The 122,746-nt window shown below is 41.9% G+C and overlaps 1 protein-coding gene across 2 annotated transcripts; it reads left to right on the top strand.

Moving 5' to 3' along the window:
• The first annotated feature begins 7,941 nt into the window (after nucleotides 1-7,941).
• Nucleotides 7,942-122,484, top strand: ME3 (malic enzyme 3). Of its 2 annotated transcripts, XM_079303802.1 has the most exons (14): nucleotides 7,945-8,295; nucleotides 70,757-70,890; nucleotides 72,188-72,337; nucleotides 88,128-88,203; nucleotides 91,480-91,641; nucleotides 94,505-94,608; nucleotides 105,872-105,981; nucleotides 117,090-117,187; nucleotides 118,344-118,457; nucleotides 119,119-119,224; nucleotides 119,769-119,911; nucleotides 120,715-120,888; nucleotides 121,317-121,415; nucleotides 122,210-122,484. In XM_079303802.1, the coding sequence occupies exons 1-14, from the start codon at nucleotides 8,113-8,115 to the stop codon at nucleotides 122,369-122,371; spliced, it is 1,815 nt and encodes a 604-aa protein (XP_079159928.1). In that variant the 5' UTR covers nucleotides 7,945-8,112; the 3' UTR covers nucleotides 122,372-122,484. The 2 variants fall into 2 exon arrangements, with proteins under 2 accessions (XP_079159929.1, XP_079159928.1); XM_079303803.1 differs by lacking the exons at nucleotides 88,128-88,203; nucleotides 91,480-91,641; nucleotides 94,505-94,608 and having other exon boundaries at nucleotides 7,942-8,295.
• Nucleotides 122,485-122,746: the final 262 nt, after the last annotated feature.

Raw genomic sequence — 122,746 nt, 5'->3', positions numbered from 1 at the left:
AGTTTTGGGAATCTGTCCCACTAACCCTCAGCTGCTCTCTGCACTGAACTCTTACATATTCTGCTGTAGGGACAAAAGAGAGGCTTCTTAGGAGTGGCCCATGTTGACATTCACAGCTTCATTTCAGTGAAATATGCATTACTGTTCACCCACACACTGCTGCTCCTGTGGAAATGTTTGGATTTTAGCAGGTCTTCAGATTTTAGGGATTATCTATAATTTGTGCATGCACTTTGGACTTGGAATGTCTCTACCTTTCTCCCCTCTGATTCTTTCCATTGCTGTCTCTAATGATGTTGGGAAACAGAGTTTTACATTGATTTTGATATGAGTTTTGGACATGAAGTTATTTTGTCATCAAACTGCCTTTTGTGATTCTTGGGAAGTGTCTCCTCACTTATAAATGGCTCACTGCAATCTTTGCTGCTTGCAGATTTCTCTGTATCAGTGATGGATTGTCTCCACTCAGCCCTAGAGAATGAGCTCATTCATCAGCACTGCACATGCCAATAGGTGTTAGTGCAGTTAGTCTGAGCTCCCTAAGGATGGGCCTGTGGCTTGCTATATCCTTCCCTCTTAATTCAGAAGCAATACAAATTAGTTCATCATTTAAGATCCATTATGGCATAAATTACATTCACCGTTACAATGATCTGTGTTTTCCCCTTGTATTAAATGGCAATTCATAAAGCATTAACTTTCACATGTGGCATTTTCCATGGGTTAAAAAGCTTTTGGAAGCTTCCTAGACTTCTGCAATGATCCAACAGCCTGTATGGATGTGCTGGCAGCATTTGCACATTACAGCTACAAGCAGAGACTCTTCCTACTTTGCCTACTAATTAATTCATCCCCTTTGCAAAGTCACAATTCCCCGCTGTGACCTAAAGTATGTCTATTTGCAAAAAAAACCACAACTCAAACTCATTTCTGCCTGGTTCAATGTTATAATTGCTGTCTTCTCCCTCCTCTTAAAAAAGGGGGAAAAAAAAGAAGCCAAAACTAAAAACAACACCACCCCTCTCTGACACACAGGGCTGGCAACTTGTGCTGCAGAAGTTTACAACATCAGCAGAGCCAGCTGCTGTCCACCTCCTTTGCCAGAAGTTGATTTCCCAGAGCAGAGTAAGCAGAAGCACGTGTCTGCCCAGCTCCCAGAGCCTCAGTGCAAAGCTGGGCTTCAGCTGGAGCTTGGCAAGCTACTATTTTCAATTATGGGCAGCAGCTTTGATTAGAAAATGAACACACTGTTTAAAATTCCTTTCTACAGCTGTTTAATGCATGCAGGTTCCATGAAATAAAGTTATTACCAAAACTGTCAAATCTTCTCAGCAGAGTATCTGAGAGATTTTTCTCAGTGAACCATTAAAATTATTTACTTTTATCAGTGCAAGTTTTCCTGTACTTTTATTAGATGGCCTTTTAAAGTGTTTATTTCCTACTTTCCAGTTTTGTGTCTCTGCAATAAATAGGTACTTCTAATTACAAGCACTCTGAAGAAATGCTGCTTGTTTGGAGTGAAGAGATAACATCAGTGATACAAGGCTGCTAAGCTTCTGCTAGTGTGCAAATAAGAGAAATGTGAAAAAAAAAAAAAAATCAGTCAAAAATATAGGCCCATTGACTTAAAAAATGTTAGCCCTCATTTATTTTAAGATGCATAAGAGACTCAAAGTCTACTCAAATCAGACCCAAAGGTTTTTTGGAAGATTATTTTGGAGGTTAGAGAATTAAGTGAAGGCTTTATGAACAGATAAAATTTTTGAAAACCTTTGTACTGCCATAAGAGAGCACTTAACAAGAAAACCAGCAAACTTTTCTGCTTTGCTTATGTAAATAACACATTTTTATGCCACATGATTTGAGGCCTGCCACTTTTTAAAAAAGATTATTTTATGATTGCATAGGACTCTGCAAAACTGACTTTACACATTTTTTTTTAAATGGCAGCAAGACTGAGAGCTCTGCTCCAGGTAGGAGAGCGTGCCAGCAGCTGAGCACATCTGTACCTGTTCTGCAGCTGACCTTTCAAGCTACTTCTCACTTTCAGCTGTTTACTTTGCTTATCAGTCCTGTATTTCATCAATAGAGCTCTGAAGAGCTCTGTCATGCATAACTGGATGCACAGCAAAGGTCAGTGAGAGGCTGCTGCCCTCTGTGAACTGGTTATCACTCAGAAACTTTGTGCCAGTGCTCTCCCTCTCCCAAAGAGTTTAAAGGAGACACGCTTTCAGATACAGCACTAATGAGGTGATTTCACCAGGAGATCATGGCTGCAGTTTCATTTGATAGCTCCTGATTGTTAATGGCAAAGCAAATACAATTATTCAGAGGCCAGTCAAGTTCAAGCAGATTTCTAAGGTTTTGTACCACACCAGACCAGTTTCTCTAAGAGCTTGAGAAATCTCCAGCAGACAAATTCTTCCAGTCCTTACTCTTACTACAGTTCTGATTGGAGACTTGCCCACTAAGGAAGATATCCTTTGGGACAGGGATGAGTATAAAGAGCATTATATAAATATAGCACTTGGAAAGTGCTCCACCTAACATTAGTAAGCCTTGTCTTCTAGGAATGATGTTAAAAAAATGAAGGGGTGACAACTGCTTGCTTGTAGAAGATGAGTGAAGAAATGCTTTGCATGTAGGCATGCAGGTTTCTTCATGGGTTTTTTTTTTTTTTTTTTTGTGATATCCAGGCTCTGAAATAATTTTCAGAATGTTCACTTATGCACAACCTGGTATTATTTTCTCAATTTTCAATGTTCAAAAGAGCTATTTTTAAACCTTGCCTTTTCACACATACAATTAAAATATTTTAGCCAATGAACACACGTATGAAGTAAAACTATCCTCTCTGATTAAAAGTTTCTCACACAGTTTTGTCTTTTCATCATATAGACTTGTACTGCCCCAGAACACTTAGGAATGTCAGAATATGACCTGAAATAAATAGAATTATAAAATCATAGAATAGTTTGAATAGTAAAGAACATTTAAAAGCCCTCGAGTACCAACACTCCTGCAGCGATCTGGGACATCTTCAACTAGGTGAGATTGCTCAGAGCCACGTCCAAACAGACCTTGACTGTTTACAGACATGGGGCATCCCAACCTCAGCAGTCTGTTCCTTGTTTTACCACTCTCATAATAAAAGAATATTTCCCTTATATTCATCTGAAACTAATCAAATTGAATTGATCAAATGCTAATTGCAATCCCGCACAATTTTAAAAGATTGTTCGGAAACAAGTTATGATCACTTTTTTTGATAGCAAACTGTTATTTAAAGGTCCTCTGACCAAACTGTAATATGAAGAAAAATGTTTTATTGCTTTTAAACCAGAGAGGACTGTTAAAACTTTGATGGCCATGAATTGTTAAATCTGCTGCACATCAGTTGTACATGCATGTTTCCACACATGACAAAAGTGAGCTATTCAGAAACACCTTAACTGTGTGTGTGTTTGCCTCAGTCAGGCTGAAGGGAACACAGATCCCTGTAGTGCACTTTCACTTATAGTTAACCCATCCTGAAGTGCCTTCACAGCAGCAGTAAGTGAGGATGTGCATGGGTGGACCATCTGACATGGTAATTTATCCCTCAGTGACTTGTATAACAGCCTCTGTTCATATCACTATAAATTGATTGAGATGTTTAACAGTGCATTGTCTTTGGTGTTCTGTCCTCTTCAAAACTTTGGACACTGAGGATCATGCATGTGCTCTACAGGGTTACTGCACTGCTTAGGATGCATGTAGTAAGAGGGGAGTAAAACAACACAGCAACAACAAAAAGGCAGCATTTGTATTGGAGAAGAAGGGAGAATTCATTGACTGAAGTATGTTTATATCCATCCTCATAATTAATTTTAAGAGGTGTAAGTATAAAACATCATCATTATCACTTAAAATTAGCCAGAGCCAAGAAAGAGGTCCAGGAGCCTGATTAAGGCCTTAACTGCATAAGTGCAGAGGTTTTTTGTCTGGATGACAGTGAAGACTCCCACTGCTGAAAAATAACACCCTTAGAGCATACATCAAGGAAGTAAACTGTGACAAAGGCAGCCTATGATAGAAGACAGAGTAAGCAAGGGACTGAATGCCAGAATGTATGGATCCTGTTCCCAACTCCATCTCTGTCTGACTATGTGACCATGAACAAGAATTCTCTGCATGTCCCTCCATCTGCAATGTGTCCAGGAAAATATGGAGTTAGCACAGTGGCATTAACCCTACTTACATTTTAAAAAACCTTGGACTTTCCTGCATGGGACAGGCTGCAGTAATACAGCTTTTTAAGACCAGAGAGGGTTGTTCTCCCATTGCAGGGATCTGCTATTTTATGGCAGCATGCAATCATCTGTGGCATTCTGTTAGAGGTGAACAGAAGGGTTCTGAGGCTGCTGCATCCAAAACAGACTTCTGTGAATCCTTGTGGATTAAACATCAAGTATATCATTGATTGCACTTGGGGACAGTTGGAACAATTATCCCTGTGGTGTCTTCAAATCCCAGCAGGAGCAGGGCAGGGATTGTCCCCCTGTACTGGGCACTCCTGAGGCCACACCTCAAATCCTGTGTTTATTTTTGAGCCCCTCTCTACAAGAAAGACACTGAGGGGCTGGAGTGTGTTCAGAGAAGGGACACGGAGCTGAGGAAGGGTCTGGAGCACAAAACTGATGAGCAGTGGCTGAGGGAGCTGGGGGTGTTTATCCTGGAGGAAAGGAGGCTCAGGGGGGACTGTATTGCTGTCTACAGCTGCCTGGAAGGCACAGGCTGCAGTGAGGTAGAGTCAGATTCTTCTCCCAAGTAACAAGGGACAGGACCAGAGGAAGCAGCCTCAAGTTGCACCAGAGCAGGTTCAGATTAGAAACTAGGAAATATCTCTCAACTGAAAGGTGATCAAGCACTGGAATAGGCTGCCCAGGGAAGTGGCTCAATCACCATCCCTGAAGGTCCTTGAAAGTCATATGGATGTAGTGTTTAGGGACATGGTTTAGTGGAGGACTTGGCAATGGTAGGTTAAAGTTGGAACCCAACGATTTCAGGTCTTTTTGAATCTACACAACTTTATGATTCTATCTGTGAATCAGTTGACTCCAGACTCTTCTACAACACTTAACAGTTTTTCTAGTCACTATTTGTTGTACAGAGGGGTCCCAACCAAAACTCATTACTCCTGTTGTGTTAGGCTTCTCATGTCACAATGAAATTAAATTACCAGTCTGAATAGTATATAGTCTGTGCAAAATCTAATAAGGCAGGGAACACATGGCATTCTCAAGGTATCTGATTTGAAAACCACTACAATGGAAGTTTATAACTGCAGCTCAATTCACTTCGTGAGAGGAAAGATAATGCCATAGAAGAATAGACACTGTACAATTCTGCTTTTTATGTTAGAGATTCATTCTCTGGTAAGCTTATAGAGTGCTTCATTGGCATTCTTTTAGTTGCCAAACTGCTAAATGCAAGGCCACAGCACAAAGAGGTTTCTTAAATTACTGGAGGAATAAATTTGGTCTTGTAACATGCTTTGTAGTTTCAATTGCATCCTGTAGCAACTCTCAAATCCCCAAGTGTATATGGAATCCCACTCCACAAACCATTGTTTCCTTCCTGCTGCTGAAAAATAGCTTTAAAAAAACCCTAAGATCTCAATGATGAATATAAATGTGCATTTCATTGATTTTATGGCTTTTTTTTTTTTTTTGTAATGTTCTTTCTAGTTTTTTAATCAAGAACTTGATAATCTCTTTTATTCAATTTTCATTCAAGAGAGGTTTGCACATTAGACAAAGTACATTCATGTGCATCTGACAGCAAGCACTCTGCAGCTTGGAGATAATTAATCTAAATCAGATTCAAGCTTTATTTTGCAGTGCCAGGTAAATTTTAGAAGCTTGGCATTTGTAATTTATTTCTCACTGAGATGAAAAAGTCAGTTTGATGGCTACTGTCAGCCAATAGGAGGTAAAAGATGAGATGGCCCCTGCAAGGCACTATTCAGTGGCTGCACAAAAGTAGGGAGACAATTTTTGTCTGCAGAGAAAAATTGAATTTTACAGTTACGTAATACATTCTTGCTCTTAGAAGCACATAAAGTAGAATTTTAAAATTAATAAATAAACTATGTGAAAGAGTCCACACAGTAACTATGAAGTCAAAAGCTTACATATGTGTATATATCTGATTGTGGCAGTAAGTCAAAAATGCTTATAATCCTGTGCACTTGTTACAAAAAGCCCTGTCCAATAGCCTCAGCAGTCAATAAGGGAGATCACATATGCAACCATTTCTGCAGCCCATTTAGAAATGAGACACTACAGATACAGCACTTCCCTTACTCCCCAGTTTGCACTTTTTGCCAATCCACTGTAGAAGGGCTGTGTAGGAATTCCCACCTTTGCCATTTGACCTGCTGTGCAGCCAGAGGTAAATAATTTCTCCATTTCCCTGCCTACATTCCTGGGGCTGCATCAGAAGCAGTGAGACCAGCAGGTCAGGGAAGGGATTCTTCCTCTTTACTCCACTCTCATGAGACCTCATCCAGAGTGCTGCATCCAGTTCTAGGCCCCCAACATATGAAGGATGTGAACCTGGTAGAGCAAGCCCAGAGGAGGCCAGGAAGATCTCAGAGTAAGCACATGGTGGCTGGGGTACCAACCAGCTGGTGGGAGGGAGAAAGCTTTGGCAAGCTGGCATGATATTGACTTGGCTTTTATGCAAATTTCTCCTGAGGAGATCAAAATATCTAGATTTTTCCAGTTTATAGCTAAACAAAAATAAAGTAAGAATGGTGGTATATTTCTTCTTGTGTCTTCTATGCACTAACAATCTCCCTGATCATATTCTGGCCTCAGTGATGCACATACTCCTTTTCTCCACCATCTGGATCTCCCCAGAAGTGTGTCTCCAATTACAACCAATTTTTCAGGGAAAGACCCAAAGATCAGGCAAACAACTACTTTCAGGAGTCTTTTCCCCCCACCACCATAGTTCTATTGTTGCCACAGTCCTCAAGTATGAGGTTTGAATATAACCATTGCCTGTAGCAGAGGTGTAAATATCCAGAACACACAGAGAACAATGTATAAAGCCATGTGCTCTTTAGGAAGAAACCATAAGGTTGTGGAACCAAATTGCAACAGGCTATTCTATTGAGTGCCTAGAGGCAAGGCAAGGAAAAACAACCACATCCATCAGGTCGTCTTTCACTCTGCAGTCTATTCTTTCCTGCACGGACTGTATCATTTGCCCACAAATATATTAAAGCACATTAAAAAATACACCTGCAGACAGCTACACTGATGGAAGGATAAGCTGGAGAGTGTCCCTCTAACAAAGAAGAACTTCATTAACTTCATGAGTGGGATGCAGGTACAGAAGCAGTGTTGATCTTAAGATGAAATTGAACACGAATCTTCCACTGTTTCACTGTTTTGGGGGGTAATCAGAGCACTGTTTTTCCCACAGAAGTGGTTGTGGTGATGATGTTTTCACCATTTTAAAGGGAAAATAAAATAAGAATGCAAGGATCTGCCTTCTTCAGTAAATAAAAAAACACAACATAAAGAAATACAGGTTATATACATTATATAACTACACGCATAGTAAATACATTATATGTACTATATATGGTGTGTGTAAATTTCACATAGGGAATTTATGGACTATACGCGGCTTGAAATGCCTAACCAAGCACGCTAGTTCACACCCCTGCAAAGTTCTTCCAAGATGCTCCTCAAGCACTATCGACTCCTCGGGCAGCTCCGCTGCTCTGCCGCGCTCCGTGCCCTTGCCCAGGGTCCGGGGCTGCAGCGCTACCCCGATGGCGGCTCGGGGGCCATGGACACAGGTGCGAGGGGCGAGCCCGGCGATCCGCGGCCGGTCGCCCCGCTGCCCCACGCCGCTGTCCCGGCGGGGGCGGGCCCGGCCCGGCTCCCCCTCCCTGCGCGGCCGCCTGAGCCTTAGCAGGTAACGGAGGAGGGGCGGCGGCGCGGCGTTCGGCGGGATCCGCCGGCCGGGCTTCCTTCGCTCCGGCCGCGCCGCGCTCACCTGGGCCGGCCCGCCCAGCCCCGCCGGGCTCGCCCTCGCCCTCGCCCAGCAGCGATGGTGCCGGCCTGCGCCCGCCGCCTGCTGCGGCTGCTGGGGGCCGGCCGGGGGCCGCTCCTGCCCGGCCTCGCCCGGGCCCGCTGCGGCCCGGCGGCCAGCACCGCCCCGGCCGGCCCCGGCCGCGCCCCGGCCGTCAAGAAGCGAGGCTACGACATCACCAGGAACCCCCACCTCAACAAGGTGGGTGCCTGCTGCGGAGGGCTGGGCGCCCGGGCCGCGGGGCGGGCGCGGGGAAGGGCCCGGGTCGCAGGTGTCCCGCTTGGTGGAGCTCCCAAAGGGGTGCCGGGGAGGGGCAGCGGCCGTGGCGGGAGCTGAGCCGGGCAGGGATGTGCGGTGGGTGTCCAGCTGCTGGCTCGGTGCCTCCTGTGGGGCCGGCACCCGCCTCCCCTCCGGCCGCTGTCCTGCCGCCGCCGCGGCGCTCGGGGAGCCCGGCCGGGGCGCACTGCCTTGGCCTGGGAGCTCAGCCCGGGCGCTGAAAGCACGGACCCCTGGGGTGGAGAAAATACAGCTTCCCCTCAAAGCCCAGTGCCAGAACCTGGGTTATTTCTACATATCAATAACCGGGGATCCATCTCTATCATCTCTATATCTCTGTAACCAGAGTTCTATATCTATATGTACATCTATCTATGTCTTGTCTATATCTATGTCTATGTCTGTATCTTACACATGTAGCAGTGGAACAGGTCATTTGCACCTTCACAATGAAACAAACCCGTGTGGCTGCTCTTGTTCTCAGTCTTCCTTTCACAGCGTATCCGTATGGCTGTGTGTGCTCTGCTGCCAAAGCAACGTCTCGCCAGGCTGAAGATGTGTTTATCCTCAATACTGTGGGAGCATCAACAGTGTATTTATAATCAGAAGAATAAAAAAAATGCTTTTGGAGAAAGTTTTCAGCAAAGTCTACAAAGTATGTGAAGTGAGACCCTGAAATTTAACTCTACACTGATTCTCTATGCCTTTCTGTAATTTGAAGGGAAAAAAATATTTGGGTGCCAATTTTGGGATCAAATACGTCAGAGTCAAGAATGTTGGGTTCTACTTTATTGTGTTAATACTATTAGAAATAACTACAAGAGCATTATTTACCTCAAATGAGCATGTATTGAACATGGCATTGAAATTGATTGATTGATTCACTGACTGACTGACTGACTGATTGGGTAGTGACTGTTTGTCATTTGCTTGTTATACAGTTATCCAGTCCATGTGCCTCCTTCCAGACTGGATACCCTTTGGATGACCACTTTTGTGTAGGATGCTGTACATTGAGCTGCATCTTCTGGTACCATTTCAGCATCCACAGGCATGAATCCCAAAGGCCCAAGGCATGAGATGACACTGGATATTACAGAATATGCAACAACTTTGTAGGCAGCCTGGTTTGAATCATTACACAGTGCCTGTCTATAAGGCTGAAGAGAAAAGGGACTGTCAGCTAGGTCATAAATAACAGTAATTTGTCAGCATTAAGAGGTTTTGATGGGTGCTTCATGATAGTTACAAAGAGCTACATAGGTATTGTTTCTAGATTTCTTGCTGAATATATTGATTTGAACTGCAAAATTAATACTTTGACCTTTCCTCTGTGTAATGCAATAATAACACACGGACAATTGAATCTGGCTGATGCAAGAGTAGATTTTTAATATCCTGTTTTATAATTTTCAGAACTGAGGCTTTTCTTAAGTGTTTTCCCTCCTCTTAGTGAAATAAGGTATTTCACTTGACATCTAAGTGGAAATTTTTGTCCATGTGGTGAGAAGGTTAGAAAACTGTTCCTGTTAGAGGAGAAATGTACTGTAGTGTGCTGTGTTTAATTGGCCATGAGAAGTCTCCCAGCTGCTCTCCAGCCTGTTTGCTGTTCCTTCTGTTCCTCAGTCAGTGCAGACCTTACAGTCACTGAGATAATCATCTGCAGAGCATCCAAGTCAAGACAGAGATGGCTGACATCCGTGGTAAGAGATAAGAACTGCCTGTGTATGCACCTAGGTAACCAACCTGTCATTACTAAACACTCAAGACCTCTTTCCAGGCTTTTCTAAACAGGCTCTTCACAGTTCATTGCAACCTCTGAAGAATTGCCTGTGTTCAGCTGAAATGGTGTGTTTCAGGCAGTTCATGTGTTGTCAGCGTGGGATTGGTGGCCCTTTGGTCTGCTGTGCTGCACTGGTGTAAATCAAAGTTAGGGATCACTATTTTAGGTAGGTTTTCAGCTGTTGTACTCTCCTCACATAGCAACTGCTCTTTACCCCATTGGTAACTAAATGCAGACGTGGGGTTATTGCTCTTTTTCTGCAGTGGATCTCACTTTAATCTGAATTTTCAACTGATTGCAAGCAGCTCTGCAGGGAATAGTCCCCTATATCTCTCCAAGAACCTCTGAAAAAAGTGTTCACAAGTGAGACTTTGGGCAGCAAGTGTTTTGCTGCTTTATTCAATACCCTGGCTGTTTTATAGCTTTTGGATGAAGTTTAAGCTGTCAGTCTGAAGCTGTGAAGTGTGTGGTATTTATTCAATGAAGAACACTGTCCCTTCAGCAGAATTGCAGACAGATTTACAGTCTGAGGTTAATGATCCAAGTATTTGCTTGCTTACTAGGTTGAAGGTGCTTTGAAGAAGAAGCAGACTCAAAATCTGCTGCTGACAGGTCCCCTGTAATATCCTGAATATTAATAAAAGTAAAAGCAGGCTGTCCCCTGGTTTCCAAAGCTGTCTGAGAAGAAAAAAAAAAAATCCAAAAACTAGTTATGGATTTAATAAATTTGCAGTTGTTCCTTCCCTTTGGTAATTATTTACTATTACTACATTTCTTACTACTGTATTATTCAAATACTATTCTTCCTTGTGTTGTGAAGTGTGACAGTCCATGTTTAACCCAAGGGCAGGAGACTTGGGAAACATCAGCATTCTTGTGAGAGGTACTTGCAGCTTTAAAAAGCAATAGCAGTTGTTCTTAGTTGACTGAAGAGTCTCAGAAATAACAAGAGGGTGAAGAAGAACTTGTCACATGTTTTTATGAAGTGCCTCACAAAGAAGTTCTTTTCCAGATCTTGCATGCCACCAGATTGGAAAACCTAAAAATGTTAACAATGTTCGTGACCTCTGACTGGAGGGTTGATGACACTTCTTGCATTTTTCTGGAAGTCCTAATTATGAGATAAATCATGCCTGCTTAGAGATCTGCCATCACAAACAGATACAGAACTGGGGGTCACAGTTTGTTTTCAGAGTGGCAGAATATTGCCCTATTTGAAGGGTTGAGATAATCCATTAAGCTTTCCTTGCAAGTGCAGTGCAGGAATCTGACTTTGTGGTCTCTGAGTACATCTGGATAATACTCTATTCTCTTCTGATGTGCTTGTATGCTCTCTATTGTTTTTCATGCAATGTTGTAATGAATTACCCCCCCCCCAAAAAAAAAAAAAAAAATAAATTACCCAAAAAAACAAAATTACTAGTCTGGATCTGTAAGAATCAAACCCTCAAGTATTGCTGTAGGTTTCTGAAGCATTTTTTGAATGTACTGCTGTATACATGATTAAAATGCAGAAAGGTTGTTTGTCCTTCAGCTTTGCAGGGATTGAAATTGAGCTGAGGGTTCTTTGAACAGCATCAGTGATTTGCCACTGCAGCTGAGAAACAAATTGTATGGTCTTGCACATGGCTGCACTTGGCAGCTGTGGTGAAACAGGGCTAAAATTAGGTGGATTTGTAAAATGATTGGATTTAAAAAAAAAAATAGTTATGAGCACAAAAACAGTGTGTCTGAAATTAGTTGGCAAGATCAAGTTGAGTCAGAATTATGTTTTCAAGGTAGTGTAGCTCTCTAAATCCACAAGGTTGTGTTCTTACAACTGGAGTTTTTCTTGCAGCTGGAGTTTTCTGTTGGTTAGCTTTAGGCCTGGATAGACACATAACAACTAAATGATGCACGGGGATTTAAGTGTGTGCCTTCCAGCATTTGTTAACTTGCCACCTGTTCGTGTTTTGCAAAGGAAGAGTATGAGGTGGCCAGAGTTTAGAGGTTCCCCTCATATTTTTTCAGGGGCCCAAAATTACTTGAGCAAGTTTTGCAGGACAAATTTTAGACTGGACAAGTTAATTTAGGGAAAGAAAAATCCACTGGGGTTTACTAAATACTCTAAAAAAAACCACCTGGCTTAGAAGGTTGCCAAACTGAAAGTGCTGAAAAGATGGGAGAGTGCAGTGGAAGAGTGTCCTGTTAACCTGTGTCATGTACTCTTAAGGCTTGTGGCTGCTGCAGGAGACAGGCTGCTCATATACATGAACTGACCTGATGGTACAATTGTGTTTCTAGGGATATCAAACAAGACAGTTTCATAGCCAAACCCTGCAGCTTTAGACCTGAGTAAAACTATAGCAGAGAGATGGCATTTTGTCAAATCAGGTTCTAAATACCCTAGAGTTGAAATGTCAGTGAGCTGGAGCACTGTGCATTGGGATGAGCCTTCGATGGTGCCCAGAGCAGGGAGACTCTTTACATGTTTGTGCTTCATTGGTCAAGCCAAGGTGTATGTATCCCCCAGGACTTCAATTGGAAACAAACTCCAAGAAGATGAGCTTTGGCCAAATATTTTGGCAAATGTGGTGGTGTTCTGGAAATACAATTGCTCAGTTAGGTTTGTTTTGGCCATCATCCTGGCTTGTGAACTTTCATTTTTGTTTGTGTGGTGTTAGTGTCAGTCATATATTTTTCTGAGTCCAGACTGTCTTTTGGCAAGAACATTTCCTAATGTTTTGATGCCTGAGAACTTGTTGTTATGGTGTGGTCAGCAGACTGATCCCAAACTAAATCTGTTGGTGCTTCTGGTATTAGCAGCAGCCTGCAAAAGTCCCTTTGCTCCCCAGCTTGGATTCCAGTTTGTCTCCCTTGTCATAGCCAAACCAAGAAGCCATCTGCCTTCCTGTCTGCCTGCAAAACCTCTTGCCAACACTGCCACTCTTCCCTTTGGGATGCTGCTAATGCTTTGGGAGTATCACTCCCATGAAAAAGCTTGGAAGTGCACAGGATGCTTATTGCTGTGAGGGTGAGGGATGCTGATGCCAACTCAGCCTCTGTGCTGTACTAAAACCTAGTAATGCATTGGTCCTTGTTGTTCCTTCAGTCCTTATAAATGAGGAAGCATTGGTTGGGCAGCTTTTATAAGTGCTGAGTTTATGCTTGCACTCAGTATAAGATTTTAATAAAAATAATTTGGTTTTGGAATAAAACTGTTTTCTGATAATGTGTAAAAATACCTTTTAAACTGTCTTTAAGTTGAGGAAATTCATCAGTTTGGCAACTGCTTATGTTGCTTTCCTTTTATCATGCCCTTTCTTTTGGAGAAGCCTTAATCCTTACATTAGGCATGTTTGGTAAGGCAGAGCCAAGAATGAATGTATCTCTGGTTTAATAGGATGGACTTAGCTTTTCTGGCACTTGATTAGAATTTGCACTTAAGTAACACAAACTCTTTGGTGAAGGATATGAAAATTGATATTGTTGCAGTTAGAATGGATTTAGTGCTGAATATTGCAGCTTGTTCACATTCCTATTCCTTGCATCTAGTGAAATATGGGGTAATCCACTGGTTGATTATTTTGGAAACACTGCAGATGTTGGTATGAAGACTGAGTATTTTATGTGTGGGGTGAACAGTGTGTGCTCCACTGACCTCAGCACACTCCCAGCCTTACCCCATGTAAGCAGGACAGGATGTCACTGATGTTAGAGACTATTCTGCTCTACAATCAGATGAGTCATTGGTGCTCCTCAGAATTAGTGATGATTCACCTGAAGGTGCTGAAAGGCAGTGCTGATCCCCAAGATGAAGTGAAGAGCTGTAGTCTGTGGCTCAGTTTTGCTTTCACATGGTTTGGACATGCAGTAAAGTACCTGCTAGAGATGGGTCTGGCAGCCTTGTAAGCTCTGTGGCAGATTTTGACTCCTGAGTTTTTGGTGTGTTAAATCTAACTAATCATTTGCTAAACAAAACTGGACCTAAAGCTAATTCCATTTGACTTAATTTTGGATTAAGAGAATGCCAATTGAATTTCTCTTTAGCTTCTGCAGCAGCCAGCTCCAGAACACTTGGTGCTGTTATTGACCTTCATTCAGAGATGAGAAAGGTTGTTCTTTAATGAATAACTGTGCTGTCTTGAGGCTCCTTGCTGAAGGTGGTACAGTTAGCATCTTTAATAGTATTTAGTCCCCTCCAGGGCTTTGGGATAGCTTTCTTTCACTGACTTGCTATAAATGATGGTGATCTTCCTTCCTGCCCCACCTCACTTGCCTGGCTGATGGGAGATACTGCGCCAACAAACCTTTTCACATCTGTCCTGTGCTTTAAGTGTTTTACTCATTCTTCACATCAAAGAGAGCCTCTGCCCCCACGTGCCCCATGCAGGCAGCACTCTGGCATTTCTAGCACTGAGGCCCTGGCAGAGTTTGGGCCTTGAGTTTGATAGGGGAGCTGCCAATGCACATGGCTGCTGCAGCTGCAAGCTGGATGCTGCCCTGCACAGGAGGAGCCTGGCCTCTACCTCTCTCTTATTAAGTCACATGCAGTTCTATAGATAGGCTGATTTTGCTGGAGGGTTTTTGGGTTTGTTTTTGTTGGTTTGGTTTTACTTTGTTTCTTTCTTTTCCTCTGTTACTTATTTTTCTGTCTTTTCCCCACGGAAATACAGACCTGCTACCAAACCTTGAACAGCCTATTGTAGCAGTCACCCAAATAAATTCTTTTGGGACAGACTTAGCTTTAGAGCTCTTGTAAGCAGGTCAGACAGGCCTTGGTGCTTGGGGGAGAATAAACACTGCTGAAATTCCCTCTCTTTCAATAGAAGGCTTAGCACAACAGCAAACTTGACTGCTTTCAGTTTATAATGTGCTCTGGTGGAGATGATGAGCATGTTTTTAATTTTTTAACCTCCTCTTTGAGGCCCAGGGGTGACACTTGCTATCTATCTCTCCAGACAATGTGACATTTTGATAAATGACTTCTGTATTGTCAGCCTAATACAATATCTTTCTTCTAAAAATGTTTTAAATGGCAATGCTTTTTATAGTTCTGCAGCTGCCAAACACGAAACTAAGACAGGAACTGAGCAGACTATGGTTCTGACAAAGAAAATAAGGCCAATGCAGAAGTTTTCTGCATTTCATCACTTTCTATTTTGCCACTCTCTGTTTCACATATAACCTTTTTCAACTCATGGACCCATAGAACAGATTTGCAGTACATTCCTCTGTTTTATATATTAAAAAAATAAGCTCCCCACCTTGGAGAAGTCTAGCTTAAGAAGTGATAAGTCTATATTATAGTAGGTCCATATGGTTCAGCCTCATAAAACATGTAGTTAAGACTTCATAGTGTTTCTAAATATTGGGAAAAACTACAGTACTATGTTCTCCTAGACAAGATGTCTTGAATGTTTTCTCTTTGGCTGGGCTAATGGATTTGTCACTTTGCCTAGTGGTTAAATTCACTATGGGAACTATTAAATTCTGTTTTATCTTCATTTGGATGGTTTGATGTAAAACCAGCTGTGATTATCGCATTATTTGTGATTATTATAAATGAGAGAATGGATTAAACTGCCAAATCCTGTTATTTTTTGAAGTGTCCAGATTATTAAGGGCTTCTGTTGTCAAGAAGGTATGAAGCAGGTAAGCAGGGCAGAGGCTGGAGCAAGAGGTAATCTGTTTTATTGTGCCTAATGATTTAGAGGTGGGAGGGCAAGGGGGGGAGTGAGTCCAGGGATTTTTATGTTCATAGCCCTTCTTCTAGCAACTCAGTTTTTCTCATCCCCAGCTAGATAACTTGGTCCAATAAACAAAGAAAGAAAAGCCCAATAAAAAAACCCCCAAACAACCCCACCACCACCCAAGCCAAAAACTTTCCCTTTTTAGCCATTTCCTACCTCACAGGGAATTTGGTGTCTTCATGTTGTCACTTGTGTTTGTAGTTAATTTCTGTGATAAAACAACTGCCTCTGTAAATCAAGTTCCTTGGTCACAATTATTGGAAGGTCAAGACCCTTCTTTCCCTCAATACTGTATGAAGGTTTCTAAATCTAGCCATTGAATGAGAAAAGTAACAAAAATTGTTTGCTGAAGTGCTAAATCTGACTGCTTGGAAGAAAAAAAAACAACAAATTGAATCTCCCATTGTTTTGGATTTTATTTTTCTATGACAGAACCTCTTTAAAATCTAGCAAAAAAACAAATAAACCTCCTGCAAGACAAAGTAATTTGGAGTAGTGGAGTGTGCATAAAGTCTGAATTCTAGCAGACATTACTCTTTTAGTGAAAAGTGTTGTGCAATGGTTGCAGGAGTGTGAAACACTCTTGTACTAGAACAATTTAGCAGTTCAGGTGTTTTCTGGGTGAGAGACACACAGTTTGTGGGAGAGGATCCCAAAGTACTGGAAGTGATGAGAATATTGGGAAGAAGAATTGAAAACTCTTTTCTCTTGGTGCCTGGCAGATACAGTGGCTTGGTGTGTGAAAGCATGAAAAGTAATGATAGATGTGACCACATGCTCCAGGTAGGCACCTCTACAGACAACTTTCCAAGTGGAATTCACTGCAGGTTATAATAAAAAGAGGCTTGTTCTGCAATCTCTGCTACTTTATGCTCACTGGTGAATTGGCTGCTATTGGTGGCTCACGAGCTTGTAAATTACATTGAAACACAGAAATAGTTGTTCCAAGGTAAAGGTAAAATAAAATAATTTTTTTTGTCTCATGCTGTGAGGATTTTCAGTGCACATACCACTGTGACTTGTTGCTCATTGCATACATGCAGCAGATTCCTCTTAGGTTTGGTAACGTGCCCAGGTTGCAATGTGCAGCAGTATTTATTCGAAGGAGATGTGAACATGCCTTTCACTCCATGTGCTGATGCCAGCAGCTTTTTCTGGCTTTGTCTAGGGAAATAATGCTTGCAACAGCAGAGCCCTGCCTGAGCATTGCTCTTTGGTTTCTAAGGGGCAGCGTAGGCTTAAGTCATTGAGAGGGTTTCTGCTAACTTCAGTCATCTTTACATTGAGCCTTTTTTGAATTAAGCATAAGCAGCTGCACCGTTCAAGATACAAGGTCCTTTTCAGTACAAATGGGTAAGGTTAAAGGTAGTAGAGTGTCAAATTTCATCATCTTGCTCTGTTAATAAATGGTAATTAAAATGAAAGCATGTGTGAAAAGTTGTGCTTACTGATGGCTTAAACCAAAGTCTCAAAGCAAAAATGGAATTTACCAATAATATCAATTTCTACTGATAGATAATCCCATAAAGGCTGCAGGTACTCCCATAATTGTGTGTCCTAAAAATCAAAAGTGCATGTTAATATTCTTTATTTTACTCTTGTCTGCCTAAACTCATTCATCTTCCATAAGAGTTTTGGAGTGACCCGCTCAGTGATGCCTTTCCAAAGTCAGAAGCTGTCCTCTGGCAAGCAGGCAAGAAGAGCTGGACTTCTTCACAAGAGCTGCTGGAGGAAAAATGAGGGCACTAAGTGAGATGCCTTGGAGAGCTTGAAGCTGCCCTCAGAGTTTGTGTAGCTTAATAAAATTTACAAAAGTGCCTTTGAACTGTGACCTTCCAAATGTCCACTGGTCAAGGGTAATGGGGTGGGTTTATAAAAGCAGAATGAATGCATGACTCACGCTTGCTTAAACTGGGCCACTCTCCCCAGAGGCAGGTTATTGTTTTGTATTTAGCATGTTAACTGCATTTGCAGTTATAACAAAGTAATTTCTCTTATAAATAAAAAGGAAGTGATGGGAAGGTGCTGGAAAGCAGCAGCAAGACTCTGGCTGCTGCTGTAAAACGGGTTTTGTGTTGGCCACCTTTAAAAAGCTCATTACATTTTAAAGATAAGCTTTAATGGAATTGGCAATGACAGTGCAACTGTAACCAGATCTTGTTGTTTTGTACAAGTGCCTTTCAGGTTTCTCTGCAAGGTCGAATGTCCTATTGACTGGCAGCTGGACTGTTTTCCTTGTAGGAATGTAACTGGTATTTGATGGAGTTGCAAAATGAGTTTCCCACTGAAGCCAAGTATAAAAGAGTATGAGAGTCCAGCAGTTTCACTTCCTGCAAAGCTGGAAACCCTCATAGTATTTATTAGGATTTCCTGCAGGGAAAGAGGGATATTAATCTTGTTTGACTTACAGAATCATAATATTTGTGCTGCAATTTGTAACACAGAGCAAGAAGTTTTCAATTAGTATTTCCTGAAAAATAGCAAATTCAGTAAAGTAGATGATTTTAACTTTTTGGTTTTTGTTTTTTTGTCAGATAATAACTATAACATCTCACAGGAGCTTAAATGTGGCACAGGAAAAAGCAGTGGTGAACGTGGTTACAGTTCTCCTAGGACACAGTGAGAAGCTGGAATTATTCTCAAGCCTTTCTCAATGTCTGATTGGCACCATCATAATGTACTCTCTGAGCTTCAGTACTGTATCAAGTTGCTTGTAGGAGGCATAAACTTGTTGATAAAAGAGTCACCTGGTCATTTCATTTTCCTAGTGTTGGAAAATTTTTCTCTAACTCTGAGCTGATGGCAGCAAACCCTGATTTGGGGCCCAAAAATTGGCTTGAAGTACTGTGAGCCTCTTTCCTTTCAGATTTGTAGTGATTTTATACTATGGAAAGCACTTTGTCTCTTGAGAAGATGCTTTAGCCTTTACTTTGGGGCACTGCACTTTTCCTATGGCAGAAGAATGCTGCTAGGAGAGATGAGGGTGAGGGCTTGGGCTAAGGAGCTGCAAATGTGTGAGTTTCAAGACCTGTGGAGGACATGGTTACTAGACCATCTGGACAAACTTTGGGCTTTGTAGGTATTTCTTGGCTCTATTCTGGATGAGATGAGCCATATATCTGGGGCTTCTAGACATTCAGCATCTCCTTTACATGTAGTCAGTGCATATGCAGAGGCTGATCATATTTGGGATGCATTGGATTTACTGTCCACTTGCAGACTAATTCATCATGTGAGCCTGAAGCTCTGAGTTAGCTCCTGAACTTTCAGAAGTCAGAGGGCAACAGCCAAAATCCTTTTATTTTTCCCCAACAGAAAATCTAGTTAGAAACAGAAGGAATGCCTTGAGATACCTGTACAGTCGAGATAGATCTCAGAGCTCATTCTTTAGGAAGAGCATCTCTATTCATTTTTGTTAATTCACCTGACAAATGTCAGGTGAAGACAAAATATACTGGAAGTTGTAAAGGTTGCTCTTGTTGCTCTGCAAATTAGAAAGCATCCTAATTACCTAGAATGCATGATTTATGTAGAATTTTCTCCAAGTTGAGCATAAAATGGAGTCACAGATTACTTTTTCAGTCCAGTAAGGCTGTGGTTAGACACATAATCCCCAGCTATGGCTTTCAGATTTTGGGAAAATATGGAAACTATTGAATTTGAGCATCAAGACTTAAAAAAAAAAAAAAAAATAAAAGAATGTGACTGAGAGAAACATTTGTGGCTTATTTCTTATTCTTAATTATTGGGACTTTCAAGGCATGTATCATTCATGTTATGCTTCTCATTAATGAGATTCATTCAGGCTAGTGGAGCCCTAACACACTACTGCATTACATCAAGCACTTTTGAACTCTGTCCTTTTTCCTATCAGTTATGGAGGACAGTTTCTGAATCACTGATGTGCATTCCAGAAGGGATCGTGCAGTCATGGGCATCACATTGTCATGATTTACATTTAATTTTGGATTATTTCAGTGGGAAGCTGAACTTAGCTTGCCCAATGTAATGTGGGATATTTGTAGGTGAACATGAGTCTCTCAGAATAAATTCACCCATGATTCAACCAGCAAACCTGTTGTCTTATTGTAGCATCTGTTATCTGTACCAAAAATGCTCTCAACCACAGCCTGTTAGAAACACAACTGCTATATTCCATGCATGCCATCAAATATGCATTGTTGTATAAAATGAAAAACATTTTGTAAAATATTTGCCAAAAGCTGTGCACAAAGGAAGTGAGTGCTAATACACAGCTGTTACAGGAGGTTATTTTAATTCTGCTTACCAGAGCTCACTTGTCATTTGAAATTTCTGGCTTTATTTCATACCTGTTCAAAATTTTGAATCAAAATTGTGTTAAGTTACAGATGACAATACCTGTAAATATGAGGTTATTACCTTGTCTGAATAATTTAAATAGTAATTCAAAGAGAGAACCAAAATAGACTAAATACTTACATTTAAAGCTAGTGGGCCAGAGAGTGGGCTAGTGGGTGTGATGTGTGGTCCCCCTGTGACTGCTGCTCAAGTATCTGATGTGACAGATGTAATAACCAGTGATTTCTTAGAAATCAAGAGATTACTGGCCTGGCTTCCCACTCATTTTATTTAATGACACCTTCCAGCAAATGTCTAGGACTAGATCCAGAGCAGATTGAATTTTATGGGAAGCAAATGAGTATTTGCAGCCCTTTGCAGTGAAGTTATAATCTTACTGCCTTCACATTGTTTAAGAAAGTGCTTTTCTTTTTCTTTTTTTTCTGGCATAGGTTTTTGATTTAGTGTCCCACTGCTGTAAGACTCTGGGTGTCTTCTGGCTAACGCCTATTTGAGGAGTGGATTTATAGGAGCACAGCTGGGTTGTAAACAAATGGTGATGCACTTTGCTCTCCTTTTAGAGGGAGGAGAAGGAAAACTACAAGACAATAATCTGTATTTTTGAGTACCAGGCAGGCAGAAGAATATCAGCTGCAAAACTGAAATGAACTTCCAGGATGAGCTTCAGACAGCTTATGATGTCTCCACTTGGCATTTGCTATGTTAAATAAATGAGAAGTAAACCACAGTCACTTTTGAACATATGCATCTGCCTTCAGCCGAGGTTACATGGCATTTTTTCACTGAATCACTTTCTTTAATTTGAGAACAGAGAAGCAGAAGGGTAGTAGGTGCATGGAAGAAGAAATCCTGAAGCAGTATGACAGACCCATATATTATAGTGGGTTTAGATCCTGGATTCTGTAATGCTTGTGTAGGAGTTTGACCTGTCTTCCCCAAGTGCTATGCAGTAATTGAGCAGTAAGATTAAAATAAGATGGATAAAATAGGCACATTAAGGGTGTTTGAAGCCAGGATCTGCCTCCAAGTCATGAAGAGCAAACCTTTCTAAACCATTTTCCCCAAATAGTTAGACATTAAATTTTGGCTCACTTTGTCTCAGTGTGAAAAACTAAGGTGTTTGCTATTTTGGTTCAAAAATCCCATGTCCCATCTCTCTTGTTTCTAGGTTTGGAAAGTTAGGGAAAGCAAAGCAAAGTGTAGCAGTAACAAAGATCATAGTGAGGATTTCCTGTAAAGTGTGATAAAAGGAACAAAACACATAGTCATGGCAAACTTGGGCCCTCTTCTATATATCAGACCCCTTGCAAGCCAAAAATCAGTGTATTTCTTAAAAAGAAAACAGATCAGCAACATTGTGTAAGTGTTTGGGGTTTGATCCTACTGATACAGTTGGTTACAGTTAGGAAGTGGAATCTTATATCCTTGATCAACGTGGAAAGGCTTATACCAAGGTAGTAGGTTCAGGATTATTCACAGACTCTGAGATTTAATGATAAAATTCAGTGGTAGAAAGATTGGTGAATAATATGAATGTGGATGCCTAGTTCTGTGCAAACAATCCTCCAAGGCATAGATTTACAGTAAAGACAAAAATAAACCCAGAATGTTTGCCTGTTGCTGAGTCTTAGCAATGTTGTTCCAACATAAACACAGCTTAGAAGTTGTTGGCTTTTAGGAAAAACAATTATTTTTTTTTAATATCTCTAAGTTATTCAGGTAACCTCAAGCTTTGCAGAGCTGTTTTATTTTGTCTGGAGAGAAAAAGGCTTGTAGAAGCATCAGAGCAGCTTTTATGCAGAAAGTTTGACTGAGGCGAGCATAATGTAATAGAGATTCTGAATATTTGCATGTAATAGGAAATGACTTTAAAATGTGCAACTGCAGAGGCATCCCTTTGCGTTTAACATAACATTCTAGTCAGCAGTAAGATTGTCATAGATACAAAATATTCCCAACAGTGTAAGATTTGAATAACTTAAATATGGTGTGGATGCTTATCAAAGTAGAATTTTACATTAATTTTTTTCTGAAAGTGCCCATTTCCTCCCCCCCCCCATAAGCAATAACATGCATGTGCCTAGACCAAGGTTTTTGGCAGAATCTCTCCTCTTTATTCAAAGTTCTGATTCACTGCTGCTGTTCTCTGAACTTCTCTTCTGATTGTCATGCAAGCAGAGGAATTGCTACTGCCATCTGCAATGCATCATCATCTGCATCACACTAAAACCACACTGACCTCTCAGCATATGGTGAATTTTTAACAATGTTCAAAGGCATATCCTTATCTTATGTCAAACAGGGAAATTAAGAGACTGAATGTGTTTTGTTATGTAACCAATTTGTTAGGTGAGCATCAGCTTCAGTTTGTGTGTTCTTTGGTATACAAATGATGTGTTTATCTACTTTGTGTTAATCCTTATTTTGTATTTTACAACTAAAAACATTCCCCCAAAGCAGTAACAGCTTTGAGTAATATCTTCTACATGTATTTGCAAAAGCTGTCTCTTTTAGAGGTCTTATTTTATTAATATTGGATATAGATTGCAAAGAGAAATGCTTTGGAAATGCAGGCATAACTTCAAATCTGAAGCTGCATACTGTGGAGAATCTGTAACACTTTTGAGAAATGCATGACATGTTTCATGCTATTAATACAACCTTATTTTGATCATGACATGTCAGAAAACAATTTTAATGGAACTGAGGGGATTTTATCATCAGGAGTATGAGATAAGGAGATGAGAAAGAAAATCTCTGCACTATAATAAAGGCAAGACCTATAACAAAAGTGATTTGATGTTTTGCCTGTGTCTATACCGTATTTGGGCTAGTATGGAGAAGCTCAGATTCTGTCTGTCCATTTGTCTTGGTAAGCAGCTCAGCTTCATCTTGTTCATGAAACTGAAACTCTTGTGGAAACCTCTTCAGGAAGAAGTATATGCAGCCTATCTGTTGGCATCAGGTTGCTGAAAAATGCATGAGAGAGGGTGATCTGAGGCTGTCTGTGACCTGCTGCCCCACAGGAGACAGGCATATGCTTGAGTGTACTGTAAAGCACAGACTGTACTTGAGACCTTTTCTTAGTTGCAGCAGCCTGATCATCCTGGTAGAGTCCCATGGAGGGTTTTTGATGTGAACAGGATGGGGAAGCAGTGAAACAGGCCTTGAGCCTGGCATTTTGAAAGATACAGTAGAAGTAGGTGGTGTTCCTGTTTCTGAAATCTTGTATAACATATATTTGTTTCCAATAAGTTTACTTTTCCATATCTTTAAGCAAAAATAATCCTCACAAAATTACTATAACAAAATACTGCTCCAGTGCAAAGGGAAGGGAGTGAAGTCTGCATAATGTAGTTTATAGGTATAAAGTACCATATAGCTGCAGCACAGTGCACTTTGCCTCCTCATTCTGTGTCAGTAGCTCTCTGAGTTTGCTGCACATCAGCACAGAGATAGGTGTCTTGTGCCACCCCAAAGTCAAGGAGATAATGTTTTTTTAACTTTATCAATATGTCTCAGGAAAGCAAAGGATACATATGCCTTACTCTTGCCTTTGAGGACTTAAATGTGGTGAGAATTACAGTCAAGTTTAAGGTTTGCAAGATTTTATCTTCTTCTGGAAACATGATCAGCTACCAAGAGAAGAATAGAGAAACCATTTTTTCAATCCAGATGCTTTTTGCTACAAACAAATTCATTCATTGGATGTAAGCATATTTGCCCACAGTTTATTTAGCTGTCTGATACATCTAGAAAGACTTCAGGAAAACATCTGATTTAAAACTGAAATAAAGGTTTCCCTTAGAAATACTTCTTTGTCTTCACTGTGCTTCATCAGACATCAGGTTTTGGTGATACCATGGTGTTGAAAGAGGTGTACTATTTTACAGGGCAGGCATTGCAGTAAGCTCTTGGGGAAGTGGTGCCAATAAGTTTTTTGAAAATGATTGGAGGTTTCTGATATCCAGAAAGGTTATAGCTACGCCTCTACAATCAAAATCAAATGTGATGTATTATCCTTCTCAATACACAGTAATCTGTCAGCTCTCAACAGTGCTATGATCACTAGCAGAGTTCTTTGGATTACTAATTGATCAGGACATCCTAATGCTCATTTAAAATTACTTTGGGCTACTTTGCAATCTGAACTAGTTTCAATGGCATAATTAAATATTCACATTTACAGTCTGATTACAGTCTCTTAATGCAGGCTTTATAAGTTCATCCCTGTCTCAGGGGAACATGTCAGTCAACACTTTCTGTGAATCAGTCTGCTTTCAGTTTTGTGTTTTACTGGATTCCTGCTGCTGTATAAACTCTAGAAACCCCAAATGATGTACATCAGATGTAGGCAGTATCTGTACTAACATATACAGCATAAGCAACCAAAGGCAGCTGCAGGGTCTGCATGCACCCTACTAAAGCCTTCATCTTGGAAGTGAGTCTTTATAACTGTGTCTGCTCTGTGACCCATTGGAACACCGAAATGGCCAGTCTAGGAATCACAGGTCCTATAAATAGGATTGACTGCTGCAGAGGTTTTGCATCTCTGTTACTGGGGAACATCATGGGTTCGCAGGTAAAATGCAGTGTTGGTAATGACAGCTTTCAATATACATGTATTTAATTATTCTCCTAGGCTTGTTTTTAATATAATTCATTATGCAAGTCCAATTCTATTTTTGATATATTAGCAATAGTACAATTTAGGGGTTTTTACCAGTTTTCTTTAAATCTCAAAATGCAAAATAGGGTTTACAGTGGTTTATTTTTTTTTAACCAGAGAGATTTTTCATTGAGGGTGTTGTTTTACTTTGAGAGGTGGGTGTTGTGTTTATTTGGTGTGGTTTGTTGCATTTCTTTTTCTTTCCACATCAGTGATGACCCTAGGTTTTCATTTCTTTTGTTCCATTCTGTCTACTTAGAGACATGAGTCCACATGTGAAGAACTCCTGGATAGAAGTAGAATTTCTTTTTGAAGCAGAATCTAATTCTAATTCTAGTCTTAAAATGCAAAATACACAAAGCACTTCACGTTGCCTTACTGTTCTTGATGATGTAACTCTGTTGTTTTGTTATTTCTGTTTATTTGCTTTGGAATAAGGTATGAAAATTATGAATTTTGTGTGTGTGTATGTGTAAGTGTGTGTGTGATGTCATCTTGCTTTAATAGGAGTTAGAAAGTTGTGGCTAAAAGCTTAGACTATGGAAAAGGACACTGACACCCTAGAGTGTCAGTGCAGCTCTGCTTGCCCAGACCTCTCTGCCTGCACCTTTTCAGTGTGAATCCAGTGTGGTCTGTATGACAGCTGCCTGTGGATTTTTATGCTCATCCACAGCAGAGTCAAAGACCTCTTGTGCTGCAAACAGGGATTTTTCCACCCACATTTTTAGGAAATTCTTTGAAAATTATATTTCTTGTGGGCTTCCTCAGTTGGTGAATCATGAGGCATTAAACCCACAAATTATATCTTGGTTAAGTGGTCTAGAGTAAACAAAAATTTCCAGTATTTGAAGAAGAATTAGTGCCCCTGAAATCTTGTCCATTACTTTTTTATCCATGACTGTATTCCATTGCCAAGGTAAATGGCAATGCTGGACATATTCCAGGGGCTCATAATTCTGAGAATGGCAGTGCTTGTGGTTAGTGCAAAATGGTTAATGCATTTGCCTGGCATTTTTAATTGGAAAGCTTTTCATTCCCTGAGGATGGTAACTTTTTCTTGGACTAATTTTTTATAAAGATAATTAATATGAAAGCTGAGAAAGCAATTGCAGATAATTTTACATAGGAGAATTGATCTTTTTAGTTTTCAAACTTTAGTATTAAAATATTTGGTTCTCTAATGTTGTCTTTTAAACCTTGGGTTCTTAATTGATTTGCACTGATAGTTTATGCTGTCTTACTTGTTGCTTCTCACCTCAATTGGGTAGATGTTCTAGAGAGGAATGAAGAACTAGTGCCCATTTATAAGGTCTGTTTTCTGGAACAGGGTGGCTTAAAGCCTCAAAACTTCTGGTGATTGCCAGTTCTCTTGGGGTTTTTTGGCCATTGAAGGAAATGCTCTTCTACCTGTGACACCTGTAAGGTTGGTGGGATTGGAAGGTACATACAAAAGGCTTCTCATAGAGAGACTTGTGTGGGACAGGTTCCAAATACAAGGCAAGTAGTCTGAGCTTTGAAAAGTAGTACTTCATCAGCCCCAGAGAAAGTGATGACCTGTGTTTCAAATACTAGTTCATCATCCTTCCAAAAACAATGTCAAGGGATGGATGGTGTTCAGTAGTTAGGTAACTGATGTTCTGGAGGTAAAGAGCTTGTTGCTTCATGCTTTGTGTGGACAGACTCTTGCTTACCTTACTACAGCAGCAATCAGCATAAGCAAGCCCAGTCAATCAAATGGGAACATCAGAGACTAAAATACCTTAAATCACAGCAGCAATTATCTTCAGGGCCTTTTGACATACATTCTGCCCAAAAGCTGGTGTTCAAGCCTTGAACAAAAAGCTTTTCTACCACAGCAGCTCACAGACCCTCAAAGGGCCCTCGTGGCTGTTATGGTACAAACCTTTGTGTGTGGGTTTGGAAAGGATCTGCTGCATCTGTGAGCCCTGAAGTTTGTAGAGTGTCATCAAGTCTCCTTTCTACAAATAAAGGTCATGTTTCTGTATAAAAGGGCAAAACATTTTTGTGGGTGGTTTTTTGCAGGCAGGTCTTGTTTTCATCAAATATGAAGAAGAGCCTGCTGTTGTTACGTTGAGCAAGACTCAGTTGTGAAGCACTGTCAGGTGTTCATATGATATATCAGACAGATCTGGTGCAGGGATGGGATCTAGCTGAACAGCACACACTTTCTCTGTGCCATGCTTCAGCACTTCAGAAAAGCATTCAGATTTTAAATAGATGTAGTGTTTTTCAAGAGTCACTGCATCTCAGTTTCTGCCTTTGCGAAGCTGTGAGACGGTTTTTTGTATTGACTGCTTATCTGTGGGAAGACTGCATAAATCCTCCAAGTACTGCCAGCTGGATACATGTAAACATGTAAACATATCTAGAGCATGTGATGGGGTTTATGCTGTTGTTCCAAAGGGTGTTTGTGCCTTGTTAATCTTTCCAGTGACATATCATAGTCAGCTTCTTTTCTGTGAAGGCCTTTCACAGCCAGAGAGCTGCCCCACAAGCAGAAGTTTAAAAAACACTTTAATATGTTTAGGAATGTGTGTACATATAGGAAAAAACCCTAAAAAAACTATGGATTATATTCTTTTTAATCTTGCTCTTTATAGAGTAAAATTTCCTTCCTGATACCCTTGCATTAACAATGGTGTTAGATCCAAAAAGTTTCAAACTGCAAAACACTCTTGCATTTTTTTCTTTACAGCCTATTCATCTGAATAGGCTTTCATGTCTGTTTCATTCTGTTAGGGGTGCTATTTCTGTAGCACTACCTATACCTATATTCTGGTTTGGGTTTAATTCAGCATTTATGCCTGGCTGTTGTGGCTGTAACTACATCTACCTCCATTGCAGAAGCTGTACAGTCAGTATATGTCAGTGTAAGTTTTTTGGCCAATAATGTGCTGAATGATACTTGGCTCTGTCAGCAGAGTTTGGCTGGTCAGGCTGACTCTATTCCCTTCTCCCTCCACCCACCCTCTGATTTGTTTTCCCCTGTTCCACAGTTTGGAAAGGAAAAATGTAGAAGTGAAGAAATCTCAGGGGTTCTGCTACTTCATTCCCAGTTCTCTGTCTTTAGGAAATCCAGTTCCAACCACAAATCATAACAATCCCAGTGTGAAGTTTACTGTTCAGAAAGTGCAATCCTGTGTTGGTGTTAAGAATCACATCCACGATTCTACTCAGGTTGTTCCTAATGCTGTTTTCATTGCTTTATAAACTATTAGAATACACTTTTGCCTTTTAAAGGGCTCAGGTTACAAGTCACTACTCGGTAGTTGCAGAGTTTTGATTTCTGCACAAACTGTGTGGTAAGATCCCCTGACATGTCCCTTGGCTCTGCCATGAATTTGCCTTGGAGCATCAATGCTAAAGATGCGTGTGAAAACCCCACAGCAGGAAATAGTATGAAAAAACATGAGCAACATGAACCAATGTGGGAGCTACTTGTATTCTGCCAAGCAAATGGCTGTTCATATCCTATCTTTTCTGTATTTCAGGTAGATTAGTAATTTCAATCCTTGGATATGTCTGTTTGGCTTTAATCAGACCAGACTGTTTATGCCAGTGTCCTGTTCCGAGAGTGGACAGCATCAGACACTTAGGGAAAAATAGGGGAAGGCAAGCAGTCTGCAGCATTGTCTCCTTCCACCAACAGTACCTGTCTCAGGGACCTACAAACGTAAATAATTCCATTTAATAGCCTTCAAGGTATTTTTTCCCTCCTGCTTGTTAAATGTTTTTAAACTCCATATTCTAAGAAATAGCATCCAAGGTAATAAGTTCATTATGATGACTGACAGTTGTATTAAAAATTACTTCATTTATTTTGAACCTGCATTTTGGTAGAATTATTTGATGTTCCCTTGCCTTTCTCTTAGAAGAGACTGGGAATAATCACAGATTTCTTTGTCCCTCCAGGAGAAATATGATTTACAGCAACTTTTCAAGAGAGACATCTAGAGAATCTCAGAGCCTGAGGTGCTGATGGAATGAAGTCATTACTAATGAAGGCCTTGAGGTGGTAGGATGAAGTAGGACAACATGGACTAGTCTAATTCAGTTTTCAGTCTTGGGGACCAATTACTGGGGTTAGCTAGATAGAGTGGATCTCTTTTCTTTACTTACAGGTTTTCTGTTAATACAGTACATTATTAATGGTCAGATGTTTACAACCTGCTCAATCTCAACACTGGGGTTTTCTTTTCCAGTGTGTGCAGGGAAGAGAATAATACTAAGACTCAGGAAATATGAGAATATAACTTCAAATGCAGCACATAAGCACATATGCTTATAGCACATTCTACAGCCTCAAAGCATATTTAATAAATTGATAGGATAGAATTTCAATACAAATTGCTCTGTGAAATGGTAAACACCACTGTGGTGGTAAAGCTGTAGAGATAAGCCATGAGGGTCTTTACAAGAGTTTTTGGTGTTGATTTTGTTTAAAAACAAGCCCCTGTAAAATGCACTTTTTCTTAAGGAAACAGTCCTTGCCATTTTTATGTAATTATTTACTCTGAGCCTGGCTTTAAATTAAATTAAATACTTATGTTGTCACAGGCTGGACTTGAAATTTCCATGTATTTTGGAGTCATCTGGTGCTCTGAGGGTTCATTATTAGCTCGTAAGAGAATGAATGCAAAACCAGCAGGTTCATCATTGCAGCCTCAGTGGAAACTTCCTAGTGATGCCTTGTGGAGCTGTAGGAACAGATCCCAAAACTCATTTATGCTCTCAATCCCATCTGTTTTATCTTACTGGGTACTCCTCTCATTCACTGAGAGGTTTCTCTGAGCTGTGTGAGGCTTCAGTTCTGCAGAGAATGTGAAATAAAGTCAAACCTAGAACCAAGGAAAAAAATTGCTGGTTGGAGAAATATGGAGATGGAAAGCCCTGCCACATTTCTTCAAAGTGTGGGGAGGTTTCTGCCAGAACAGTGCTGGAGATGACACATGAGGATGACCTGAGGGGAGTCAAGGCAGCTGTGGACTCAGCCTCCTGTATTGTCCTCAGAAAGACTGTGTGTCCTTAAAGAGGCTGTGAGGACTGGCATGCCCAGGACTGCTCATCTCTCTGGAGAGGTGCAGCTCTGCTAAAGCATTCCTCTCAGCTTGGCTCTAAAATTCTTTCCTGACCACATCATTTGAAGCTTTGTCAGCTTTTGTACCCCAGGTACATTAAGCAGCTCTCCTGGCATCTCCTTCCAAGTTGCTACTGCGGGAAGCCCTGCGGGTCTGTGCAGTTTCATCTGTCCTGCCTATTTGTTCAGCAATGTGGTTGGGTTTTCTGTTTGGGGTGTTTTGCTTTTTTTTGTTTCAGACTGTTATTGGAGTCTGTGTTATGGCTGTCATAATTCACCTCACTTGCATCCAGGGAATTTGACCTGGAATTCTTTCAGCAGGTCTCTGTTGATTTGTGGTAGAGTGCAGGGAGCTGAAGTCTGATTAGAAGTTGGGGATCAGCTGAAAATTATTAAACAGCTTCCCCAGTGAGGCTGATTGTGCTGGACAAGGGGTCAATCCACTGTCTTGTGAATAGGAATAAATAGAAATACAGAATATTTTGGGTTGGAAGGGACCTTTCAAGTTCATCTAGTCCAACCCCCCTGCCATGATCAGGGTTGCTCAGAGCCCTATCCAGCCCGGCCTTGAATGTTTCCAGAGAGGGGCATCAACCACCTCTCCAGGCAACCTCTTCTAGTTCCACCCTCATTGCAAAAAAATTCTTTCTTACAAGTAGCTTGAATTTACCCTCTTTTAGTAGAAAACCATTATCCCTTGTCCTGTCCCTACAGGCTCTACTAGAAGTCTGTCCCCAAGGTTCTAAGATGAGAGCTTACTTTGGGGTTTCATTTATTTGCTGTTAAAAGCCTTTTCCCTTACAAAAGTATCTTTCAAAATTTTTCATGGAAGGCTTTTGTTAGTTTTCCATTTTCCAATAAAAATTGACTTAAAATTCTCTTGTTTTTAGTTTAGCCTTTTAAAAGAAGTCTTACCTTTTGTCACTAAGTACAATAAAACCCTACCTACTGTTTTTTATTTTTCCTCCTGTTGCCATATTGCAGGGGGTCTTATTTTAATAGCTCAAACTTAAGGAACTAGAATAAAGCAAAAGGAGTTGAAAGCACATATGGAGGAAAGCACTGAATTATTTTCTTTCAGAAAAACAGGAGAGGAGGAAATCAGGTTTGAATAAAAAAAGCCAACCTCCTCCAAGGGTCCTACAGGCACTCAGTGAACACAATCAGATGAGTTTTTCAGTAATTCATCTGAGGAAATATGAGGCAAAGGGGGAGTTTGCAAACAAAAACATTCTTAAAATGAAAATATCCCTGTAATTATATTGTTTAGATCTGTACAGCATGTGTGGCCTGGGGTCTCACTGTGCTAATTAGGTTAATTCAAATTGTGAGAAACACTGTTCTGTTGTTCTCTGCCACATGAGAGAAGCAGGGAATGGGAGAGGAGCAATTAAAGATCAAGAGGCATTTGGCTTTGGTTCCTTCAAGCAGATGAACAAGAATGCAGATACTCTGTCAGTGAAGAACTTCAGGAGGATGGAACAGGCTGGCATGCCTGGTTCAGGTCACCTTGCACAGCATGCCAGGTCTGGGCAACAAGAAATATTTTGCTTGTCTCTATTCTTGTTCATTTTGCTTAAAACAAACAAACAAAACCCCTACACTACAAAGCTTGGTTTACTATGGGTATCCAAAACATGTTCATTTTTCTACTGATTTAATCTCTTTTATTTTGAAAAGTTTCTAAATTCTAAATTATTAGGTCAGTGCTGTGCCCCAGTTACACTATTCTCTATTCTCTGTCAAACCCACCTGGTTTTTGCAAACCACTAAGAAGGTATGATCCTGAACAAGCTGACATGCTCTGAGCAGGGCCAGGGCTAGATCATCTCTGGAGGTCCTTTCTACCTAAATTCATCAGTGACTGTGTGACACTCATGTTCCTGAGGGAGATTGTGCTTCAGTAAATTTTGTCCTTGGAGTTTTGCCTCCACTGCTGACCTGGACAGCAGGAGAGTAGCTCTGTCCTTGTGGTTGAAGCCAGGAGCTTAAGGGGTTGAAGACTTTAATTTCTAGCTATTAATTTCTAGATATTAAAACCAAATTGGTTTGTTTCTTTTTATTTAGCTTGACATTAATTGATACTTTATTGCTGCCTAAGGGACACAAAATGTAGAATTTTAATGTTCTATAAAGATTATTTTTTAAGTGAGACCAAAATTAAACTACAACTTTTGGCAGAAGGTGTATTTTTTTTAATCCATGCCAAGAGAATTGTTGTTTATTTCTCATTCCCTGTTCCTCAGCATAGAGCTTTCAAAGTTAAAAAAGCCATGCACATCCATACAAGCATCTCTGAAGAAAAGAACAGCAAGGACATTACTCTTGCCAGGCAGTTCTTCACAGATTACTTAAATGCACTCTTGGAAAGCAAGAAGTACTTGGACAACTTATTTTCATACACAAAAGTCTCTGGCTCATTTAAAACTTGAAGCCAGGGCTTGACTTGTTTTCCACTAGAAATATCTGTGCCATTGCTCAAGATGAGAGTCCATGTGCTTGGTATAGTGCTACAGGGGTGTGAAAGAATAATTCTGAGAATAGCATCTGCTGTGTGTGCATATGTGAAAGCCAGGCAGACAGATAGCTGACAGATAGTCTCATCTTTCACAGTCACTGACATAAAATCCTTACAAATAGCAGTTCTACACAAAAATCAATCCATACTTTGCAACAATTTTTCATACTCTTTCACTTTTTTGCTGTTAATTTAAAAAAAATGTGTTTAGGTCATTCCTTTTATAAAGGCCATCAGAAGAACCTGTCAAACATTTATTTTGGAAATATGAGAGACCAGAACAATTGTACTTCCAATGTTTTGATATCACCTGTGAGGAAGTGGGTGTGAGTGTGTGTGAGAGCGTGTAACTGTGTGTGAGTGTCCCCTGCCATCTGGAAGGACATAAATCATAGTAAGGTGCAACTCTGGACATGAATTTGTAGCACTTGAGATCAATCCAAAAAATTTGGAATAATTTAAAGATCACATAAAGATTTGGTAGCAGGAATTGTTAGGAATTCTGGGCATCATGGGCTGAAATTTTGTGTTCCATAAGAAGAAAATAACATTAGATCCTTACTATTGTCTCTTCTACCAGAACCATGACTCTAACTGCATACACAGAGATCACAGGGGCAGAAAATACTCTTGTGTGTGGAAAATCCTGTTACCACCATAGCTGTTGCCTCACATCTTGACATCTTGTCTAAGATTTGCCCAGAGGTGAAATGGGCAGACAGTGTCAGTGTTTGTTTGCTGCAGCAGCTAATCAAGGTGCACAACAAAAAAAAAAATTGATTTGACTCTAAGTAAGGTGCCAGATCTGGCTGAAAATTTTACATTTTAAGTGCAACTCATACCAGTGACTACAGTGTCCATTAGATTCACTGTCTCTGCAGAATAAAAAGACCAAACATCCACCACAGCTATGTTCAGCTCTGTAAGATTAAGAGTATTTGTGTGTATGAAGAAAATTGATAGAAGTACATTAAAAAGGGATTTTCAGAGAATTAAACACTTTCAGGAGATGTGGGGTTGCTGAACATTACCCCACCAGAATTGTTAGTACATATGACCCTCTAACAAGGGTGAATAGAAAGGAAATGGTCAAAGGGAGCAGATACAGGCTAAGCTGCAAAGTAAATTAGGTTATGAAATGACAGAAAGACATTTTTAAAAAGCTAAAAACATATCCAAAGGATGAGAAGAAAAAGAATCCTAATCTCCATAAGGAGATATAAAGATACAAAAAATAAAGCATAAAGAAGGAACAATTAGCTAAAGTACTCAAAAAAACAGTATTAATTCTTCAAACCCTCAAAAGGAAAAATCTGATCAGACTGAGCAGATGGACATGATGGGCACCCTGTTACAGAGAGGCCAAAGTAATTATCTGCATTGTTATTCACTATGGAAGAAACAGGTAAGACAGAGCATTTTGGAGTAAATTCATGAGAGAATATGTTCAATAGTGAGGCCACTGTGGAAGAAGTTATGGTGCAGTAGATAATAAAACATAATGGTATTCATCTGACAGTCTAAGGAAACACCCATGAAGTAGCTATGTTGCTTGTAGTAAAATGTATCATTGCTTAAAACTTTCTCAGTATCTGAAGAGCTCCAGGTGGATGATGTATGTCTACCTTCAAAGCATTCTGAGGGAATGTGGGGAGGGAGCTGCAGACCTGCAACATCAGCAAATTAGCAGAGACTCTGGTAAGGGATGGAAAAAGTAGGTGCTTAGACAATTGAATCTGCTGAGGAAGAATCCATGGGCTTCTTTAAGGATTATTGTAAACACCTTGTTTTGTACATCTCTGGAGGGATCAACAAATACATAGATAGCACAGTTTGATTGGTATTGTCTGTATGGATTTTGATAAGTTTTTGATGCAGCCCTTGCCAAAGACTTTTTAGGAGGTGCAGCAATTGTGATAGAAGAAGGAAGATTCTGGCATGGTTATATCTGCAATTAAAAGATAAGAAATAAAGGCTTAGGGTGACTGGAGTTACCAGTGAAGTCCCAGAAGAATTTGTGCTGAGATCTGTTGTGCTCATCTCATTCATAAATGCCCTGCAAAAAGAGATGTCCTGCCAATGGTCACCAGAATGGCAGCAGGGCTTCATATAAGGAACAACTGACCATATTTGGATTCTTTGGGTTCCAAAATTGTAAGTGGCATGGAAAGGATGGACAAAGATGACTTTAGTTGTCCAAGCATGTATGAAAAGTAGAATATAATTTTCAGAATTATATCTTGAAAGAAAATAAATCCCAGGAGTTAAAACAGTGAGCTGGAAATGTTGCAAGTTCCATCTGCATTTCTTAGTGCCTTCCTTAACTTCTCAGGTCTAAAATTGAGATGTGAATTTAATTTGGTTGGTTTCAGTCTTTCCAGTTTTATTTTCTTTCTGAAGTCCTGATCATCTCCAGAGATTGATAAAGTTACATCTTCTCCTGGTATCTAAAAGTCAGACATGAAGTATTCAGCATGAGACCCCCAAATTAGTCACAATACTCAAATTCCTGAGTATCGCATGGGGGATTTTTTGTAAGACACAAGTTGTACCTAAGCAAATGGGTCTAAAGAGACTTGACTTTACTTGCTTCTGCTAGAAAACTGGCCAGTAATAACATCGTTCCTGTTAAGACTGTGGCCACATTAGTCACTGCCAAAGTGGCCTGCTGCTTTGTTTCCAGAGCGGAGTGACTCTGGGTTCATTTAGATTGGAATGTGAGGACAGTAAATTCCTGCTCTTTCCTGTAGGTGTATGATACAGCCCCCAGATTGTTCACAGTCTTCTGAAGGATGTTGCCAGAATAAAAAGAAAAGAGGAAAGGAATTTTTGAGTTTGTCTGCATTGAGGGGGGAAAAGCATTCACTGAGTAAATAGAAGATTATAAGATTAGAAGCAGCCAAAAATATTCCAGTGGGTGCTTTTTCAGCTTTACTTGGGTACCTCTGCTGCATTGTACATACTTGTTTTTCATGAATACACGAGAGTTAGATCAGCCAGGCCAAGCTTGGATCCAATATAAACAGATGCAAAACTTTTATTGCCTGTGGTCCTGAGTCCTTTTTTTCACTTAGCCTCATTTTACCCCATTGTTATGTTATTAACATCAGTAGATGCTCCAGTATTGCTGATAAGTGTTATCAAACTCAGATTTTTAATGAGAACTAGGCTCACTATTTCAAGGGAAAACTGTGCCCCTAAACTGTTGCCAGAAGGAGAGCAGCACTCATTTCCAAACCAGACCAACTGCTGCTGACATTTATTTGCTATTAGATGTGTTGCAGAAGTATTGGGGTTTATGCTGATTGATAAAGGGACTCTTTAAGTAAGTCAGAAGTATTAATCTTCTCTGTGGATCACTTAAAATACTTCATTAAAGAAGAGTGGGCATTAAATCACTGCCATGAACATAAAATCCTGTTGTGTTCATGTGCAGTACAATTAAAGGTTTCAGGCATTCCAATAAGGATCAGCCCACAGTGATCCAAATCACTGAACAGGAAATGCTGCTAGGCAAGATTCTGAGCTTAACTATGTAATTTTAATTTATGTATTAAAGTGTTGATCTAGATAATGCAATAATTGCAAATGCTTGTGTTTGAAGACCATGAAAATTGCTAAAAAAAGAAATTTTGTAATCATCAGACTGTGAAGGTTGACCACATTGGGCAAAGAAATGTTTGTCTTGTCCCAGGGCAATGCATCTGTATTTAAGATACAAGTAAAGACTCTTGTGTAGGCTTAGGTCTCTGAAGCATGTACCAGCTTTTAGACTCAATAACACACTGCCATTGGATGCTGGGTCACAGAAATGCGTATTTTTGCAAGACGCCTGGTTCATTATTTCAAAAACCAACCCAAAGTCACAAATGCCCAAACTATCTGATTTATACTGAGTCCTTCAAATCAGTTCATTTATTCCCAGGACATTTAGTTTAACCATATTAATTTCTGAATGATGGAATGAGACAGTGTTTTCAGGGTCAGCGACTGATTTACACTCCTGTGCTTTGCCTCAGGCAGTGGATTCTCACCCACTGAAGAGACCTGAAGACCTCTCTGTTGTTCACCAGTCCCTAAATCAGCTGCTTCCAGGAGGGTGTGAACAGTATCTCCAGCTTTAGAGAACCAGTTAGCTTATTTCTGAGAGAATTTGTCAATTCACTTTGCTGCTTCCAAAGGGTCCCCAAAACTGTCAGGCACTGGGAAATTGGTTAGTACCAGCCATAACTCAAAGAGTTATGTTTGACCTTTATCTTTATAAACATGATTGTAGTCTACAATTGTACTACTTTGAACATCTACAATAGAAAATTATAAAAAAATGTCCTTCTAGGAGGTTTTCAGCCAATACCCTTCTTTTTCAGTAGGAGTGTCTTGGCTGACTGCAGCTGTCTCCTTTTCCAGCCACCTGAGGCTGCTCTGCCAAAGAGCTGACTTGACCTTGTGGGTACTCTGGGGTCACTCAGTGTGAGACTTTGTCTTCTGTAGATGGGATGGTGTTTCCTCCTTTCTATGTCCTTTTAGGCTCCTTGTTTTGGACTTTTCAGTAGTGGTTCTGTTTTAGGACTTGATTAAATGTAAGTCACAATTTTCTTTTTCTTCCTCCTTTTCCATCTGGGAGAACACTGATTCTGCATGCTGCTTCTAAGCTGGACTTCTCTCTGCTTTCCTGACCTTGTGTAACTAACACCATCCTGGGGTCCTCAGATGCCATATCTTTTCTGACTTCAAAGTGATTTTCCCTGTTTGCAGCATTCAGGAATCCCAGGGTGTTTAAACATACGTGTATCTCATTGGATTTGCCATGTGGAGCTTGCTGCAGGCATTTCATGCTTCACACACAATAAACTAATATATATGCCAGATTTGGCACAGGGTCCTATCCTAAATTACTCCCCCCACCTGCCCACTCTTGCTTTGTGTTATTTGGAGGACTTTACTATTACAGAATCCTGTGCTTCCAGGTGCTTTGTTGCACCTGAATGTGCTCTCCTTGAGGCATAATAAGATTATGTTCTGCCAGTTCCAAGGTTTGTTTCTTTTTCAAGCTGAAAATACAGATGCTCAACATGTACTGCAAATATTAAATTTACATTAGAGTTGCATTCAAAATCTCCAGAAAGGCAGTTCTGCAGGGACCTCAAAATCTAGAATTCTGCTGCCTGTACTGTATCTTGCCTGTGATTTGTTGTCACTTTGCTTTTCACCCACTTTGGCCACGTACATTTGATGTGAAAATATAAGAGGGTTCCAGTGTATCAAACATTGAAAATTTAACTGCTTTAACACCTAAAGGTGATGTATCTCTAATATCTTCTTATTCTGGTTTTCATTTACAGGCTATGTATCTCTATTTGTAAAATGTTGCCATCGAGAGAAAAAATTACTGTCAGCCAACCATTTTTGCTAACTCTTGGAGAGTTTCACAGTAAATGTGTTTCCTACCTGCATCCCCTTCAGCAGTTGTGCATGTATATACAATTTTGGGAGGAAAACTACTTATAGTAGTTAGAACTCAAGTGAGATATAAACAGTGGCCTCATGTCAGCATGATTTCAGTTCTGCTGAAGTTAATGGGAAATTAGTGTGTGCTTCCACACAAGTATTTCCTGCCTTTGGGGCCATCCTGTATGTAAATACTGCATCTTTTGTGAGTCTAAGATAGGCAGGGCAACTCAACACAGAGCTGTGAAAGAGGAGGGAGAGTTCAAAAAAAAAGGAATTACTGCAGCGTGTTATAAAATGGTTGGTTGTTATCTCCTTTCCATCAACTTTTCCCTAAGACTGTTTACTTAAAAGCTCCTCAGCTATTGCCAGGAATGCAGCTATCCTATTTTAGGCTGTATCTACTCAATAAAACTCAGCCCACAGTGCATGAGGGAGGCTTGGCACTGGTGGTGTGATGCTGCAGTGCTGTGGTCCACCAGACTCTGCAGGTATCTAATATAAACCTCTTTTTTCTAAGGTGCTCACCCTCTCTGAAGTAAAAAGCAAACATTTAAATGCAGCTTTGCTATTGGGCCATTTTACTTTCATTTGTATAAACCGAAGTTCCTAAAAGTTCATGATGTTGATGCCTCCAGATAATTTAAAATCACATGCACACAGAGAGGTAAATGTGAGGGTCTGCAGCACAGGGAGTAGGCAAGAGACAGGAGAGTCCATAAGGCAGATAGAAAGGAGGAACTGATAGAAATTTAGCCTCATTTTATGTGTTGCATTTTGCCAGTGTTCCTGCTGAATCATCGGGTCTTGTGCTTTTAAGAACTTACCTCCTGTTACAGGTGTGGAAATACAGCAGATAGGGTGAAAATACAGGAAAGAAGGATTTTATGCTTCTATAACCTGCTGCAGAAAAGTTCTTTCTTGTTCAGCCTGATAAGATATGGGCATCATAATGCCTTCATTGATGTATCTGTGAATGCTTTTTGTAGCCTCAGCTCTGAATCCAAACAAACCAATTTAAGCAGCCCTGTAAGTGATCTTGATTCAGTCTCCCTGGCAGAAAGGAAGGCCTCTCTCCTTAGCAATTTCAAATGAAACAATTTTCATTTGTCTGGCCTGTGTTCTTTGTACCAGGTCTTAATTTTTCTGAAGGGTGGGAAAATAGTAGTTGTTCGGGAGTGTATGAGGGATGAACCAAAACAACTGACTTTTAACTGCTTGGATCAGATTCAGCCTGGCAGCTGAAGTCCAGCCCCAAGCAGGGCTGAATTTGGTATCATCAGACTGCTCCATGGCTGATGGGGTGGATTTGTCCTGCCTGGAATTTCAAAAACAGGCTGTTTCTTGTGCTTTCTTCACTCTGATGCTTATTAAGAATTTGACCTTTTGGGAGGTCAGTGTCTTGTAGCACCCAGGAGTCTTGTAGGTGAGTGGGTATTTGAGCTAAATCTTCAAATACAAGTGAGCCCTGCAGCTATCCTAAGGAGCAGCAGCTTCCCATCTGCTTAGGGCTGACAGGCTGCCACATTGCCATGGCTTTCTGTGTTGCATTGTGACTCCTTTCTGTGTGAGACTTTTTGCTGGGACCCAAAAGCTTGTGCCAGATTTAAGCTCTCAGTTTTGTGTTTAGCTCATGTTGAAATCTTTGTGCTGCTTTGCCTCTCTTCATTCAAGTGTTCATCTGACAGTTATTTGATTTTTCTCATTGCTCTCTGCTAGGTTAACTGGGGCCATCTCTTTACAGCTATGAGTTTTTTTACTAATTTTCTTAGACATCAGCTCACGACCTGATGTCAATGTGCAGGATTTAAGAAAGCCTATTTTGGCTGGCATAGCAGGCTGTCTGTCTGTGCACATGCCTAAAGTGATCTCCTGCTGGGGGTTGGGAAGGGATTTCCTCTATCAGGAGCAGCACACAAAGAGCCAGAAGCATTTCTGAAGGAGAGAAAAGCTCACATTCCTTTCAGGGCATCAGCTACCTGCAGCTTAGAGGGGGCATGCAAAAGGGGTCCTGCCAGCCTTTTGCTCAAGGGACCAGCTTGGTTCTGGCATCTGGGTACTCATCTCTTCGACTCTCTGTGTACCACTGCAATTATTACACATTCTTCAGAAGGAAACCCTGACATCCAGTTCCTTCCTTCTGTATTAAAGACCCTTAATTTTATTTCTTTCTGGGTGATTCGAGGGCACTGTGGTCTGTAGCTCCCCACAGTGGGAGATCTCTGGAAATGCTTTAGGCTCCAGTGAGTTTGCAAGCATGGAGGAAGGGTGACTGGGTTTGGTTTTTTAACTATCATCTTTTAATTATTTTTTGCACTTGGCCTGTTTCACCCTTTGCAGGAGGTAAAATATGTCCCAAGTAATGAGATTTTTTTTTCTTTCCAGTTTGTCTGCAAGGTTCAAAGGAGTAGAGATGCTTGGTAACTTTTGTCTCTTCTTTAGGAAAGAAAAATGCAGCCTCACATTCCTGTTGCACTGATGGAAAGTGAAACCCAGGGTCTTTTGCTGAGGGCAGGAAGGAGAACATATCTCATTAGACCAAATACAAGCATACAGGCATCTGCTAGCCAAATAGTCAAAAATTAGGAGCCATGGGATTTGAAAGCAGGTTCTGGTTTTATTTGGGTCAGATTTGACTCAAATGAGGTGGTTAACAGTTGTCCCATGTTTCAGTCTGCTGCTCTGAAGAGCAGTGTGTGCTCTTCACATAGGAGTGACTGGAGAGATGGCACAGCTCTGCTAGTCCCTCCTGGGAAGAATTGTTTGGGATGTTGGTTCTGAACTGACTCCTCAAATGGGCATGGGGTTGCTTGATGACTACAAGAGAGAAAAAGGGCAAGAAGATGGGATGGAGAGTTGTGCCTTTGTCAAGTCCCATCTGTGCACTCAGTCTGTGTGGAGGGGGAATGCTTGTCATGGAACAGCTTTTAGCAGCAGCAGACCTTGTCTAGGATGAGATATCTTCTGGGATTAAAACTCAGAAAGGTTCCCATGGCTGGTTCCATAATGTGCAGACTGTGGGAAGGACAGTGGAGAGCACTGAACTGTGGATGGACTCCTTGGCCCTGCCCCATGGACCTGGGTCACACCAAGGAGCATAAGCCACATCCTCCACTCTTGATCAAGTGTGTGAACTGGATATTAAATTATTTCAAGTCAGCATTTTCCCAGCTGGAGCAACACAAAATAAAGACTTTTCATAGTACACACACTGGCCTTCCCACCTTAGAGGTGGCTGTCACACAACACAGCAGAATCCCATGATGAGTTTTCAGCTTTATATTTGTTCTTGAGCCTGACAGGATATTCCTCCAGATCTTCATCTCATTACGTTACTCATTTTTTTATGTCTTTATCTGTGGATAATGCTCTAAAATGGGCCTGAATATTTCTTAAAAAATATGATTTACATCCGATATTTGGTGTTAACAACCTTAGTTTACATGTGTGTGTTTGCTGCCACTTGCTATTAGTTGCATTTAGCCAAAATAACAAGCAGCTACACAGGTTAATCTTCTGTTCATAGTCTGTTTTGATTCCAATTCACTTCATTGTGTTCCCCAGAAAGGGATTCCCACTCTCCATCCATTACTGCACCTTGCAAACAGAAATGCTGTCTTCTAGTCAGGACAGGTCTCTGGATCAAAGGAGATCTGTGAGGAAAATTTAAGAACCAGTGCATTAGTTTAGCATCAAAACTTTTGGACTGCAAGCACAACAGAAAGATAGAAGTACTCTGAAAACATTCAGACTTTTTGGACCATTCCCACTGGGCTGTTTGTTCAGGTCTGTTGCAAGCACTGGGTACCTCCAGTCAGTATTTAATTTTCTATTTTTCTTATACCTACATATGTACTTCATATAATGTCTTTAGAAAGGACAAGGAAGAAAGTCAATCCTTCATGAGGATATTGGCAGTAACCCCCTAGTAGCTCCCCTCAGGACAGTCCTGTCCTGAAGTTGTCTAAACTGTTTCTTAAATATATTTCATAGTGTTTGATTCAGCTCTAACTTGTGCCCTAGAATTTTTTTTCCACAAAAGCCATAAACTGAAGGAAACAAGCACAACACATCTTTCTTTTTGGTTCTATAAAGTATACTAAATCTGCAATAAAAATTGCTGCTTTATATTATTTGATAACTTTTGAAAGACAGATGGTGAAGGGCTAAACTTTAAAGGGTTTGGAAAATTTATCTAGAGGGATGCTGCCCAACTTGTTTCACTATAATCATATTTCAGTAGTACCAACAGGAGCAGCTGATGGGCTTCAATGGACACTATGCTTCACACACTTGAGGTTTATTATTACAATGAGTGATTTCAAGAAGCAATTTTATTTATAACCCTAAATGAAAGCATGTGAAGTTTTGTTTTTTAAGTACATCATCATTATATCTGTGCATTTAAGCAGCATCCCTGTGCACTGCAGCTGGGAATTGAAAACCTGTTTCTTTCCAGACAGGTCATGATACAGATCTATGCCACTGCTCTAATTCTTGACAACATTTGCCAGAGTTCTAAAAGTCAAACCCTACTGCCCTGGAAACTACATTTTGCTATGGATCCAGTTTAATAAGGGGTTTTCCAAGGAAGAATGTTCACACAGCACTGAGTGTCCAGCCATTCCTGTCTCGTGAACTCAGTGCTCTAGTGGAGGGCTGCAATAACATCTTTGCTGCAAGCAGATTTACACAGATACACCCAGAACAAACATTTCCTGTCATTTTTTATCTTCTTTGTTAGATACAAACACAAATGTCTCCAAGGACAATCAAGTGGGAACACTTTGAAATGAACCCAAGCAGTGAGCAAGTGCATTAACATGCAGGGTCCCGTTTGAATTTTCTAATTAAACTCAATTGTGTTCTCTGACCTGCATTTTAAATACTGAATATTTAGTGAGATTCATAGTTTTTTCCTCCTAGCCTGGCTCCTTTCAGGCTTTGTTCAGCATGTGAATAACTCCATTAGGGAAGTGTGAAAGCATTGGACTATGTATTGAGTTGCTATTTTGATATTCCAGAGGGAGATGTTACTAAGCTGTAAATTACAGAACTGGACATCATTGATTTGAATTCAGATCAGTTTGGTCTGAAAAGCTGGGTTTAGCTATTTGACCTACGTGACCCGTTTCTGTCCTTTGTTTAGTAGGTACCTGAGCTGTTTGCTAATTTTTTCCTACTCTTCTGTATACAGAAATCTATAGTATTCAAATGTTTTAGCGCGTATCTCTTGCTTTGGTGAAATAAAAATAATTTTGTGCTTCATCCTAACATGAGAATTTGAAACTTTTTTTTTTCGGCTGCCCTTCCCCCCCCCCCACCCCCCCCCCCGCATGCCACAGTTTCAATAGTGTAGTTGCAAGAAGAAGAAAATTGCTTATAAAACCCATCAGATTCTGGACATTGTTGAAACTAACATTTAATATAGTATTTACCATTACCCAAGATGAAATTGTAAAAATAGAGTACTCTCTGCCTGAGCAATAGCCTTGTGCAGAGCTCTGCTTGCATGTTGGAGGGATGGAGCTGGGGCAGTAGGATCAGTATGATCAGTCTGTGCTGTGTTTGAGATGGATGCTGGAGAGGCAGTAGTAGCCCCTAGGAGATGGAGGGAGAAGTGGAAAGAAGCAGTGAAGAGAGGAGCATCACCATTTTTTCAAGTGAGACTCATTGAAAGGTTGAGATTTAAGAGACTTAGTGTAGTTCCCTGGATTTTCCTATTATTTACTGAAAGAACTTGAAAGTTTGGAGCATTGCAGAATCATAACACAAATACAGGTCTTTATTTTCTACTTCCAAAGCCTCTTAAACAGAGAGCACAGGCAGCTCAGCCAGTACATGTGTGGGTGCAGATGGACTGTTCAGGCAAAAGCCCCAGCTCTTCGAAGGAAACCCACTGGACACAAAGCAGATATCCATCTGCCATCTTTGCAAATCTTTTCCTCCTTTTTCAAGCAGCTGGTGCTGGCTGTTGTCAGAGCCTCTCCTGAGCAGGTTGCTTGAGTCACTGGTCTGACACCATTGTGTTGCAGCTGTGCCACTGTGGCTGCTCTGCATCCTGCCTGCACCTCCTGCCTTCCCTCCATCCCATGTGTTCCCACACTGCAGAGTCCAGCTTTCAGAAACACAGACGCTGGACTTTGCCAGTGCAGCAGGGTGCTCTGGTGGAGGGGAGCTTGCTGTGGCCTGCTGAGGCTCTGCTGCTGCCATGGGGTTAATGTACTTCCAAGCCAAGTGCTCCAACCTCCTCAGCTTGCTGACTCAAGCTTCTGAAAAGACAGATGTACTGCAGCAGGATCACTTCACCAAGTTGTTTGCTTCCTACTCCCTTTTTGATAGGGCCTTTGGAGAGGCTAGGAGAAATGGGAAAACACAGATTAACATTCTTACTTATTCTGCTCCCATAGAGAGGCAGGAGACGCCTTCTTGGTTGTTGCCAGTTTTCCTTAACTGCCATTAGATTATTTTCCAAGTCTGGAAAAGGAGATCTTCTGAGGCTGAATTGTTGTTTATCCTTTCTGGCTGTACATTAGGGAATGGGGAATTTTTTGTTTTCACTCCCTCAATTCAAGTCATGAATGCAATGATACTGTGCCCAGCATTTGGTCTGTAGGTTGGCTGATGTAGGATCATCAAAAAGCCTGTGTACTGGGCAGATAAAGCTGATATAAAAGGTTTTTCTTAATGCAGAGAGGAGCTGGCACCAAGCCCTCTGCATCTCTTTCCATTTCAGTGCAGAAGATTTGCAGGGCAACTGTAAAAGTCATGGGCTGTGAGTGGCATTGCTGGAAGTGTGCAATGAGGAACAAGTCCTTTAGCTGACTGAAGCAGCCATCAGCTGACTCCAGATGTGAGCTGGCAGCTAATTCTGCCTGCAGCCCTGAGCTGTCCCAGCTGGCAGCAGCCACAGCTGAGAGTTGTGTCTGGAGATGGGCAGTAATGCAGACAGCAGTGAAGTGCCTGGATGCTGTGCACAGGGCTGTGATGTAGGACATGGTAGTGTGAAGAAATCATAATTCAAAAATTCTTATCTCTGTGATGTTGTAACAACTATGCCTAAACTTAAAGGAACAGGAAGGAGAGAACACAGGTGGGAAACAAAAGATATGCAAAACAGAGAAAGATGTACATAGTCTGTATTTCCTTTAACCATTTTTTGCTTCATTTCCTGTTTTTGGAGACATTTCTCCACCTGATTGTTACACTTTTATACCAACCATGGTATGCAAATTAAACAACTGGCTTGTTCCATTTTGCCTCTTCCAGTCCTGGGTTGTTCACCCCAAGAAGTGTGGTGCAGTTCTTTTGGCTGTAGCTGCCAAGTGACTCATTCTGGTGGGACTCTCCTGCTCTGTGAAGCACCCAGTCTAGGAGTCTTCTCCTGAAATGTGAGCTGTAGCAAACATTTCTGGTAGTGGCAGTTGCAATACTTACTTTCTGTTTGCCAGAACAGCTTGTGCTTTGGTTTTGATAGAAATGATACAGTAAACAATAAAGAAATTATATAGTAAATGACTCCATGGTAATGTTACCTGCTTGTTCCCTGTACTCCTTGCTCCCTGTAAGTTCTCATGGACTCAGGAGGCCTGAGCAATCTGCATTCATCAGCTGCTGCTTGAGATTGTGGGAATGCTGCTGGCACTGGGAGCAGTGGTTCCCCCCTCCTGAGTTTCCTGAGGCCAGAAGAACCTTCCATCATGGCCCATGCACTTTGCCATGGCAGAACACAGAAACTGAGGAATCATTCCTTTAAGCTGACTGTTAGAAATTTAGATGCCAGCAGTGATGTAACAGAGGGCTCGATTTTCTGTGCTTTTCACTGCTTTCTGTGTATTATATGGTTTGAGTTAGGAGTGATTTTAAAGCAATGAAATTACAGTATTTATTCATTACATTTGCTGATGACAGCAAGCTATGCAGTGTCTGTGGGCACATCCGAGGGCAGAGCTAGAACTCAAAAGGATTTGCACAAAGTGCAGGAATTACATGAAAAAGCATACATATGTGAGGTTGATTTGTAATAATCAACAGTGCAAACAGAAGCTGAGGGGAGAAATCCAGCCAGGGAGCGCGTCTGCAAGAAAGGATCTGAAGGGGGGTTGGGGGAGCAGATCTGAAACCAAACAGAAGACAACAATTTCATGCTGTTGTGGGAAAAAAATCCAGTCTTCATGTGGGTATGTATAGATGGAGTTGTTCTTTGCAAGATGTATTTAGTGAACCTTCTCCTCCCTTTGGCTCATGCAATTGAGCTGGGTGCCACAACCCATTGGCACACAGCACTTCCAAAGGGATGTGGCCCCTTGGTCAGCAGCTGGAGGTATGTTCCATAAAGGACAGTGGTCTTCACATGTCTGAGGTGGGGCAGTAACACAGAGGGATAAATTGGTTTTTATAGCTCTCAGAGACAAGATGGGAAGTCGTGAGCTTCACTGCAAGTGAGGGCTGGACAACAGGATGGTTTTCTGCAGTGAACTGAATAGGTGATGTGGAATTTCTAACATGGAAGATTGTTAAGATTGAAGAAAAGGTCTGTCCAGAGAGATGTAGGTATAGCTCATCTTGCCTTATGAGCCAGAGGACCTCTTCATGTCCCTTCCAGCTCCTTTTCTTCTCTGTGACTAAAAGAAAGTAACTTTGCAGCTGAGCAGACCTTAGTCCCAAATGTGGGACATTCTCATGGAAGCTTGCCTGAATGAAAAGGAAATTAATACTCTCCCAAGGCTACTTGATGGGGAATGTAACCTCTGCAGGCAGATCAATAATCATATGTTTCCTTTCCCCACCCCAGGAGAACTAATAGGGGCAAGAAGCATTTGGCAAAAAAAAATTGGCTCATGGCTAAAAATTGGACATAGAACCTCATCCAGATGTATTTCCTACCCCGTGCCAACATGCAGTGTCATTATGTGGGCTATGTCAGCAGGACATTGGCAAGGAGAGAGGGGCTGGATTTGCCCATTGAAGCATTCAGCTGGGGAACAGTGTGCACAGGAATTCACTTTCATTAAAGTAGCAAGTTCAGCTGGAAGCACAAGATGTGCAGAGGCTGCTGCTCTCTGTGGATTTATGTTGGCACTGTGAGCACAGCCTGAAATCAGAATGATGCAAATGCAGCCTCCAAAACAGCAAATTCCTGCTCATTGATTTTCATAACCTTTCCTGGTACATCTGTATCACATAGGCAAACCTGAGTACTTACTTTCTCCCTCCTTTTATGCAACAACCAACCGCCTTTTTAACCAAGAAGGAAATGGAAATCAGATCAGAATTTACTTTAAAGAACAAAATTACTATTTATGCTGAATATGAAGCAATTTGTGCTTTGCACAATAGAAAGTAAGATGGTAATTAAAGTTAGTAATTTTCTCCTTGCTCATTTCCAAGAAATAGACCAAGATGATTTGGGATTTGTTTGGCAAATCTGACACCAATGCTTACTTCTTGAGATAAAAGTGGGAAAAATAAGATAGAAAGTTTAGTCTCAGACAGAAAAGAAATGTCTAGGAAAATAACAAACTGAGATGCTAATAATTTCGTGATGCCATTATGGTGTGTATAAGCTTGAGTACAATCCAAGGAGCTTTAAACTTCTGAATACTGATTCAGACATGTTCATATAGAGTGGATGGAGTGTCATAACAATAAATAACAGGGGTGAGGGAAGAGTCCTGGGGGTAGTTTTGAGACAAACTTGCTTTTAATGATGCCCCTCAAAGTTCTGCCCTTAGCTTCAGTCAGGTCAGATTTCACCCTTTGGAAATGATCCTCTCTGGAACAAGAAATGGACCAAGCTTTTATATAGGTGGATGGGATTTGTCTCCAATTTCTGTGAATTTTTCAGGTTAGCTTTGGGAGTTAAGTTATGCAAGTAAATTGGAAGAAATGGAAAAAACGTGCATGTGGTTTTAGAAAAACATGTTGAATACATTAACACTGAATGAGAGCAGAGGGAATTCATAAAACGTTTTACATTCTACTAATTCCTGAGCTACGCAACAGATGTAAGAGTAAACCAAGTGGCACTGGTAGAAAAAGCTTTCTTGCAGAGTTCAGTGGACATCTGGCTACAGTTAAGGGATGCTTTTTTAATACAAAATGAATACCCTGTTAAAATATGCAGTCCTATAGGTTCAGCATTGGGAAGGGCCTGCATTAGTCAAGGGCACTATAAACAGAGATGCACGCTGTTGGGGGAAATATTCAATAACCTCAGTGTTATAAGTGTTCAAATTGGTTTGGCTCTGGATCGGAGAATTGCCCTGATGAGCTGTTCAGGATTCAGAAGGAAACAGAAAGAGAGAAGGAGCCTGAGCTGTGGGGAATTTTCCCTCCTGACAGCTGCCTTCAGCTCTGATGTTGGTTGCAGGAGATGGGTGGTTTATCTTAAGACCTTCCTCCAGATGCCACAGGGGCATTCCCAGTATTGCTGCTGCTGCTGATGTTGCCTCCTTGGTAGGCTCCTTGTAAAAGTGGATGCAGAGACTTGGAGCTTTTCGACAGGGCAGATTCCTTGGAAAGGTTTTTGAAGGCTAGGTATTAATTTCTAAGAAGTGTAAGACTTTATACCTTATGGTTGTTTTAAGGCTGATGCAAGCTTATTGCATCAAAATGCAAAATGTTCAACCTGTTTTCATGGGACAGGAGTTGTGCACTCAGAGATATTGTCATTTTATTGTCTCTACCTCACCCTTTTCTGAGGTTTTGCTGTCTTTTCATGTAAGTTTCTCCTTGTCTACAGCTGAGCTGTACTTTAAGAAAGTCGTGAATCCTTTGCACCACTTTTTTCTTTTTCAGAAGAAACAGGTAAGACACCAGAAATGAGAAATTAGTGGGATAGGACCAGATCCTAGTGATATAGAAGTTCCTTCTTTTTTCGTAAAAGTTCAAATGCAGCACTTCTCTGTGGTCTAAATAACTGTGGTACATACTGCATATTCCTGCTGCAAGAAACATTTCTAGTGGCAAGACCTCCTTGTCTTAGGGAAAAAAATCCTCCAAGTCAGTATTTTACACCCTTCCTTCTATTCCAATCTCTGCCAACTTCAACAAAGTCTGTAACATCTCTGTTCTTGAAGTCCCATCATCCTTTGCCATCTGTGGCTGTTTGCCTCTATTCATACATCTCTCATCACATTTTTATTTTCTTCTCAATAGAAGACTTCTTGGGGGAAGATCTTTTGCTGTTTGTCCCTTTCTTTTCCCTTGACCTTAACCATAACTACAAGTGCAACTATCATAGTGATGTACATTTTATATTTCTCCGCATGCAAATCTCTTTCCAAACTGAAGTCTTTTCTGTAAAAACTCCAATTTAGCTTATTTCATATACAGTTTTATCTGACCTTTCTTAAGGCTATCTAGCTATTATTAGTCTTTATGTTCCTAGGATGGTGAACTTGGTATTTCATCCCTACCTTTTTGGATCACTGTAAGCTGCAGCAGCCACCATCCCAATGTAAGCAGGCACTCTGTGTCTATCTAAGGTTGTACTGAGTGTATCTGCATGTTGTCAGCATCTTTTTGCATAATATCTCCAGTGCATGGTGTTTCTTATGCTGAAATGTCATACAGCTGTCATTTCATCTAGGCTTTTAGAATTCTGTATCTGAATTAGCCTGGAGCATTTTTGCTTTGTTTCTGGCTTTTCTGTGTGCTGCTATTCTTGCTCCACTTCTCTGTAATGAATCCAACCAGTCTTTGTGGTCAGAGTGGTTCACAGGTGATTCTCATTGCATGGCTTCTTTTATTTCTTGTCAGAAGTTGACTCCTGATTCAAAGCAGCCTGCAACATGAGCCTCTGTCCTTCCTTTGTAATGTTTTTTGCTTTCTCTCATTTTCTCCACATTAGAAAGAGCTTCCTTTGAATACCACCAAAGCTGAAACATTCAACCAACTTTTCAAAAAACAACTACTTGACAAATTTAAGCTACTGATACAGAATCATAGGAATGTTTAGGTGGGAAAATATCATTAAGATCAAGTCCAGCTGTTAGCACAGCACTGCCATATCCATCACTAAACCATGTCCCTAAGCACCACATCTCTCAAAATCATTGCTTATCTTGCAGGCACACATTTGTCCCCTGCTGTGTGCCTGGACCTGGAAGCTGGAGTTCCTATGCTTTATAGTCTATTTGGGCAGGATTTGCTCTGTTGGTACCACCTGCAGAACAACTGCTCTGCGTCTCACTTGCAGAGATGTCCTCCAAAGGTGCCATGGTAGTTCAAGGAGAGAAGGAAGTTTGCAAAGTGTTTGGTGAGTTCTGTCTGCTTACCACTGAGCCTGGCTTTGAGTCTTTCTTTAACTTTTTGTGCAGTATAGAAACAATGACTTAATTCCTTTCCTGTTACAGGGAAAGTGCTGGAAACCTTTAGCCTGTGACCTCCCTGAAGGGCCGTGCTGGCAGGAGCATGCTTTGCGTGTGCTTCTCAGCCCTTCCTGTGAGGCTGGAACTAAACATCCATGTTTGACTGCACTTCTGCAGTCTGGAGAAACTTCCCTTTGATGCAGTAAAACTGAAAAGCCATTTTGCACATTTCAGACACAGATCACAAAATTCAGCTTGTGAACTTCACAAGGCAACAGTGCCAAAAAGGTGAAATGCCTTTGTGTGCACAATAAAATGTATCTGGGAAGTGAGCTATTGGGGAAGTGGGTTAATCTTTTAACTTACTATTTACTGCATGTCAGATTTGTAGGATAAGTGATGTATTCACAAAGTATGTGAGTGTAATAGGACTCAGTACAAGTCCCTGGTGACAGAATATTACTAAGAGCCATCTATACCCTCTGCTGTAGTGTCATCCCAAAACTTTTCCTTACAGCCTTCAGATAGGGGTGGTCTAATGCTGCTACAGAATGGTATTAGGAGGAAAACATCTCCTACAGTGTCATTGTCTACTTTTATTCTGCCCTTCCTGGCTCACCCAATTAATTCTGAGAGCAAGAGTTGCCTATTAGGTAGCTAATGATGCAGTAATTTATGCTGGTTACATACCTCCTGCAGCTGATAATGCATCCCAATTACGTGAAGCAAGACAGAAATCTGGAGCATCTCTTCCTTGGTCTTCCTTGCTTTTACAAAGAACATGCTCTCTTTTCCACTCTGCTGTATAGATCCATGGGGTCTGTTCAATGTTGTCCCTCCAAGGAAGCATCACTTGACTGTGTTATGCTACAGATGATTGTCCTGCTTAGCCATGTCTGTCCTCAGCAGGCCTGGTGACTGCCAGAGCTGGCACTGTGAGCTCCTCATTTGCACGGCATGCCCAGCTGGGTGTCATGCAGCTCGATGGGAGTAGCCTGATTTTCTATGCAGACGTTTCAATGGGGCCATAGGCAATAAATGGGTGTCCTATGGCGAGGGGTTTTTCTTCGTGTCACTCACGATAAGAATTCAGCCAAAGATCCTTTGTGTTTTACCTCTGAGTTGAATGTCATCCTGCACTAAATGGACTTGCACAGAGGATTACTTTAACATAACAAATATTTTTGAGCTGACTTACTGACTTGGCAGCGGGCGTGCTGGGAGCACTGCGAGGCTTGTGCTGAGGATGAAGCTCATTTTGCTAATCATTACTGCTCCTCTGCTGTCTCCTGCCTCTCTGTACCAGTTGTCTCTTTGGGACAGAGCCCACCTTTCTTCATTGCTGTGTTTTGATCTCCTGTATATTTTTTTACAATGTGCTTTGGAACCTAAAGCTGTTATGCGTGACAAGGGCTATTCTAATATGAATGTTTTTGAGGGTTTGTTCATAGTCCAGAACAGCACCTTCACATTTATTGAAAATAAATAGGCTGCTTTTCTTTCAGTCTGTCTGCCAGTTACAGTCTTCTCCTAGTACCTGGAGTGCATTGAGCTTATGTGTCTGTGCTGCCTGTCAGCAAAGCTTGCAGGCATAGTTGTCAGTGCTGCCAGGCTGTTTCTGTACAGGGTTGTGTCTCATCACAGTGATTTTTTTGTTCAGTTTGGTTTTTTCATAAGGAGAATTTATGCTGGTTAATTACTTAAACCAAGTAAAATCTTCAAAAGGCTATAAATTATAGTGTTTCCACTATCACTATTACTTTCCAAGGAGTTTTACTGAGAAATTAATAATATCATACACCCCATATTTAGATAATAATGATGAAGGTGATAAGTTAAATGGTAAGAAAGCAGGCTTAGGAATTCTAGTCTATAAAGAATTATGTGTGCACTTGATGTTACATGTCAGATAGAGGGGAAAAGCATGTCCAAAAGCCTCTGTAAAAACTGAAGGCCTTCATTTCTGGAGTTTTGAAAAGAGTAGTCAGAGGAGGAAGGATATGCAGGTGAGTGTTCCATGGGAGGACAAAGTTAACAAAAATCCAAAGAATGTGGATTAAAAATGTAGTGTGAATTGGCAGTAGAGAGATGTTAAGGTCTTCTGGACACCTGGGATCCATGGACTACCAGACTTCTCCAGTTACACCTTTGCAAATACTTTCCCTGTAACATTCCCATTCCTGGTGCTATGCTGCTCAAGAGCCTTAACATCAGAACCCATGTATGTGTAATGTCTGGCACAGGCAGGCATCTGTCTTTCTTGGAGGCTGCAGGTGGTGGAAACACTCTGCTCTGAGCCTATGAGAGGGAAGGGAACCAAATCCAGAACTGCTAAGACTCGGTGTGATAAATTAACTGTGTCTTTATGCTCTGGTGGAAGCACCCAGCTCTGGTTTCAGCTGAAATCTGAGGGCTTTCCCACAAATTTCATAGCAGAGGACAAGCTGCAGAGGCAACACATCAGGAGCAGAGTTGTGCTTTGTGTAAGGATGCACTGCAAGCGACAGCCAGCACTGAAAGTCTGCTAAAGGCTGCCGAGCTGCTTGCCACGTGTCACAGAAGGGATCATTGTTCATCCCAGAGCTCAGAGCTGGCTCCTCTGTATTCTGACCATATGCACAGGTCCTATCCCTCTTCACCTGGAGGATCTCTTCTTCAGGAGCTGGTTCTGGTCTAAAGAAGGAGCAAAGGAAAAGCAGTGAAGTGGTGAAAAGACGTATTTGTATTGCCTCTGATGTGGGCATGTCTGGATGTACTCCTGGTTTGACCTGAAGACTTCCTTTTTTTTTTTTTCTTTTCTTTTTTTAACCAGCAGTAGGGAATTCCTCACCAGCTTGTTCTTGCAGTAGCCAGGCCAACAATGACAAGAATGTGGAAATCAACTAAGCAATTATATTCACAGTGGTGGTTAACAGCATCCCTTCATCTGAAACAAATCAGTTACAGTCCAGTGAAACCTGCTGTACCTACTGCCTGTATATAATAGAGCCCTTGTGCATTTTCAGAGTGTGCCAGACCACTTAAACAGGATGGATGAGAGGCAACAGGAGAGAAATGCTATGTTTTATTAACCAGAGACACAGAAAATTGGATATTCTTTTATTCAACCCTCTTCCACGCAGAGAAATCTGCTATTGTATTTATAAAGGCATTTCTCTAAATGCTGCAAAATGTTGTAGGAATCAAGTACAGGAGTATAACTTAAAATTATCTGTGAACAAGAGTGATGAGCAATTGCCAAGGTAGGAAAAGTTATCTAACAGACTTGAAATTAGTGGTAGTTACTGTGATCTTGGTCACCTTTGAAAATCTGCAGTATTTTCTGTACCACTGGTGTTTAGTCTGTGAGCCCCAGGAGTCCATGAATTGCTTCTAAGCAAATCTAGGAACACAAGTGCACAGCTGCTGAACAGCATTACAGACATTTCTAAGAAAACATTTGTATCTTGCTTGAAGATTATCAGAGACCTATAAGTCAAACAAGACTACAAAACTGTAATTTTATGATAGACAGAAGCTGGCTTACAGAAGTCAGCCAGGATGTGCAAGAGGCTGTTTGGAAGGTGTTCCCAAAGGTCCACTCCCAGTAATGTGACCCCTCATATACAACTAGAGACAATTTGATCCTTGGTGTTTCCTGACCTAAAGAATTGGCTCCTCTCTCTCAGAGATACTCATGGTGCCAGGCTGTGCCCCTAGAAACTCCTTGTTTATGGTGCTTCTATTGTGTTTTTGTTAAATGACTTCTCAGTGATTTGGTGACTGTTAGCAGGTTTGGGAAGATTCTGCAGTGGGGTTTAGCAGTGTCCAGCCAGCAGCCATACAGTTAATGCAGCTAATGCCTGCTCTTGCTGAATTTGTTGTTTGAATTACTCTTTAGTCTCCACAATTATCTTGAAAGTGAAAACAAGCTGGTTCAGAGTGAATTGAACAACAGGGTCCTAAATGGGAGGGCAGTGTGAACTAGAGTACGAATTTTCATGGATTAATGGCCAAATTGTTGTCTCATTAAAGTCCAATGGCAGAATTCCCGTAGGCTACAATAAGAGACAGGATTTGACCCTAAGAAAAGATTCCATTTGAAGCATTTGAGTGTTCCCAAAAGCCAATTATTAAATCAGAGGCGCCGTAATAACTGAGCTCAAATTTATTCCAGGACCAGGAAACACAGTTGGGAGGTCAGTACATGTTCACCATGTCATTTCTATGGTGACTTCATTGCAAAACTCAGCACTGTGCTGTGTACAGGGCTGACAAAAAGGCTGAGCTGAGAAAGAGCCTGAAAGAATCGCATTGTAACTGATGAAAAGAAGCTGTTTCTATCAGCCACGTTGTCAAGCAACTTGGCAAAGCACAAGCAAAAAAAGGTCTCTTCTGGTGACTGACTTTCACCATGTTCCTCTTCTTTCAATGCCACCGCTAGTCACCACCTGGCTCTGCTCCAGGCTCTAAAGAAAGCTCCAAGTAATCAAATGTTTGCTGACAAAACCACACTAAGAGAATATGTCTGTCTCGGTACAATTTAATACCTGCACATAATTGTTTTCTCTTCCTCTAAACAAACAAAAAAACAAACATGTATTCATTTATATGGCTCCGTGTAAAAAATAAGTTGTGTATTCACTTTCTTTTTTTTCTTTATGTTTGCTCATAGTTAAATAGAAGAAATCAATTGTAGAGGCTTTCCCAAAATACTATTTTACCTTTAGCAGTTTTAGATGCTAACCTCCTACTGATTCTGGACTCATTAACAAAATTACCAGTGCCATGCATGTGCACATCCTTTTAATAAGATGTTCTGATCCTTAGAAATAAGGATGTTCTGATCCTTAGAAATTGCAGAGGAGGTCTCAAAATTCGAAGGTGAGGAACTTGATTGTCCAACAAACTACATATCTAGAAAAACTAATGTAGCCCACTGAACAAAATGAACCCTTGGAGCGAAAGCAACTCATGAGTTACAGCAGCGTGGTGCAGAAACAGCATCCTGCTGGAGTGAATGGTCTGGAGAGAAATACTGGCTCGCTGAGGTCTGACCTGTAATGAGAAAAAAGCCTGATTTTGTATTTTGTCTTTATTTTCTTGAATGTTCTTTCTCCTTGGCTGGCAATGCTTATGCACGTGTATGTCTGTGAGCAAGTTCTTGTTATCAGAAGACAGCCCCAAGACATTGTTTTTAGTTGAACAGCCAGATAGCTTGTCTAGATCCATTCATATGTATTCTCTTTTCTTTTCCCAGATGTTTTTATTCTGATTTTATATTAAGGCTATTTGGCGAGGTCTCTTTTAAACAAATTTTTATGTCTTCTCTTTTTGTGTGCATATGTGTGTGTGTATGTGTGTTTGTGTGTGTACCCAGCCTCACAGGATAATGTTTATAAAATAGTTTATAAAATAAATAAAATAAAGCCAATAGAGAATATGTTTTTTCTTACTATCTTTTCAGTGGAAGTAGGCAGAGCTATATTAAATCTCTGGGATCTGAAAACAATGCAAGTTAGAAACATTTTTACTAACATATCTTTGATAATCCAAGTAGGTGTATTTATGCATCTACCTAAGTACCTAAATACACCTGGAAAGCAGCACTCTGTTTTCATTAAGAAAGTGAAATTTTATTTTAATTTCATTTCCATTTTGTCTAAATGGATTTTATTTTTGATTCATTTTCTTGGTAAAAGAATGGTAAAGGAAAACCAGTTCTCCATTATCAGATATGAGTTGGTTTTCTAACTTCATGGCTAGCCCAAATAGAGAGAAAATATTGTACCTGCTAGCTAAATTCAAATACAAAGACACTGAGTTGAGGACATTTCAGAATAGCAGAAATTACAAGATTTATGTTTGAAAGAGTGTACTTCATTGACATTTGTTACATCCCATACCCGATACTGAATTTGTCTCTGTTGGTTCCACATAAATTAAAAAGCATGAGATTTTCTTCCTAGACATGTAGCTTAATAATATAACATTTCTTTTGCTACAAAAGTTACATTTATTTTAAAACCTTAAGTCTTTAAGATCACAGAATTGTGTAATAGCTCTAGCTGGAAGTGACCTATAAGGATCACTGAGTCCTACTCCCTCCTCCTCACAGGACCTTACAGGTTTATTATGATTAAACCTTGCTATGTCTTGCCATTGCTTCAACTTTCACTTAAAGGAGGTTTTATGTTTTGCTAAGAATCTAGTAATTGCCATTGTTTACATTTATATTTTTGTCTAGCAAATAAATTCCAAAGACTTATCGTATCTGATCTGCTCTGGATTCAACATGAGTTTTGCTGTGGAGCCAGGGTTTTACCACTGGAGTCCAGTTTCTCTTAAGCTGGAAAGAAGGGCTAGGCTAAGTGCTAAGCCAAACTCTCTGGCTATGGAACAAATGAAGGTTATTCAAGTTTTCTTTCTGTTTCAGTGCATACAGGGTTTGATTTTGCCAGGCCTAAATATCAGCTTTATAATTTCCACCCTAGCCTGCTGCTGAGTGAAGGCCTGCATTAGGCTCAGAACAAATCTGCAGGCTTTGGGCAGAAGAGATGCTTTTCAGACAAATTTCTAAATTGGTTTTAAAGATTTAATTTTTAAAATTTATTCTAGCAGAAGGATTAACTCAGTGCTTCTGTCTTTAGATAAGCAACTGCTCATCTTTAGACTTTGTATTACTGATTCTCATGCTAGGACTCAGGCACAGACACACCACCCTCCTTCCTCTGGGGAGTCCAGACTCCATGGTTAAGCTCCCATGGTTAACCACTCCAGTGGTTAAGCTCTCTGTTGTGCTTTTTGTTTTTGAAGAGTTGAGTTGATAGGGTTTTAGGAGTAAAAGGTTGTTTTGAATTGTTAGGGGTAGTGATGCTGAAGGGAAAGGTTTTTGGTTGTTTCTGGAAGGTCACACCCAGGATCTTCTTGACATTCTCTGAAAACTTCTTCTAGAGCTAGATGTCTTTGACAACATACAAGAATCTTGCACACAGTTTGCCTTTGGGTGTGGTATCTGCCCTGTCTCAGCACACCAGACATTGAGGTGGTTCAGAGACCAAGCTCTAAGCCAAAATTCAATATCTATCCAAGGGCTCAGTCCACTAAATCTTAGTATGGGTTGAAAGTAACTTGAAAGATTGATTTTTTTAAAAAGCAAGATTTAACATTGTTGGCTGAAATACAGTGTGTACACTTCAACAGAAGGCTGGTGAACTCAAAACAGCCACTGTTCCAGAGTGAGCAGGTCACCTGTCCAAACAGGAGTGATTTTGTGATCTTTAAATGTGTGTGCCAAGTTGTCTAACACAGCCTAGAGCAATAATTGTGTAGGAACTGTCTAAGGATTATCTTTCTTTATTACTGACATTTGTAGAAAGAATGCTATCATGAAAGTACTAATAACAAGTTACTAATAACTGTGAAAATAACCAACTTTTAGTGCAGGTTTTTATAATTGTGTGCTGAAGCAGCAATCAGGTTCATCCTGCAGGTTTGGCACTAATGTTGTTCATTTCCTTAGCTTCTGGCGCACATACATCTGCTATCAGCTAGAAAAAACAAAACCTTGCTTCAGGAAGTCATCAGAGGAAATACAATGACAGTGTGTCAGTACTGCAGCCCAAACAAAATGTTCACTGATGTTCTTGAAAGCTCTGAGTGATACATCCTGGAAATAGCAACAGTTATTTGTTATCACCTCTGCCACATAACTTCTTTGCATTTTCTCTGAAAAAAAAACAGAGAAGAGAGAGAGGACAGAAGAAGTATGCTATACCTCTGTTGTAACAAAACAGTAGAAACTGCTCTACGAATGGAAATGCACTTGAGCTTAGAAATGCTCATGTCCAAGTGACTGAGAGCTCCTCTTGGGCTCTGGAAAGACTGAGTCAGCTCCTGGGGAAGTGCTGACCCTGCTCTGAGGGCTGAAGTGTCCCATTGGCTTCCTCTTGACCATTGCATACTATTAGAGAGATGCACCAAAAATTCTCTGTTTGCCCACCCCAATGTCAGGACTGGGATTCCATCCCTCTGCCTCATGGGCTTTTGTCCAGCCTATGGCTTTTATTTACTGGAGAGGCTGCTGATGCAGTTTTGTGTGCATTCTTAAATAACTGTTCAGTAACTCCCTGGGATGCTGCTCAGCCTCAGGACTTCCCTCCAAGAGAATCCTTAGTTCATCAGAATCAGTAATGGATCAGTCAGTCAAAACTGCCAAGGTCTCCTGGGTTTGCAAAGGATGCTGCTGTGTGGCAGCAAGTCAGACACATTGCCAGAAAGTAAGTGATGTTGGTTAATGACTGACCTGGAGAAGTCAGCACTTCTGCATACTGATGGGACAGAAGACAAAGCTTTTGTAAACACACAAAAGATGCCATGTGGACACATAGTCAGACACCCATGGTTTTATTGTGAGGGATTACAAAGCAGAGTGTGACTTGTTAGGTTTTGTTCAATGCTAAACATAATGGTAATGTACAACTTCAGGAGTACTCCCTCTGTAAGATTTTATAGATAGTGTGCTAACTTCTTACATCTGAGTTCAGGCCCAGGAGGAAGATGCTGGATATGATAAAACTCCACATAGCCATTGACAACTGCCAAAATCTTACTCATGGTCAATTGTAGCCTTGTTTTCCCCAGAATACAGGCTCTTGGATTGGGTTAGATGGGACCTTAAAGATCATCTAGTTCCAACTCCCTGTCATGGGTTAGGATGTCAGGTTGCTCAAGCCCCATCCAAAGTGACCTTGGACATTTTCAGGGATAGGGCATCCACAGCTTCTCTGAGCAACCTCTTACAGTGTCTTACCATTCTCACAGGAAATAAATTTCTTCCTAGTATCTATTTTAAACCTGCTCCCTTTCAGTTTAAAGCCATTCCCCCTTGTCCCATCACGACATGCCCTTGTAAAAAAATCTGAATGTTATTCTAAAATAAAGTCTTCCTTTTGTCCAATCTAAACCTACCCTCTTTCAGTTTTAAACCACTAGCCCTTGTGCTATCATAACAGGTCCAACTAAAAAGTCTGTCCCCATCCTTCCTGTAAGTGCCCTTTTTTTTTGAAGGACAATATAAAGTCTCCATTCAGCTTTTCAGCTCTGACTATCCAGACCTTCATTTATTTCAAACACTGAGAAGTTAAAAGTCATTTTACATTTGCTTTACTCTGATGTTGCTGCATTACTATGGTGCCGGGCAGAGGACTATCAAAACCTTTGCCTCAAACTTGAGTTTGAGGGGTCTATTCCCAAAGATAAGCCCTGCCTACAGGTCTTTCATGGCAGACCATAAGTGAAAAACATGTCAGTGTTCCCAGTATTTGCAGACTCTGGCTCTACCTTCAACGCTCCCCACACCGCAACATCCCTTTTTAGCAAGGCAGGTATTATTAAGTTGAAACCCCACTTTGAATAGCAGGTTTGAAGTTTTAGTGTCTCCTGACATGAGTGAGGTGCATGAGTGAAATCAATACTTTAACCATAATCTTTATCAGATCACCCATATATCAAATCATTTTGGGATAATACTTGTGTATTCAAAGAACCTGGACTGTTTGTTACCCTTACTGCAGTCATGCTTCATCTTTGTGTCATTTAGGCAAATTGTTTCAGGTACAGAGGAATAGATTTTCTGCTGGAGGAAGGAAACCACTTTCACAATATTTGTTAAAGCTAGGACAGGATGGAGGAATTGAGCCAAGGTGGACAGGCAGCAAACATGCCAACAATAACACTATTTGCATTTTAAGCTATAGGATCTAATGGGATAAAGAACAGAACCAATTTATTTCGAAACTCATGTGAAGGTTTGCCAGAGGGGTGATTTACAGCTTCCTAACAATAATGAACAGTTTAGCTGTCTTGACCAACATGTGGTCATGCATGTTACAAACTGACATAAATATTTCATAACATCTTGCTGCAATTGCTGTCCCACAGAAATGTTTGTCAGAGAGCTCAAAGAATCAGAAGGGTTTTAATCTTCAAATTTCATCTCCGAGTAATTGTGCTTTCTCTTTTTTTCATTCTGAACTTGGATAACTTATTTCATACTGTCCTTGATTAAAAACAGTTGGAAGAGGAGGATGGGAGTTTCATTTTTGAACTTTGTTTTTTAAAAATGTCAGGAACTTTATTAGGTATTTGATTTATAGTTTGTAGAGCAGTGTGTCCTTTTGAAACTGGAAGTGGTTAAGCTCAGTCTAGAGAAAGTGATAAAAATTAAAGCACTGGTATGAAATCAGTGGTATTTTGTCACCTGGAATATTTGGACATAATGTACTCACACCATATGGAAACAATAGAACTAAAATTTTGAGGAGCAAGGAAAGTGGACAATAAAAGCACTGTATAATTGGAAGAATATTTGGAAGCGAAAGTTTGATAGAAAGGATGTATCATTTTGTATTGCATTACTGTAGAAATTGCAGCCCAGATGCTTCGTGTCAGGGCCAAGTGTGCCAAGTGCTGAGCATTCAGCTGCATAGAATTCAGCAACAGCTCACATAGAGTTGTCAGTAAACAAAGATAGCAGGGAGACTGCACACAAAGGTGATGAGAGCTAGAGACAGGGGGTCAGACTGCATGTATGTGAGCACTTCATGCATCTTCCTTTTCCCTCTACACATTAAAAGGAATACAATTTTCAAGTAAAGTGTTCAGACAAGGAGGACAAGGGGATGAGTCAGAGGGTAGTCCTGATAGGCCAGCTACTCTCCTGATGATGCCAAAAGTACTTTGGACAGTTTAGATGGCCCATGTGTGCTTAGGAAAAACATGTGCTTGGCAAAGCCACAGGCCCCTGAGGTCAGCATGGAGATCATTTTGGGACTGGCTGGAGGCTGGATTGGAAAAGAACATGCACTGGGTCCAAGTTTTTATATATATGGATATGCACACACACAAATATATGTGTATATATATATATATGTGTATATACAGATATATATATATGCATATACATGTATATATACACCTTTAGCTACCTGTCAATCTTACGGGTTTTGTGAAATGTAGCCATAGAAATGCTGGAGTAGAGAGAGGAAAGCAACTTGCTTAATGCCTTGAGAGACAAAACCACTGGGGAATTAAGTCTGTGGAAGGCTGAGAAGTGGGAAGAAAAATATAAACATGGCACAGAGCAGAGCTAAACTCTAAGGTGAGCTGCCAAATGAGGACTGCACAAAGATCTCCAAAGGGAAGCTGGACACTCTTGAGATTGCTGTATGTATGGCTCTGGTGTGTTCCAGTGCCAATGGGCACTGCCCTGGGGGATGGTTTCTCTGCTGGGTTGAAGTCCATCAGTGACCTTGACATGCAGGACTGCAGAAGCAGCGAGGGAAAAACAAAAGTTGTACAAATTATTCAGGTAGGAAATGGAGGCTCACACAGATTTCCTGTGGGGTGCTCTGTATTTACCTGCATGTTTAGTTGCCTTCAAGTGTTGGTTGTATCATTAAATGAGAGCTCAGAAAAAATGTGTTTTTTCTCATGGGTTCGTTTTACTAAGATGGCAAATTTCTTAGTTAGAGCCTTGTCTGTTTCTCTTGTTCCTAATTTTTAAAAGAAAGCATTGTCTTTCTCTAGAATCCTTTATCTGAAAGTGTGTCTGAATGTTTTGTAAACATCTCAAATGTTCTGAAGCTGACATATGTTAGATCTCCTTGCACAGCTATCAGAATTGTGGTTTAGGAGCCAAGCCTGCTTCTCCTGGATCATACAAGGATGTGCAAAGAACATCTGGTACTACTCAAGAAGCTGCTGCTAAGGTTCCTTTCTACAGAGCTTTGGTAGAAGCAGCATGTGAAGGAGGACAGTGACAAGGACATAAGAATGCTACAGTGAAGAAAACATCTTTGGTAAAGTCAGTAACAAAACTACCCTTGGTTTCATTCTGATTCAACTTCCATCCAGACTGTTTTCTTGTGAAACAGCTAATTTTGTGGCCAGTGCCATGCTTTTTCAGTGGTATTTAACCAAATACAACATCAGCAGCCACCCATGAGCTGTAATCCAGCTCCAGCCTACATTTGGAACAATCCCATTTGCTGAGGTGGCAATAGCAAAAGAGATACAAATTGCAGAGAGTCTCCCACCCTCCAGATCTACAGCATGATGCAGTTGGTGAGCAAGCAGTGAGTGCACAAGTCTCATTTTATTCCATTTACTCAAAAGGGACCTCAAAAGGAAGTTAGTGCTCTCAACAGCACCAGACACAAATTGTGTGCAACCACAATTCATGCAATCAGCTGCACATACAATGGGAGCAGTTACCAGACATTGTAAAACTAGCTTTTAGAGCTGTATTTTCTTAATGTTTTGGATCACATTTAAACCTTGGAATTGCCTTGATCTTTCTTCTCAGACATACTTGCTCTTTCAAACTGATAATGATGGGTGGTTTTCACAGGCCTAGGAATGCAAGCATTTGTCATTTATGCTGAATTCTTCCTGTCTAGTGGCAGCATTATATTTGGGAGAAAAGTATGTTTCCAGCATCAGAGTAACTGAAATATTTAGGTTTGTGCTTGGCAAACTGCCTGCAGAAACTGATTTTACCCTGCCCCCTTTTCTTATGAGAAGAAATAATAGTTTTCCCTTTACCTGAGACATGGGCATGTGGACTGTGAGCTTCCCATTTCTGTCCTGGACAAGCTCATTTCACTCACTAATTGGCATGAAAAGCCGTGACATTTGTAAGTGTAAAACTCATTTAGGAAAACTGGGAATAAAGTAGAGGAGACACCAGGGAGTCTTCATTTGCTTTAGAGTTAGGAGGGAAATCCACCAGAATCTGTGTGCCAGGATTACATGGATACTTTTGATAAGGGAATTTGGGGTTTGCCTTAGGGTTCTGTTCAACAGCTTGGCAGTAGCCTAAAACCTGATGTCCTCATTTCTGCTTACTCCATCAGGCTACCCTCTTCTACAATATTTTGCTTCATATGAGAGGGAAACCAGCAAGTGTTTCACAGTTTAGGCTGGTCCAGGCAGGAATGGTCTTCTGCTCAGTTGTTTGCATGCACCATGTGTCCCACACCATTTGGAATTCTGCACTGCTCTGTTGCTCCTAATAATTTCTCAGGATTTCTCTGGGGTTTTTCTTCCCCATGCCACCTAATTTTTCTGTATATGCAATTTTTCTGTTTTTCTGCAGGCTTGTTCTCCCTGAAGTGATTTTACTCTTTTCCTTTACCAAAAGACACTGAAGCTTGTATTTAGACACATCATGCATGTACACATTTGTGAATCTAGTCAAAATCAAAAGAAAAATCACACTTACCCTTCCCTCCATAGACCCAAAGAAATATTCCCATTATCTTGGCTAGAACTTTGTGAGGACCCTAACATTGCTTTTGTGGGAAGAAGCAAGTGTGCCAAACAAGCTGTTCTTTGGGGAATTTTGTCTCATTCATCTTTTAAAAATCTGTTTCAATGCAGCAGAAACTTATTTGCAGATAAAACACAAAGTCTCTAGCATATAGATTTATTTTTTTTTTTAATATGGAGGACAAATTGCTGCCCTGGAGGCTAACAAACTTCAGGAAATCATGAGTTCTCTACTAACTTTGGTGTAGAGCTGTGCTGCTGCAGTCTGAAATCACTGTGCAGGGCTTGAGGGGTTTTGCACTGCAGTTCTTCCTATGGATTAATGAACAAATCCCTGAAGACTTTGTCTTATGAGATTTATTTATTGAAGAAAACCTCCTACAGCACGTGGGAACAGCATGGCTTTGCTGATTTTGTCTGGGACTGTGTCACATCTTGCACCAGTAATGTCCTCACCAGGAAAGTGTTTACCTCTGTGAGGTTAAACTGTGCAGGATCAGGTCCCTCTGGGACAGGGGTTTGTCATGTTCCAGTTCTGCTCAGTCTTACATTGGTGTAAATCAAAAGTCACTGAGAAGAATAATAGAAATGTAATTCAGTGAGAAAAAGTTACTTGCACAAAACAAAAGAGTTACTGGTAAAACCTCATTAATAGTAGGGAGAACTTACATTGTAATTGAATTAGAGGACCTCATTAAAGATGGTTCCCCCAGGAAATAAAACAAACACGAAGTTGAGTTGCTTAATTATCTTTGTCTTGGAGTTTTTAATAGTGTTCCCAGGCTCTGTGGGAGAGGAAGGAAGAACAATGTGAAAGGATTAGAAATCCACTACTATATCGTTTTGTAACAGAGGGGATGGCTAAGAGTGAGGGATTTTTCAGCTAGAAAGACGAATAGAGACTGTGAGAAGAGTTTGTAAATCAAAGTCAGCAGAAGGTGTGCCCAGCAATAACTGCTGAGAAGACACAGAGGGATTCTTCTTTCCAGATTTCAGACATGTCTTCTCCATACCCCAAAGCACCACAGGTTTGGGTTTTTCCTAAGCTTAAGAACACAAACACATGCAAATTAAAGATTATATGAAGTCACAATACTTTTTAAAGGAGAAAACAAAGTATTGCCCCTCTGATGTCCCTCCTTCACTCTTTTTTTGCAAATAATCTTTTCAATGCAGCTTTTCCAGAGTGGAGTGCTGTGTCTGTCAGTCCATTCATAGCAGGAAGAGAAGCTTGAGTAGCTGAGAAGGAGCACTATGAAGAAGTTTATCAAGTCATTTGGAGTCAAGGAAGTCACTGTAGAATCTGATCTCTGTAGAAAAATCTTTCTCCATGTAGAAAATGGAGGTTTTCTGCTGTTGCTCTCTGCTCCTCAGCCCACGTGCAGTCTCAGTGAGGGTTGGTTTAGCTTCTGGTGCTGACCCCTTATGGGAGGAATTTTTGCTTGCAGACAGTCAAAGTACATCCCTGCCATAAAACTGGACAGGTGCAAATATCTATGGAAAACACATTACAGGAAAAATCTGCATAGAATAAGCTTGTTAGGGTCCCTGACTACAAGGTCTTCCCTAGGCTGGCTGTTAAGATACCAATTGTAAAGGAGAAGTGGATTAACAGCACCTGCTCTTGCAGCCTGCAGTGGTGATCCCTGTGTGTCTGTATTTCCTCATTGTGCCCTTCCAGCACTCTGCTCTAGTCAGAATAGGAAGTTCCCAGTTCCTGGGACTGTTGCCAAAGGGTTGGAGATGTTCACTTGTTTACTCAGCTCAGAGACTGCCAAACCAGCTTTCACTTACATGGATGAAGGATGTGGTCCCAAAGTCCTGAGAACTGCAGCTGGAGTCCCAGCATCACAGGGCAATGGCCTGGGACTGTATAAACTGCGTGAACCCCTTGGTCTGGCTGTCCAAGAAGTCCCACAGCCCTCCCTGTGCTGTGGCTGCTCATTGCTCTCTAGAGCATAGGGATGTGGATAGATGCAGTAAGCCAAGGCTTTGCTCCAAAAAGATGCTCAGGTGCTGGAGATTATCTGAGTTACACTGGACTATGGATGTTGTACACTAGGTAAAGAATAATTCAGCCCTTGGTTAGGCACCCATTACATTAAAAACAGTTTTCTGATACCATAAGAACTGTCATTTGTTCCTTATTCTCACCTACAGAAGGCTGATCTAAAGTGAGTAAATTATAAATACAAGCCTTGCCAACATCCTGCTTGCATCCAGCCCTGAGTGAAACACCCCCTTCTCACTGCTAGAAAGTGCAGGCAGTGATAGAACTAATCATTATCTGTGAATTTGCATTACCCTTCAGTTTCCAAAATAAGTGGCTTTTATGGGATTGAACTGCAAAGAGGGACCTGCCCCATAACAGACTCAGTGCTGTGAGCAATAAGAAAACAGAAGCATTTGAGGTTATTTGCAGTAAGCCTTTTTTAAAACAAAACCCCCCACGTAGCCTCTATGTAGCGTGAAGCCTTGTAGGCAGCTGATATTTTTGCTTTTGTTTTTGGTTAGTGACATAGCATCTGCCTTCTCCATGCCAACTCATTTCCAATACATTTAAAATTGAATTGGAGCACCTGGCTTCAGCTTTGCAAAGTTGTGGCTCATCATCTAATCATTAGACCCTTCAAGACCAGAAAAAGAGAGGTACAATATGGCTTTCAGGCAGTCTTAAAAAAAAATCCCAAGTCTAAAAGCTTTAATCTTAAACATAGCAATACCTCAGTGAATTTGAGCTTTTGATCTGGGGCAGAATGTGTTTCCAGATTCATTTCACGCTGTGCTGTTTCAGTGAATATAACCACCTCACCATGGGGTCCTGCTCCTAGGCCTTCACAGAAGCTTCAGAAAACAGCCTTAATGTTGGAGCTGGCAATTTCTGTTCCACTCCCATCCCTGCCACAGAGGCACTGGATGATGGACCAGCTCTGTACTGAAAAGTGTTTTGGAGATTTAACTTGTGAAAGCAGCAAGTTCCTCATCACACTTGTTTGTGATTGCTCCAGTATGAAGATGCTTATACTGGTATAACTCATTCAGATAAATGCAGAGCTGCAATAAATGCAGAACTGCAGTGAGTTAGAGGTATGGTATGTAACTATTGCCATGCTTAGCCTTGGACTATTAACAGCACAACTGTGATTATGTTTAAACAGCTTGAGCTGTTGGAGCAGTTTGAGCTGCTCCTGGTCTTACAGGATGTTGGCGATGTCATTCAGGCAGAGCCCAACCCAGAAAACAAGAACAGGTTCCTATAGTGGCCATTCAGGCTGTCGTCTCTGTAAGGCACTATGGTTATTATTTTGAATAGAAATGAGCTGAAATGCAGAAAGTTTTTTTTTGTATTGGATGTGTGATCATTTGATGAAATATTAAAACTTCTCACTTTTGTTTTGTGGAAAATCACTGAAAGGACTTTATTTCCTATTGAAAAATTACCACAAGAAGATTTTCAGCGGTTGGATGCAGAAATCCCTAGGATACTGCATTTCTGTCTTTTCTACCCTTTTCAGAAGAGTAACCACTGCTGATTTACTGTGCTTGCTAGCTTCATTTCTGTTCTAGGGTATGAGCAGGGGACAGGTCTGATATCCTAATTGGCCAATCTTTGATGTTACTTTCTCTAGACAAGTAAGTAGAGTATTTGCTGGCAAGTATTTCTGTTTCTCATTATCTATCCTCCATGTGCAAAAGTCACAGGAAGTAAAAGGTTTGAAATTGTATTCTTTTTTGCCCATTCACTGTAGATAAACTTTGACATTCACAGGAGCTGTATTTTCCCTGCTGTGATATAATATTGGCAATGTAAAGCCAAATATTGATGCAGAGCTCATTCCAGTGTTGATCTTAGTGTAGTATTTCAGAAGTCTCCAGCCTGGAGAATGCAGATGATTACAAGTTTTCTGATGAGAACTTTTTGCCTCTTTTTTAATTCATAAATGATGACTTACAAAAACTCAAACTTTATCTTGTGGGAATGTACCAGTTCTGCTATGAAACTCATTTGGGGGAAAGTTTTTCTTATCCAGGAAGGAAATTTGGGTCAGAAATGTCAGGCATTTCATCAGAAACAGGCATGTCCTGGGTACAACATTCAACAACAACTATGGAGACCTCAACGCAGTTTCTGGGCTTGGCAGCAAAATCCTGGCCTCCTGCCTCCCAGGCAACTGCTGACTCCTCATGTGCTGGCTGGAAGAGGAAAAGTTTCTCTCTGCTATGCTCTTGCAGCAAAATTTTTTTCAAAATACTTGACTCTATCCTGGTTGAGAGTAGGAAAAAAATCCTATGAAAGTGTGTGTAAGATAGACTTTTCAGCTATCCTGGAGGCTGAATAACTTAACTAAAATATATGAAGATTTTTTTTTCTTTTAATTTGTGCTAGTGCACGTTTTACTCATGAAAAGAGTGTCACAGTATGTATGTGCAAAGCATGGATCTGGCAAACAGGAAGATTAGTTTCAGTCCTTCCCTCTGTCCTGGCACAGGTTCCTTGGCATTGCTGATAGTTTGACAAACATTTTTGCCAGCATCTGCACTACTTACAAGCAAATGGCTCTTCCAGCAGTTCTTTCCCACAGCTGTGTGTCCCCTGTGGCTGTGCCCAGGTTTGGCAGTGTCTGTAGAGCCATCTGTGGTATCATCAACCAAGGGAGCTGCTCTGAGATCAAGTGAGGTGATTATTTTCAAGCCAGGTACTTCCTCTTGCTGATTAAACGTGTGACTGCACACATGCTCTTACTGGCACAACCACTGGGATGGCACAGGGATGGGAGCAAGCAACAGGAGGGGAGGGAAGGTTGCCAAAACCAAGTTCATCAAGATATGCTCTCAGTTTTTCTCTGGCAATAATAACAGTTATTTGTCATACAGAAAAGCTAAATCCATGGTAGAAACCAGCAGTTTAACAGCTATGTAAAAGCTGCTCATTAACGTTTTGTCAAGCATGTGTCTGTGTGCTCAAGTAGGTGTAGTTCAATAATCACAGATTTTTAATATTTCTCTGCCAGCTGTTCATCAAGCTTTGAACCAGTTTGTTAGTTATGGGTGAAGTTTTCATTAGAATTTAAGCTCCTTAGACACTCCTGAAAATTTTTTCTGCCATCCTGCTGTCTAATCTGCTATCAGCATAGCAGAAATACCATTAATTAAAGACTGTTATAATCTCCTTCACAGGCTGCAGAATGCATTTACCATTGCTGTTCATTGGGCTGAGTCCAGCACAGGGCACTGCTGGTGGTCTGGGGCATCAGCCCAGGGAGCAGGACATGCTCAGGCTTCTGCCTAAGGAAGCGTGACCTTGTCCTGTAAGAGCAGGGTCATCCTACAAAGTCTTGCAGTTGAGCTCCAGCTGTGGGACATTGTCAGTTACTGAATAAGACTTGTGCTATGTGTTACTTGTATTTAAAACAGAAGGTTAGCACTGAGAAAGCATCCAGCATGGCTGTCTGTCTTCTGCACTGCTAATATGCCATTATAAACTGTGTCTGGTGGTAAACTAGTAGGTAACTGAAGTGGATGAGTTGGGTATACTATGCAGTACCCAAATATAAATCTTTGCTATCTGGAGGTTAGCAAATGTGAAGCCCATCTACAAGAAGGGCTGTGAGGATGAGCCAAGGAGCTACAGACCTGTCAGTGTGACCTTGGTGGTGGGAAGGACATGGACTAGGTCATCTTGAGAGCCATCATGTGATACGTGCAGGACAGCCAGGGGATCAGGTCCAGGCAGCATGTGTTTGGGAAAAGCAGACCCTGCTTCACCAAATAGATCTTCTACAACAGTGACCCAGTAGTGGATGAATGAAAAGCTGTGGATGTTTTCTACCTGGACTTTAGTAAAGCCTTTGGCACTGCTTCCCACAGGATTCTCCTGGAAAAACTGACTGCTCATGGCTTGGACAGGTGCATTGTTTGCTGGGTAAAAGACTGGCTGGGTGGCTGAGCATAGGGAGTTAAATCCAGCTGCTGGCAGGTCACCAGTGGTGTACCCCAGGGCTCAGAAATGGGACCAGTCTTGTTTAACATCTTTATCAATGATCTAGATAAGGGAGTGAAGGGTACTTTCACTAAGTTTGCAGGTGACACCAGGTTGAGTGGGAGTGTTGATCTGATGGAGGCAGAGGGATCTGCATTGGCTGGATTGATGGGCCAAGGCAAAATGTATAGCGTTCAACAAAGTGAAGTGCTGGGTCCTGCAAGGCCAATGGCATCCTGGCCTGGATCAGCAATGGTGTGGCCAGGGCAGTGACTGTCCCCCTGTACTGGGCACTGCTGAGGCCACACCTCAAATCCTGTGTTCAGCTTTGTGTCCCTCACTACGAGAAAGACACTGAGGGGCTGGAGCATGTCCAAAGAAGGACAGCAAAGCTGGGGAAGGGTCTGGAGCACAAGTCTTATGGTAAGCAGATGAGGAAGCTGGGGGTGTTTGTCCTAGAGAAAAGGAAGCTCAGGGGCCTTGTTCTCTACAGCCACCTAAAGGTGGTTATAGCCAGGTGGGGGTCAGTCTCTTCTCCCAGGTAACAAGTGATAGATAGGAGGAGAGGAGCCAGTCTCAAGTTGTACCAAGAAGGGTTTGTATTGGATATTAGGAAAGAATTCTTCATGTGAAATGCCATCAGGCATTGGAACAGGCTGCCCAGGGAAGTGGTGAAGTCACCATACCTGAAGGTATTTAAAAGCCATGTAAGATGTCGTGCTTATGGACATAATTTAATGGTGGACTTGGCAGTGCTGGGTTAATGGTTGGACTTGATGAATTTTAAAGTCTTTTCAGCCTGAATGATTCTATGATTCTACACATTTTGTGATCTGTAGAGGATAATTGCTGTGCTTCCAGGAAGGCCATGGAAACTACTAGGCATGAGATAATGAAATAATATAAAAAGAGTATGAAGTGAAAGAAACACTAAGAATATACACTAAGAAGTCAAAAACACTGTAGAAATAAGCCAAATTCAGATGGCAAAAGAGTGTGTTAAAGCACAACTGCTGTTGGACAGCTAATCCAGAAGCTGCAGGTCTGAGTGATCTGGTTCCCACACTCCCTGCAGGGCAGGACTGCCTCCAGGCCCACAGGAGCTGCATGCTGTTGCTTCCTTTATTCCTGGATATCCTAGCTGGCAGTGCATATTATGCCATTTGAATATCCCTTCCTTTTCTCTTCCCAGGGAATGGCTTTCACACTTGAAGAAAGGCTACAGCTGGGAATTCATGGCCTCCTCCCTCCTTGCTTCCTGAGCCAAGATGTTCAAGCCCTTCGTGTGATGAAGAACTTTGAAAAGCAATCTAACGATCTAGACAAGTATGTCAAAAGCATCTTATTTCCTCTCCCTTCCCCCTTTACCTTTCAGTTCTTTAAAGCCCCAAGGAAAAATTGTGGATTCTCCTTCAATGTACACATTTCCCGTGGAGTCACTTTTTTCCAACTGTCCACATTCTCCAGCAGCAGAATTATAGAGTAGTTTGGGTTTAAAGGGACCTTAAAGATCATCTGCTTCCAAACACCCTGCCATGGGCAGGAATACCTTCCACTTGACCAGGTTGCTCAAAGTCCCATTTAATCTGGCCTTGAACACTTCCAGGGATGGAACATCCACAGTTTCTCTGGGCAACTTGTGCCAGTGCCTCACCAAGCTCACACTCAAAAAATTTCTTCCTAACATCTAATATAAACATACCCTCTTTCAGTTTGGAGCCATTCCCTCTTGTCCTGTCAATACATGCCCTTGTAAAAAGTCCTTCTCCAGCTTTTATTAGGGCCCTGTTTAGGTACTGGAAGTTGCTAGAAGATGTCCCCAGCACCTTCCCTGCTCCAGGCCAACTCTCTCAGCCTGTCTTCATAGGAGAGGTGCTCCAGCCCTCTGATCATCTTTTTCACCCTCCTCTGGACCTGCTCCAAGAGGTCCACTGGTGTTATTTTTTACTACTACTACATTACTGGAGAGTTCTGGTATACTTTGGGTACAAGAAAAAAGCAGAGCACTGAAGGTATTTTGAACACATGTAGTTCATGTGCCTATCTGTATCCCCAATACATTCACTAAAATGCTGGATGGAAGGACAGAAAAAAAACTGCCAGTGTGTAGGAAGAAATAAAAAGAAAGCAGAAGCAATATTGTATTGGCTAAACTTTGTGAGTTTTCAATGCATCCAGTATTGTTCATCAGGGTTACTGATGGTAGATGCTGTTTGATTCCTGCTGCAATGGACAGTCGATCCATCTCTCTCAGCTTCCACTGTTCTGAGGACTGAGGCAGCAGGACTCTTGCCCTGTAGACCAATTGCATTGGCTTTTCTGTGTCACAAATACCTGTGTTGATCTTGAAAATTATATATTGATAGCTGTGTATGATGCATTTTGATGCAAATTTCAAAATTCTAAGGTTGTGCATGGGTGTGACCTCCAGCCTTACTGAGGATGTTGGAGCTGGCCAAGCCCTCTGGGAAATTTTGTTCCAAGCACCTGCTCATGATGTAGCACAAAGGAGTTTCAGGGCTTGGGAGAGCTGAGTGTATACTGAGGGATCCAATGACTGCTTTTTGTGAAGCTGTGAACTATCAGAAATACTGATGTAAAACTGTTTTTTATTACTTTAAAGGTACATTATTCTTATGACATTGCAAGACAGGAATGAGAAGCTTTTTTACCGAGTGCTGACCTCTGATATCGAGAAATTCATGCCCATAGTTTACACCCCAACAGTTGGCCTGGCTTGTCAGCACTATGGTTTGGCTTTCAGGAGACCACGGTGAGTTGAAGAGACTATGTTTGCATATTTTTAAATTTCATGTGAATGTTTCTTTTGTATCGACACCATCTTTATGTGGGTGGCCCAAAACATCTAAAACTCAATCCCTCATCAAAAAGTGAACCAGCCAGCAGCTTCATATGTGTACATTTGATGATGAGTTGGGGAGTTGAGAATAGCTCTGACTTCTTCCTATAAACAGTGAACAGAGTGGTTTTGTTCTCAAACACTGCTGTACAGTCCCCAAACAGCTTGCTGAACTTAGGACTGCACCCTTCCCCATCTGCTGTCTCAGGAGCACTGAGTGCCCTCTGCAATGCTGTTTGAGTCATTGTTGAATTTTGGATACATTGTGCTGATTTTGAACTTTTGTATACACTTCCACAAACTACCCCACTAGAATCATCTTCATAGACCATGCTCTGCATCAGTGCCTCCCTCTGTGCTCAGAACAGCCACTGTATAAATTCATGCAACATTAAACACTCTGTACCATGTTGGAAGACCCCATTCTGCATAATCCTTTTTAATGATTAATGCTTAGATAAATCCCTTGTTAGCTTTCTGAAATACATTTTAACCTAGCCTGAAAATGCAATGGTATGGTTCAGTTTTCTTTGCAGGCTTTTAATTTTTTTTCACCTTGAAATGTACCAATAGTCAGATGAACATTTAAGCTTTTGCTATAGAAATTTGCAAAGTAAAGGAATGAAATAATACAATTTTCAAAGGATTTCACAAGCATGAGGTTTGACTGCAGTTTCAGCTGAGAGCAGTGCTACAGATGGGGCAACTGAGGCAAGTTCTACTGAGTCTAGGTCACAGGAGGTCCCTGAGGCACATCTCAAAGATGTAAAGGCTGTGTAGACAAGATAATTAGTAACATTTTATGAATAAGATTGTCTTGGCAAACATGGTTGCTTCTGCTTGTGATGAAAAGTCCTAATAAAGCCAGTGTACTGCTCACTGCTGGTTCTCAGCTAATCAATATTAATACAGCAACTGCTGATTCTCAGGTAATCAATATTCATGCAGCAGTTCCTGTTGTACACCCACTGTATCTTTGCCTCCTGGCTGCCTTTACCTTGCAATAAGTTAAAACAATATTTGGGAGCTTTGCTTCCTTTATTTTCCATCTATTGTTATCTTCAGGAAAGCAGGGATGCCTTTCCACATACTGAACTCTTTCTGCAGTTGTTTCTGTTGGAGAATTCCCCTTCCTGTAACTCATGTCTTTCTCATGTTTTAAATCCACATTATTTTACAAACGTGATAGGAATGTGTGTTCTCATAGTGCAGCAGTTTTGCTGTTAAATTTGGGCTGGGTCTTTTCTAGATTCCAGCCCATGGCTTCTTCAAGAAAGAGCAAATGACCATGTCCTTGAACCACTGGTTTTCCTGTGGTGGGAAGTTTGTTTCTCTGAAGATCCAGAATTAATTTCAGCCTGCCTTCAGATTTGGTTGTAATCAAGGTTGTTTTAGCAAAGAATGTTTTTGTTGAGAAAAGAAAAGAGCTGTTGTATCATGTAAAATGATGAGACTTAAATGGAAAATGTATACAAATGTTTTTTTTTTTTCAATCTGACTCTTACTGTCTTGGAATATGTATTTTCTGTCCTGCAGCATATTATGTATGTTAGAAGTTAGCCTGCAAGGCACATAGTTCAAGGTAGTGTGCCAATACTTCTGCTAAAATCTCCATTTTAAAACCTCACATTGTGCTCCAACATGGGTGGATGTGCCTGTATAGCACAGCTTATTGTGCAGTCTGTGCTGTGTGGCCACAGCAGCAGCAGCCTTTGGACACAATTAGCTTCTTCCTCATGCTGGGATCTTTCTCAGCCCCATTAGTGCTTGACTTTATACTTGAAGGTTGAGCCTGGAAAGATTACAGTGCACAAAACTCTTGTTTTGTGCAAAGCAAAGCAGCTCTTGTATAACAGCATCTAAAAACAGTCCCAAGATGTCCATCAGGGCTTCTCTCAGAATCATTTATCAGAACATTTATCTGTATTTACATGGCTGCAGGTTTTGTTTGTCAGATACTGTTGTTGTAATGGCAGGACTCATTGCCTCTTTTCCCTTTCTTAGTCTCTATATACAAACCCTTAAAGGGTAAACCTCTCTAACCTGCACTTTTATGGGGCCAGGGGATAGAGTTCTCCTTACAGGTCAGGGCTCCATCATAGTCCCTGCTAACAGATTTATCTGCTCCAACTAGAATAAGACACCTGGTGTTCTTTTCTTTCAAAAAGCTATCCAGCTAGCAGTCTAAATGAACAGGCTTTCTATATTTAACAGTAGAAAAGAGGTACTAGGAACAAAAACACTTGCAAGCTTCAACTCTTCTCATGCTTATCTATGATGCCCACAGTTTCTCCACTTCTTCTGGTGGGCCAGGCATAGCTCCTGATGTCCCAGCAGGTTCTCTGCCTTCCCCAAACTCCTGCTGCCTTTCTTTTTACTAGTTACTTTAAATTCTTCAGGCAGGATTTTTTTTCCATTGACCTCAGACTTCTTCCTATGTGATTAAGCCTCAGAGGTTTAAAATGACTGAAATAGAGGTGGTACCATAAAATTTATAAAAATTACATCCAGGCACTGTTGCTTAAGACCTATGAAGTTTTTGCTGGAAGGTGTCTGTATTGAATATATTTTTCCTATCTTGTTTTCCAGCCATCTCCCTGGTGATATAAGAATATTTGCTTATTTAAAGCCATGTAATGAGCATTACAACCTCCAGGGTAAAGTAAAGTTTGGTTTTGTATTTTGAGTTTTTGAAATAAGAAGTATACATTATTATGTAATTTGTAAGTACAGGTTGAAGTACTAAAAGCAATAACACCTCTTTTGCAGTAATGATTAAGAACCCTGTCAAAACCTCTCTTCTGTGATCAAACTGTGTTAAATAAGCACAACAGAGTAACGTTTCCAAAGAGAAGTCTTCCTAAGCACAGGTCCTGTCTGTAGCTCTGGGCAGTAACAGAAGTACAGGACTAGGATAGGCAAATATGCTCACTTCTTGGAGACTTCTCAGGTTATGCTCCTCCTCATTTTGTGTCTTGTGGCTTCAGTTTTGTTATGAAAATCTGTTGCTCTCTTTGACTCCCGAGTTCTGTAATGGTTGTGAGGGGACTCAGTTGTGACTGAAAACAGAGTTACAAGGTGACTAGACTTGTTTCATACAAAAAATTTATTGGTTGCAGTGTATGATGACCAAGGGAGAGGTCCAGACTTAAGGGAGATTTCTTGCAGAATTGTCCAGCTTCAGGTCCTAGATCTGCATGTGTGCAGCTTTGCAGTCTGTCTCCTGCAATCCATCCCTGGCATCCCTTCACTCCTCCCTTCCACTACCCCTGCCCCTCCACATATGTCCATGCTGCTGTATAATGATGGTTGAAGGATAAATCTGGGCAGATCCAAGTCCTTTTTGGGCCAGGCTGGTAGTAATCCAAATAGCCAGTTCACCTGGACAGGAGCTGTGCTGATGTGCTGAAGCAGAAGCAAGCTGCTCAAGGCTTGGGGAGGGGCAGGCTTGCTTATGTTCAGCAGCAGTGATAACAAAACTGGCTTCAAGCAAAGGATAGGCTATCCTAGGTACTAGGGAATATGAGCCTTGGAAGTGTTTGCTTTTCAAAGCCTAGGAACCCTTTATCCTAATCAGAAGTTTGGTGGAAAGAAAGAATGAAATGTAACAGAGCAGGGCTTGCAACTTTGAGACACTAAATGAAGGAAGGAAGGAGAAATCTTGGTTCTTTGATCCCACTAACAGACAGAGTCACCATTTCTTTAGGAAATGTTTCTACCATCCCTATAAGCCTTCAGGCTGTGGTTGAAAGTCTTTTTTTACTTTAGAGTAAGGATACAAAGCCTCTACAAAAAATGTGCATAGTAGTATTTTGATTTTTTTCCTTTTTTGCCCTTTTTTTTAATGCAAAATGCATTTAATGAGTACCTTGAGGGTCCTTGTGGAGCACAGGACTGAACACATGCAATGCTTTTAAAAAGTATGTTTTAAGCCTGAGGATCTCTTTTAATTGTGAGTATCTTTGAAAGGGACTATACTTCTTCACAAAGAGATATTGTAAAGAGGAAACTTAGGGCAGGTTATATTTCTTCTGTGATGGTGAGGGGTAGTTTATTACTGTAGCATAAGACCACAGTCTCTTAAGACACTGATTAATTCATAAACACAGTGGTCTTTGAAAGTATGAGGTTGTCAGCTGCTCCTCAAAAGCTTTTGGCATTCCCTGAGAGTAGGACTGGAAAAGATAGTTATATCACCATTGGCAAAAGGTTAGGGAAACAGAAAAGACTTGCTTAAGTTCCCTTTTTTTTTCCCTACAAATGTAAATATCCTTGAGAACTGCTTGCAGAACAATGCAGAATATGTTGGGATTAAGCTGAACCTGGAGAAAGTTAACAGGATGCAGATGGTGTGAAAATGAAGTCTGACAGAATAATGATCTGTGTCTCTGATGAAAAATGAGTAAATGAAACATCAGTCAACCTACAGAATTGTCTTGTCAGCAGGTCTGGCTCTGATGAGTGACTTTTTTTTTGGTGGTGTTGTGCCATCTGAGCAGCAGGAGGGAAAGTTACCTGCTATTTCTGGACATTTAAGACCAAACCAAATGGAATTAGAACAAAAGTGTAAATTCCATAGACTTGTCCCTAACCACAGAATTGGTTCCTTCCCTCTTCTATAAAACATTGGAGACCAGAAGTGAGTGGGAATTCTGGGGTTTGGATTATTGTCCTGAAAGTTGTTTTGAAACCATTTCAGACAATCTTTGCTTCTTGTAAAAACACCAGTCACCATAACTTCCCTTATTGCCACCAGCCTGGTTCAGCCTTCTTCCACACACAGCTGAAGTCAGTGCATGAGAAGAGGAATGTGTTTAACAGTGTGTTTAGGTAACATGGCCACAGCCACCCAAAGATTGGTCTTGTAACTGACTGAAGGGGAGGGAATGTCTGTGGAAAGTCTCACAGAAACCATGTGTAGTCAGGAAGCCCTGAAGAGGCTGTCAGGACACACAGGAGAGAGACAGCCATTGGTGTAGGACAGGATTATTGAATGAGGAGAAAATAGGTCATGCAGAGGGAGCCCAAGGCTGCTGAAAATGGCTCAGCCTGTCTGGAACTTCTGAGAGCTGGCAAAGTAATTCAAAGGTTCCACTGCTCTCTCTCCCCACTTTCTTCAGGCAAGTCTTTTCATTGTGCTGTACCCCTTCCCTTATCCCTTCTCTGTTTTCCACTTTACTGAAATATTTTTTAAAATATTGTGGAGACAAGCAGAGTTTGGTCTGTGGGCATTCAGAGAGAAGAGCTGGAGTATTGGTCCCTGATCTGAGGTTCCATGCAGGCTGGGGAGTGGGATGGACTCTACTGGTGTTGTGAAACACAGTTTCTACATTGCAATGAGGGAAAAAGGACTTAGCTCAGTGTTTTCATTAGAAAAACAACCAGCGCTCCTTATTCCTTATCTCCAGTCTCGTCTCTCTCTCTCTCTCTCTCTTTTCCTCACATTTTGTAGGAAAAATGTGGTGGTAACTGGGTGTAAAAACCATGAGAAACTTTTATGAACATGAGGTAAAATGTCAGGTCCACAGAAGCTAACAGCAAATCTCATGTTGATTTATGAAGGTCAGGCTTCCCGCTCCTGTCAGAAGTGATTTAGATTTGTCTGTTGAAATTCCCTGATTTACCAGGAGAAGCTTGAAGGAAGAGGTGGAGTTGTCCAAAAGAAAGAGATTGACCTGGTGAAGGAAATACAAGAGAATGTGTTCTCCTTTGATCTGGCATAAATCTGTTCTGCTGCCACAAGAAACAACCCCACCTCAAACAAAAAATGCCAAAGACAGGGAGGAGGGCGAAAAATTACTTAGAATAATGAATACCAGGATGTAAATTTGAGGGGAAATGATGCTGACTATCATGAAAACCTTGGACAGCACTATCCATTGGGCTGTGGAACAGCCAAGGATCATACTCAGAAAGCCAACCATGTCCTGGGTTGCATTCAAAGCAGTGTGGCCAGCAGGGCAAGAGGGGTGATTCTCCCCTCTATCTGCTCTGGTGAGACCCACCTGCAGTGCTGTGTCCAGCTCTGGAGGACATGGACCTGTTGTTGTAGAGAGTTTGGAGAAGGCCACAAAGACACTCAAATGGCTGGAGATCCTGTCCTGTGAAAACAGGCTGAGAGACCTAGAGTTGTTCAGCCTGGAGAAGGGAAAGTTCCAGGGAGACCTTATAGTCCCTGGAGTACCAGGAAAGCTGGAGTGGGGCTTGCACGAGGGCATGTGGTAATAGGATAAGTGGTTTTAAACTGAAAGAGGGTAGGTTTAGATTAGATATGAGAACTTTTTGACTGTGAAGGTGGTGAGGCACTGGAACAGATTGCCAAGGGAAGCTGTGCATACCCCATCCCTGCAAGTGTTCAAGGCCAGACTGGATGGGGCTCTGAGCAAACTGGTGTAGGGGAACATGTCCCTGCCCATGGCAAGAGATTTGCCGTGATTAGATGGTTTGCCATGATTATCTTTAAGGTCCCCTTCAGACCAAACACTTCTGTGATCCTGATATGGAAGAATTCATATAAAAGCTGCTGCTATTTTCTGTATTTGCTGCAGTTTTTAGGCAAAAGGCAGGTTTTTTTATTTGGTGGATTCACTAAAAATATACCACATTATATTTCATTTATCTAGAAGCTGATTTTTCTAGTGTTGTCAAACCAATCTTTCTTTTTTTGTCAAACTTTGTTCTAATTCTGTGTTCATTCTTGGGGCTCCCTACAGTGCACTTTAAAAGGGAAGGTGTGGGTCCTGGAAGAATTTACACAGCACAGGAAGGAAATACAATTAGGGTAGGACTTAATTTAACTTCCTAGGGGTTTTTGATCCCACCTTAACCTCTGCACTATCAAGTGAAACAGAATACATTGTGTGCTTACTGGTGAAACAGATAAGGGCTCCTTGGTCTAAATCAACTGAGCAACAGCACTGATGGAACATCTCAGTGTGTTTCTCTTTGTAATCTTATAATCTTCCAGTTACTGAGATACTTCCAGCACACAATCAGCTGTAGGACTGAACCTCCAAAAAGGCAGAGGAAAATCAGGGCCAAGTCAAATTTTCCTACACTTAAAATTGTTTTTGAACAAAGAATATCAATCCCCTTGAGCATGATGAGCTTAAATGCAGCAAAGGTTACTGAATTTGGGAAACACCAACTTGCTGGTTGATGGATTCCCTGGATGGTGGAAACTTCTGTCTCACCTCAGTGCCTGGTCTTTACCCAGCTGCATCTGTAAATTTTTCTGTGGGTGACAGAAGACAGTCTGGGCTTTCCTTCCTGTACATTAGCAAGAAAGGAGACCTGGGGTGAGCCAGAGTCAGACCCCATGCTGCAGACCTGCTTTGCTCTTACCCAGTCCTTGACTCCAGCAGCCTGATTCTTACACAGACAGACCTTCTCAGAGGTCCTCTTAAACAATATTGAAACACCACTGCTGGAAAGGACACTGGGAAATTTGGGGTTGTCAAGTTTTAAAATACAAGAAGGATTTAATGCCCGAATTGTGCTCTGACTTGGCAGTTCTTTTGTTCAACGAGAGAATCCAGTCCTGAGAATACAGTAGGGAAAAGCAGCTCATGACAAGCCAAGAGCAACATGGATCTGCTTGCCTCTTGCCTTAATCCTACAATGTGGATATCTGAGGTTCACTAGGGACCTGATTCCAACCCTCTGCCTTTTCAAGTGGCTGCATAATGACCAATAGGTACTGAGCTGGTCTTTCTCCATCAACTTCTCCCTGGAGATGAAGAAAGAATATTTATTCTTTAGGCTCATGCCTAAACATCTTTGAGTCCTTTGCCTTTCTGATAAATTTGTTGAAATGAGCTACCAGGTAAGAGAGGACACCATATAACTGCACTTTGCCTGGAAAAAATAAACTGCTAAAAATAATGGTAGGTGTTAATAATTTGGCAGGTAGGAGATGGATCCAAAAGCTTTGCTTTGTGGTCTGGACCTTCCTGCTGTGGCAGGGGTTGGACTGTGCCAAAGCATGGGGAGAGCTACAGCTTGTGCTTGTATGTGCTCATTTAAATCTCTCTGTGCTTGATCTTTGGCAGTTTACTACAGCTTAGCAACTTTCAATGCCTTGGGATCATGGAGATTTCCTGGTTTTAGTTTAGGGAGGTTGTGTGGATAGTGAATCTTTCATTATTTTACCTTGGAGCCTGTATCTTCTGACTTCCACACTGAATTTTGGGTTTCCTACCTACAATATATGATGACAACGTTAAGGACATTTATAGTAGTAACAAAATTATTCATGTTGCAGATCATTTGAAATTAAATCTCTTACTGTACTTAAATTATAGATATATTGCCTTGTAAGTCTCTGAATGGATTTCACTAATAGTTGATTATGCTTGGTTGTTATTATTTTTTCATTATAACCTCAGGGTACTGGTCAGCAGCCTAAAATTTACAAAAAAAAACCCCTAAAACAATGAAAATTTCTTGGCCTTTGTTATAAACAAATCTGGAAAAAAAAATTGCTGATGAATCATCACAGAGATTTTGTCCAATCTGGTGATTAATTGTACTGTATTTAGACAAATCAGTGCATGCTAGCACATATTTTCTCTCCAAAGTCTGTAGCCCACAGGCATTTGTAATCTCAAGCTCCCTGAAACAGCCAAGCAATTTCAAAGTTTATTTTGTTGTTCTGAAGCCTTTTGTCCTGTTCTGGCAGAGACCAGAACCAAAAAAAAAGTCAACAGTGGGGGTGCAGCTGGTGGAAATGTCCCTAAAGGCTGATATTGCTCAACCTGTCAATTTTGTATATGAATTTTGAAAGTGAAAATAAATAAAACCAAATGTAGGCCCTTACTGTAACCACATTTTATTTCATCTCTAGCACAGCCTTGAATGCAGATGTCCCTTTTGCAGTCAGAATAGGGAGCAGTGAGCTGGGCTTGGGGCATCATTCAGCCAGAGTGCAGAGAGCACAGAGCAGCGCCTTCCACCGCCACAGGCCAACGTGGGCTTTCATTTCCTGAGTGTGAAAACAGTGCTGACATGTGGGTTGCAGTGTTACTCGGAGGCAGTCTTGCTCCAGGTTTTCTGAGAGCACGGTGCCTTTGTGTGGGGAATGGTGGGATCAGTGCAGAAGGTCAGCTCGTGCCATGCCTGTCAGAGCCGTTTGCTGTCCAGCCTTATAACTCACTGTGCCTTTCTGGCCGCTGTCTCACAACTTTTTCATGCCTGTCCAACGGCTGGGATGCTGGCAAAGATCTCACTCATCTCTTTTGTTTGTTGCTTTTTTAAGCAATGATTTCCCATGGACTTCCTATGTCTTGTAAGGGAAGTCCAGGCCAAATTAAGTTAAAATGCTCAAGGACTTTTATGTGAGTAGAATTTAATTACCTTCAGGTTGTAAGTGGAGACACTTAACCTTGATTAATATTCCAAGAAGGAGCCATTCCTATCCAGATAAAAACAATTACTCATGATGCCTGCTCGTCTGGTATAAGTTTTGGGAATATATGTATTTTCTTAATGTTAATTTACATGGTAGCTTGTATCATCTTCTCACTTGTGGAGCAAGTTCCTCTCTTAGCACCCAGACTAGATGATAATGAGCACAAAGAAATGTAACAAAGCTTTTGTTACCTTTAGTCTTGCAGTTCACTGAACTGGTATGGCAGTGCACACCCAAGGAGCCAGATTCTTTGGAACACCCTTCCTTGGCTGGGTGAGAAGTATCTGGATAATTAGGGACTTTAAACTAGCATTTTAATCTAATTCCCTCCATCAGTTCCTCTTCTCGGGAACAAGTAATTATATAAGACAAAGCTCGGTAGCCCATTAGACACCTCTTTTTCTGAATAAGCAAAGCTGATAGAGTGATCTCTCTGCAGAAAGCTTGTGAAACTTGCAGCTGAGGTTTTTTGTGTTCTTCCTGCTGTATACCAAAACCTGAGCAAGCCTGGCCATTGCAGTAAATACTGGGTAACACTGTGCAAATACATTCCTCCCTTACTGAGCAAGTATCTTATTCTTCAGAGAGCAGTCATTTGGAGGAGTGAGTGAAGAGAAGAGGGATGAAGCTGCAGTAGTTGAGTGGGAAGGGTTGTGTTTTTCAACTCCTGTCAACTTAGGAGCTTTTGAGGTCCTTCTGGTGGTTTCTCTTTTCCTCTACAGATCATAAATATGCAGTCATTTTCAATCTCAGCTAATAAGGGAAGTTCATGTGAATCAAAGAGTGATGTCCTTTTGCTTCATGCTAGTATACATATCAGTGATCCAGTGCCATCATTTGTTCTGCTCTTTTGTGGCTTTTGACCAGTGTGATGTCAATACTGGTGGGTATAATTGCTGACTGTTACTCATATATGATAAGTTTAAAGAGACCTTTAATTTTATAGATGCAAGCAGGTAACTGAAGTCATAGGAATGCTGCCCAAACTCACAGCACAGGACAAGACTGGAAGAAGAGCACAGCAATGGCCAAAGAGGTTTTGCATGGAGGTTGATGAAGGCAATTGATTGCATTTGACTGGAGTGGATTTCAGAGGCAGCAGTGGGGCAAGACTACACCGGGAGGGTTGCAAACATAGCCACAGCAGCCTTGATAATTGCCAAGGAAAGGCCATTAGGAGGGGGAGAGAGACTTCTGGGTAGGAGGGAAGTGAGGAGAGATTTAGAGCTGTGAGGAAAAATTGCATAATGTTTTTAACTCCCCTCAGTGCTTTGGGGAATGAACACTCTCTGTAAACAAACAATGGTGCTTTAGAGATAGCACTGCTGGCTCCACTGGTTTTTTCTAATGGGAAATAGCTCACAAGTCAGCATTGCTAACCAGGACTGTCAGAAAGGGGAACACTACTTAGCCTTTTTAAAGAAATAGCTTGTTATCAAATGAAAGGATTAAAGGATATTTGTTTTTTCTAATATCTGAGACATGTTAAAACTAATTCCTTCCCAAATGTCTAAAAGAATCATAGAATCATGGAATGGTTTGGGTTAGAAGGGACCTTAAAGATTAGCTAGTTTCATGGGCAGGGACACCTTCCACTAGGTCAGATTGCTCAAAGCCCCATTCAGCCTGGCCTTGAACACTTCTAGGGATGGCAAGACCCCAAATTCTCTGGGCAACATGTTGCAAGTGCCTCCCTATCCTCACACTAAAGAATTTCTTTCTAATATCTAACCTAAACCTGCCCTCTTTCAGTTTGAAAGAGCTATTATCCCTTGTCTTATCACTCCTTGTAAAAAACAGAAATGTCATTGCAAAAAAAAACTTATCACCAGTAATCACCAGTATCCTAGTAGCACTTCTCTGGGCATCAAGTTGCCATGTTTTCTTTGTCTCTGAATTTTTTCTATAATGAGACTTGTAGTTAAGGGATTGTTGTCATTGTGGGACTTTCAGAATGCCATTAGGATGGCCAAGATCTAACCAGTACTGGGGCTCAGAGCAGGATTCTTCTTATGGCTCACATGGTACACTGTGTAGCTTTGGAGTCCTGGACTACTGCCATGAACTCAGTCAGGATAAAAACAGAAAAGAAAAGATAATGTCCCTGGCTTAGGGATGAGAAGAGGTCCTGTGGGGGAGTACACTCAAGCCCTTTGATGGATTCTGCAGTGACCTGCAGTTTGCTAGATCCTGCAGCCCAGCTTGGGCAGTTTGACTGGACTTGCTGACATCCAGACAGAAATACTGCCTCAGTATTTCAAATTAAGAAGCTGTAACTCTCCTTGAAGTTTCTTGGACTCTTACAGACATGCTCTGTGGTACAATAAAATCTAGTCTGATTTCTACCTTAACTAAAGGCAGTTGTAGTGAAACCAAGACATTAAGGGACTGAATATGGGACTGCAGCTCTGAAACCTTAATGAATGCAGGTTGAAGCACTCCCTGTTTTTAATTACACCCACGAAGCTAACAGCTCTCTGAAGGTTACTATTTAACCAGAAATAATGGCACAGAATCTACATTCTGGATTGAATTTGCTGAGGCAGTTAATTTTTACTCAGCTCTAGTTTTTGTAATTTTGTCCCCATGCATGACTGAACACATGTAGAATGGCAGGTTCCTGGGCACAGGTGAGTTTTCTGGTCTGCAAAAACATTGTATCTCTGCCCCACACAATGCCTATGTTACGTGGCTTGATCAAAATTATCTACATTTTTAGCTTTACATTTTAATTGAATGCTTGTTATTGAGTGCCAGGGAGATTAAAGGAAAACTGCTTCATTTAATTTTGTTTCTCTGAAGCAATTTATCAACTGCAATCCTGAGGGAGTTGGAGCAGACATGATGATAAAGGCAGAATAAAGATTATAAAGGTTGCTGAGGTTTCATTTCTCCATCAGAAGGCTTAAGCCACATCTTTTCCACAGAAAAATCAAGTTAATTTATTTTGTTGCCACTTGGATGTTTCTTATTTAGTACTGGTCCATGTAGGCCATTCTGTTCCTCTCAGTGTTCAGAGCTCTACCATGCTGTTCTCAAAGGCACAAACAAGCTTTTGCTCCTGTTGCCTCTCCTATAATCATGGAATCAGAATGGTTTGGGTTGGAAATGGTGAGAATCATGTAGTCCACCCCTTGCTATGGGCAGGTACACATTCCACTAGACCATCTTGCTTGAGGCATCCAACCTGGCCTTGAATTCCTCCAGGGAAGGTGCATCCACAGTTTCTCTGGGTCACCTGTTCAAGTGCCTCACCACCCTCTAGTAAAGTGTTCGTGTGTCCTTGAGACAAACCTGGCTGCTGCTCTTCCCTGTTCACTCATCAACAAAGCTTTCACTGAGTTCAGTTTGTGGAGCTTGTCTGTTCCTTCTGCCTGTCTTGCAGAAGGGATTTTGGATAGATAAACTCTCTGCCAGTTTGGCACATTTGTTTAACAATTGGCCAGCTCATCTCTGTAGGTAAGTTGTTGTCAGGAAGAAGAGCACAACTCTCCTGGGGATCATACAAAATGAGGACATAGCTGTGACCCCTGACTCTAAAGTCTGATGTGTCTGTTTCCCTTTGCACTTCAAAAATACCATGAATTTGCTCAGCTGCCTGTCAGAATTGGTCATTGCATATTCCATCTGCAAAGGGATTTCCAGCTCAATGCTATCAGGATCCCCTTCTGAATGCTTGAACACCTAATGGGAGGACACAGACCCTCAACAAGATTCAGGAACTTGCTTCAGCTGATTGTCAAAAGGCGCTGGAAATTTAGGTGTTTTATTGAACCTGAGCCCTTGGCTTTCAGATTCAGCATTAGTGAAATACAAAACATGCTTAGATACATGCCCATTTCCTGTGGGGTTGTGTCACTGAGAGAGGTCACTTTCCCCACATGGATCACCATTTCTGCTCCTCCTGATGGTTTCTCTTGCAAAGCTGGTAGTGCCATTAGGGTATTAGTCTAAAATATGCCATCTGATTTTGCCTGAAGTAAAGTAAGGAGCAATTAGCATCAAATACATGATATTGTGGAGGGGAACACAAATTCTGAGAGGGCTGTCTCTCTATGCTTGGTTCTCAGTCACCAACCAGGCTATCTAAGCTAAGCAAATCTGATAACAGCTGTGAGAGCCCTACTCCCAAGGAGCATAGTGAGAGTAGTCATCAGATTTTGGAAGACCCAAGCTGAACTCTCTCTACTGCCACATCCCAAGCAGGGTTTCAAGACCAGCCCACTGCTCTCCTGATACAAGGGTCATAATCAAGGGGCATTGGGTAGCTGTCTTCTCCCCTTTTATATGAAACAACTCTCATTTCCATCAAGCTACACACCCAGCAGTGGGTAGACAGTAGGGTTTCATTTTCTGCTGTGAGCTCAGTATGTTTTTCAAAGGTTAAATAGCTGGTGGACCCCCTTCAGTACTGAAGGGATGTGAATGCATGAGGCACGTGGCTAGACACTTAATAGGTGTCTTCATTATGTATGGAAAATATTATCTTCAGACAACAGCATTCTTTCTAAAAGCATATCACATCCTGAAATATATGCAGTGATGTTACTAATTTGCATTTTTTATTCCCAGTTGATAACTGGTCTCTAAACATAGATAGCAGCAGTACAGTACTCCCTTTTTGTGAAGACTGACATCTGTGAATACTGTCTTTGAGGCAAGCCATGTGTATGTGATTAGTTCATTGGTTGTTGGCACAGTGTTAAAGAATTACACTGAGTAAATGAAATGTTATTTTCCTTTTTTGCCTTTCTGATCTGTGTGATTATGACTTGATCAGTGTTGAAGTCAGCACTTTTATTTTTCTTCTTTTCGAAGTAAAGGGCACTTTCATTGGGAACCCCACAGTTGACTGTGGGAAGATATCTGTCCCCTAGAAGAGTCACGTGAGATAAGCCCTTGCCAGAGTGAGTAGCCCAATTATGTTTGATTATCCATCACTATGGCCTCACAATGGAGGTTTTTTTCCAAGCTTCTTCTCCCTAATGTTTCACATTAGATGCCCGAACTGTGACCGGATCTGAACTTTCTGGGGCTGAGCAATAGTTGAGAGATGTAAGCAACAAAAGTGCATCTCTCCGTTTTTCCAACTATTACTAATTGCTGACACAACTCCTGCTTTTGTGAGCAGATAACAAGGCAAGGAAAATGGCTGCACCCTCCTGCCAAGGGGAGTCCTCGAGTAGAGCCCTTGTTTTGGGCTGATTAGACAGCACTGTGAGCAATGTAAGCAAGTTTCCCTGACATAGGTACAGAGGCCAGGTTGGTTTTTTTGGGGTTAGTGCAGCCTAAAAAGAACTTCAGCAAAATCCCAGAGTATCAGAGCAGAGATCAGTCAATATAAATAATGCAGTCCTGGGTTTTGAAAGAATCCCTGCTATGGACAGTCTTTTGATAACAACAGCAGAGAGGGAAAAGTGAGCCACAAATCTAAAACATGTTTGAAAAAAGATCTCTTCCAGCTCCTAATTTTATTTAGAAAGGAGGCACTTGTGTTTAAATCCTGAAGACCTTTGCATTGAGGAGTGATTAACTTTAGTGCAATCAGCTGTGTTATTGTCCATATAAACACTTCACACTGAAGTCATGCCCAAATATTTAATTTTCTGTTTCACTTCTCATAATTTTTTATGATTTTCACTTGGTGAATATCAAGAACTGAGATCACATATTCATGGGGAAAAATAAACAGTGTTAACAAGGGCAGATTTGGCTTGATCAAAGCAAATGTCATGGCAGATATTGATACAGTCAGATTGGAGTTCTGGGGATTAGAGAGGTGACCCAAAATATCTAGCTCTGGAGTAGCCATCCCCATCATTGACACTGGTAGCTGGGTGAGAAGGATCGTGCTTTCATTGTTTGGATGGCCAGGAGCTATAAACTCCTCAGGAAAGAAAGTGTATTGAGGCTTATGGTAAAACCATCAGCCTCCACTGCATTTATCAAAATTGGTTTAATTGCTAGAATTAAATTGCTAGAAAACTCTTCTGCACTAAGGCAGAGTTTGCTCCCTGAAGCAAAGGTGTTTCACAAGTGTTAAATGTGCAACACTGGTGGCTGCTGAATGAAGTTGTCATTAAGGATGCTGAGCCTTTTGGTTGGAAAATGAGAATTTACCTTGCTATTGGCAGTCCCTTGAGGTCTCATTTTTGTATCCTTGAGTTGCCTGGTTTTGTACTCAGCAGCTCACATCCTTCCATTTTCAAGTTCACCTGTTTTCTTTTATCTTGGAGTTACTAGTTTTATTACAAGGCTTATTTTTCTTCTCTTTTTTTACTTTTCCTCTCTTAGGGGATTGTTTATCACCATCCATGACAAAGGCCATATTGCAACAATGCTAAACTCTTGGCCTGAAGAAGATGTTAAGGTATGTGGCATGTCTTCTGTGGATTGGGAAATTACAGGCAGTTTGGTGCAAAATTTAGTGGAACTGCTTGGCATCATTTACAGAAATGGCTATTTAAAAGGACAAGCATAAAATGCTTCTCTTCCTCAGAGAATTTTCAGGGTGAACTTCAGTTTCAATTTCCAGTCAAGATGGGACTTCAGAGACTCTGTCATATATGTATGCAGTCAAGAAACTTCAGAAGTAGCAGGATCTTGGTCAGTAAAAAAAAAAAAAAATATGCATGACAATGAATTTGTACAGGGGCCCTAGTGAAAAAGTAAGATACAGTGTATTGAAGAATTGTGTGGCTAACTTATACCAAAGCTCTTTAAGATATCTCTGTAGTTAACATGCTTGTGGGACTCCTTCCCAAATCCAGTGAGTCATGCATCAGAACACTGGCAGCTCTGAAAATCATGTTTGATATCCAGCAGCTGAAAATATTACTGACACCCCACCCAAAAAGTGTTCTTGTGAAGTGTTTTTCACTAGAGCTCAGGGCTGGGCAAGTCCCTGGCATGAAATAAAGTCAACACTTAAGACAGGTCTTGCCAGTCATCTCACCTTATTCTATCAGTCTGAAAGTACACGTTCCTGGGAATTTCCATGGCTATTGACAGAGTGTTGGTCCCCTATCAGTCATCTGCTTCTTTCAAAGAACAAAGGCTTGGCAGCTGAGAAAATCTTGCAAGAATTTTCCATTTCTAAGAGGAAAAAAAGAGTAAATTTAACATGTTTTCAGAAAAAGTGATCACAGTCATATAAACTTGTGTTTGGAACCATGGAGAAGAAAGGCAGTCTAGGTATTTTGTCCTTGCTCTGTCCAATAAACTCAGTATTTCCATTTGTTTCCAACTCAGAACTGTGAGCAGAATTCATTATGGCTAATAGAAATGTTTTTGCAGATGGGGAAACTGGCACAGAAAGATTAGAGATTGCTATTGAAAGAGCTGCTCTGGCACCCAAAACAGAACATAGGAAGGGCAGTGGTCCATGAAAGAGATTGAGACTATCTACTTTCCAGGTTTGCCAGACTACAAAGCCAGCTCATTTTACCAGTATTGCTGTTATGGACTGCAAGGTTCCCTGTGTCTTTGTGCTCAGACTTCTTCATGCCTGAACTGGTAGATACTGGAACACTCAAGATTTTGAGATAAGTAGGGAGGCACCTGGACTGCACCTAAGTCCCTAGAGGGACCCAGGTTTTTTTTAAAGGCTGAACACTCCCCACCATTGAACACCACCCACTAAAGACAGTGGAGAAATACCTGGAGATGGTACCCACATTTTTTTCATTAGATTTGGCTCACTAGGGCTTCATTGCAATAGTGCTTACTGTAGAAATGGGAAATCTGGGCCAAGCCCTGAGTCCTCTGCCTGGAAGGGCTGGAAAGGGTGCTGGTGTCCTGCTTAGCTTAGCAAAGCCTCAGCCAAGCTCCAATGAGCCACACCTTCAACCCTCCTGTCAAACCTGGGCTGCCCTGAAAGAATCATAGTACCAGAAACAGAACAAGTGAGAAGAAACCATTTCTGATCATACTTACATGGGAATGTGGGGGTTTTGTGTCTCTTCCAGGATAGCTAATGAATCCTGACACGAAGAAATATTGGATAAAATGCTGGCCATTCTCAGGAGTGCCTTCCCTTGCCAATTTTCTCTCTGTTTCCTTAGTCTTGTACTCTTTTCGTCACAATGGTCCAGCTAAAGCAAAAAGAATGCAAAGAATTATACAGGATGGGTGTCATCCTGGCAGCTATGAATTCAAGCCACTCAAAGTGAGGGTGGTGTAGAAACAGGTATTTTATTCCAAGACAAGTGTGCTGCCATGCAAGCTACTGCACTGGCCTTCCATCCTGCCTTCCCTCCCTTTATTCCTCCCTCTTTCTGTGGGATGCCTGCCCTAGAAGTGCACTCAGGATCTTGAATCCCCACCAGGATTACTGCTGTACAGGGCTGTTCAAAATCCTTCCCAATGAGTGTTTTCTGTTGGTTCACTCAATGTAGATGGCTGCAACCCTAACCTTGATACAGTGACTTCACTAGAGTCATCAAGAAAATTGATATCACAGATGGAAGTAGAAAAAGAGGTTCCTAACTGTTAAACCAGTAAATTCCTGCCTTCATGTAGAAGGGTCTGCCCTGCTCAGCCAGAGATTAATGTCCTATTTGTTGAGTTCTGATTATATGAATGTGAGTGAATAAAAACATTACTTTAATGTCCTTGTGTATCAGGTGCTCACAGAAACTGTGCTCTTTTCTGGGGTGTTTTTCAAATGCAAAGGACCACAAACAAATGTGAATCCAGTTTTCTCTCTCTGTTACAAATAGAAATACATTTCTCCCATGCTGTATTTTCTGTTCTGATTAATTTCTCAGTGTTTCCTTGAGGAGCTTTGGTACCTATAAAGTGCTCTAGCACATCCTAGGCTGAATAATTTTTCTCTCTCTGATGGATATCTAAATGTCATTGAGAGGTTTTTAGGTTTGCCTGAGAACACTTACTTATTTGGATGAAAGGGGATCAGTGCTCTAGATAAATATTTTGATTCATTAGAACTTAATTTTGTTTTAATATTCTCTGCATAGTTTGAATATTAACTCTATTTAATTTCAGGATAAACCTGTAGCAGTGCATGTGATTGCTGCTTTCCTTATTCCATTACTGCTATCCATACTGCCTTTCAATCCCAATTGCATCCTCTGGGTGTGGTGAAGAAGTAAGCACACACCCAAAACCAGATGGAGCCCACCCAAAAAGAGACTTTCTCATTGCTAGCACTTCACATTGACTCAGAAGGAAAAGCAAATAGCAAAAAGTTTACATATGAATATAGTTTATGTTGAATAAGGACACTCAAATATGTTTCTTTCACAGATGCAGTTCCTAAACACACTTTTTTCTTCTAGAAAAAAAGATGAAAAAAAATCAAGACATACCTCCTTTATCATACTTCTTGTAGTACAGCTGAGGATGCACAAAAAACCATGTTGGGCTCTGCTACAGTGAATTGAAGTATTTTCCAGCGCAGCTGCTGCTGTCCCACACTGTGAGCTGCTACCTGTTCACCACACTTTCTCTACCCCAAAAAATGATCAGCCCCCAGTTGCTAACAGCTAATTAACATGCTGTCATGGACCAGGAGCAAATAGCCACTGCACAATTGCAAAAGCGGCATCAGTGTGGAAACAGTGGAGCTGATTCTGCTTCTAGAGCCTTGGCAACCCCATAGAACAGTCTCTTTTGATCCTCCTAGGCTATCGTGGTGACAGATGGAGAGAGGATTCTTGGTTTAGGAGACCTAGGAAGTTATGGCATGGGTATCCCAGTTGGAAAGCTTGCTTTGTACACAGCTTGTGGTGGAGTTAACCCACAACAATGTCTCCCTGTCCTACTGGATGTTGGCACAAACAACGAGGTAAGACAATTTTACATAAATCTGGCTTGGGGGAAGAATTAAGATTAATGCTTAACTGCAGTTCCCTAAATGTGGAGACAAAGCTGGAGATATCCAAGATGAGATGATGGCTTGACCAACACTGCAGAAAAGTGGGAAGGTTTAATTCCTGTTTGATGCATGAGAACCTTTTGTTCTTATGGGTAGCTGAAATAAACACTTAAGTAGACTCATGGTCCCCTGGTGAGAAGACTCAGAGTGTTACCAGTTGGAGCTGAAAGCTCAGCTCCACCTTCCAGCATGGCAAAGTGAGTTGACAGGCTTTGTACAAGAAGTCCCAGAATTTTTCTTCCTCTGGTAATTGTGAGGGAACAGGCAAATATTCGTGTCTGTGTAGAGATGACTATATTCCAGAAATGGAGAATCCCTGGTGAGTGGTTGGGGAATGATTAATGTCACTGTTTTGTTAGATTGCACATGTTACTGTGCATGATAACCAAGAAAGAGGGCTCCATCTGTTTGCAGATTTTTGCCTTATGACTCTGGCTCAGAAAGGCCAAAGTGAAACATTTCAGCAATGCCAGAATGGACATCTGTGAGGATGTCTTTTTAAAATTAATATCCTATAGCTATTTGTGTTTGTCCATTTTTGTAAAAAGTACTTGTGCTCCACATGACCCCACGTAAACCAAACACACATTTCTTGAGGGATATAAAAAATCTGGGGTATAAGAGCTTTGAGTTTGTGTATGAAGACAAATTAATGCTGACATTTTCAGACATGCTGATGCTCATTGGACAGCTAAATTTTCTGCACCTCTTTCAGTGCTGCCCCAAGTCTCTCACACTGAACCCTTGAAAAGAATGAAAGAATGCAAAATCAGTGTCCATAGATGACATCTGAGAATCTCAATTACCTCTTTGGTCTCTGGCCCCAGGATTATGTTACACCTTTAGCAGGGTGTGCTCATCTCAGCCTTATCGTGGTCATCTGTGAAAAAGGAGAACTCTGAGTTTGGACCCACTGAGGCTAGAAGAGGAATTAAGTCTCAGTCTCTCACTGCAGTCTGCAGTCAATAGAACATTGTACTTGACTTTGGATCCTTCATCTCTTCCTTCTCCTCCACGCTGATCTGCATGCCACCAGCACTTTGAACCTCCCAGCGGGAGCTTCTCCCAGAGTAGCCTGGATAAAAGTGCTTCCCTTCCCATGAAAAGCATCTGACCATGCATGTCCACCTTGTTTCTGTCTCAGCAGACAGGAGACACTAAAATCCAAAATGGCACCAATGACTTTTATGCCCCTGTGAAGGTCAGAGGGCATCAGAAAAAGGGACTTAGAGCATCAGTCCAAGCCCAAGATTAGATGTAATTTATGTGTTCAGGAACTTCTCTGTGAAGGCAGTTTCCACATCTGGGGTTAAGATACAGAAACCACTGTTTTCCAGCAACATGAACAGTGTATTTCCTCACCATATAAATAATTTGTTTGCTTATTTATTTAATGTCTTTCTCACGTGCATAAACCCAGATTAACTGAACCCTAAGCACATCCTGGGAGCATCCCAGGTAAACTCATTTATCAGTGCATAAATCAGATACCTCTTACAGGCATTCATCCTGTTCATATCTGCCCATTAATATCTGGTAAACCAAGGGTGACTGCATCATGAATCTCAGGTAGAGCTCAGTAAATACAGCAGTCATTTTATATTTTTAGCATCAGTTGCCAGCTTTTCTTTCTGACAGTCCATGATACTTTGTATACACTTTCAGCAAATCAATCTTTTTTCAGAGCTCAGCATTTCTCACCTTGTCTGTGGCAGAATTTTGTACTCTGTGAACAGGGCCCAGAGCACACAATGCTGCAGGAGCAATCAGTGAAATTAAACAAATGTGTGTCCTTTCTGTTTCATAGCCCTGAAGAACCCTAATGTATCAAACTCACAGGAAAACCTCTTTCATGTTTCCTTCTAAGGGAAAACAGCTGTGGCTGTAAAAACAGATCTGGTATTAGCATACTTGCCAATATTTAGGTCTATATGGTTGGAGGACAATAACTTTGATGGCTCATCCTCCCCTCATGTGGATAGTTCAGTTCCTGAAATTGGAAAGGAAGTAGAGTTCCTTTGCAGTGACTCTCAGAGGTGTTGGCCCACCTGTCTCCTGCCAGTGTTTGTCCTGTAATTTTCCCCAAAATATGTGATATTTCCATGCTGACCCAGTCCTTTTTAGATGGCTTATGGATGTTGACTTAACATCTTCTGGATTGGTTGGAGGAATGGCCTGTTTTATGTTCCTACTGGGAACCAAAATATAAATTAATCTATTGTATGAAAATACCTTGGCTTTATACCTGCCAGATAACCAAGGTAGGTGCACATTTTGGGAACATTCTGCCATCTGATCACTGATTGTGATCAACTCTGTGCTGTCACCTAAAAGGCCTAAATGACACATCATTTAAAGTTACATCAAGCAATCTTCATTGCACGAAGCACTGTTTATGGTCAACAGCCATCCTGCCCTCAGTGCAAAATTAAGAACTGAATACACAGTGAGCAGTCCCCACACAAGGTCAGTTTTACTCACTAGGAGTGAGGCACCTAGCCAGAGAGCCTTTGGTAGAGAGCTGTTCTGGGGATGCAGAGCTCCATTGCCTATGGCAGTCAGGAAGTGTTGCATCCCTCTGACTTTATTTATGCTAAAAGATAAGCCATAACTTCCTACAGAAACACCTCCTGCTTGGGAAGAGGCATGTGAGCTGGCCATAGTAAGTAAAATTAACACAACTACATCAGACAAAGATTTTTGGTTGTCTGGGACATAAATCTCTGTCCATCTGCAGAAGGGAAGATGTCAACAGAATTGCTTTGTGTCCTAGGCTCTCCTGAATGATCCACTGTATATTGGACTGAAACACAAGAGGGTTCGTGGGAAACAGTACGACGAACTGATTGATGAGTTTATGCAGGCAGTTACCAACAAGTAAGTGGGGTTATATACATGGCTCCTCTGGGCTGCTTCCATTTAAGAACAAATGTTGCAACTCCTGAAATAAACATTAGTATAATTGATTGTCCAAGCAAAGGAAGGTCTCTCAATGCAAGTCTTCTGGGTGGTCTGCAAATGACTCTTTGTGCTTGAGCACTCTGTGTCAAAAATATTTGTCTCCAGAGAACTGAAATGGAACTGAGTATTTATAAGCATTTCCTATCTACATAGGCCAGAGGTGTCAAACATGTGTCCTATGGGCTGTATCTGGCCTCTGTCATGTATTTATGAGCCTCATTCAGCATAGTCAGAACGAAAACTTTGGTTTGTTTACCCTTTATAAAGGAAGTTTTGCCATTGTGAAAGAAATTATGTCAATGGAAATGGCATGTTCCTTCATATATCGTGGAGTTTGCAGACTGCCACTCTATGGCTTTGTCAAAAATAGGAACTTTCCTGCTGGCATTTAAGTCTGTGGAGTGAGAAGGCCAGGATTATGAGCACTGTCCTTTTAAACATGGGAAAGACCAGCTGCATCCTTCCATCATACTCACTAACTGGGAGAGAGGGTCTCTGATGTACCCAGGAATTTAACATGGGAATAGCAGAACTCCCACCCAAGCCCTGTGCACCTCTCTCTGAAAAATAAAGGAAAATGTATTCAAATCTCCTATCCAGAGAGATTATCATAAGAAGGAAAGCAATTGTTAAGGAAAAAGATTCATATTTGGAAAACTCCTAAGCAGCTTTTTTTACCTTTCCTAAAGCCATAGATGATACTGATAAGGAGCAGCAGAAAGCTGCAGTCTCTGCCTGATTGCCAAGCTGCTGCCTGTCTTTTCTTCCCAGTGAAGGAGCTGTGTTTGATCCTCCCTCTGTGTCTCCAGCCAGCTGGATGTGTGTGTGTTCCTGCACAAAGGGGAGGGAGTGGGTGGTACGTGTGTCATCAACTCACAGTTCCCCCATCTCCCTGGAGGTAGGAGGCACCATGACCAGTGTCTGACACAGCACCTACCCATCCACTGAGAAGGATGGGTTTACACATGGTGGGACTGCCCAGCTGGCTGTGGGTGGAAGAAACAGGGACAGAAATGCAGAGGGCTAATCAGTCTCAGCTGAACTTTCTTTATATTTGATAAAGAATCTTGACTGAAATGTCATTTGATTACATTGTAGTATTATGTTAGATACTTTATGCATTATCTAGTAGGAAGAAATTCTTAGAGTCTAGAAAGCTGGTAAAATACAACTAGGAAATCACAAGAGAGAAGCAGAAACTATTTTACAGTCATCAGGGTTGATTTGTGGAGGTTTTGTTTATTTTGATTGTAGTCACTAATTAATCCTTCAGGGAAACCCTATCCTGCTTTCTTCTGGCCAGAAAACCATGGGGGTATTGCAGTGTTGGTGTTGATGGTAGAATGGCAGCAATAGAATGAAAACACAGGTAATGGTCTCAGCCATCATAAATTTGGCTCTGAGATTTAGGCTTATGATGTTAAGTGCAAACTCATTGCACCCCCTAAAGACAATTTGCCTTTTCTGTTCTTGCTGTTGGAGAGGAGGGATTGGCAGCTATTTTCCTGTGTTTAGTTTACATGAGCTAATGTCCACGTTGAAGGGAGAAGACCATGACACAATGAACTCTTATCTTGGGAGGCAGTGAAGTCATGTCTAATGCTTTCATCCAAGTATTGGTAATCAAGTTCCTGGGGCCCATGTCCATGCTTTTCTATTTCCCTTAACCAGGATGAATTCCTTGAACACAGTAAGGCCCCTGAAAGTTCTCAGCAAAGTGAGGCTGGGAAATTCTGCTTTGCACTTCTGTAAAGTATTTGGAGATCCTAGAGCAAAAGGAACCATTACCCCATATTATCATCCTGACCACCAGTGTACTTTAAAGCATTGTTGGAGTGGGATCCTTGTGCACTCTGGCTGCTGAATAATCTGCTATCAGCCTGGGTTTGGCAAACTCATATGAAACAGGTTCATTCTGTCTCAAATTTCCACTGGAATGATTGGATTCAACCTAGTAGGAGCTCTCACTTCTGTTACAAAAGGAAGCAGAAATTGTTCAGAAGGTCAAGAACATGCTGCTTTATTGTAGCCTGCTTCCACTTTTGAGGCAACCTGTGACTATGAGCTGCTGCAATCTCTTATGCAAGTCTGTAATGTTACATCCAAATTCAGTTACTTGGGGAAGAACCTTTCGGGTTTTTGCCACAAATCCCTTGCAATTTGGGGTTTCTTTTTCATCTTGATATTCATGCAGAAATTCTGTCTACTTCCTGAGGGTACTTTAAGTTCTCATGGAAACCATTTGTCAGTTCCCCTGCAGGAGTACCTCCCACCCTGTCAAAGCACTGCTGGCTCAAGGGACGTTTGTCACTGAAGTGGAATGTGTTGGAGCCCACAAAAAAGCCAGAGGAGTGAAGATTTAATCTTCTAATGGAGTAATAATATCAAACAGATGTTAAATTTCTGTTGCTGGAGACCCATAGAGTCAGTAGAAAGGTCTCAGAATACCCACCTTGTAATGAAACCAGGCGTGTGCCAGAGGCTTCAGAGTTAGCCATACCAATATTTTGAAATAAAGTGTGGGCACCCTGAGCAATTTTAGAAAGAAAAGCTCTTTCTGGAACAGCTGGATAAATTCCTGTGTTTTCCTGCTGCCTAAACCACCATTCATTACTCTTTCACCTAAAACATGTGAAATGACTAAGCTCTTTAACAACAGTTCTGAGCTACACCTTTACCTCCTCTTGGGAAGCAACTACATGCAAAATTTGGACCACTGAGCCTACCTGTGTCTGAATGAAGCAGTCTGACAAATTGCTGTTTTTTCACAGAGAGCAGCAATGTGCTTCACAAGGGAAAATGCACTGCTTCAGTTTTCTATCTGCTCTATTACTGTGGTAAAGGACAAGTCTTGCTCTTAACCTGGTACATTTCTTTAGGCTGAAGTACGTATTCGCCTAAAGTGTCCAAGCACTGTAATTTGAATAAACCCCGAAATTTTTGGGACTTGAATATCTGATCAGATAAATCCTTGTGCAACTTTCATCATGCTCCAAGGGGCCAGACCTGTCCCAGAACTCCAGCCTCCATTCTGAGCTCTAGCCACAGTCACTGGCTGGCAGGTGTGGAACAGCAGCCTGAGACTCTATGAGATGCAGTTCCCCACACCAGCAAACCGTGTCACAGAAGCCTCATTAACCTGTCATAACTTCACTCCCCTTTCCTTTCCCATTGGTGCTTATTAACAGAATGACCAGGGGAACAAGCTTTCTGTCAGCCTGTGCCATGAGGCAGAGCACAGAAGGCATCCAGAGATCAAGTGTTCAGTTTCTCAGATGGGAAAAGAAACATACCTCTGCTGAATTTCTTTTTCCTTGTGTATGTTTCATATCTGATTTCTCTTTGCCTAATGCCTTCCCAGAACTTTTACCCAAAAACATACCAAGGCAGGTCTCATGTGCTCTTCAACAATCAGAAACTTTTTGAAAAGAAGCCGCCTCTGTTTCAGCAGTTCTGCGGGGTCATGGATCACAAATTCACCAGCACTTTTCAGAAATAAAATCACCAGTACAGGTGTGCCCCAATGTTATTTCTTCACATACTCTGGTTAACTTGGCTAATTGATCTTGAAAGGTTAGCCTTTATTTTCTAAGCACTGATGGGCTTAAAAAAAGCCCTCACATATACTGCTAACACCCAAAGCCACTCCCTAGCACTCCCTGGGTTTGTTAGGACACCATTACTAGTGCCCTGGCAGGGCTGGTTGTGTAGACCAGATCCAGCCCTCATGGAATACAAGGTGGATATTCTCCTTGCTCATCTACCTCAGACCCCCCGTGGCCAGAGGGACCCTGACACCATTCATGAGGGAGAAGTGATGTTGATGGAAGGAGCCACCCCAGCTGTCCATTGTCCTGGCTTGATGTGAGATAAGATACCAGCCAGCATCTGTAATCTGCTTTAAGACACTGGATGAAATTTTAAGTCAAGGAACAATATTTAGGTTTCATTAGCTTGATTTTCTGCTACTGAGGAATGACTGAGTTCCAGATGTGCTGCTGGGGATCACTGTGGGTTTTATTGACATGAGTTCAAATCCTCTGGGGTAACACAGTTACAGATGTCACAAAACCCTCTGCTCTAGGCTTTTGTCTGGGCCTTTCTACTTATGCCAGATGTACCACAGCAGTTTCAGTAAGGTGCAGATGGAGAAGCTCTGTTTGTGCAGAAGATACAGGGTGAGGGTCTGTTGTGTGCCAGAGGGTAGCTCAGGGCTACATCTGAGGGTCAGCACTAATATGGTTGTATCTCCTGCTTTTGCCCTGCTCCTGAGAAGCCTTGTGCCTCCAGCTACAGCCCTTCCTCATGCCACCTGCAAGCAGAATTATGCCATTTTGCATAAAAAGCTTTAGAATGGTCGTAGCAGCATTAGTGCTGATCTTAGTGCTTGAAAGTAATGAGATAGGATGTGCAAAATAGTTGTTGGGAGGTTTTTCCATAAAAATGATATAATAATGAAAGTTGACTATGAACTTGCAAGATGTTTTTTCCCCAAAAACCTTGTAATTCATCTTAACTTCATTTTCCCCCTATCCTGTTTCTAACAGTAGTGACATATGACTATGAACAGCAATCCTTAGCACATCCCCCAAAAAATTCTACAATTCTGAGATTTCCTGATACCTTTGTGCTTCAAGGGGTGCTTTTATTGACACAGCACTCACTGAACCCACAGCAGGCTCTGTGCCTCAGAGCATGGTGGCTATGTTTATGTTGGCAGCAACCCAGTGAGACTCCTGCCCAATGTTAGAAATTGTCAGTAGCCTAAGATGATGGTGAGGCAGGCAGCAGGTCCTGTTGGGTTTGTGATGCAGCTCCCTAGCATGGGATTTCTAAACCCACGACTCAGAGTTCTTAAGTTTGTATTGGCTCCAAGGTCTCCCTGGAGCCTTTTCTTCAGGCTGAACAACCCCAGCTCTCAGCCTGTCTTCAGTAGGAGAGATGCTCCAGCCCTTTGATCATCTTCATAGCCTTCTCTGGACCCACTCCAACTGCTCCATATTCTTCTTGTGTTGGAGGCCCCAGAGCTGGATGCTGGATCCAGGTGGTGTCTCAGGAGGGACATAATCCCCTCCCTTGCCCTGCTGCCCACATTGCTTTGGATGCAGCCCAGGACACAGTTGGCTTTCTGGGCTGGGAGCATCCCCTGTTGGCTCATATTCCGTTCTCCATCCAGCAATATCCCCAAGTCCTTCTCCACAGGGCTGCTCTCAGCTGGCCTCCTGTGGAGGTGCCTGACCAAACTGACCCCTTGCCTGTGGCCAGGAATTGTATGGCAGAGCATACAATTGTATGGAGGCCACTGCTGGTCTGATGAGAAGCCTGACAAGTGTCACAGTAACTATTTAACAGTAAGATAGGCCTCAGGACACCAGACAGACTCAGGTTCTAGTCTTGTTTTACTTGCTTGTGGAACTTTGTTTTTCAAATCATAAATGCTGAGCACTTGCAAAGCAGGATATTTTTCTGGCAATGGGCTTCTTTACATATAATTTAGTTTTTCTTGGAAAGCAGAACTTTGGTTGCTGGTGTTTCAAGCAGTAATAAGAAGATGACAAGGGCAAGGACAATTTGTTTCTTCTCTGCTTGGTGTTATCTAAGACTATGAAAAGGAGTTGCAGCTCCTCAAAGCAGATTCCTTGCATCATGAATGGGTGAAAGCACTGCTATAAAGCTTTAAATTCAAACAAGGATTGGAACTTCTTTCTTGTGATTCTTTCCATAAAGGAACATGATCTTGCAAATACTTTTTTTTGCATGCATGCATGCATGTAAGAATGTATTATACTCTGTCCTCATTGTGGAAAAAAAAAAAAGCCCTTTTGATAGTGGTCAGCAAAGGCACTGCACAGGTCCTCAGGCCACCCTTAAAGTTCTGACTTGGGCAGTTTTGGTCAGATGCTTCCCAAATGGTAACTGCTGGCTCATTAATTTTTTCCTCACTGATCTCATAGCTTGTAATCAGTCTGGATGAACTCAAAGAGGTACATACAAATGAGGATGGAAGAAAAAATGGCATAATGAGATTGTTTAGGAAACTGAGAAGTCTCCTGAATAAAGAATTTAAAAGCAATGTAATCATTGTTCCTTTTCTGGGATTCACACTCCCTTGTTCCACGTTTTTGTTCTACCTCTTGTTCCAGGAGGCCATGCAGTGGAAATGTGTATCATTCTCTGCAGGGGATACAGACTTTGCTAAGAGCATCTTTTCTCTTGGCACAGCCCAGGTCTAGGTGGATAGTAACAGTACCAGAACAACAATACAGCAATAAACAAAGCATGAATTCTATGTTTGTGTGTTTTCAAAAAAATGGGATAATTTCTTAATAAAAAAATTCAGGTAATAATTTTTACAAAAGGCTTATAATATTATATGTGTTTAGATCCTAGAGTCATCCTTCATTAGGGTGACAGTTTGTGCTATTATTTTAATTAATAGTATATTGTTTCATTGAAAGTTCTGTTTGTACAAGATTTGCTAGGCAAAGGCTGGAGATGGGACTAAAATGAGTGTATGGGACCATTCTATAAAGCATTTCCCAGTGAGGCTATTTTCACAGGAAGATTTTTGCAAGACACAAGAGCCAGAATTTAGGTAATAATTATTTGTGGCACAAAAACATGAAGTAAGTAAACTAATGAGACAGCACAATAATCTTTGCCTGAAAGACTGGTGAATTTTTTTTGGATGAGGAAGAACTGACAAAGTGTATCTTTTTGTTTCCAATTCTATAAAACGGGTAAATTAATTCCAGAGATGGCAGAGAACAGGTTCCCCCAGATGGTGGTCTGGCAGCCAACAGGAGACATGGTGACAGTATTAAATAATGACTCTTGTAGTGTAACCAGTTACAAGTTTCAGCATGTCTGAATTCTTTCAAAAACACCTCTGTCCAAGCATCCTACTTGACAGCCTACAAATATAAGAATGACTCATGCTGAGGGGAAAGCTCCAGTTCCACAAGGAAACAGAACTGCAGAGACCCCATGAAATGCAAACTGCAGTGTGTCCAAGAGGAATGGCAACACTTGGAACCCAAAACCATTGAAAAAATACAACCTTCCCTTTTTTGAAAGGGAGATAAAGCACTGGACCATAGCACACTGGACCATGGCACTTGCTCAGTTTTAATGTACCTTGTCAGTCTGAAATCCTGATGGTTTACATTTGAGCTTTCCTTGTAGATAAAGGCAGTCAGATCTTGGCTGTTTAACTACTCGTGTCCCAGTTGCCAAGAAGATCATAGAATGCTCTAGAGAAGATGAATCATTGACAGTCAGGATGAGATTGCTGGAGAGAGCCAACCTTAGCTGGCCATGCCTTTCCTGGACTGGAAAACATTCAGTCCTGATGTGACCTGCTGATCTGCTTCCAAATCTTCAGTCTCAGCTGAAAGTTAGGAGATGAGTCACATGGATCAGTGGAAGAATCTATGAGAATTGACAACCAGCCAAGCAGACTGACCTCAAGAGTCTCTTCCTATCACAGCAGGTCGGAAGATCTCTCTGCAGGGCCAGGATCAATTCTTGCTGCAAATTAAATAACATTTCAATGTCTTGGAAGGGATCATCAGAAACCCCTGTTCAAATACTCATTTTACAAACACTTTTTCTATTAAAAGGCATCCTGCACCTATAGACAGCAAGTATATGCATACTAACTGGGACTGCATTCATATCAGATGTTATGTATTAAACAGAACAGAAGGTTCAACAAAATCATACCTCATTAAAAATTATTCCTCAAAAAAAATTCATTAATTTTGGTTTCTTAGTGGGAAATACAGTGTTTCCAATTAAAGACAATTTTGCAAAATCAGTTTTCATTTTAAAATTAAAACATTATGATGGGAGAAGATAGGCCAGTATAATTCACTTCATCAAATATTTCTTTTTGGATGTGTTTGCTGACAGGGGACCACTTGGACACCACACACAAGGGATGGAGCAGGGCAGTTTCTGCAGACATCAACAAAGAAATTGCAAACATTGAAGGGCAGCATAGTATTGCAGTGAAAGGGTGATAAGCCAGTGACCTAAGGTGCATGACATATATTTAAGATGTTCCCAACCAGATCTTCCTGACTGTGATAATTAGATAATATTAGATTACCTCTCCTAATTTAGGTGTCTAAAGTTTGATATCTAAATTTAGGTTGGTCGTCTTACTCTGCCTTCACAGACATTCTGAAGAAAGAAGCACCTCCAGAGATGTTATCTGCTTCCATTTTTCACTTAGACTAGTTGAAAGAATTTGCTGCTGGATATGCCCTTTCTGTCCATGGTCAGAGAGGGCAGCCAGAATTGTCCAGCTGGGCAATACACAGCTGGGCATTACACTCCCAACTTTTAGATACGTAAAGGTACTGAAGAAATCCCATTCAGCATTGCAATTTATTGGCTGGATTTCAATACATGTAGCAGCTCTCAGGACACCCTTTCCTTTTGCAGTACCAAGTATTCTCCACCTTCTTACCCGAGCTGGACTTTTTCTTAGCATTGTTACATATTAAAGGACTTCTGTTCTCCAGTCCCTAGTTGGCTACATTTTACTTTTGGGTGCTACCCAAACATTCTTTGTAGAGAGCTCTGAATTCCTTCAGGATGGGAGGAATTACACAAATACTGAAATGCTGTGCTGTGGGGAGGGACAGTAGAACTGACTCATTGTGTTGGTGCTCACAAAGATCTTACTGCACATGGCCCCAGATGCTGGTTTGCTCAAACTCCTTGCTAAGTTTATCCTTAGCCTGCTCTGGTCACCCTCAGATGGGGCACTGCATGCAGCCACCAAGGTACCACTGGAAAAGGGCAGCAAGACTATCTGGTAGATTTGACTCAGTAAGTCAACTGCCTAGTTGTGTTTAATTTCAGTGATTTTGGGTAGCACAAAGCTCTTTAAATTTCTCTCAAAACTTCAGTAAGGTGAGTAGCTCTTGAGGACTAAGATCATGATCTGAAATTCCCATCTTTAACTGTGAATCCAAAATACTTGGTTCTTTCATTTAAGGCATCCAGTCATTGGATCTTACCATAACCAGTTTGTGGTCTTTATGAATGAAAACTTTAGTTTTCACGTTATGCAAAGGCTCACATAAACTCAGAAATGGAGTTCATACTTTAAAAAGCTCTGTAGATGTACTGCAGTGAAAAAGAAAACAATCTTCAAAAAATACCTTAGTGAAAAGAACTTGCACTGCAGCACTGTGCTGTTATACTGGGGCAGAAAGAAAAGTGAAATGTTTAGGGGCTACCATACTTCTTTTGTGCTCTGGTTAATAAACAGGAATCAAAGATGGAAATAGAAGTAACTTGTGCACTGTCCCATGCTGCAGATCACAAATGTGAAGTGAGGAAGGAATTCACAGAGCTGGTCACATGTACATTAATGCTGGCTGAGATCATTGATTTTGTTAAGCAAGTCAGTAATGTTGATATTGGTTTCACTTCCTCAGTGATACCAGTAAATAAGACTGGTGTTAGAGAAATAGTTTCTATAGCAACTGAAGTTGCATAAAGATTTGCTAACTGCTTGCTATGAGATATTAGCAGATGTTCTGCATGCTGTATCATTTCCCTCTTAGCTATGTTTTCCTAACACATCCAAATGATGAATATGAGGAACATCCATTAGTAAGCTGATCTTCAACCAGACCAGGTTGCTCAGGCCCCTGTCTACCCTTACACTGAATGTTACCAAGGATGGGGCATCCACTACCTCTCTGGGCAACCTGTGTTAGTCTTTAACTACCCTCACTTCAGAAAATATATTTCTTATACCTAGTTTAAATTTACTCTCCTTTCGTTTAAAACCATTACCCCTTGTCCTGTTGCTGCAGGCCCTACTAAAAACTGTCCCCATTGTGGTCCTTTTCCTGAAAGCAAACACCGAGAATGAGAAACAAGTGTCAGAGCCAACCTTTGTCCCTTTTTGAGACAAGGGGGTTTATCAAGTGAGAGATTCTCATGATGGACAAATGAAGGAGCACAATGCATGTGCTTATCATTGTCTCCTTACTGACAGATATGTTTGAAGTGAAAAATAGTAATAATAAAAAATCCAAGGCCCTTCTAGGAGAACCTGACTGTCCACACTGTGAGTGCCATGAAAAGACCTTTTCATGACAGAAGCCACAGCTCACAAATGGAGTATGTTTTATCCAGTATCAGTTTCTGCACTAAAGCAGGGGTGTTCTGCCACAGATTTCAGTTGCAAAGGAGCAAAGTCTGAATAGAAGATATGTAAGGTGATGCTGCCTCTAACAAAGTGCAGCTATTTAGAGACCCTTCATCTGCCTGCAGCCCAGAGGTTGCTAATAGCTGCCTTTCTCATTCCCTGACTTTCTCTCACTGCCTTATCACATTTATGTGTGAGAGATTAGTACTTATGTCCCTTTTAGATTTTATTTGCAAAGCTTTAATGCAGCCTAGAGTCATACAAACTTCTGAATGTGTGTACATATGGACCAGTCTGAATATTACCCAATTTATAAACTGCACACTTCTCCTTGAAGTTGCTGGAAATTACTGAACAATTATGGAAAGTTTGCAATTATTTCCTGCCTTTTCCCTCTACAGGTCACTAGCTGTCATTGCATGCTGGTTTCCTGCTAAACAGCTCAGTGGAGAAAAACATTTCCAAAGCACAGAAGTGTGGCTGTGAAATCACACCATGAACCCTCAGTCCCACCGTGAAACACTCACTCCATGGGATCCTACAAGCAGATTTTTTTCTCATCTCTTGGCCACATGCAGTTGAAGTGGGCCCCTGGTGGTGTCTCTCTACCTGGTGTCCCCTTTGCAGTCATTTGCTGTAATGCACTGTGGCAGCTGCAACACAAAGAGTGTCTCCTTTCCTTTGAGAAGCTCCTCTGCAAATACACCACTGAAAATTTCTCATACCAAAAGTCCAAAGATGCATGTACATATAGGTATATAAGTACACATATTAAGAAGCCACTTGAATTGAATACAATTTAATCCTGGTGACTCCAGTTTCTCTGTGTGTGGACTTTGGGATGGGTGTGATCCTGTTTGCTGTTACTGTGCTGCATTTCTGTCACAATACTTCTATTTTTGCACTAGAGTCTCTAGCTCCATTGTCTTAGTAAAAGGTGTATATTGTGTCCTATGTTGTATAAATATATTTATCCATTTTAAATTTCCCTGTAACTTGCAGGTATGGCATGAATTGTCTGATCCAGTTTGAAGATTTTGCCAATGCTAACGCTTTTCGTCTCCTCAATAAATATCGCAACAGATACTGTACATTCAATGATGATATTCAGGGTAAGTACTGTTAGGAAAGTCAAATTTAACCTTCACCTTGTCATGAGAAGCAGTGGTTAATATCACAAGACTGTTTATTATACAGTAGTCAGATGTCTGACAAATTTTAGAGTTTACACAGAAGCATTTAAAAATATAAACAGAAGCTCAGCCACCTGAGTTGAAAAGTGAGTCTCCATTGTTTTTAGGAGTTTGGCTGTTCATTGCAGAAACATTCAAGGGAGAAAATGGACCATATGCTTTAGATTATGCAGGTATTTTAGAGAGTTCCATTAATTTTCTATAATTTAGATAAAACAATGATGACGTTTTAACAGTTATGCAAGGGTTTCCGTTTTCATGAGCCAGGTGGTCATTAGCTGATCCTGATATTTTCCCTCTATTGTTGTACTCTTTACTACATGCACAAAAATAAAGGTAAACCAGCTTCTTTCCTCTCTGTGGATGCTAACTCTGCAGTAATCTGAGAACAGATTTGTTCTCCCATAGCATGGTTAACATAACTCTTCCAGTGTCAAAGAGAAGTGACAGCAGCAAAGCTGGGCTTATAACAAGCAAGTCTCCAGGCTGTGAGAGGCTCAGCAGTCAGCAGGATTGCTCAATGCCCAGAGGGATGCAATCTGCATCCCAGTCTGATGCTGACTCTGCTCTAAACCTTTGGAAGGGCTGTTTGCCCCTTTGACAGGGACAGGATCTTCCCAAATGTGTATAAACAACCAGTTTTTCTCTGAGTCCCTTCATCTTTTCTTTTGTCTAGTCCTGCTTGAAACATGCAGGAATTTCCAAAGTTTGATTTAATTATTTGCAGTCAGTTGGGCTCATCCTCACTTGTACTTGAAAGAGACTGAAAGAAACATCAGTGTTATTTTTCACACAATGTTGGTTCTTTTGTGAGCAGACTTTCCAGTGCTGTTTCTGCATCTGCTGCTTATCTAACAATATTTGGCAATGTGTATAGCAGCTTCTTCCTATCTGACACAAGGAGTAAGATCCTGGTTTGGGGGAGTATGGTTGGTGTAGTGGGATGCATGGACCTGCTCAGAGACATTTTCATTAAGAGGGTTTAGAAGCAGAGAAGCTAAAGGCATTTCAGGGGAGGGCAGATGGATACTCCTGTACAAGAAGGCTCATGAGGTGCTCTTGCCACCCCCAAAAATTTCCAGTGGAGAGAAAAGCACAGAAAAAGAAAACCCAGGAGATACATTTTTGAACTGAAGTATTGAATGGGGGAGCCAAGCACTCAGACTTTTCTGAAGATGGACAGATGAAGGCCATAATAAGAAGCCAGTGTTGTAAATATTTATTTTGGACTAGTTTCTCTTTCTGAAAGTGGAAGGGAACTCAGCAGTCTAAAAGAGGCCAGGTGATGTGCCAAATCACACATCAGGGGCCTGGATGTAGGTTTTCTTGGCAGAACTGGACTGAATGTCAAAGGTTTCTTGGTGAGTTGGAAAGGTTTCTTTGATAATAGAAGAAAAAGATAATAGTAAAGATAAATTGCAGATTCTGATTGGGAAGCAGGAGACTATTTTTTATAGTTTTGTTTTGGCCAAAGGTCATAGCTAAATGCCTCAGACAGTTCCTGGTAATGACTGCCCCAGAGCAGCAAAACTCATCCAGGAGGATGCTGTGAGACAGTATTGTCATAGAATGGACCTTTTCTCATTCTCCCCGGTTGGATGCATGTCACAGTGCATAGAAGTTGTCAAGTCCCCTGAAAATTCTTTCAAGTCCTGCCTTTTGAAAGAGTAGGATTTTACCTCTTTGTAGTAAGACACAGTTATATTCTCAAATAAAGCATTTTGCTGGCACTGGTTTCTCAGTAGTAGGTAAGTAATCCTGCTGAGCTTCTGCACAACATGCAGTGAGTCAAAAGAAGTAAGCACCTGTTTAGGGCTTTTTATGGAGCTGTCAGAAAGAAAAGGGAAATCCAAGCTAAGGTTGTAGTCAGAAATGAGATTTGAGGACTTTTGGAATGCTGAAGTAATGTTGATCTATTCAGTTAACTGTGTCTTGGAGTCATGTCAGAGATAAAAGAGTTCAGTCTGGGATGAGTAGTCTGATTTACCCACCCTAATATATCCCTCTGTATCTTCTAATGATATGAGAAAGGTAGGAGTGGCATTTTCTCACTTACACCCTCCTGTTCTTTGGATGTACCTTAAACTCTTTCTTTTCTAACATGCTGATGTTTCATGACTCAGCTACTTAAAAAACTGCTAGAGTTCAATGTAAGTGGTGTTTAAATGATTAATAAGAATTATACAAACCCTGTTTAAACAGGCCTGATTAATTTTACTCAAGCGAGACAGGAACAGACCTTCTGAAGCCTGAATTATTCCAACTTCTGAGCTGGGAATATTTTTAGTATGTTGAATTAAAAACACATCTTAGGCACAAGCAGTGCAAGCTAGATCAGGCCTGAGCTACACTACTCTAAATTCATTGACCATTGGTTAGTGGGACTCTGGATGCAGTGTGCCTACACATACACACCCAGATGAGATGAGGGAAAAAGGTGTAAATTGCTTCCCTTAGGATCCTTTAGGCCTCCCTGTTGCTGCCCCAGGGCCTACACACAAAAAAAAAAAAAACAACAAAAAAAAAAAAAAACAGTTTAAAATATTAATACCTACTTTTTTTGTTTGTTTGTTTGTTTTTTGTCCTTCAAATTACTGTATTTCCAAATCCATTCTAACCCCAGAGAATGAAGGTGACTCAGACCCCTTCCAGTTGGAGCCAGCCTGCTGATGCTGAGTGGGATGCCTGCCAGGTACCACCAACTGGGATGAGGTGATTACTTATTCTGAAAGCCATTAGCCTGGGAGCTCTCAGGAGCTGGCTCACAGTGCCCATTGCTTATTCTGAAAGCCAACAGCCTGGGATCTAGGCAGGAGCTGGCTCACAGTGCCCGTGTGTGGGAGCTCCCATTGAAGGAGTGCTTCTCCTTCCTCTGAGGGGGTGATGACATCAGTCCTTTCCCAGCTCTGTCTGGGTTCATGCAAGGGGCAACAGCTTCAATTACAGCTCTAAGGGAGAAAATTGATTGTCACTTCTTCCTTTTTCCCACTAAAGCACCAGGGCAGACTCTGAAGCACATAAGATTAGAGGTACATGAGAATGCTTTAGCTCCTGCTCTTTCTCTTCCTCCTCTAACTTTGCTTCACTTAATTGCTCACAGTGATAAACAGAAAATAGACAAAAGTCTTACAAAGTTGTCAAGTCTGGTGAATCCTTGAAGCAGACATCTCTGGATTCCTACAAGAAATGACATAAAGACATTGAAGACATTAGTTTGGAAGAGACCTCTGGACATCAGCCACCCCTCCCTCAAATAAAGGGTGATTTCAAACTTAGATCCAGTTCAAGTTCCTCAGAGCTTTGTCCAGCCAAATACTTTGCAGTATATACAAGGATGGTTGTCCACAATCTCTTTGTATCACCTGTTCCAAAGTTTTCTTATCTTCCTTGTGCATTTTTTTCCCCTAATATCCAATTGGAGTTTTGCTAGATGCAACTTGTGTTCATTGCCCTTCATCTGTTTTTGTACACCTCTGAGAAGAATCTGACCTCTTTACAAACACTCCAACCAGTGCTTGTAAACAGAAATTAGATGCCCTCATAGTCATCTCCAGCCCTTTCAAACTCAAGCTCTTCAGTCCTTTTTCTACATCTTGGTCATATTTGTGTCCCTCCTCTGGACTTGCTCCAGTTTTTCATTGCTCTGAAAGCCCCAAATGGGACATTCTTGTCTAGGGATGACCTCAAAAGTGCTGAAATAGAAAAAATTGTCACTTTTTGGACCTACTGTTGACACAGTCAAGCAGGCTGTTGGCCTTCTGTGTCACAAGGGCTTATTGCTGGCTCATCTTCCACTTGCTGTCCAGCATGACCCCAAAGTTTTCTTCTGCAAAGCTGCAGGACTTTGCATTTGCCTTTGCTGACCCTCATGAGGTTTCCTTGAGCCCATTTCTCCAGTCTGCTGAGATCCCTGGGAATGACTGTCATACCACCACTGTATCAGTCACTATCCCCAGTCACTATCTGAATTTGGTGGAAGTGCACTCTGTTTTATAATCCAGATTGTTATGAGAATTTAAATAGCATTGGCCTCTTTGTACCACTGATCACAAACCTTTGAGCCTACCAGCCCAGCCACTTTTTCACCCATTTGTTCAGTCTGTAGCTTTCCAGTTTGGCTGCAAGGATGTTTTGGGACATTATTTCAAATCTGATCATGCTGATCAAGGAAAGCATCCAGAGTTTGAGTTCCATGATGAGAAGTTTAGGCATGCAAAAAGAATCTTCCATGAACATCTGCCTATTTAGCAGGGATTGTTCAAGTGACAAAGTCCATGAGACCTGATGAGATGTATCTAAGGATTCATCTGAGGTATGTGACCAATAGCATTACAAAGTCACTCTTTCAAAGGTTATGGTAACTGAGGAAATTCCTAATCCCTGGGGAAAAAAAATCCAAAAGTCACACCTATCTTCAGGAAAGGCAAAAAGAAAGATTCAGGGAATTTTAGCCCAGCTTGCCTAACCAAAGTATCTGGGGATTACAGATCAAATCTTCTGGAAGTGCACCTAGGAACATGAAGGTGAATGAGAACAGTATGAATCTCCCAGGGCAAATCATATCTGGCCAACTCAGCTGTCTCTTGAAATGTTTACTCAGTACTGAACAGCAGAAGTAGTTCTGCAAGTTTAGTCAGAATTGCAGAAAAAATGAAGAAATCTTTAATGTGTTATTTAATTAATTGTGTCAGATTGTGTCATTCAAAAGTTTTTCACACATACAGGCAAGGCAAAGAGAATAGTGCACAAAAGAATAAAGCCTGTTATTTAAATAGTCTGCATGCAATGCTCAGGGTCCCCCCTTTCACAGAACACCTCTGTCTTTTCCAAGTCATTAGAGCAATGATTCCCTTGGGTTGTAGGATATGTGACTGCTGATGATCCTCAAAATATCTCTTGACCCACCAACCACCTTTTCTCATTCTCCCAGTAGATAACCTTTCCATAACATTCCCAGGACACTTCAGGAAGCAGTGCCTGGCCTGAAGCAACAGTGCTCCAGATCTCAGCTGAGGCTGGGAACAGGCTGACTCCAGTGCCACAAATCTGAGCAGCTTCAAACACTTGGGCAAGTTGGGAATCAATCATGTGCACACAGGCACGTTTCCACGTGCTGTGAGAAGCAGGCAAAGTGAGAGTTCTTGGCTCAGCAGTAACTAATTTTAGAGGATTAAAATGGTACAGTATCTTACTTTGTTGTTTCAGCTGGAGTGGCAAATGCATTGGTAATTATCACAGGAAGCTAAGGAGGGGGAAGCACAATAGGAAGGGAGTGCAGGACCCTACAGTACTGTGGAACAAAGCAGGCAATGTCTTGCCAGGCAGCTCCTGAGCAGCACGCTTTCCCTGGGGATTTACCCAGCCTGGAGATAGATGTGGAGGTGTTCTCAGTCCTGTAGAGGTTCACTATTAACAGTCCCTCTGGACCTGCTGTGCTCTGCAGAGGAGGAGGCTGCTGCATTTCCCCTTGGTGCTGCTTCCTTAACTATGTTAACTGGGTTTGTGTCAAATTCACACACTGACTGCTACACAAGCAGTGTGGACTCCAGGCTGTAAATGGGCCTCAGTTTCTTGGGCTTATCAGTGCAGGACTATAAAGATCAGACCCACATCTTCTGTCACTTTTGGGAATTGTGACGTGTTTCCCTTTCCTTTTCTGCTTTTCTGGTTTGGTATTTTTCCCATTCACTGGATGCCACTGCCAGCTCCTCCTCTGCAGTGAAGAACAGCACAGGTCACCTCTGTGTTAAGCTGTCTGTGATCTTTTAAGTCCAGGCTAAGGAGGCAAAATGAAGAGAAGAAAGGGCAGAGTGCTCTGACCTGCTTTAGCTCATTGGTATGCAGCAGCTTGCAGAGTCCCCAGTGCTGCAGTGGGGATGGGGATTTCTTGCAGAGTGCTGGCAGCTGCCTGACAGCCTCTGCTCATGTGGGTGCCCGAGGGGGCTCAGCCTGCATTGGCACAGTGGATGCAGGCTGGCACCCTACAGGCAGAAGGGAGGGACTGCTGCTGTGGCCAGAACCCATCATTAAGGTCATGCACAGCGTAATCCAAGCACTTTACAGCAGAAGGATTAAAAGCAGGAACCTAGAGATGGCCTTATTAGGTTTCTCCATTGTCAGGCAGATCTTCTCCATGCCACTATCAATTCTGGGTCACCCTGAAGAGAACAAGAACAATGTGCATCAATGCTTTGTGTTTTACTGCTCTTCTTGTTGACTCACTCTGTACCATCTCAAGTTAATTTTCTTAAGGTCTTACAGAGGCCCTCTGGGGAAAGGGTAATACTAGCCTGCAGTCATGGAGGGGAAGACCTTGAGCTGCAAACACTTCAGCAGGTTTTTGCTCCAGCATTGTTGTGTTTGAGTATGCATTTGGAATGGATCTGGACGAGCTCCACTCTGCTTTCCAGTAATGGGTGGAACTGCTGCAGGGACTTAATGTGAACCAGAATTTGGAAAAGCCCTAGGCTTCCTCCTCATCCATAAATTTAGATATATTTCCTTGGCTGCCCTTTGCTGGAGCTGTTAAACTACAGTTTGCTGTTCCCCGGGCCCTCATATTGGCATGGTTTTGACAGGGCCAAGTGCAAGCAGGCAGGTCAAGAGTAAAAAATAAAAGATCAGGATTAATTTGGTCATCTTTTCCACCAATGTACTGTGGAGAAGGGGGAATCACTCACCCAGGTGTTGTGTGAAGAAACAGGCAGTGGTGTGGCTGCACGTTCCCATTGCTGCTGCCATTGTAAGGATTCAGCATGGTGCTGATGCTCAGCTCAGTGGGGTCTCCAGGACAGGTGACAGGGCAGTGCCAGCCATCAGCAGGACAGGACTCCTGCCCCCAAGCACCCCCGTGGTTCAGGCTTTGCCCCATGTCCCCTGCTTAGCCACTGGCTGCTGGCAGCCACAGCACAGCCCTGAGCTCAGCACTGGGCAGCACTTTCCCAGTGACTGTGCAGTGCTTGCTGCAGCTCCCTGTGCAGAGCTGCTCACCCCTCTGCCCACTCTGAGGAAGGGTCGGGTCCCTGGAATGGGAGCCTCTCTGCTGCAGTGCTGTGGAGCACATCCTTTCCTCGGGTAATGCTCCAGTGTGCCTCCACTGACATCTACTGGGGCTTGTTCTCACCTGCAGTAGTGCGAGTGGAACATCAACCCCACAGGGTTTTCTTTAATGTTTTACAATGTTCTCAGTGTGCCTGAGTGTCAGAAATTGATTCCTGCAAAGATGGCCACTTTCCTGGGTGTGCCTTAGTTCTAAATGCCTCTTTTTGGTACTGGTTCTGTTGCTGTGAACTTCCCAGAGGGGTCCTGAGGTCTGCTTGCTATTTTGTGATATCATGTTTAACACTCACTTGGATAGACAGGATGGTTTGCAAGCACTTTCCTTTCTTCTCTCTGTACCCCTCCATATCTCACCTCAGATACAGACCAGCCAAGCTGACTCTTGCTAATTACTTAGGGAAGCAGTTATCCACAATAGCAGCACTCATTGTCTTTGGAAAACAGATAGACCAATGTGTTGAAGGATGGCTGGTTTTTTCTTGCCATGGTGAGGAGTTCCCTGCCACAGTCTGACTTTGTGATTCTTTTAAAACTAAATCACAATGATTAGCCAATTCTTTACATGAACCAGCTGTGAACTCTTCTCCACAGAGATATTCTGTTGTTCCATGCTCAGAAATTGTAATTATCACAGAAAAATACTGAGCTAAGGCCAAGGTACAGTAACTTCATTACTTGAGTAATGAGGGTGAGATGCAATTTGGGAGACGTGGATGGATTAAAAACACATTGGAACAAGAGAGGAGGATTAGGAGTGGCAGAGCTGAACAGAGCCCTGCTGTTAGTCAAGGCTGCAGTACAAGTGCAGGGGATGAGTAATGGCACACCCAGTCCCACAGGCTCTGCAGACTGAGTCCATGCCCCCTTTCTTTCCATACACACCATACACACAAATTCCTGCTAGTGACACCTTTAAAAAGTATCTCAAGTATCTCCTTCTGTTGAATCTCTCAAGAGCATTTCCCATTTAAATGGGTTTGCAAATTCCAGCATTCGTCCCATCAGACCTCTTGACAGTCACAGGGTATAAAGCAGTTTTGCCTGAGTCAGGACCAAAAGAAGCAAGATATTTCTCCAGTTACATTTCAGTCTTTTCAGTACTTTCCAGTCATCTATCACTGCTAATGCTGTGACCTGACACTTACACCATCACACTGTAATGGTTTCACTTCTGGTTTTTTAACTTTGATCAGTTCCCCATTCCCACCCACAGAGGGATTTGGGGATTTCTGTGCAAAGAAAGCCTTGGAGATAGTGTGTGAACCTGTGTCAGTGTACACATAGATGTTCATACTCTACTGCATGTCACAAGCTTGGCATTGCTGACAACTGGGGCACCCTGGTCTCTTCCCATTTCTTTGCAGTTCAGACTTACAGAGTGGAATCTCTTCCTGCACAGATTAGATGTGTGCAACAGAAGCATCTACATGTATTCCAGTTATCTTGTCTCTCTAAAAAACACGTGGTAGTAGTGACTCTCCTAGGGTGCATTTCATTTGACCCAGTTCAGGTGGCTGCTTTAGCATGAGCTTGAGCAGGGTCATACACCTCTTTTTTAGAGGAGTCCCATCCTCAGCATCTGTCATGGCAGCATGCCAAGCAGTCCTGCTGATTACAGACTCACCATAACACAGAGAATGAGCATGGATTGGTTATATGACACCCATAAAACACAAAATCTAAAAACCAGGCAATTATGCAGTGTTCTTTTATATTTCTTGGGCATTCATTATCTTCCTCTGTAATTTTCCTAGTTCAGTGGAATTTCACCAGGCAAATACAATACATAAGAGCATTAAAAGGCAGAGATTCAATGCAGGAGGAGCAAGAGGAAATTCTTTGTACACTTTCTTCAGTTGTGTCACATGTTAATACTGAAGCAAGAAGGTGCTCAAAGGCTGGTTCCCTCCCCATCAAATCCCTTTAAACTGACTGAACTCAGATGGTCTGGAAATGACATGGTAAAGACTTTCCTGAGCTGATGAAGGGAATTCATCCTTGGTGCAGTGTCTCAAGTGATTCATTGCAAGAAAGAAGCTTACAAAGTTATCAGCCATCAGTCTAGTCTGTTTTGTGTTTAAGGCATGAATGCTTTGCAGTGCCCTACTGTAGTAATGGATGCCTCATGTCTGGGAGTCTTCAAGGACAGGATGGATGGGGCTTGGAACAACCTAATCTAGTGGAAGGTCTCCCTACTCATGTCAGGGAAGTTGGAACTAGATGGTCTTTGAGGTCCCTTCCAACCCAAACCATTCTCTGGTTCTATGAAATGATGCTGCCATTCTGTACCAGTGTTCCAGTGTAGACACCACATCTGCTGCAGGAGGGGTGCTGTCACCTCTGCTAAACCAGAATCATTCTTAGGAGGGGCTAATTATTAGCTTTGGAGAGCTAAACTCATTTGATTTACAGTCACAAAATTTTTCACATTGTACTGACAAATACTTCTTGTCTGACCTATAGATTTTCTTTGTCAGACTAGTTCATATAGACTCCTTAAACAAGATAAGTCGTGTTGCTAAAATTACTTTTTTGGCAGAGTACATGTGCTTCCACTAGATTTTCTGCTTGCTAGGAAATGATGAGTGTGAATCATTCCCCAGTGATATACCAGCAGATTCCTAGCTTGTCTGTGGCTTTTGCACTAAAGAAAATGCTTAGGTAAAGCTGAATTTGTTTTCTGGGTCCTTCAGAATGAGGCAGCTCCATCTGCTGGTGTCACTGCTTGTGGTTATGTCTGCTCAGGAGCTGCTGTTTCCCAGCCTGCAAGTTCCTGATGCCTTGCAGCACCCCAGGCCCTAAGGACCCTGCAGAGAACCTCAGTGAAGCACTGGCTACTTGAAACCCTGAACCACTGGCTGATCACATGGGCAGAAAAATAGGATGTGCTAGAAATTTGGTGAAATCAGGTGTATTAGCCTAAATCAGGTGTATTAGCATTGCCTGCCCCAGCCATGACCACCCTCACAAGGCTGTTTACTGTGGTCTCCCTGATTTCTCACAGAACTTCTAAAGATGAGAATGGAGAGACCAGCACTAGAGCTGGGAACAGATTAAAACTAGGGCATATCCAAACTGATATTCTTTCAAATGCTAAGGAATAAAATAAATTGACTTTATGATCCTTAGGGGTTCCTTCCAGGTTTATATTCTGTGATCAAACTTCTTCCTTCACTCCCAGGTCCCCTTTAACTCTTGCATCCAGCTTGCCCAGGTGAGCTGAGTTACTTCCAGTGCCTGAATCCTTACTAGCTTGTGCCATATTCGATATATTTCCACCTATTCCTTCACCTTTGAGAGGACATTAGATGAATGTTGCATGTCATTTATGTGTGAGTTATGTGGGGTAAAGGCAGGTTATTCAGTCTGGAAATTTGCCCCCTCCTTAATGCTTGGAAAGCTGCAGATATCACAGTGGCTGTAACAGCAGGGGCTCTGCTCCATTTACTGGAAAATATTTACATTGTTTCTCACTAACCTGGGACCAGCTCCTGTTCTCAGTCTCAATGACTCCTTAATGTTTAGCAGCAGGATGTGATGGCTGTGAGTCAGGGTATCAAGGTTAGTAAAACAATGTTAATGCTGGGCTGTGGAGGTAAATAGGAGAGGAGGATGGTAATTCCATGATCACAGAGGATTTTTTGACAAGGTGACCCAAGTTCAAACCACTGGGATCTTATGTGACCTTAGAGAAGTCAGGTGCATCTTAAACCCTTGCAAGTTAGGTATTAACTTTTCCTGGAATTCTAGGATTTGGTGTTCCTTTGACTTCACATGGAGGAAAATTTGTGTTCTCCAGCCTTGCAGGAGAATTTGAATGTTAATATTTCAGCATAGGGAAGATACTCTGATCCTTCAATGACAGAATCTAGGAGAATGATTCCTACCACAAGGTTTCTGACAGTATATCTGCAGGATAGACAATGCATTTGCCAGCATGTCCATCTCATGGTGTTTCTCTCTTTCAGGCACAGCATCTGTTGCAGTTGCTGGCATCTTGGCAGCCTTAAGGATCACAAAGAACAAGCTCTCTGACCAGAAGTTTGTTTTCCTGGGAGCTGGAGAGGTAGGAATGTTCCTGAATTTGTATCTTAATATGCTCTATCTTCAAGTTTAGAAAGAAAAGTCAGGTATGAAACTTCCTGCAAGACTTGGCTTCATGAGGATGAAGCATAGAAGCTTCATCCTTGTCACTGGGCAGGATTGGACCCTACAGGTGGATCTTGCTGCTGTGTGGAAGCCACCAACAGTCAGTGATTTCTTGGCCCACAAGTCCTAGGCAGACTGTGGATACTACAAGGCTGCCTATGTGTCAGTGGGGCTTTAAGTGCCTTTAGGCAAGTCTCTTATGAGGCAGGAATATTAAAGAGGCTGGTCTGAGTTCTCAGGGTTGATGTCTAGGTTAAACCAGATTTTTTTCAGCAGCAGAGTCCAGAGGAATCAGACTCAAAGAAGTGTAAGAACACCTTTCTATCTGGAGTCAGTCATAGTGCTCCATGGCAGAAGCAAGGTTGCCTGCATGGCACCTTGCTCAAAGAGAGAAGAAGCCTCCAGAGCCTGGTCCATGGACTAAAAGTGTTGGTCCAGGATCTGTCTCAGCTCTCACCCACCTGTGAGACTTTGGGAAGGTCTGTTACTATTTGTCTACCCATCACTGAGACGAAGATTACTCTCTCTCTCTCCACCCCTGCTGGCAGACATGTCTGTGCTGGTCACCATCTCTGTGGTACAGAGACCCTCCTGCCTTGTTAGTCCCCATCTGGGCAGGAGGGCCAGACATGGCTGTAGGACCACAAACACACAGCATGTCCAGGCTGCTTTCCCAGGCAGGAATGGGAAAAGACTTTCCTCATGGCTGTATTTCAGATGCAGCATTGGCTTTGAGTTCCTCTGTACTGCAGTGCCACCAGCATATCTGTCTCTTTTCCTCCCCAGCAGCAGCTGGTTTAAATTATGGAGACAGCCCCTGCTTCTTAAAGTACCACCTCTGCTTCTTCAGCTTCACCTGCTACTTGCTCTGCTCAAAGATTGTGAGGGGGTTTTTTTTATGGCAGCACCTACAATGCTGAAATCAGGCCTATGGCTTTGCACTGTACAACTCTGGAGCAGAAAGTCTCCCTGCTCTGTGCAGTGCTGGGGGATGACCCAACCCACCTCTCATTTAAAATCATCCCCCAAAAGATAATGATATCCCAATGAAGTCATTATATACTGTGTTCCAGGCTGCAATGGGCATAGGTCATCTCATCCTCATGGCCATGGAAAAGGAAGGAGTTTCACGAGAGGATGCCATCAAAAAAATTTGGATGGTGGACTCCAAGGGACTGATTGTGAAGGTGAATTTGTTTCCAGAGCTGAGCTCCACTCACCTGTCATCCATTGCCAGCTAGAGGAGCCAGAGCAGGCAGATGTCTTGGACCCCTTCTCAGCCCTGAAGTAAAGGCTGCAGTTTCATTGGTGTCAGCATTGCTGCTTCTGCTTTCAGAGGACTAGGTCTCCTGGTGACAAGTGTGCCAGCAGCACTGGCTGCCCTAAAGGCTGTGCTTTGGGCTGGGCCTCTAAAGTGGAAGGATATCCTGCTGGCCATGGCCTCAAGCAGTGCTAGAAGTCTTGCACATCATATGGGGCATTATCACAGCAAAATTGTGCCCTGCTCAGTGACTCAGCCTGGCCCAGCTCCATTCTGCACTCCCTGTGTCCCCAGGGCCTCTGCCCTTGTGCCTCCTCAGACTGGAGGAGACTTGTGCTTTCTGTACAAATGAATGGCACCAGGTGTTTCCTGCATGCAGTCAGTGTACTTTGGTGGGGGAGAGGAGCAGAGGCCAGCCCAGGGTGACATTACACCAACCAGTCAGTGCCTGACTGGCTGGTGCTGAGGTCCTGCTGTGGAATCTGCTTTAGGTAGAGGTGAAAGATGAAATGAGCTGAAGATGAATTACCATGTCATGTGTCCACCTGTTGCCAACCGACCAAAGTTTGACTCCTTTTTCCTCACAGGGCAGGAGCCACCTGAACCACGAGAAAGAAATGTTTGCCCAGGACCACCCCAGTATAGACACACTGGAAGAGGTTGTGCAGAAAGTGAAGCCTACAGCAGTTATAGGTGGAGTTCACTTTATATGACCTTTTCGTGTCAATTCAATTCTTAGGAGAATTTCTGTCTTTCTTCCAGAGTCTCCTTTTTTTCCTCCTAGTCCAAACAAAATGAGCTTTTTTCACCCCCATTTTGTCAGCTGAGTTCTCTGTATCCTTTTTGCGTTAACCATGGGGTACAGGCATCCTCACTTGCGGAGCTGTAGGAGTTCTTCCAGACAGAGCTGTAGAGGGAGGTGCTGGGGGAGGCAGGACCTGGGGCTCTCAACCTGGGCCCTGTCAGGCTGGGCAGGACGAGGATGGCAACAGGCACCGCGGGAAGGTCTGCGGGAGTCACAGCGCTGCAGCCAGGCTGGCTAGAACACTGGTGCCGCTCTGCCTGGAGCAGCAGAGCGCTTTATTTTGGGGCAGGCTTTTAATCTCACTGTCACGTAAGGAAGTTACAGTGCCACCTGCATGTCCAGGGGTGAAGCCGGTTCCTCCCAGTCCTTTAGCAGTGCAGAGGGAGCAGCCCCGGCACGGGGGCTGTCGCCTCACCGCGGGCGCTGTCGCAGGTGTGGCGGCTGTGGCGGGCGCCTTCACCGAGCGGCTGCTGCGGGACATGGCAGCCTTCAACGAGAGGCCCATCGTGTTCGCCCTGAGCAACCCCACCAGCAAAGCGGAGTGCACAGCCGAGCAGTGCTACCGCCTCACCCAGGTAGGAGCACGGGGCGGGCTGTGCGGGGACAGCACAGGGGACAGCACAGGGGACAGCCCGCAGGGATGAAATCGGGGGCGTAAAGGAAAACTGCCGCGGGTGAGGAGGGTGAGGGGGAGCAGCGGAGCAGGAGCCAAGATTGCTCATGCAGTCTCTGTCCTTGCAAGTTCCCAAGACTGGAGTGGGTAAAACCCTGAGCGAGCCAGTTTGATTTCATAGCTGACCTTGCTGTGAGCAAGAATTTGGGTTCCTACCAGCCTGAATTACTTTCTAAAGAGAGTGCTTGCCTCCTTCACTCACAGCTGTAAGGTGTTCCATCCTCTCTGGTTTCTATCCCCCCCTGTGTTATGCCAGTCTACTTGTTTACATCACCCAACTTAGACCCAATGTCACTGAAGAACTACAGTCATGTGGATTGACTTGGCAAGAGAGAGGAGCCCTTGTCTCACTCCTTCCTTTGCCTTCCCCACCACCTGCCTATGTCCAGAGCAATCACACAGCCCCAGACCTTTATGAGTCTCTCTTGACACTCCACAGATGGTTGATAGAGAGGCAGTGAGATCAGAGCACTTGCAGTACAAGCACACACTCCGTGCTTGGTGGCTCTAGGCATGGCTCTGATCATGGCTCTGGGGGTTGGGTCCTCCCAAAGTGTCAGCTGGAGGTGCTGTGGTGGAGATGCCTCTGTGACTGAGGTTTGGCTATTTTATCACCAGCGTCCCCTGAGCACAGGTCATGATGAGCAGCAGAAATCTGACTGCTCTGCCGAATCTGAATGCTTTTTTCTCTCTCTCTTTGATCAGGGCCGGGGAATATTTGCAAGTGGGAGTCCATTTCCAAAGGTGACCCTGCCCAATGGACAGACCTTCTTCCCTGGCCAAGGAAACAACGCCTACATCTTCCCAGGAGTGGCACTGGGAGTCATTGCCTGCGGGGTCCGGCACATCTCTGATGAAATCTTCCTCCTCACAGCTGAGGTCTCCAACTGACATTTAACTCATACTGTTAAAAAGATGATAAGAGGCACGTGTATCTACTGCAGGTGTTTTAAAGAACCTGGCCTAGGACAATGCATGGAGGGGAAATGGCTCAGCCTCAGCAAAAAGCTGCAGCCTCCTCCTGGCTCAGGGAAAGCTCATGGTGCCATTACACCTGCAGAGGTGCAGGAGCCATGCAGGGGTCTCCTTCTCCACACCTGCTGCCCTGACACAGCACTTCCCCACTCTGGCTCCATCTGAATCTGTGATGAAATGTGTGCACATGTGTTTGAACAGGTCACAAGTTCCCACTCAGGACTAGTCCCAACCCTGATGCTGCTGAGGTTTCAGCCATGTGCCCTGTGATGTGAGGGAATGTGGTGTGTGCTTGAGACCATGCCTATAAACTACCATCCTCTTCTTTCTAGACTCTTGCTGCCCAGGTGACAGAGCAGAATCTTGCAGAAGGAAGACTCTATCCTCCCTTGGCCAGCATCAGAGAAGTGTCTCTCAAAATTGCTGTGAAAGTGAGTATTTCCATTCTTATTTCCACTTTTCATGGTAGGGAGGGCAGAAATTGCTCTGGAATAATTTTTGGTTTGTGATTTTTAAATTCATGTTTTTCTGAAGTCTAAAGCAGTCATTCTCAGGAATTGCTGCTTTGATTTCTTCTGTCATTAAAACCCAAGTTTTACATTCTGATGTCGGTTGCCCCACAGCTGACAAAGCTGTGCTTTACTGCTTGAAACTGTGAGGCTTCAGCACTTCAAAAAATGAGTTTAGAGTCAAATTCAAAAATGACTCAAGTTGCCAGAAGATTTTAGGTTCTAAACTGCTATTTGGAGCCTTTCCTCCTGTATTTAGTTGAGACCTAAATATATAAATACTATTCCAGATCTGGACTTGTTTAATTATGGGTTTGGTGCCCTGTATACATCAGATCTGTAATTCAGAGACACCCACTGAGAATCTCCTTGGCCTGCTCAGAGCTACTGGCAGATGCAGAGCGTGGCCAAGGAGCTTAGAGCAGAGTGTGAGCAGAGCTGGCCAAAGGGCTGCTCTCCTTCTGCACCTGCACACCCCAACCATTCTGCCAGGGCAGGGGGTGCATTTCTTACAGCCACTCCTTGCAGGCAGCTTGCATTCCCTCACCCAGCTGAGGGTGAAGTGCAGCTGACTCACAAAGAGAAAAAAGCAAAAAACTGCACAATTCTGAGAGGAGGAAAGAGGGAAAACACAGACAAGGCCAAACTGCAGTTGGTTTCAATTTCATAACGTGCCAGCATTGTTTCAGCAGCTCATTTTGCTTATCTTTTTGCAGATTGTTGACTGGGCTTACAAGCAAGGCCTTGCTTCTTGGTACCCTGAGCCAGCAGACAAGGAAACCTTTGTGAAACAGTTCATGTACAGCCCTGAGTACGATTCATTTGTTTTTGACAATTATAAGTGGCCCCCTGAAGCCATGCAAACACAAAATATATAATGTTTTGTGAGAACTGTTCTCTGATTTTTGCCATCAGTTCCTGTGGCCCATATTATTGCTGATATAATGCACCTCCAGGCTTGCAGAATGATAAAAGTAAATTAATCCAAGTAGTTTTTTACTCGCCACTGATTTTTGTCTTGGGGAGTGTGTCAGTAGGGAATGAAATGGAGTCCAGGGTGGGCAGTGGGTACTCCAAGGAGAGAGACAGACTGGCTGCAGCCCATCCCAGCCAGTCAGCACTGCTGACTGCTGATGGCTTAACATACTGCCTGCTCTCAGCTGCCTTGGGATAAGCTACCTGGGCCACCTCAGAAGCACAGAATCCCATTGCTGCTGGGAGCACCCTTAGGAAGCTCGAATCCAGGTGGGCAT

Source organism: Erithacus rubecula, assembly GCF_903797595.1.
Source record: "Erithacus rubecula genome assembly, chromosome: 1".
NCBI lineage: Eukaryota > Metazoa > Chordata > Aves > Passeriformes > Muscicapidae > Erithacus > Erithacus rubecula.
This window is presented reverse-complemented; position numbering and strand designations above follow the sequence as displayed.

Excerpts from the sequence above, each read along its gene's own strand:
- ME3 (XM_079303802.1), top strand. The coding sequence starts at position 8,113 with ATGGTGCCGGCCTGCGCCCGCCGCCTGCTGCGGCTGCTGGGGGCCGGC. Across the intron at positions 70,891-72,187 it reads CAATCTAACGATCTAGACAA|GTACATTATTCTTATGACAT; the intron begins GTATGTCAAAAG and ends ATTACTTTAAAG. Across the intron at positions 94,609-105,871 it reads ATGCAGGCAGTTACCAACAA|GTATGGCATGAATTGTCTGA; the intron begins GTAAGTGGGGTT and ends TGTAACTTGCAG.